The sequence below is a fragment of the Haliotis asinina genome, chromosome 3, assembly GCF_037392515.1.
Source record: "Haliotis asinina isolate JCU_RB_2024 chromosome 3, JCU_Hal_asi_v2, whole genome shotgun sequence".
NCBI classification, from domain to species: domain Eukaryota; kingdom Metazoa; phylum Mollusca; class Gastropoda; order Lepetellida; family Haliotidae; genus Haliotis; species Haliotis asinina.
This window is the reverse complement of record NC_090282.1, coordinates 18,586,695-18,720,757: the sequence shown is the minus strand read 5'-3', so window position 1 is coordinate 18,720,757 and position 134,063 is coordinate 18,586,695. Positions and strand designations below refer to the sequence as shown.

At 40.3% G+C, this 134,063-nt stretch overlaps 1 protein-coding gene across 1 annotated transcript; it reads right to left on the bottom strand.

Moving 5' to 3' along the window:
* Positions 1-58,646: 58,646 nt before the first annotated feature.
* LOC137277604 (nonsense-mediated mRNA decay factor SMG5-like) lies at positions 58,647-126,217 on the bottom strand. The gene is made up of 26 exons (XM_067809410.1): positions 126,013-126,217; positions 123,786-123,884; positions 120,145-120,268; positions 119,608-119,764; positions 119,102-119,215; positions 113,531-113,620; positions 112,439-112,517; positions 111,773-111,904; positions 110,986-111,057; positions 105,445-105,647; positions 104,355-104,498; positions 102,844-102,983; positions 102,121-102,226; positions 101,284-101,685; positions 99,566-99,673; positions 99,161-99,230; positions 98,125-98,254; positions 97,375-97,450; positions 96,741-96,919; positions 96,164-96,316; positions 65,558-65,617; positions 63,316-63,472; positions 62,938-63,028; positions 62,186-62,266; positions 60,979-61,136; positions 58,647-60,381 (listed from the first exon to the last, which is right to left on the bottom strand). Exons 1-26 carry the CDS (start codon positions 126,078-126,080, stop codon positions 60,314-60,316), a joined length of 3,261 nt encoding a protein of 1,086 aa, XP_067665511.1. The 5' UTR covers positions 126,081-126,217; the 3' UTR covers positions 58,647-60,313.
* Positions 126,218-134,063: the final 7,846 nt, after the last annotated feature.

Sequence of the window (134,063 nt, the reverse complement as noted above, 5' to 3'; positions counted from 1 at the left end):
CCCAGGTTCGAGTCCCCACATGAGTACAATGTGTGAAGGCAATTTCTTGTGACAGGTGCTGTGATATTGCTACAAACGGCGTAAAACAACATTCACATGTCTACGTTTGCTCCGAAACCGGTTTAATCACAAAGTACTTGAAAACCGAGTAAGGGTTTACTACCATTTCTCGATACTTCTGCAAAGAGGATAACTGAGAGACAGATGTACGTGATCTTACTTTGTGACAATGCTACCGTCACAAGTGTGCCAATGACCAACGTGAAAGTTCATTTCATTCACTGCATTTCAACCAGTGTGCCAACCGGCCACAAATGCTTAATCTCCGAGAAGCACCTAGAAAACTGCCTGGTCCGAAGTGAAAAGCCCCACCATTCAGAACTGTTACCGTCATGTAGATTTCTATCACGAGTGAGTTTTGTTGTGTGTATGTATAATCTATCCAGACATGATTATACACATTGATTGGTTATTATATGAATTATTCAAGTTGTTATGTCTACAAACTGTAATAAAGTCTTTTGAAACTTGTGTACGTTCGTATATTTTTGCATTGCCATGTCAAACGGAAGTAACTCTACTGTAGCTGTGTTCATAAAAGTTCGTTTCAGTACTCCGTACGTTTCACTATCCGAACGTTTTTGATGAAAAACAGAAGTGTCCGGATTATCGCGGCCTGACTATATATTGGTAAATCTTTCCTTGGCGAGTTCGGCAACTTGTTTGTTCGCTGTTTACCGCCCCAGTCAACAATATTCCAGCCAGATGGTGGTATGAAAACAGTAGAATCTGTGCTAGAAAATCCAGTGACTGACATCATGAGCATCAGACTATGCAAATGGGAAACGATCCATGCACCCACCCGGTCAGCGAGTCTGACCGTCCAATCACGTCTGAGGAATCTAACAAGAAGCACGGATCTTTACGTGTGGGTAATGGGGTAAGACCTATCCATTGGAGGTTGAGGACGGCGAGCGTATCTAGGACAGGATAGGGGCGGTGGGGTAACTTAATGGTTACAGCGTTCGCTCGTCACACAGAAGGCCCGGGTTCGATTCCCAACGTGGCTACAATGCGTGAAGCCCATATCTGGTGTCACCCGCCGTGACATCGCTGGAATATTGCTAAAAGCGGCGTAAAAGTAAACTCACTCACTCATTTTCTGTTGTTACTCTCACGTAGTTGTGGTTACCTTAGAAGATATTAACTACCGTCCAAAAGAAACGCCACCAAATATTATTCTTCTGGTCGAAAACAAAACAAAATCAAATTATGGTTACGTTAAATGTTTTATTGTAAAAAGCAATCATTCAGCAAGAGTACTGAATGGACTACAGGAAGAAAAACAACGCAGCTCGTGATCTAATCGCTCATGAAAGACATTGGTGTGCACTATCCAGTATTCGATCACCAAAGCAGAGTCGACTGGGAACTTTTACAACTTTCTTGGCAGCACATATTGTTCAATACCGGGCGTGGCCAACCCTAGCAGTGATGCAGGCCTGAACCCGACGTAGGTGAGATTATGGATCCGACGCCATTCCTCTTACAGGGCAACTGTCAAAGCGTTCTTCGTCAGTGGTTGATTTTGGCGTTTCCGAGTACGACGTCACAGCTGGTATCAAAGGTGTTCAATTGGGGACAGATCTCGAAGAGGTGGGACCTGCCTTCTACACTAAACAGCACTTTTCGCCAGTTTTGCTGTAACCAGTGTGGCACAGTCCTGGCCCATCTCAGTCTGGCACCTAGGAGTTGGCACGTCAACGTCATGTCCTTGAAAGGTCAGTGGGCTCGGAGACCATGGTGGCGGAGTAGTCTTGCCACAGTCTGTCTGCTGACTGGATGTCCAAGGCTGTTTGCGTTTGATGACGTCACAGTGACGTTTCGGTTCCGTAGGTGAAACACCCGTAAATACCGGTCATCTTGCAGTGACCACTGGAATAGAACTCTTTGGCCTGTCTGTAATACTGCCAGTCTGTCGTAGACGTGTGAAGCGTCTGGCTATGATGGAATTGCAGTATCACATGGTCTAGTCACATGCTCTTGTGTTGCATACCGTTAGCAGCATACCGGTGGCTCTCTCTCTTGTCCGTTGTTAAACGAGGCATGTTCCTGGTTGTCAATCGAGTAATATGATGTCCTGGTCAGCTTTCATACGCTAATTTGCTACAGGTAACTTTGTGCACAATTTCCACTTTATTCGCGTCGTTTGTTTCCAACAAACTACAAATGCAAATGTTCGATGGAGATAGACAAATTATATTTCTAGCAATTTTCGAACAGACTGACAATTATTTTGAATCATGTTTATTTCGGTGGTGTTTCTTTTGGACGCTTGTTTATATTCCATAAGATCAGGAAACATGCTACAAAGAAATTGCATCGGAAGGCTTTGTCATCACGTAACCGTCCTTGGACAGTAATGGACAATAGATCTGTTATATGGAACCTCTGACTTCATTACTTGAAAGTTTGACTTTCAGACTTGAAGTGTTTTTATTGACGCACTGTCAGAACATTCAGTAAAGTTGAGCCTTTATTTACACGTGTCCAGGTTCTGGTAAATGCATTTATTTCGGGCATTTTCATTTGTACAACTTAAGCAAGGAAAAATGCCAAATGAAAATCTGAAAATATATAAACGACCACTGTGCTGCCAAACATAAATTATGTATATTTTTGTGTGTTGAATGTCGAGGTGAAATTAAATAGGTTTCCAGGAAACAGTCCGTTACAGAACTAGTGAGTGAGTGAGTTTAGTTTTACGCCACACTCAGCAATATTCCAGCTATATGGCGGCGATCTGTAAATAATCTAGTCTGGACCAGGCAATCCAGTGATCAACAACATGAGCATCGATCTGCGCAATTAGGAACCGATGACATGTGTCAACCAAGTCTGCGAGCCTGACCACCCGATCCCGTTAGTCGCCTCATACGACAAGCAGAGTCGCCTTTTATGGCAAGTATGGGTGGCTGAAGGCCTGTTCTACCCCGGGACGTTCACGGGTCAAATCGATACTAAGGTTATCACTATTTTAGTGCAAAATTGAGTGGGATTGTTCTAAGTTAATACCAGGCAACAGCAATGGTCACAGAAACAGAGAATATTCACATGTCAACTACATTAAATCCAACTTGAGAGTAAGGGCGAGGCAGAGAGAATGTATATAGTGATCATCATAAACTATGCTGTTCGTCCTGTGCCATGAGATGTAATGTGAGACGTGAAGCAAGAATTACGACCCCTGGTACGCCAAAGAGAATGTGAGTGAGTTTAGTTTTACGCCGCAGTCAGCAATATTCCTGTGCCCCTAAAGGCAAGTGAATGTCTATAGGTACAATGTATTACATTTGCTCATGGAACATTGCACAACACTAGATACCACTGCCATAGTGATACATTTATATGTTCATTTAAGCATAATATATGCAGGCGTGTGTTTTTCGCTCTTTTTACAGCAAAAGGTAGCGGAGTTCAGCAGCAACGGCGGAAAAAGTGAGTGAGTATAGTTTTACACCGCTTTCAGCAATATTCCAGCAATATCCGGGCGGGAGACACCAGAAATGGGCTTCAGGCATTTTACCCATGTGTGGTATCGCACCAGGGTTTTGGGCGTGACGAGCGAAGGCTTTAGCTACACGGCTACCGTTACCGCCCCTCGGCGGAAATAGAGAGCCATTGTTTACCTGTTATGTTCGCCCACTCATGTAACATCATATGTTATATGTGGGATCACACTTTCGCTTTAGATAACAAATGGTTTGGTTGAGACCTAACCGGTATTCATACGCATACTGCACGAGTGTGGTACCTAACAGCCACCGTTTTATTTTTTTCCAGTGTGAAATAATGTTTTAACTGTGGTGTCTCTTAGGCCCTATGAGGCCCGGTTGTTACATGTGTTTTATGACTGTATGTAATGTGAAACGACATGACACAGAAATAAACTATTCTTCTTCTTCTTCAATTTTATGTTTTAAGGCCAGATGACATTAGGACCGTATTCACAAAGCACCCGTAGCACTGCTGCATTCTTACACCATCTATACTACCTCGGTGCAACAGTTCGCAACGCTGCGAACGATTTGTAGACCGATGCCAGGGTATAGGCATAAACTCCCATTTTGAAGATGTTTTATGGATAACATCAGTTAAAAGATGTCCCAGTTTCACAAAGCGAATTACGCTAAGAGGCGATCATAACCCCAGAACCTAACCTACGTTTAAAACGTAACAAGGACCTCGCTTCTTTCAACACAATCTCAGCACTCAACCAATTACATTTTATAGTAAGCCTATATAATGTATTAAAGATTGAGAGCGCGAATAATCACAGCGCTGATGTAAGACTGTTTTGTGGAACGTGTCCCAGTGTGGGTTTCGTCCAACAATAAATGTCTGTATACGACGTCCAATTTCACTTTTCTGCTAAATTAGTTTCTTGTTGCTCGGTACGGACATGCCAATTGTGAAAACATATCCCAATTGTGTAGCGAGTGTGAAGATGTCCTCCAGACATATTGACCGGCTGGACAAAGCATCCTCAACCTGACAGTCCCTTCATCCGATTACGCAGACCACATTCTGTTACAGCGCCCAGAAGGTTCGCCCGACAGGCTCTGTCACGTCGTAATTCCTATAGAAAAAAGTTCGAAAGAAAGGAAGGTATCCATTAATGTTCCCGTATATTCACACGGATGTACTAACAAACAAAAACACGATATGTAGCTAGTGACAAAATCGAACACAGAGATATGTTGAAGTGGCCGAATTGTGCTCCACGTGGAAATGTTAGTGGGATTTATTGTTGACAGCCTCCATGTTGTCGATGTCGCTTGTTGGGGCAATGGAGTTCGCATACAGGCGCTTGCATCTCGTCATGCGATGAAACCCGTGAACATCCGTGTTAGAATTGATCTTCAGTAACCCATACTTGTGGTAAGAGGGGACTTACGGGGTCAGGTGGTGAGACACATGCCATCGATTGCGTAGATCGGTGCTCATGCTGTTGATCACTGAGTTGTCTAGCCAAGACACGATTATTTACAGATAGATGTGTTTCCATATAGCTGAAATATTGCTGAGTGCAGCGTAAAACTCAACTCTCTCATTCACTAATGTGAGGTATGGTTGATCATTACAAGTACATGTACTGGGATGTGGGTTGGGGGACTGAGATATTGTCAAAAAGAAGACTTTGTCCCTAAATATGATTGAACAAATAATTATGTTTCAGGCTGTTAAAAAAATCATCTGTCACACGTAATACATAGCTGCAAAGCGTTTTTCATTTACGCTTATAGTTTGAGGTCTTACAAGCGTAGTAAATATACTCCTCACAAAATATTAAGCAACAAGTATTTTCGGTGTAATATTTTCATCAATCTCGATAGCGATTTTAGTTACTTATGTTTTAAAGAATACAAAAAAATTTGTGACTGTCAAATTGATTTATCTGGTAACATACATCACATCACCCGAACTCAACCACAACCACCTTGCAATGGATGGCATAAATGTGCACCATATGTTTTACACACGCGTTCTAATCGGCAAAAAGAAAGCTATCCGTAAATCATTCCTCTGGTACAACAAGCAGGTCATACTACATGCTTATGGATGATGATCCCCTAGAAAGAGGCGTAAATGTTGTTGTTTAGATCAACAACATCACACATGTGAACTAGTCTGCAAGGTCGTGTGATCTCAATCTCACTGAACAAGCTTGGGACATTATTGGAAGTCGTGTTTACAGTCTCCAAGTTCACCCTCAGACTCTGGATGAATGTGAACAGGCGTTAGACAGAATGGCCGAACATTCCACAACAGCAACTTTGATCACTGCAAAGACATGTAGAAGCTTGCATCAGCGCTCATGATGACCGTGTACCCGTTACTGAACACTGCCCCAAACAGACTTGAACTTTTGCTTCATCAACATGTTGCACGACTGTTTCACGGGTACATGATTTTGATGATTTGTAGTCTATTATTGCTCAATATCATTTCATTTTATTTTCTTAATCGCGTGTACACATGTTTCACCTTTCTACTGCATCATTCCATGATTTGTAATTTCAATAAAAGTGTAATAAGACTAACGATTTGTGTTGCTTAACTTTTGTGAATTGCTAGATAAGGCTCGGACCGCTGTCTCCCCCAGACATCAGTTTCATGTGCAAAGTATCAATTTCTGATGTACCCCGCAATTTTACTGTACCTGAGGAGATCGGTTTAGCATTGGTCTTCAGTAGCCATCATGTCCCATTTGTGTAGCTTGAAGCTCATGCTGTTGATCACTGGATTGTCTGGTCCAGACTCTATTATTTACAGAACGCAGGCAGCGCTAAGCAAGAAACCAACCAACCACCGTCATATTGCAAGACTATTGCTAAAAGCGGCGTAAAACTACACTCACACTCGGTGTGTGAACTCGGTTCGTCACATTGTAGAGGACAACCTCGGAAACAGGCAGACACACAAACCCCTCACCCCTTCCTTTATGCTTGTTCAAGAGGCCAGGGATCAGTAACAAACACAACTATTGGAACACTATGTACGTAGTTACTGGCTGTCTCGATGAGAAGCAATAAAACAAGATTAGAAAAAAACAACCTTCCACTCGGGTGGTCCGCTTTTCATTGTAACTACCCAGATTAACGGAGAACCTTTATAAGGAACTCGTTTTCATGTAAAAAGTTAAACTGTATGTGAAAGTAAAATATCACCGAAGAACGAATTACCAATAATTAATTATGAAATTATAACCGGGGAACAGAGCTTATCTTGTCAATATTAATGCAGTTAGAATGTGTACACGTGTCAGTGTGATTGATTGAAATGTACTTCAGCGAATGTCAGCTTTAGGATTTATCTGTTTTTCAGTCATTCCATAAGATATAACTGTTTTCTATCACAGCTTGTTCCTACATGCAATCAATGAGGAGAAAACAGGTTTCTCTAAGTATCTGGAATCAAGAAGGTTTTTCACCGGTAGTCGGTATTATCATTTCATTACCACATGCACGTTCATTACAAAAATATTCGATATATTGAATAAATGCATGGAAAGAAAATCTGCTGTGGACGAAATACCACAGTTCAAAACGTCGCCATTTACAAAATGACATTTCATCAATAAGTACGTAATGAGATATTTTCTAACATTCTCGACAAATATCCACGTCACCAAGTATTAAAACTTTTACACGCGTTGGTGAAGTATTGGAAACTTGTTTTCGCGAAACTGGGAACACAATAGTCAAGTCAGCATATTTGACGTCATCAGCACGTGCAACTCACAATCGCACGTGTATATCGTGGAACGGGTCGAGTTTGTTGTGACTGCTTTTGCGAGGCAGCCTCAACAATACCTGTCATAGAAGGGGCAAATACCAAATCAACTGGTTTAAGCCTTACGTTACTCACAATTTATATAATACACCTATTTTGTTAAAAAAATGAACTGACACCGCGCGAGGAAATGGGAAGTTTTTGTTGTCTCAAAGCATGAGAAAATGGAGACGTCAGTGGTAAAGTGAAATAAAGTAGTGACCGAATTATGCAACGTCATTACTTGACAAGCGCATTTAACATAATGGCTGTGTGGGCGATTTGAATGCGCGCATTTAATGAATATATGACCCTTAATCTGTCTTCTCAAATGAAGGCAGAATATTCATGACAGCTCCTAATTTTAAGGACAGGAGCAGTAGGCGAATGGCACTGGCGATGTTAAAATCAGAATGTAAATATCTATATTCGCAAATATGTTACATCATCGTGACTAACTTGAAGAGATACTAGTTCCGTCATCGACCTTGTAAGCACTGTTAATATAATACATGGAAAGTGGATAATTCTCTGTACACTATCTCCGGTTCGAATCCCTAAACGGACGGTAGGGTAGCCGAGTGCTATTTTTACTTTCGCTCATCACGTCCAAGATCCGGGTTCGATTCTCCATGTGAGTATCGGAAATTTTTGCCAGTGCTACGTAAAACCCAACTCAACTATACAGACTGAGTTGGTTCTTACGCAGTGTTAAGCAGTGTTAAAGGAATATCACGACGTATGACACTGGAACTGGGCTTCACACATAGTACTCATGCAGGGAATCAAACCCGGGCCTTCGGCGGGGCGAGCGAACGCTTTGACCACTTGGCTACCTAATCGCTCCCTCCATCATTCTTCTATGTGTACGCGGGACCATTCATTTGCCCTTTAATTAGAATATGTTTTGCTATAACCACGGATACAGAAGTAAATTGATTGTGTTACGAACGCACTTCCGTAGTCAAAATATGATGTAAAGGCCGCTGCATGTCGTTAAACGAGTGATTGATCGCAAGAGCAGTGGTCCATGCATTAGGTGTATAATGGCACGCAACCGCTTAAGTTGGTATGAAAGGGATTTAGTGTTAAGGGGCGTAGCCAGCTTAACTTCACGCCCCATGATTAAGCCGTACTTTATATACGTAATCAACTCGTAGGACACGCGAGTACGTGAGTGTTTGTAACGCTTCATTCTGTACTAAATACACCATTTAACCCACGAACATTATCCTGTGCCAAGAACTGACTTCAACATATGGATTTTATTGAGTATTAATTACTACATTAAACGTGACTGAATGTTTGAAAACAAATGTGTTATTCATAGAGTATGTTTTTTTTCCATAAATTATGTCAGTTTAATTTGACCCACTATGTTTCAGAATTCTCTCATAACCTCTCATGATGGCAAATGCATTTTAATGAGGCAAAATTGTTGTTACTTTCCAGTAAATGTCAAGTGACAATGTAATAAACAATCCCTCAACATATCCATGTGGGGAATCGACCCTTCAGCGTGACGACGAAGTCTTTAACCACTAGGCTACCCCACCGCCTCTTTAGTGAATGCTCTGGGGAATTGTTCTCATGCACTTGCAGATATAATGCCGAAAAAGTGAGTACTATGTAATCATGAATACAGTCTACGTTTGTCGCAGTGATTATAGCCTGTGCCGTTTGACTCCAGATGGACTTGAAATGAAGCAACACCATTAGGAACATGATGACCTATAGGCTGCCATAACGCACGCTCGTACTGGCAAATAAAACCTCTGTAATTACAATGTGAAAAACAGACTCGAAACCAGTTGGAAACGTAATTCGGAAACTGTGGGCTTTACGGGAGTAATCGAAGTCGGGAAATCAGCCGGTTAATTATTGATAAATAATTTCACCTCTCGCCCTAGCAGCATACCCAGTTGTTGCGGAGACGCCAAATCCCTTGGTATTTGCAATACAATTTGCCTCAATCACATTTGGCCTAGGCCTTTGAATTACAGCGGATATACATCTAAGAGGATCTGGGAGATGTAGGCAGAACCGTCATGTCTCACGGTTTAGTGCGGTCCTCGACCAACGTGCTTCTAAACCATAACTAAATTGATTTCCCCCAGACACGCCAGTGAAGTAATGCATTTACAGATTCCAGAGGGAGCCCAGTCTGTCGCTATAACACAATGAAAGCCTGATCTGATATTTTATAAACTAGACTTGCCTCACACCCAGTGGGAGTAAGTTGGGGGATGATTGACACATGGTTCCGACTGCCGGAGTCACTGTACGTCGTATAGTGCTGGACCACCATTTTGATTAGGGCTGGGGCACAGTCCACTCCGAACTTGGGTCGATGATACGTTTTGACGTCGGGGAACCTGGCGGGGAGGTTCAAATGCTTGTGTCGCGTTCAAGATTAGTATAAGTGTAAGGCGTGTGTGCATGCGTGCGTGTGTGTGTGTGTTTGTGTGTGTGCGCGCGTGCGCGCGTGTTTGTGAGGGAACGTGTGTGTGTGGGAGAGAGAGAGAGAGAGAGAGAGAGAGAGTCAAGTCAGAACATTCATTACACAACTGACTCGTTTCCTGTTGACTGGGTTCCGTCCTATTGCATAACTTAATATAATAGCCAGTCAAGATGTTTTTGGTCAACTCATTCAGCCACATATATAGATATTAATCAGTTTTAGATGATACATCTAATTCCACGCATCTTGCAAAAAATGTCTTCTTTTTAGATCATTGCTAACACGTGCAGCGTGCTGAATTGCGAATCACTGTACGACCTCTTCAAACAAGGACAGACTCTGACATCTTAGCTTACGATATACTAAACCTTGACATAAAATATGGAAATACGAGGGAGAGAGAAAGAGGAGAGGGATGGTGTGTGTGTGTGAGAGAGAAAGTGTGCGTGCAAGAGATAGATTTTGTGTTTGTATGTGTGTGAGAGAATGAGTGAGAGAGTGAGCGTGTGCCTCTGCGAGAGCAGGCACTAAAACCTAGTAAGGTTAAAAGAAGAAGTACACGTGCGTCTGTACGTATGTGAGTATAACACGACGATAATGTTCTATTTTACCTCAACTCCTGGTCCAGGGTTCGAACCTAGTTTATCACAGTTTGCACTGTCGGAATTGAACCGTTTCCAGCTGTACGTAGAATGCCACGTTGCAAAAGGTACATACAGATTAATAAGTTCGGGCCCAGTTGGTGAGTTAAAAAGTCGTGACGCAACGATGAAATTATGAGAACCTATGTAGATACGATAGTAGGACGCTGCATTCACTTTCAACAGACTCACATAACGCAAGAATCGTTTGACTTCGCTTCCGTTACACTGGTATGCGGTCGCATTTCATAATATAAAACCAATAATCTGTAGACCACAGAGGCAAAAAAGGGTGTAGTCGAGACCTCGGGGTAAAACATTTTTCATTCTATATATAGCAATTAACACGGTTCCTAATGGTTACTCATGACTCATAATAATCAAAACAGTTTCTGTGTAGACCCTTTCTTCTGTTTTGAGGAAGTTAGAACGTCCTCAGAATTCCACCTGAAAGATATCGATCATAAACTATCACAGACCTGTTCGTATTGAGGGTATGTTTGCAAGACCCCTTCCTGGATTGTCATTGACACTTAACTGACAATACAACTGAATTGCCGTGTGTATTTACAACGCCTTGCAATATACAATCCGGTTCCTGGTGAAGAGCCCCGAACGATCTATAACACGAGCTGTCAAGATATCTTCTCATTAGTCACCTCAACTTATGGTTCGTCGATATTCTTATTGAACTCACCCGCGTCTTGTCTAGAAAATCGAAGTGTTTGAAACCGAGTGGCGTGTGGGAGGTCACTTAAAGACTGAAAGGAGCAAAGGAAAAGAGACGGGTAATAAGTAGAGGCTGTATTTATTATCCAGAGAGGATACCCTGTAAATTCCTGAAACTAGTTAATGAGAAGAAACCATTTGGGGTCTCCTTCAGCTCTGTATGACATGACCATTCATCAAAAAATCTGAAGTGATGCTCACGGTTTTTCCCCTGCTATTACCTTTCTTTAATCAATGTGATAAGATTAACCAATGTTTGTCAAACTGCGCGTGCTATCTGCCTCATAATAGAAGCATTTACTGGAGATATTGATCATATTTCTAGTCCTGTTTGTCAGGATCGACCAATCTTTGATACGTTTGTATTTGCCCAATCCACTCAACAGCCTTCCAAATATTGACATGGCGACGCAAAGTACACAGTATTGCGCCTTGTGTTTATACTTTACCGCTAGAATTACACTCGAGGGGCCACGAATTAATGTAAATCTGTCTGTTGTCAATTTTTAACCTTTTCAACTAACTTGCCACGAGAGAGCCGGCGTATTTGCTTATCAGGATCGATTTGAATGCAAATACGATAGGCTGAAACGACATAAGTTGTTTATAGTTGTCATACAAACAGCACTGAGAGAGAGATAAGCCCACAGCCGAGTACACATTGACAAAGCTGTTTCCGTGACGTCAGTTCCGGTATGTCGGATGTACAGCCTAATTGGCTGTTTGCATATATCAGATAACTTTTACAAACAAAACACAATTTTCATGTGTATACACGACCGGAATGACGATAGTTGAGTTGATTAATTTGCCAGTATAAATGAATCGGTCAATGATATCAGTGGACTTATTCAGTCGAAATGTTTGGGCACTTAATTTTCGTATGTATATAACACACTCATATTATTATCATGATGTTTCTCCAACATGGCGTACAGAATGATGTGAATATTAAGAGGAAAAAATAAGTGATCTGTGAGCCCAATAGAACTGTACTTGTACAAAGTATGGTCTCATTCCAGCCATCAGTGAAATGCTCGTGATGATCTGCTGCTAACTGTCTACCGTCTCACGAGGAGCAGTGACCTGAACCTGTGCACATGAAGGTGAGAGAGTGAGTGGGTATGGTTTGGCGCGTCTTTCACCAATATTCCCTCAGTATGAGTTATTGTAGCTAATAAAAGCCATGGTACTCAGAGAGCGATGTGTAGCTGTATTGGTGTGTGTTCCGTCATGTTTAGTCCAGTCTATACTCTGTCTCACAGTCCCTGAACCACATTATTTCCCTGCTGCCAAGCCATCTCTGCAATGCTAAAGCCCTACATAAAGCAAGTCTAGATTCCCTCAAGTTCAGAATCTCTGGTCTCCCTGTGGCTCCTTTTCAGGTTATATGCGTTTGTTTGTTACTATCCGAATTGTACATATACATACCGAGACTAAGCGTTACTCTAGCTCGTCGCCTACACTGGCAGTCCCGTCAATGTGCATATTGGTTTTCTACGATTGCTTAAAAAATATTTTAAATAAAAATATTATTGAAACTGGTTCATCACCTCTGAACCTAGGCTTTTTATTGCATCATGGAAATTGCCTATGCATTGCGTGTTTGGTAAGCACATTTTCCACATGGCAATCATCAAAACGTCAAATGAGTTTCAGTGGCAGTGGTAATCCTGTGCAAAACGCTACCAAGCGATTTCGGTCCTTTCCTCCAATATAATTGTAATTAGCCCCCAAGGGTTAATAGCATTCGGTTATTGTTGGGCAGACGGAGAGTTAGCCGTTGTGTGATCCTCTCGCGAGATTGTCACTGGACGGAAACATCTGGGTGCTGCTCGTAACGGCATTCACCGTCAGCCAGGGATACATTAAAGCACATTCTTTTTTAGAGCTTGCCCATAAAATAGCACTTGGTAATGAGACAAGCCGAGAGAATCATCATTCTCTCATTATTGTTCTCGTCGGTTTGAGTCCGGGCTTTAATTTGACTGGTTCTTGGGGCAAAACAGATCAGCCACAGCGTTCTAAAACAAAGGGGGGTAACTCTACTTCACCAAGTTGTCATTTAACGTAATGTAATCAAATCTGTATCTGTCTTTTTCATTCTACTGCTTGGATGGATATTTTTGCAGAATGTAACCATTATACATACTTAATGGATTAATTTTATCTTATATATTGCGAATTTGAATATATGGACATGAAGAGTGAAAAACGTATCGTTCGTTTAATGTAATACAGACTACTATAATGTGATTGGATGCCGTTGGTAGAAACGCGTATCAGTCCGTTGGATATACTTTTTGTTAATTGTCACACACACACACACACAAATTTTGCAAAACATATTTACAAAATTTACATAACCTATGGACAGGATCCTTTCACTAAGGATGGTGTGTTCACCTGATATTTTATTTCACTGACAAAAAGCTTTCATTTACATAATTATTTATTCCGTCGAAGTAGCTTCAAACAAAATGTTGCACCCACTAAAGCGAGTAGCTCTCAATTTCATTAAGATGCTCGACGATTCAGCTACCAGAGATTAATATTAATCAAGTATTGTTCGAGGCGATGTGCATGACATGCACGGGTGGACAATCTCCGATTGAAAACAGAACAATTCCATGCGAATAAAAGAACCAGCCAGCTGTAAACTATTCCTGTTTTTGTGCGGGATGAATAATTCAGCACGTGTCTCGCCATCTTGTCACGTGACATGCACACCGCCAGACGGCGCTGTGGAACGAGAGAATGCACTGCCCGGATGCCTGCATTTACGGAAATTTGATGGCAAATTATTCTGGATAGTTTTAAGATAATGTAATGAACCCATGCAACTAGTGACGACCGTGAACAACAGCACAACAGGGTTTCTTAGCCGGCGTCCGGACACGTGACTACCACGTGACATGCGCAGTAACTGCATGCACAGTCCAAGTCACGTGTACCAACGTCTGCACCTCCGAGATGACACTTTCCGTCGGGATTTGCTCATTGTCTAGAGCTTCCGGGTTGAGAGAAGTTGGCTTGGAGGAAAATGTATACACAAAGATACCTACATAGCCGCAGTCCATTTATTCTTCTTATCGATAGGCAATAGTGCAAAGCGCCTGACGTCCTTTGTGTTGACTCTTCGACTAATTACAATGATGCCAATTTGTTGTCATTGTGCCGTCGTGAAGCAAGGCGTTAACTAATGGTGCTAATTCATTAGGAAGCAATACTATCGAAATTCGACTTTCATTTAATAGGCCATAATTGACCAGAAGGTCTCTGCGTTCACTGAGGCAATTAATATATTTGAAATCACAAGAGACTGGCTTCGGATGCACGGTATTCAGTTATGATGAACTTGGTGTACAAAAGGCTAAACAACTTCAGTAAAACAAATATGAGCAAAGAGAATATAACATGCTCATCAAGCGGTTTTCATGTTACGATGGGCGGGGTAGCCTAGTGGTTAAAACGTTCGCTTGTGACGACAAGATCCTGGTTCTATTCCCCACATGGGTATAGTGTGTTAAGCCCATATCTGGGGTCACTGCCGTGATATTGCTGGAACATCACTAAAAGCTCAGTAAACCTACTAACCTCACTTACCAGTGATACGAGTGACTACTGACAGTTAGGAATCTAATCGTGCAAAGATTAGACACTTTGTGAGTGAATGAGTTTTGCGCCGCTCTTGGCAATACTCCAGCAATAGCACTCGGACACCCGACTTGTATTCACATATTGTACCCACATGAGGAATCGAACCCAAGTCTTCATCATGACGAGCGGACGCTGTAAACATTAGGCTACCCCAGAGCCGCTTGACGCTTAGTGAGTCAGGACCCAGATTGTTATGAGATGGTCATAAGATATTTTCTGTCCATCCTGCCACTGCCTAGTTTTCGTAATGCGTCATATAAACCCCGATCACCTTAATCATTCATCTAGATTATGCTCATATGAAGATTAGTCAAGAATGTGATGTTTATTGGTATCCTGTAATGCCAGGAGCTCCGTAATGGCATTTGGTAATGGGCCATATTGTATTAAGTACTTTGGAATAGGAACATATCGTTTTTCCTGGGTCGTTGATATGTTTTAGACAGATGAGTGGATGGATGTCAGACGACGTAAAATGATCCCGACACTGGATGTTTCCCGTTAACTAAATCATTATTATTTGAATAAATTAAATAATTCTGGATGGTAATATTGAATAACCATAACGATTCCTATATTATTATACTTTCATTGTACCATTATCTTCCCAAATAGATATGTAAAGGTTACGAGTAATAACTCTAATAGCCGAACAAGTGAAATACGCCACTCATGATTAATACGATCCAAACTTCGCAAAACGTTGTCAATTAACTTTCTTGACGGAAATCTGGAGTTATTTATATCAAAAATTAGTTCTAAAGTTTGGAACTGACACATGTTAACAGATGCATGTAAAAGAAAGGACTGTCAAGCGAAATCTCTAGAGCGGGTAATTATGATTGAGAACGATATGTGAACATAGCTTAGATTATACACAAGGACTTTCATATCGATTTTCCCGCCATTCGGTAGCTCTTTACTTCCGCTTTCGCTTTTGTCTTCGCTCTCGCAGACGACAGGTCGTTACAAAGAAAATGGATAATAATTCAATATTTATTTTGTCGAAACTGACGTGTATTCGTTTTTAGTCCAAACAAGCTGTTCTTTGAGATCATTCTTAGAGTGAAGAAATATTAATCGAGTTTATTGGATCCGTCGTCGGTATTCTTTGAGGGTCGTTTATTGTTCGGGATCGATATTTCAGATTCATTTCATACAATATTCATGCATTCGTCCTTTCACTTGCGCGTTAGATCCAACAACTGAGTTCAGGGGTTTATGATTTCTTGTTAATAGAGTTTGATCATTTCGAGATTGCAGAATTTAGACAAATGCTATTAACGTATATAATGCATGTTACCTGGGACATAAAATACTGTTCCATACCTATGAACATTCCCGAGATGACATAAGGAAGCACACATTTGCTTTATTAAGGCTGTCGAGTTGTTGAATTAATTAAATCGGTCTAATAAATCTTGCATGTTTTTAACCAGTAGGGCAATTATTCGTTGGAACTGGGTAAAATGATACTTGACAGACCTGGCAAACCCATTGAAGGATTAATTTACAGGGACATAGGATGCAACCTCTGGAAATGTCGGTTCTACCATACGGTCATCTACATACGTCCTTCCGGACTCTGGAACCATAAACCCAGCTACCTACAGATGGGATTTTTCGCTAACGCCTGATAAACATGAGATTGTGACATTCCAGAAGGACTATCAATAAACGCAGTAAATCAGAGATCCAAACAGCGATGTTATTGTGTATCACTCACTGCATGTAACGTTGCCTCACAAAAGTCACAGTGTACCCAGTATTTCGAAAACCCCGATGTAATGCATGGGGGGCACGTTTTGTTGCTCCTAAACCCTGTAAATGGTCAATGGTCGACTGACAAGCCTACTTACAGTAATGGAGGCACAGTAATCCCTAAGCCATCACGCCCTCTCGGTGACCAGCGCACATATCCTGAATTGCCCATTGTTGGGGCCTTAACGCCGCTATGACCATTAGACTGACAGATGGACTTGCAGTAAAGATCCTGTATTTATTTTTCGTAAATAACCCCAGCAATCACGTAGGTATTGTAATTAATAAGTGGTCACTAGAAACCCGATACGGACTGACCAAGGTTCTCCTCTGCCGCCAAAACTATCAATAGCAGACGACACCCAATCCGTCCCAAATGGCGGTTCTAATGACATCTTGAAATTCGCTACGGCCATATCGCGCCTTCATCAGTTCTCAAATACCCAGTGATTTGACGATACTGCAAAGTGGATGTAAAGTCTCGTAAAATTCGCTTGGTTTTGTTCAGTGCCCGCATGCTGAGACATTCAGTCCTGTGTCGCGTGAGCGTGTGAAGGGAGACAACTCTCGCCTCACTGGTTGAAGACGGCAATTTGTTAGCAGGAATTGACCATGACAGACCATGCCTTTGTCTGAGCATCATAAACAACGGCACTGAAGTAGGGCGATAAATTAATTATGGATTAGTGTCATGACCTTTTGATTAGAAAAGCCCACGCCCCAATTTCTTCGTTTAATTTCGTTTGTATCTAATTTCGGCCGATGACGCAGACCAGATTCACTGAGGTTCACTAAATTATTAACATTGGTATCACATAATTATTATTTATGACAGAATAAAATATATGCTATTTAGTGAATATATGAATGTTATGTTGCGTGACTTACAAGATAATAGCATAGTCTTCGAAAGGATATTTTCTTTCTAAATAATTCTGGAGAAAACTAAATCACTGGTATGCTAACATTAGCTGTATTTTCACCCGCAACCCTGTGATAAAAATCACCCGTTTCGCTCCCGTCAAGAGGAGTGTGTTGATTAATTGATGAATGCACAATCCTGACTCGATGGTTTACAGGTTATATATAACCATTGTATCGTTTCGTGGCGTTGTCTGTTTTTTTATATAAATTACACAACGTACTGGAGTGGAAACACCCAAATCCGAGGTCCTGTTACAAGAGGAACTACCAAAGTACCGTCAACATCACCGACACTTCGATCATGCCAAGGTAATGTCCCACACGTGAAGGTCACGTCCACACACCAAGGTGACGTCGCACACGTAAAGTGACGTTCCTCAAGCCAGTTTGCGTCACACACACCAAGGTGTAGTCACACATATCTAGGTGACCATACACACACACACCAAGGTGACCTCACACATATCTAGGTGACGATACACACGCCAATGCGACGTCGCACACACCATGGCGACTTCAAACACCAAAGCGACATGTAAAATACAAAGGTATCATCGCATACACCCCGACATGCATTTCACGTATCACGTCCACAAGAGTCTGCCTAACACTTCACGTCAACCAATCATAATATATTTGACGTCAATAACACCATAAAACGTTGACCTTGCCAACCAGATAACATATTCATTTTCCTTTGACCAAGTTTTCTGGTGAGATACTGGAATTCTCTGTTATTAAAAGCGAAATTAATCTTACTATAATGACTCTCTATGAGGTCTAATCTGAAATAAAGTATAAACACACTGTGTGCGTAAATCCCACAATAATAGCTAGGTTTCAAAGGTCGCGTCGTCCCGAAGCAGTCTGGTGTTGCCGTGACCACAACACGTTAGATTTCTTCATGTTCAGTAAATCGCAAGGCCTTTTATGCAGCAACGGAAATAAATAAGAAAGGACGTTGTCTGCCTGATTATGTTAATGGTTTCTAGTGTCTGTTCAACCACGGTGACGACAAGCGCCGAGCCAACGTCCATTATTCACTAGCACTAACATATGTACCTTCGACAGCTCAGTATGAAAGACCTCAGTCGAACACCCATGACCAATCTGTAAATTGCTTTTCATGTCAGATACGGGTTAACAATGACATATTTACCTTCTTCCTTGGGCCTTTCGTGTATGAAAACATGGGGCTTTTCCATTTTCTCTTCTTACTTGGAATACTTCGTAAATTAGAATCGAGTATTATTTGTACTTGATTTAACTGAGTTTCTTAAAAAAGATACCGACAAATTGGTTTCAAATTACCCCATGGCCCTGGTGATATTTGACGCCGGGAAAACGTGTTTCGAATCATAAGCCACGGCGCTAAGAAGAAGCTTAGGTGATTTCAACACTCGGATAGTTCCCTCATGTAAAATGCATAAGACCTTTCCCAACACACAGACTCTAAACAAATGTTTTAGCCAGATTGGCAAACATAACAAGCTGTAGAAAGTTCCCGTGGCCAAATACCCCGGTGTAAATCACCACACAAAAGGGATTAGCGCCAACAAAGAAGACACCAAAGCCACTCTGGATCACAACACCACTCGAGCTTGAAATTGTTTCCTTCAGAAAAATCTCATTAATATGACGAGTCGAGCTACAATTATCATACACTCTTATTGTGTTCATCCTTAGCCAATCCGTCCGTATTTTGCGTCCACGGCTGCGATTGGTCAGTGTGAAGACAATGGCTAACGGTGACCAACCAATCAGTGGTTTGGTCAGTGGCACTGTCGAGGGGAGTGATGGTTTGACTTATTATGTATCCTATCCTCATTGTATGTTTCGTGTATATTGACCGAAACCTAAGGCGTAACCATATATGTCAATTATCAGCATACGGAGGTTTATTAAAAGAGTGAATAAGTCCACGGACAAATTTAGGTGTGTCATACAATTGTAAATCTAATTTTGACCCTGAAATAAAACTGGTATAATGACATGCCTCCCCGACTAGGTCATTAACCAGACATTATAGTCCATTAAAATACGGAATCAGATAACTTTTTGTGTGCACTCTGCGTCCTCGACTCCCACACTCTGTATCGAGGGTCAGGACGTATGAACGAGCGTCCTCACATATACCCACTAGGATTCATGTAAATTTGATTCATCAGTAAAGTGTGATTTTATAAATCTTTTAACAGCTGAGTGGAGTTAGCTTTTTAAACGTGTTGAAAATCAAGAGAACCATACATCACGTAGATTTTTTTGTGGAGTCAGCAATTTACAGGTGGGATGCTGGTGAATCAAAAACCCTTACACCTCACATACGCATGCACGAACGCACGCACACACATATATAACGCTAAACGTCTACCCTTTGATTCTGCTGAGCTTGCTCCACTTCTGGAAATGGTAAATCTGGGGTAAGACGACTAAACATAAAATATGTCCTTTACCAGCAACTTCCACAAAAGGTGTATATACATGCACTGATCATAACGACAAAGCGACAATCTAAATCCACACTGTCTGTTTGTCATTAGTCAGCACAGCAGAGTTTTAATTGAAGTCTCTGCATAAAGAAGCACTTTCACCCAAATTCAGAATACTTCTAATGTCAAAATCCACAACAGATGGTTTGTCGGAAGATTGGATTGAAGCATGTTTAACATCCGGGTCATTTTCGTTCGACCTCGGCTGTCTCCACGATTTCACGGGCAAGTGACCATCATTGACAGTAACAGGCGGAGCAAGTAAATTAGGCTCATTTTCGATTTTATGGCATTTCTTTCTCACTTACTATTGAGGAATGATATTTCAATACATGCTGTAAAATCACTTTTAAATGAATCGGCTCTACGTTTGAAGTTCAAATGACAGAGCCGTGAAAAGTGAACCAGCCATATCATGCGTTTGTAATGGCATTCAGTCGAGTCCAATCAAATACTTTTTAGACTGATTCAATAATTAGTGATGCTAACATCACATGCTGACGAGAATTCATTCAATTCATTACAACTTCTGTAATTCTTTTTGTCCTCTTCATCAACGTCGATCATGTAGAAAAGTTAGAAAATAGGCATTTACGCTTGGTTTTGTTCGATATAATGGAACGTCATAAAAATGAACGGAAAACTTGGGAGCCATTTCCCATCACGGAACTACGAATAGTTCTATACGATACTACAACACACGAATCGGTGATCGCGAAATATGACAGCGACTCATACATTTGGCTCTCATTGACTCGGACAGTCTTAGAGATGTTAGCTTTGATCCCGCGCTTTGCTCTGAATCAAACACTCTTCGTTTGTATTCCCGCTCTTAACGCTGACTTTTAGTCTGCGATGTACTTACGCTGCGCAGCATTATGACCCATCGTTAAATGAAACTAAATAAACGATTTTAAGAGCAAACAGCGTATCGTTTGAATAGCCCATTATGAGACAGTGGCAACTTGCCTCACTACGTTCGAGACGATCAATTTTGCGCGTGCATCACGTGCTATCGTCCGCTGATATCATTAGGGATAGAGACGCTAAAAGCCTTCATTATATTTAATTAGGAGTTGATAATTGCCGAACGTCGCTGAAAACACAGGAAGGGGCTCAGTACTACGGTGTGACGTGTAGAGATGCTCGGGAAGGGAGTTTTGTCATTTGTCTGTTTTGAAGCGCGGAGTTGTTTTGCTGGTAATGGCCGCAGAACGAGGTCGTATTACGTCAGGACACGTGAGGCGCGTGCAATGATTTTCAGTCAGGCGATTTCGGTTTTTGCCGTTTAGCGTATTGATGTAATCACGAACAAACTGATAGACTGGCAGACTGGGGTTCACACAAGACAATGAGGAGTCAGTACATACAACGTTTATAGTTGGGTCCGAAGAAGAGCACGGTCATGTGTTTTTCTCAAAGGTTACACTTACGGATCTGTTTTGCGATTATACAAGATGAATGCAGGATCTCCAAGTATGAACGAGAATGGTTTTATGCCGCTTTGGGCAATATTCTTGGAAATTCACAGCAGAAAAGGCAAGAAATGCCCTTTACGTTGAATACTCGTGTGGGTAACTAAACCCGGAATTTCTGTGTGATGGGCTAACAATTTAACCACACGGCTAAACTGGCTATGATGGCCCAGTGATCTGAAGCTAGTCGTTGGTTCGAATCCGCGTTCACGGTAGGAAATACCGGAAATAGACTCTTGTAGGACCGAAGTTCGGATCCGAACGTCACGAGTGAAAGCTTTAACGACTAGGCTACCCCTCCTACAAAGTTAGCCAAGATATTATATTTTTCAAGCAACCATGACATAGCTGTAATATAACTGAAAGTTGTACTGACTTCTTTATCAGTAGATAGTAACTAACGGGAGGATAGTAGCATGCGTTCAATTTTCCGGGTTGTTCTTTATGTTCGTGCTATGAGGTGGTTGTGGATTTGTATAGTATTATAATATCACAAATAACATGTAAATATGATTTAAGCAAAACGTGACGCCTGCCCTGGTTTTCACAGGTCATTAAATATGTGTTAAAAGCAACGATTAAAGAGTGATATTACAGTGATCGTCAGTGTATGAAATGCTGTGCATCAGACGTTCCACTTTTGGTCACTTTTCTTTGGGTGGCCCACAGTCGTTTCCTTTCCAAATGAATTCACCACTGCATGAAATTGTCTTTATCTGTAAAATCGCCTGTTGTCTGTAAAGGGGGTTCGGGGGAGCTGGACCGGAAATGTCCCTGATGAATCTATGTCCCATTTGATATATGTCCTTGTGACGTCATCTGTCGCCATTAGAAACTTGCTGTGTCATGGGAATCCGATTTTGTGGATTTTATTGAAAAGAAACCAGTTTTCAAAAACGGCTTTTGTTGACAACCGGTTCATTTCAGAAACGTAAACAGAGATACTATAGCAAATCAGACCTAGTATAAAACCTTTGAAACTATCCAACCTCAAACCTCAATTCAATGTGTGAAGGTCATTCTTGTGCACCCCGCCGCGATATTGCTTGAATATTATTAAAAGTGGTGTACAGCTGTTCATTCAACCAAGCACTACGTACTGGTACTATGAGGGGGTGAGTAAATATGTTATTATGAATTTACTAATATGAGGACAATCACAAGGGAAATCAGGCTCGAACGTAACGAGCAAATACTTTAACCACCTGGCTACCCCACTGACCTATTGTGGTTTGAACTGAAGCAGTAAGACAATGCGTAGAATGAATGTTGTTTTAGGCCAGTCAGTAATATTCAGTCACTCAGTTTATCCAGCCCTTCCACGAGTGAGAAGTCAAAAGTCACTGAGGTGTTTCCGCCTTGAGATCGCTGGAACAGTGCTTTAAGAGCCATAAAACGACATTCAGCCATTCAGTCTGGGCCAGATGAAATAGGGGTTCAGGAGAGTCGTTAATTACTAGTAAATTGCAGACTGGATCACCAGTTCAATGTTGTAACTGAAGGAATCTTTGCGTCATCGACAGTTAGAAGCTTGGGACTTCTATACCTTTTTAACTTTTTAAAAGCATTCGGTAACTTACTTTACAATGGTTCATGTTTTTCACACTTACCAGTAGGAACACAAATGACACAAAGTGCCTCTCATAGCCTGTACCGGATCTCAGAATGCCGCTCTTTTCTTATGACGTTACTCGTTAATCGTATTGCGAGGTAAATAAATATAGCTTAGTCTCTCCCGTTGAAAAAATGCGACGCCCTCGAACGAAATTAAATAGGCATTTCGTCTGAAGGCAGTTATGGACTTTGTTTACTGAATTACTCATGTGCTATGTCGACACGATGCCACGAAGGCATTTCGTGTGACTGTTTAAAGAGGGCATGTGTCGCCATTACAAGATCGTCTCGTTTGACAAGATCCGCGTTTGTTTAGAAACGGTGTACATTATGCATGGGAAATCTGCCAGGTGTGACGAGTTACTGGGGCGTGTAACAGCGAGACTCCTCAAGTGCAGGGTCATTGACCCATGAAAACAGCCGATTCGATAGCATACTATTTTTGTTGACTATAACCAACAGGTTGGAGAAGCTTAGAGCTGGATTTCATACCAGTTTTACCTCGGGGCTTCGCACCTGCACAGCGGGAAAAAGGCACAAGGCTCGTCAACTGTCGCTCGTTTCAGATTGGTTGGTTGACAATATAGTGGGCGTAGTCCTGGGTAGATGATTGACACGCGTTTGAATGTAAACATCCCTGGCATTTCGTGCTTGAATAATTTGTGTGTTTTTTGCGCAATGAATTTTGTCAACATTTAGCTCGTTCAGATGGTCGTAGAAGACATAATCCAAATACAATATTAATGTTTTTATCAGTTTTTGAAAATGTACGCCAATCATTTCCATATTTTATTAATTCCTAAATAAAAAAAATAAACCATTAAAAGATTCCTCACACGCAGGAATTAGTTTTATGTCTACTTTAAGAAGAGACATATCGTGGCTTTTAGCAATGTATGATATAAAACATAATTACAAGCATATAAATCCAAACTGACATGAAACTGTAGAGAAATAACTATGCGTTTTGCGCTATATACTGAACCGAAAACATATCTACCCTACATATCTACACGCTCATCTGTCACTTGATGACTGAAAACAGCACTTGATAAAACGTTATTAAACTCATGATTATATACATCTACAAACAATCGCGTCTGATCTTAGCTGATTTCAACTGATTTTGTTTATCACAATCGCGCGATAAGCCCATTATTTCTTGAACATATCCGCTCAAATCAGTAGAAATGCTTATATCGCCCAAATCGACATATGGATGATAGTCCAAGGAAAATGTTTTCTTCTGTGAGTTTCTCATGTGGCCAGTCCGGTTATCGATATGGCAGAATTCCAGAATATGTTATCAGGGTCGCTGATTTGAATAGAACAACCAGCAAGAACGGGTAACTCAAGCTTTACCTCAGGTTCGTGTGATCCCGGGCACCGGATGAACTCTCACGGAATGCCCTGCTAGACAATAGTGTGACAAGGCGACATGCAATTGAACAGTTGACATTTGTTAAGATATTGGTCCCGTGTTATCTACGATTTATCGCAGTTCATTATTTATGTAGTACGGAGACAAGTGAGGCATGTCTATTGTTGTAATGGTGCCACTCCAGCTCTTCAGTATACAGGCTCGTGACTAGTATACCGTCTTATGTACAGGGCAGGGGAGATAAATCTGCTACCGATGCTCTTTTCTGGTCTCCCCATGACTGCTTATGTTTTTCTTGTGTTTTGGCTATGAAGCGACTTTCTTTTCTTGTTGTGACACTGTTGCTTCCGACTATATTCCTTTGTTGCTGTTGCTATGGAGAGTTCTGTCGCTGCTGCATTTGCTTGTTGCTTTTACTGTTGTTCCGCTGTCCTGATTTTATTCCCCATTCTCTTTTTCTGTTACTGCTGAGGACTATCGTTTTGCTTTCGCGTGGTTGTGATCTGGTTGCTGCTATTGTTGTTGACGATATTCATCTGTTGCGGCAGCTGAGATCGCTCTGCTTCCTTGGTGTTACAACCACATTCTTCAGTTGGCTGATGAGGAGATCGCTCTGCTCTCTAGCAGATATTCTGCTAACAATTCTGGAGAAGCGTGCCGTTTCATGTTACTTTTGTGACGACATTCTTCTTTTATTCCTGTTTCTGCTACTATTCTGTTACTGCTGTTGAGGATAGAACTTCTTTCATTGTCTCCCGTTGATGAGACGAGTGTTTCTGCTTCCCTGTTGTTGTTGCTGCTTCTGTTACTGACGATACCCCCTGCTGCTATTGCAGAAGAGCGTCTTGCTATTGCTAATCACCATTACCTACTTTGTATTACTACTTTGTATCAACTACCACTTACGTACATATCTGGACATATTAGTGGGTAAAAAACACAGTTGCTGCTCCAACGTCTCTTATTACCACTAATGCTGCTTCTTCTGTTGCCGCTGCTGGCTGCTTCTGCTGCACTGCTAATACTTCAGCAACTACTACTACGGCTGCTGCTACTACTACTACTCTACTACTGCTGCTGCTACTATCACTACTACTGTTGTTGCGACTAGCACCTCCGCTGCTACTACCACTACTACTACTGCTACTACTACCAATACCACTAGTGCTGCTGCTGCTACTGCTACTACTACTGCTGCTGCTACTCTACTACTACTGCTGCTACTACTACTGCTACTCTGTTACTACTGCTGCTGCTACTATCACTACTACTGTTGTTGCGACTAGCATCTCCGCTGCTACTACCACTACTACTACTGCTACTACTACCAATACCACTAGTGCTGCTGCTGCTGCTACTACTGCTGCTACTACTACTGCTGCTGCTGCTGCTGCTACTCTACTACTGCTGCTGCTACTATCACTACTACTGCTGTTGCGACTAGCACCTCCGCTGCTACTACTACTGCAGCTACTACCAATACCACTAGTGCTGTTGCTGTTCGTACTATTACTACTACTGCTGACACCGCTACGACTGCAGCGGCTACTACTAAAACGTTGCCTAGTTTTACCGTTTTCCCTGTTTTCTCTTTCCCTGTACTGATGCTTTTTGTATTTTCATTTCTCATTAGCCAGTCAGCATGTGTTTACAGTTTCGTATTATTGGACTGACGGAGAAGCAACGTACAGACTATGCGACCATACCCTCGCAATCGCTGTAGCACAGATCTATCGCGCTCTTCTTTCAGACCGAGACCCGGCAGCGTTGGCGCGTCCCTCAAGGGCGCTGCACAATTGTGACTGCATACAGTTGTTCCTGTATTCGATCCTCACCACATGAACCGACAGTAATGTGCCCCCAAATTATCCTCGAAACAGACCAGTTGCTTTTTATGACATCTCGTGCTGATGTTCTGTGTTAAATGAACGTTTTCACGTTTTAGATTCGCTCCTCTGTTAATTTGACGCCTTCGGTTCGATGGGTCTGGTTCAATTATATTGAGAATAGAAAAACATAGAATTTGGCAATTACGAGGAAAAATTGCGTGATTTTTTTATGCTCAAATGCTAGTGGCTTTATTAAAGCACAGCAAGTTCAAGACGGGCATTCTGGAAGTGCAAATGTCGTTTCAAAATCGGAACGAGTCAGAAGAAAATACCTTTTTTATTTATATGTGTCTCCTAAATTCCCGCAGCCTTGGACCCATTGGTCTCTGACTCGACTACTGGCTTGTCCCGGTCGCTATCCTTGGTGTATCAGAACATTAGCAGTGTTGAATTGTACCAGTTAGGAGAGGCAAGGATCTCATGGCCGCGATCTCTATTTCGTTCCTTGGCGTTGCAGCATCGTAGTTTTAGGGAGTTGTACCTATTAGCCATCAGGGATCTTTATGTTGCTGGATCAAATTTCAAACACGACCAGATTAGGGTCCTTGTCGGAATCAAAGTAAATAGGTCTTGCCATTAGCCATTCAAGGATCCATTGGACCCTGGTTCAACCTCACTAGGATCCTTGAAGTGTCAGAATAATAACTGTAGGGAGGCCTGTCCATTAGCCATCTCAGGATCCATTGGTCCCTGGTTCAAATTCAGATTGGACCTCATAATGATCAGCACCACGCCCGTGTAGTGAGGTAAATTCAGCTCAGTAACAGTTGTTATACAATGAATGATGCTTAAAACGCATTCCCTTCACAGCTGAATAGCTCGGCAGAAGGGTTTCAGGCTTCGTTCCAACGAAGAACGTTTCAGTGTCAGTATTCCGCATCTTGACTCCAGTTCATAAATTTATTGACATCAAATCTGAATTCACAATTACAGAGATGAGTGCTGACGGTCCTTCAAGTGTGAAAGTCTCTGGTTCTTACGCGAGTCATAAAGAACGACACGAAGCAGATATACCGGAGTGCTTGGCCTCCTCCGTGCACTCAATGACCTTTCTTCTAACCATAGATGATCACACGACTCAAAAATAAAAATGATGAACCGAACAAGTTTTAAAAGTCACGGATCTTTCGCATCCCCCGTTACGACTGTCCTGTGAAGAACAAGTTTGTTGATTCCATGACACTGAACGTAGATCTCACCCAAAATGTTAATGCATTCTCAGGAAATTTAATGTGTCTCTACGCAACGGTAGGTAAATCAAAGCAGGAAATTTGATCGTAATGTTTTCTTATGCAGTAACAGACCCATACTGTACTAACAGTAACAGTGGTCATATTGCCATTAAGTCAATGTTTATATCGATGCACTGACACAATACAGGCTCCGTCTCTTGATAGCGTTAGTGCTTGCGGGAACGAGTGTTATAATGCATGCATAAAGTGCTTTATGAAGCACGAAAAACTTAGAAGCGTGAACCCAGTCACGAAGAATAAATGTCAATGAAAGCGAAAAAAATGTTTTAAAGTAGACACTCACAACCGAAGCAGTTGTGTCCTCTCTTTAATTACTACTTCATTCAAAGGGTCTGCGCAAGCGTGTATCGCGCAACAAAACGAAGCATCCAGTCACCTCATACATAAACATCGCATTTAATGAGCTTGGGGAACAGGGAGATTCTATGATGCCACGCACGACATATTTGATAAGCAATTTATTTCGGGGCGTAGCTAATTTATTGAATCATAGGTTTGAAAGCATACCTACTTCGGTGATGTACTTAACCCAACCGGCTTTCTGACACTAGAATATGGGTGCACTTTCATCCATGCCAGCCATCGCGTGAGCATTACGTATTACCATGGCAACTGTGTAATCATCGTTGCTACAATTAATGGTAACGTTTTATTGCTATTGTTGATGACGTCATCGTTGTTGAAATTAATATAATTTATTCCATTTATTTAGAGTGCGTCAGCTGGACATAATTCCTCGTTGAACAATATTTCAGTTCTGTCACGGCAGTCTGCATATGATGGAGTGAAGCGGCATTGAACCTATTTGGAGACATTAACTGTTTATGCGAAGTGAAATTTATGACAGTGAATGAGTTTGAAAGGCCACTTTCAACATTTTTCAATGTTTCAGGCATTTCCGCTTTGGCGAAACCTCGAAATATAACCAGGACCAACTCGGGTTCGAACCAAGAATCGTCGTTGGTTTCAAGCCGAGTGTGATTAAAGGGGCATAACTCTTTACAGCGAGTTGCAGACTACTGACAAGTCGACGATATCGTATACTTGACAGAAAAAACAACAAACATTTACAGGAATTGCCGAGACGTTCGGATATTGTTATTACCAAGAAGGGATGGACAGTGAATGGACATTAGTGAGCAGATATTCAATAGATACGTGTATGATTTGTGGTTTACTCGTGGTGTCAAAATCATGTGGGTGCTGGGATCACAGAAAATGGACTTCTTCTTTGGATTCGAACCAGACTATTTGGCGTAATTGGGGAACTCAGCTTTATTCCACAACTGCATGCATAATGATATTAGTGAATGGCAGGATATCACAAATTCGGTATACATGAGGCTGGACAGAGGACTGTTTGTTGACGAAATGTGTTGCTGAAAGAGTGAAGGCATTTTTATAGAATACCCAGCTGGTTAAACACCCGCAACAGCCGAAGAAACTCCTGATGTTGTCTGTTGTCATAAATGGCACTTTAACTCAGCTGTCGATGAATGGTATACCCCGAGAGCGGTCAGTCCACAAGGGTGGTCATTTGCGGTGATTTAATAATGGCCTTGGTCAGTCAGACGTGTCTTGGTCGTATATAACGAGATATCAGCACCAGCGTTATCAAATTCAATCAATTGGTTTCCTTGACGAGCAGTACTGGTCATCTGCCCCATTTGAACAATACGCTGCAACGCAACTCTGGCGTTTTGTCAAGTTTTTAAACTGATGACATAAATATGATTGCTTACTTTTATGAGATTTCATTTTCTCGAAAATTCCTTTTGTTTTGCTGTTCAGTATACTATCACAGAGCACCAAATCTTCACCTACTCAACGTTCCCTGAAAAGGATAGGGACGGTCCCTATGAATGTACGAAACAATACAGAACAAACTTTATATAGTTTGTTCAGTAATGTACTTCCCAACTTTTCAAATGCCACCCAAAGAAGGAAATATCTAAGCAACGTTCACTTTGGATATACAGATTTCAGGAAGGATTTATCTGACACCAATAACAAGATGCAAAGGGAGCCCTGGGCAATTCCTACAAATTTGCTAAACCACATAGACTTGAGTTGGACTCGTGTTTGCATTTATTTACCGAGGGGAAGGGAGACAAAATCAGGAACTGCGAAACCCAATATATACCAGAATCCATTGAGGATAATGGACTTATTGACTGAAGGATATGTATTTTATGAAAAATGGATGTAGAATATGGCAAAGCCTTAACATCACGTGTATTCCCTAATATGGTGTCAACACCCTTAAAGATCAATAGAGGAGACTGTATTTTGTACTGGAAATATTCATTGACGTTATGTTGGTCCACAGAGAATTATTCACAAATGATGCAGTCCTAGTCGTGAGTGTTAAATCATGGTGAGTATGTTTACACTACAACTTCCTAATCTGGACTAATCTCGACTAATCCTTGACTCAGTTGATCTGACAAAGAAACAGTCCTGTCAATGGGAATCAAGTCACTGTCACGTGACTACAGATGTCTGCTATCCTTGGTTTACACCCGATGGGTGTCACAGCACATTGTGGGCGAAATTCAAATTGGTTCTGCTTAACTAAACAAATTAAAAGAAAGTTCCTAGATTCCATTATTTTGTAAGAGGATAGGGAGGCACACTGCGTAATTATAACCCGTGGCGAAATAACAACATCTCGTCATGTCTCGTATGTGTCCCACGGGATATCCCGTGATGTTATCTGTTGGTGGAACGAGAATGGGTTATAGGGAGGGAAGAGGAGGGCTAATGAGGAGATGGGAGGGTGAGGCCATCAGAAGAGGGACAGGTGGGATGGAGGCAGGGGACACACCCATTGATTTGTTTTTGAAAGGGGTGGCACTCTGGTTAGAGGGCAGACCATACATCCGACACATGAAGCTTGACAGATATCAGTATTTGTGGGGGTACGGGATGAAGAGGGGTTTCCACATTCATGTCCATTGTATGTCATCAGCATACTGTTTCTGATATGGCGTGAGTGCGTGTGTGCCCGTGTGCCCGTGTGTGCAACGTTCGAAATTAAGGTCGGATCGTAGACCCGTGATCGACAGAAAATCCCTCGGACCCACAGATTTGTTTTCTGCAGAGCCTTATGGCCGGTAGTGTTTTCATCCACAGTGAGAGTATTGTTTCATATTAAAACATAGGGCCTGCCCATTCTGTTCAAGACCCACAACGGTTATGATTGTGGGTTCTTAGTGCCTGCAGCTTTAAGGGTTAAGGGTAATCATCGCGTGTTTACCAGTTGGACCGCAAGCAATAAATATCTGATAAAAAAACAAGAAGAATTGGTATGACAATCACCGTAAGTTGCGATGTTTCCGTACATCCACCTACAGAATGTGAGTTCGAATCCAAGTAATTTATTAAGACAATGTGATCCCTAATATGACATGTGACCCCTGCAGCAGCTCGGGGATGCAGGTATTATAGCACTGTTAACTTCATCGCTGCCCCACGACATCGCAACGAAATGCACTATTGTCATTAACCCATTGTCCTCTGAGGTCTTCCACCCGAGCCAGCTGGACAATGATGTGTCCAGCTCCCAGCATGGTCCTCGATATGCTACGTGGTTCGAGCTTGACATTACGTCACAGAGACAGGTGCTTGACGATCAGAGGGAAGTGTCAATGGGCCACCATGACTCCTAATTCACGCGTGGCACAGCACGGTACATCAAGAAGGGCACCATGCTGACGGACACAACGACGTTCTCACTTGGCAGATGGTTTGGAAGATCGCCAACATCTGTGACAATATAATGTTGAACAATTGATCTGTTCGGGAAACAACGATTGACGTGCATTGTACATGAGGGTCAGGGGCGAACTCCTCAACGACGATAACGATGACGATGAATGCAGTGCGGTTCGCAAAAATTAACGTGACCCAGTACTTATGTGTTAAGGTCCTACCGATATGCCGAGAGCCTACTGCTGTACCAATGGCCTATTGATGTGTCGAAGGCCCAACTGATGTGCTGAGTTTTGTGGATGGGCCTACTGTAGTTCTAAGATTTAACTGATGTGTCGATGGCCTTCTAATGACCCAAGGGCCTACTGATGTGCCAAGGATCTATATAGGTACAAAGCTGAATATGTCAATGTGTCGCTGCAGTGATGTAGTGGAAATCGAAACTATAGGAGACTTAGCAATGAGTGTCCCATGGAACGACCACTGATCATTGGTTTTACACAGAAGGTGCATATGGCTTTTATACATATGGTACATAAGGGTATCATAGAAAGAGTGCATATCGCTTTTATGCAGTGGGTTCTTATTAATACATATTAACATACATATCCTGGAACCGCCCTGTTTCTTTTCAACCGTCTCTGAAATGAACATATTTTTTTACCGGTTCATGAATAATAATTAAAAATATAATAAAAAGGAGTGCACAGACACTTTTCTTCAAGATCAGAAACTGAAGCTTTAGAAATCTACTCTCGCCACGTTCTATATTTGCATGTGCTTTCTTGGATACATTTGTTTAAAAGGTCTGTATGGCAAACTACCTTCTACCTTCAGCCCAACCCTCTCTGCAATACTAAAAGAAGCAGATATAACTCTCCTCAGGTTCTGTATCTGCCATTTCACTGGGGCTCCTTTTCAACTTTGAAGGTTTTATATGACTCTATACAAATTAAATATATTCAGAGACTCAGCGTCAGTCTATTCCAGTATGCGGAAAGGGCATTCCTCTCCTAACATTAATGCCACCATTTGTACAGGCCAAATCCCATCTAACGGCACCTGACTAGGCCTTGCTGGCCATTATGACATCCCTACAAGGTGTTATGGCCCGTGACGACATATGTCCAGAGTCAATGGCTCGTGTCGGTGACAAACAGGTCTTGTTACCATCTATTGGAGACTTCACAGCGTGTAGATCCGCGAGTGGTGTAGGGAATGTGCCCACCCCGTTGTTAATGTCCACAGATCAGCCAACTGTGGATGGTAATGACCGCAAAGTAGCGGGTTTGTCTGTATGGCTCAGCGTGGGACTTAACAACGAGGACTGCGTGCTTGATCTTACCGCAGCCGCCACTGAGCTACTGACTTTGATGACTCCTGTGTACAACGTATTAAACGCGGCTTTGCTTTGTATCGATATATCAAACATACACAGAGACTGTGGTTTCTGTAGATGTGTCGAGATAATGATGCTGCTATAGATACAGGGACAGTTACTAGCCTCCAGAGCGTATGTAGTTCGGTCTCCTGTCACTGGGAGACGAGCTCAAGGAGCAGCGTTCGTACTCTCCATATTGACCTTGTTAAGCCATTATTGTAACCACTGAGTCGGATTACCGTCCTGCAGATCTGTTCTGCAGTGCAGCCATGAAGAGTGTCTTTCCATCATTGAAGGGGACGGTGTAGCCAGATGGTTAAATAACATTAGTTCAATGCACCAGAAAAAATGAAACGTTATCTTCACAGATTAGTTCTAATTAGAATCGAAAATTATATATTGATATGTCATGTCCCTAGCCTTGCTCCATGGCTGTACAGAATGCTGAGCCCATGGATGTATAGTAACTCTGTCTCTCGAAGAGGCAGGTCATAGAAAATACCACTCAAAATATTCAGTAATACCATAAAGACTTGTTCAAGTCTAACATATCCATAGTCTGTCAAGTTGTTAAAATGATTGCTCGTTACACCGAAGGCACGGGTTTGAATCACACCACAGGTACGAGGTGTTAAGCCCTTCCAGGTGTCTTCTACCATGATATTGATGGAATACTGTTAAAATACCCCTGGCACTCCTGGCACCAATGTAGTTTTTTTTCCTATCGCGAGAACAACATTTGATAATACGCGATGACGTAATTATTTATGTACCGCAATTATTTACAGCATTTGCTTTAGTACCTGTTTCATGGCACCCTGACCGAAAATGATGAATGTCGGATAGACGTTACCACGTGAAATATGCTGAAAGGGCAGGACTAACACAGTTGGAGATTCAGCGGATCCTTGTATCTAAGGGAGGTAACTGGGCACCGATTCTTGCAAAGATAATTTCAGTGGATATTTGATCCTAGTCATTTGTCCTTGAACCAGATAAACACATATTGTAGTGCCATATTAATGGTCGTCATTATTCATGACATCCCTGGTGGGTATTCGTCTCACCCATTCTTCGAAACTCACCACATATGGTCAGTCCACTTACTCACCACTCCAACAATTGCCGATCCCGAAAGTGGCCCCTAGAAGCCGACCACAGCCGTGATGGTTCCCTGCCAACCAGATGAGCCATACTTTTAAGGCAGTAAGCGGACAATAGATTTGTTTGGACGTTGCAAGTGTCGTCTGGGTATAACTGCCTCAGGTGATGTCGTCTGCTTACGTGCCCTTGTCCTCCACGCAGAGCCGCGTCCCCACCATACACCGGCAGTACCCAAACAATGTTCTACTTCACCTTCCTCATTAAGCATTATATATGCCAATTGCGACTCTCGAGTATTAAATACAGACTCTAAGGGCTCTCGAGCGTGCTGCGCTCTTGAAGGCTTCTTGAGCTCGCTCCCGAGACATTCTGAAGGCACGTTGGAACCTCTTCTGTTTCAAGACACGAATAGCAAGCGCCTTGGGCGTCCTCAACACGACGCTACCCAGTCCGTGCTTCTAGTCAGAGCGACATGGAGTGGCCATGTTGCACGCGTCGCTGAAAAGGTCAAGACTTAGTCGAGCGCTCCGCCTCTACAGATCTCCGATGGTTGTAGACGTGCTTGAAACACACGATGGCGGATATTTGATCTTCAAGTTCGAGTTGTCGGTCTTTGGAGAACTCTTCAATGTAAAGCATAAAATAATGATTGCGTTTGAAGGGATCATTTTACTTGAGCCCAGATGTGACGGGGGATACGGCTTTCGCTGACATTCATTTATGATGGCAATTGTTTGTGCGTGCTGTTTGTCTGGATGGAGACCGTGGCAAAAAGACGAAATAAAAAGACACTGGTGCACTGAAAGTCAAAAACATATGAGCAAACTGAGGGGATAGGACAAGATAATCGTTTGAAGTCTTTTTTGCGTTTTAAATTACAGGCAACGATTCTGGCCTTCTCAGCTTCAAATGCAAGCTATATGTGAGCACATATTGTTGGTATTGTTACGTTTTCAGGAAAGCTTTTCTAGTGGCTGTCAGATCAGAGGCTGAACGGTATATGTCCCCTCCACATTACATATGCCCAGTTCTTTATGAAGGCCACGCTACTTCTCTAGCATAAAGAAGACTCGTGAGGATCCGGGTTAGAATTGATCTTCAGTAAATCTTCAGTAAAAGTAGCCATAAGATGGGATCGGGTGATCAGGCTCGCTGATCTGGTTGACACATGTCGCCATCGTATCCCATTTGACTTGGTCGATGCTTGTAATGTTAATCACTGGATTGTTTGGTACAGGCCCGATTATTTACAGACCGCCGGCACATAGTTGGAACATTGTTGGGTGCGTAAAACTAGACTCATCCACTATCTAACAGAAAACATTGGTTCCCTTATCGAGTTTTGTATGAATTTATCTGATGATAGTACGCATTGACAATGGTGGCGACAGCTAAAAATAGCGACTGTCACTAAAACATGGGTATATCGGAATAACATATACATCCCAACTCCTGCATTTCATATCCTCTCGAATTCAATCCCCGGTAATCCAGCGTACCTATGGAATTAGGAATGGAATCGGGCTTTGTGACTAATTTGGTGAAGAGAAGGAGACGTTACTCAGGGACGAAGTTATCTTGGCGTATGGCACTAAAGGGCCCGGGTAACACGCTACAACCCCATCCCCTGCAACCCTATTCCAGTTCCAGTAACGAGATGCAGTTCATTAAAGGGGAACCATACTCAGGCTAAAAGACAGTCCTAGCATATTTCATTCAAGCCTTTCCATCACTGCCTTGTCTGACTGCTTCAAACTGTACGAACTTGGTCTCCAGCAGCCTTTGCTTGCCGTAAGGGTCGGTCAACAGAATTTGGTGCTTGTATCACCCTACGTATCTCTATGTTGGTCACTGACTGTTCCAGACTCGATTATTAGCTGATAACTGTCTCAGTTGGGGCCAATTTTTATTTTGCGACTTTGAACAACGAACACAAAGAAGCACGTGGATACAGATATCGACCTTCCCGACGTTGATTAAAGGCCGGTATCATTACCTGGACGCTGGCACCAGATTCCGTTTCTTGATCACCCTTTACACCAAATTCAAACGTAGATATATAACCAACAATTAGGTTTATCAGCTGTAATGCAATATCACAACCCTAATATAACGATTCCAGGGCTAAACAAACGAGAGATCTGCAGTGAATGTGTGATTCGTCTTTCTCATTATGTCCCTGACAAAAGCCATGTAGATAAAGCCAATCATTTCTCCATCATATAGACGCCTCAATTCAGATGCTGCAATGCATCGTATTTTCCCATCAATTATGCATGTCGATATTGTCATGGTCTCCAAATACATTCGCACTTCAGCTTCGAAAAGATGTACTGTATGAATGGACAATTACATCCCTTTGTTAAAAGCTCGCTCTTTGTGGAACAAATGAACGACCAGGTGGCAGGGTACGATGATAATACAGAGAATAAACACAGTTATATCCCATAATACCGTTGATTCTTGACTGATATGTGAACAAATGGGTTGGATCAGCATCAAACTGCGGACCTGGACAAATGGCGTCGATTAACACGTGGTCACAGATTAGAGGAGGTGATCGATTTCCGGATGGCAAGACCACAATAGAAGATTGTGCATGGACCAACCCGGGCGATGGGTCCTAACGACGGTTAACTTTGTGTTTTATAAATCGACAGTTTTTAAGTGCCTCTGAATTCGCCTTGCAGGTGTCAAGTGTATAATTGCAGTCCGATCATTTTGTGAGACAAGGATTAAAACACCACCCGGCTAATTGATACAGGATTATTTGATGGCAGTGTTTGGTAGATAATTACGTTCGTAAGTGACAGTGCTGGCCCTGTTTATGTGAATTGGCGTGTCTGGTTTCTGATAACTAGTTAATACCGAGAAGATGGTGGCTGTCTGACATTTCACATATACACTCTACGCTGCTAAATAGAACTGATGTCAATTCTTCAGATGTGGGTTTGCTGCAGAAGCTGAACAGCATTGTTACACAAAAGATACCGAAAGGGTATTCTTGGGGATTGCATTTGTAATACTTATATTAAGTTATTTGGGCGTTACACTGATTGTAACAATATCCTAGCAACATAAAGACGGCTTGCAGGAGTAAGACTGACACGTTTTGATCGTGCAGGAATTGAACCCCACTTTAAACTGATACGAGCAGAGGTATTAATCGGCTAGACTACCCTACCCTCTCTTGTCTAGTTGAACTTGTATATCAATTAGATAAATGTAGGTTAGCCCAGATGGTAGCGCAAGTCGATTGTTAAGGTTCGATTCCCCGGTCGGGTGCAATCGATGGGTCAAGCCTATCTCCATTGTTCCTTCACTGTGATAATGCTGGAATAGTTCAAAAGGCGGTGCAAAACAATACTCATTCATGGTATTACCTGAATACGGACCGAACCTCAACCGGATAGCGGAAAATCTCGGAAAATCTCGGGTTTTGTGCGGACACACTGCAAATGCAGGTGATTTGAAAACTCACTAATTCGCAGCTTTAGCTTGGGTTTTGGACATTGCATGGAAAACACAACGTGCCATAGAACTTAATAAAGTTGGTTGAAAACAGGCACCATTCCTAGTGAAATCCCAAGACCATCTCCGGTCTTTACAACACTAGATTAATTAACAAACGGATTTTTAGGTGCATACTACGTGTTTCATTGACTTTTTCGGCCACCAGTAACAAGCAAATATTCTTCAGTAGAAGGAAATGCGCCTTACATATTCTCCCCTAATCTTTTTCATGGTGTTTGGTGCCACTGTTTCGATCTGGCCTCCTTGGAGGGATTATTCCTTCCTCCTCCCCCTCCCCTATCTTTCCATTTTCCGATCGCATCTCATTCCGCTAATGGAGGTAGACTATGTGCCTATAGATCATACCTTAAGATGTATTGTTAATTTTGCAAAACAGCAGAGATTTTCTTAACGAGGACATAGCGTGACGGGTATAATGAATCATTTGATACCAAATGAATTTCAGAAAAAGAGACAAAGAAAAGAATACTTTAATCAATAAAGCAAAAAGCTTCCCTTTGATCGCGAAATAATGTTGAAATAGAAAGCCTTATTATTGCACAAGGAATGGCTGCACATTGATTCACTATAGACAGTGATTGATGCGCCGCCGTGTACATTTCACCGCACCATATGCTTATATACTACCTTAATACTGATCAGTACCAGTTTGTGTCATGGATGTATTACCAGTATGACAGGGTGAGTATGGATCGATAAGAGTTATCTCCCTTCGTGTGAAACGTTAGATATCGTATCCATCAGCTAACTGGCTTTTATGTGGGTCGAAGCGTCGGTTTAAATCGTAATCACAACTCATGAGAGTTTGAGAGGGAACAGCAACGCATCTGTGCCATGTATATGCCATTTAATGGTAACGGTCCTCTTAGAATATACTTCGACCGAATGCCACATATTGAATGTAAACGAAGTAGGTTTGATAGCTTTAAAAACATGCCTCTACTACATTAAACTTTTACAACTGATAATGATATGGCGAAATGTCGTGCAAGCGTATAGATTACGGGAAACAATAATCTTTCCTGTAACCATAAAAGACATAATGTAGCGTATTCAATTATCAAGGCCCCGCGTGTCACGTGATAATCAAACAACGTCACTGCGCATGCGCAGGTCGCCACGTTTGCTGGCAGACTTTAGATCTCTACTTAGCGCTATACATGGTTAATGAAACAGAAAATGATGGCATTACAATCATTGCCGAGTATTATTTAACACGCTTGTGGAGAACATTATAGTTGAAAATAGAAGAAAAAGTCAGGAGAGCAGAAATTCATCCGTCTGCCAACAGGCTGTGTCTATAAACACCTGGTAGGACGCCTGTTGCTTGAGTCGGCCCGCTGAGGCGTGAAGTCTCAAGTCTGAAATTTAGTCAGACGTCGAAAATATGGTTTGTCAGTCGTTTGACAACGGCGGGTTCAGCATCAGGCGTTTTGTCAACTTCAGCGCCAAGCGACCTCTCTTCTCGCTGCCGGAGGACGAAGGAACAGCGTTGTGGCACCGACTGGGCCTTTTGTTAATTGGTACATTATTCAAGTCTGAAAACTTTCGTGAATTCGACAGTTTTTCGACCTGTCTTTACGTTCTATTTATATTTATTTGAGATTTGTTAATAATTACTCCTGTAGTTGATACGTGGCTTGTTTAATGTTGGCGTTAAAGAGAGAAGTTGAGAATCCACTGACATATTCAGCAGTCAGAGGCAGAGAACTGGGGACTTGGGAATGCACATATCACAGTCGACCACATGAGCAATCTCAAATTTCGCCCTTTGCTCTGGCAATTTTTTCCAGTCTGTTCATCAAATTACCATTGTGAATGCTGCCACTGACTTGTCACAGTCAGTTGGTGGAAGAAACGGCAATTGGTAAAACTTGCAAAGCAATTGTATATGGTGTTCGCTTCCATAAATTACCTTTCCACTGCAGCATGCATTTAACCGAGTGTCACCACTCTCGAAAATGTGGGATCTGTTCCTAAACCTGCTACAGCTGACCTGGAGACCATGGAACCGAACGGTTTAACTAATTCGGTAATGGACTGGATACAAGCCAACACCTGCTAAAACTGCGATTCCGGTGTCCTCTCAGCCATCTTCCTTTTCCCAGAGGATGGTGTAAAGGTCTACGTAGGCTGCAGGTTCATTTTTCACATCGATCTCGATTCCCAACATGAGCACAATGCTCGCAGACCATTTTAGTGTCTCATGGAGTGACTTGACTATCATGTCTATAACCCTGATCAGTAGAAATATGCTGTTCAGAGTTATGTCCCTTTGCGACGCCAGAATCCAGAACTCGTTCGTATCTCGATTATTTTTCAGGGTTTGTCATCACCGACCCCTTGCTGTCACAAATGCATTAACGTCTTAAATCGGCAATACGTAGGGCTTTCCTTTGACTAACTAGTTTCTGAAATGAACATATTTTACAGAAAATAAAAAAGGTTTTTAAAAATAATAACAAATACAATAAAAAGGAGACAGAGACTTTGTTCATTCCAAACTGTGGAAATCTAGACTTACCACAATGGACTTTCTTGGGCATATTTGGTACATGGTCTGCATGGCAGACTAGACTTTCCTCTTACATTCCCTTCCCGACATAACAGGAATATCGTTAAAATCAACGTTAAGCTAAACTGACTCTCACTAAATGCTTCTTTGAATCACACGTCGCTGAAAAATGTCTTAATAATTATCAGCAATTGTTTCAGGTTTTGTGTCTGCAAGCAACATGCATGATCATATAATACAAGCATCATCTGGCTTTGCTATCAAGTCACTACACTTTCTCAAGTGTAAGAGACGGACCCAAGCCAAACATCACTTTGTGGCATTATTTGCAGAGAAAATAAGACGAAAATGATAAATATCATTATTAGCCACTGGTGACAAGTGTATAGTAAACAACCAGCTTGCAGACATATATATCTAGAACACACGAACAACGACATAAGTGCATGCGATAAGTATTTGATAGTGGTGTGGTCAAATCGTTCTGATTCGGTATCCCTTTGAGGTGTGTCTCGTAATTGGAAAATAAATGGCCAACATTCTCAAATGCCCGTCTCAGTTCCACAATCTGGATATTACACCATTGTAAATACCATCTCTCATTGTAGTGTTTACTTTTGTGATTTCCAAACAAGCGTTTGTTTGGCTTTTGTGGCAGTTCGAAATATTCATATCAGCCGGCGCGGCAGCGATCCCCCCGGGCCAATCGATGTTGTATTGTGATGGGACTGGCCATATGAGATACAACACCGGGACAAAACGCGCCCGAAACAATCTTCTCCTCAGATCCTCTCGAAGATGTTTACACGGACTTGAAGACCACGTTATACCAACGCACCCATTTACCCGTTTCGGGTAAATCTACCCTTTTCAATTGGCCTGCTGATTATAACCAGTAATCGGACCCCTAAGTAATTTATAGTAGAGAGCCAGCAGCCTCAAGTTGATCGTGCAGGCTCAGGGACTCAGCGATTCCTTAGCCGCGGGGGCTCTAATCCCTTTAGAAAACTCATTCGACCGTCACAGCTAGCCGGCTCATGGTCACCCATCCGGAACCAAGTTAACATATGAGTGTTTTAAATTTCTCACCTGTCGAGGTGTTTAGTGTTGAACAAGCGCTCCGTTGTTACCTGTCAAACATGTCCCTGTGGAATCTGATTGGCCGGAGGAGGTGACAAGCGGGCGGGGCTAGGAATAAGCTGGTTTCGTGACAAGCGAACGCAAACAGGTTTAGCTCCGCTATCTCGTGTCACAAGTAATGCATTAAACGGTGGATGATTTGGCCCGTCTCGGTAGTTCGGGCAGACTGGGGTAACATTGGTGCTACAATTATCTTGTATCTTTCCCACACGGCGGCCATGCACAGGGTCCTTTGTCTGCGTGGTCCGTGCTCTAAATCACCTCCAACCGACAGTGTTTGAAATCAAAAGGCAATTTGGGATTATCGCTGTCAGGATTGACCACTGAATTCATTGTCCAGTCGTGACACCCCCGGGGCCAGGGATGAGACAATAGAGTGACAACTTGATGGTTATCTTAGACGGTAACGCCAAGAACAGTGTTACAGAAGATACTGACCTCCTTATCAATGGGAGATGGTAGTTGATGTAAATCACACGGAAGTTCTAGTCAACAGAGATTATTTACTAAAAATCAATGTCTGTGGAGATGTAGATGAAATGATCTTTGATGACTGCATCGGATAGCTTTGCTGGCAAACGAGACAGAGATTACATTAGTATGAATCAGGAGAATGACTTTATCGATGAGCACTGAATAAACATCTACAGTGTAAGGGATCATTATCGAGTTCATCAAGACAACGAGACGTCTCAGAGTCGTCCCCATTTTCATATCAGAAGTAACTCAACCATTATCACATATAAACAAGGCCGTCATCAGGAACAGAAATACCATCAACTCGGTCGTCACCTATAATACAAACAAAGAGTTATATATAGATATGCGCCTTTAGCAACAGACCAGCAATATCACAGCGAGGGACACCAGAAATTGGCTTCACACATTGTACCCATATGGGGAATCGAACCCTGCTCTTCGCTTGTTCAACACTAGTCTGCTCTTCGGCGTGACTAATCAACGCTTTGACCGCTGAGCTATCACGTTGACCCAACAAACACTAAATGCAAATGTGATCTTCATTAATAACGCGAGTACTGTGGTATGTCAACACCATCATTAGCAATAACCCGGGTTCGATTCCCCACATGGTTCCAGTGTGTGAAGCCCGTGTGTGGCCTTCCCTTGCCGTAGTGTTGCTGACATGGCGCTACAAGCGGCGTAAAACCTTTATGTGTTCACAAGACGTGCAACGTTCATTCATGTTGAACCAGCGACATGTACCTAATGACAATGAACACAGATCCGCCCAGGGAAGCAAAGTGGGATTACAAGTAAGTAAGGCGATACACGTAGCAAAACATAACCGCATTCCACAGCATTGTGTGTTGGGGCAATTAAACACGACTGCAGCGCCCGGAGACAGTCTTATGCCGAGTAGCTGAGCTCCATGGACAAATACACTTGGTCCCAGTACCAGCGATATGAGATCGCTGGGTATAAATTGGATTGTTAACAAGCGATTAAACCAATGTTTGGATCCGCACAATTCTTCCGAAAGTACATCACTTAAGGGGATTTGAAATGCTTTTACTACGTTCTTTCAGAGGCTGTGCTTGTGGTGTTTTTTGCCAGAATTATTATTGCTCCGTGCAATGGAATGAACAATACTGGTCGAAACCACGTTCCTTCGACTGCGACCAAGATATGCCTTGGACGATTAGGAGGTAGTGTACAGTGAAACGCACTTGATGAGGGGTGCTTGCTTTCAACAGTAGTGTACATATAATCAGGGATAATCTATAGCAGAGTCTCCCTGATATAATGCACAAGGGGAGGATTGTTTTCAACGGAAGTGAACACATAATAGATGAGGGGTGGTTTTATTTCAACAGTAGTGTACATATGAAAGGAGAGGGGTAGTTTGCTGTGATTAATCACTGGTCTATCTGGTCCAGTTTGCTGAGTAATGCCGCACTCAGTAATTTTTCAACTGACAACGGATGTCTAAATAATCGAGTCTGGACCACACCAGACGGGCATCATCAGCCGCAATCTGCGCAATAAGGATACGAGTGACGAGAGGGATCAATAGTTTATTGATGTGTCACTCATACTACTCAGAATTTAGTTCCAGTATCAAAAACACAAGATAAGAGTAAATGCCCTGCCAAATGCCCATCTGACGAGACACATTGTAAAGTCTGAGAGAGTGACTTGAGTTTTACGCCACGCTCAGCAACATTCCAGCTATATGGGGGCGGTCTGTAAATAATCGAGTCTGGACCAGACAATCCAGTAATCAACAACGTGAGCATCGATCTGCGCAATTGGGAACTTATGGCATGTGTCAACCAAGTCAACGAGCCTGGCCACCCGATCTCGTTAGTCGCCTCTTACGTCAAGCATAGTCGCCTTCCGTTGGACACAGCGAGTTTGGGTGTAGAGACACCATATTATGAGGATGGCGACCCAACTAGGCGGAGGGCATGCGTATCGTTGTAACCAGACACTGTGCATTTGCTCTCTCTATCGGCCACTGGTCACCGTAATCTCGACCGTGATGCAGCTGTGATACCGATGACCACTGAATGACACAATTCACTCTCAGCCAAATGCGCCCACGTGTAATCGTCACAAATAGTTTTGCATCAGAATTGAACACCCTTTACTTGTGACTGAAAGTGTTTGATTTTATAAGATCTCTAGTTTAATGTAATTTGTAAGCGCGAAAGTGGTGTAGGCCTGCAGCATTTAATATTTTGATATAACATCAATCAGACTACACGATTTGTTCATCTTAACCTGTTATAGTCTCAAACTCAAGATCTTTCATCTATATCATCCCTGTTTCTCTGTATAATGCATATTTGATTTATATCATGTAAATATAATTGTTGCAAATACTGAGAGACGGCTTCACTAAGTTGGATAACTTGTGCCCAATCCTTTTCTTAAAAAAAATAAATATGTTTAAATCAAAACTATTTTAATAAATTCCACGCGCTCAGGTACGGCGTTGACAAACTAAAATATAGTACTAGCACTGACAAGCTAAAATATGGTACTATTGCAAGGTCGGCGGGGTTGCCTAGTGGTTAAAGTGTTCGCTCGTCTCGCCAAAGGCACGGGTTCGATTCCCCACACGGGTGCTATGAATGAAGCCTATTTTCCGAGTCATGATATTACTGGAATATTGCTAAACGCGGCGTAAGAAGAAACCCACTCACTTGCTTGTGCTCATATATATAACAGTAGAACCAGCGGTAATATGTTTCTGGTACGTCAAAGGAACGTAGCCCGGGTCAGCGAATCGCTGTGCTACAAATGACTCGTGTACACATGTTGTATAATATCCACAGTATTGATCACGTAATCCAGTGCCTCCCTATGTGCATATCTGCGTTGCATTGACTGACAGCAATGTACAGCTTTACATATCGAATACATATATCTACAAGGTTAAGGGCGCACATGAGACCACGCGGCGCCCGGCTTGGGTTCCAGGCGATTGTCTAGCGGTTAAGCTTACAGATGTGCGTTTGGCCTACTAACATGTGATAAATTTGGTGGTGAGTGAAATGTCATATCAACAACAGCCTTGTTTCTTGTCATATTAGATACACAATTAACTGGAAGGGATATTTGTAAATGTATATTTTTATTCTGCGGCTGTATTACAAACCACAACGCGGATTTGCTCGGGTTAGATAGTGGATTACTGGTTTGAAGCGAGTGCGCAAAATGTTGCTGAGTGTATTTGCAGGTCTTTGGTTTTGGAGACCCGGGAGACGATCCGAGTTAGAATTGATCTTCAATAACTCACGCCTGTCATAAGAGGCAACAGACGGGTTCGGGTGGTCAGGCTTGCTGACTTGGTTGACACATGTCATCGTATCCAAATTGCGTCGACCTATGCTAATGTTGCTGATCACTGGATTGTCTGGTCCAAAATATTGCTGAGTGTGGCGTATAACTATACTCACTCACTGGCTTTATTCAGGGATCCGTGGAACACGTTTCACCGTGCGGCAGTGTCATTGCCTGAATAAACGAGAAACAGCTGGTATCGTTTACAAGTATCTGTGTGTGTGAGTGAGTGTGTGTGCACGTGTGTGTGTGTGTATGTCTGTGTGTGTGTATGTCTGTGTGTGTATGTCTGTGTCTGTATGTCTGTGCGTGTATATGTGTGTGTGCATGTCTGTGTGTGTGTCTGTGTGCGAGTGTGTGTCTCTGTGTATGGCTGTGTGTAAGTGTGTGTGTATGTCTGTGTGTGTGAGAGTTTGTGTGTGTCTGTGTGTGAGTGTGTGTGTCTGTGTCTTTGTGTATGTTTGTCTGTGTATGTGTGTTTCTGTGTGTGTATGTCTCTGTGCTAGTCTGTCGTACAGACCCTGAAGTATATATATCCAAGAAAGCCCACGCAAGTCTAGAAAATGTGGCAAATCTAGATTTCCATAGCTTCAGGAAATGAAGAAAGTCTCAGGGCTTCTTTTCATTATATTATTTGTTTTCACTATGAACTTTTTTCAGTAAAATATGTTCATTTCAGAGACTAGATGTTAGTCTGTGTGTGAGAGAGAGTGTGTGTCTGTATGTCTGTGTGTGTCTGTATGTGTATGTGTGTGTGTGCATGTCTCTGTGTGTGTGTCTGTGTGTGCGAGTGTGTATGTCTGTGTGTGAGTGTTTGTGTGTGTGTTTGTATGTGAGTGTGTGTCCGTGTGTGTGTTTGTGAGTGTGTACGTCAGTATTTCGTTTCGTGTGAGTGAATGAGTGCATCTGTTTATGTGAGTGTGAATGAGTGCATGAGATTCGTTTTGTGTCTGATCGGGTGTTTCCGATCGTTTCTACTTGTATGCGCGAGGGAACGATTGGATTTTTGTTTTGGTGTGTTTATGGGTGTTGAGTGAATCTGCTTGTCGTGCCGTATGCGTGTATATGTGTTCAAGTGCGTGAACTGAAGTACTATAGTGAGTTATATTTAACTATAAGGCACCATACAAGGCTGGATACACTGCAACAGGATCTATTAGTATCAGTTCAACAGTAGCTTGTCACAGCTTGCCCAAATGGGCCTGTTTGGAAATGTAAATTTATATTCATAGAGAGATTACATCACTGATGAAATACGATAACAGGCGAGTGAGAAGACACGCGTTTGTAGCTTCAGGTTTGTGTCATATCAGTTGATTCTTTAGCTTATGAGCGTGCCGTTAAACATTATTCATTCACTCAACACAAAAGTCTTTGAAAAGAGATTGACATTAACACAGGTATCTAAATTAAGTCAAAGCACGATAGACTTTAAAGGTATAGTTATAGCTTTGTTAACTTCATTTATCATGAAACTGTGCTTGGAACAAAACGAATTCAACCTCCCGAATCCCATGACAACAGATCATGAAACTGTGCTTGGAACAAAACGAATTCAACCTCCCGAATCCCATGACAACAGAAAATTGCTTCATTGAACACTTGACTCCCACCCTTGCTCAGAGGCCTCACTGAATGATAGGTCTAAGGTTGTGTTGTAATTCAATCTTTATAACAGGCAAGTGTACATAGAATAAAACCGTATTTTACAGTGAAATGTGTTGTTACATACACAGTCTAGAAAATATGATTTTACACAAACAATCATTACTTTGACGACTTGTCAAAAGCTACACGGCCGCAGTCGTATCGGATGACAGTGGGTTCTGGAAAACTGAAGTTATTTCATGGTGTTTAGACGAGCTTAACAACGACTATAAAAACATATCACTTCCTATTTGTATTCAACTGCGTGATGACATTCTGACCTTGTCAATAGGTTGTAGTTTACAAAGCACATGTTTATGGAATCTTTTGCGCCATAACATTTCGGGTATTCTCCATTCATTATAAGCTTGGCTTGGCTAAGTGATGGGACACATTCTGGGAGATGAGTGAACAGGCAGCTCGGAAAACAAGAAATTTTAGAATCTTCAGAGAAATCAGACTATCCTTGAAATTTATGCTGAATGGACTTTTCCCTGAGTATAGCAATGCCGCTTCAATGCGTATTACGTATCACATGTAAAAAGTGTTTCAATACTGGCTTTTAAGATCTTACTTGAGTATATGAAAATATAATCTGAGAGCAGATACCTTAGCTCCGCAATCGATCTTCATGCTGTTGAGTAAATAATAACACTGAGGATGGGAATTTGGTCAAATGCGGATATGATGTTTTCGGGATACATTCTTTTCGGATTTCGTTTGTTGTACTAATGCTTTGCTTGTCTGTTAATGGCACCTGATAGTGGCATGTCCCCGAAGAAACAGTGAAGTGAGTGAGGATAGTTTTACGCCGCCTTTTAGCATGCTACTAGCTATAGAAAGCAGGGAACGCCTAGAAATGGTGCACGCAAGCCTTTAGCCTCTTGCTACAAATAATTTGCTAAATAGTTTAACCTGATGAATGAGAACAACACAAAACGTATACTTTGTTACAAAGCTATTATACGGACCCATATTTCATACATGCTGCAGTAGACCCGTGAAGGTCTACCCTGGGTAGAATAGGCCTTCAGCCACCCATGCTTGCCATAAAAGGCGACTATGCTTGTCGTAAGAGCCGACTAAAGGGATCGGGTGGTTAGGCTCGCTGATTTGGTTGGCACATGTAATCGGTTCCCAATTGCGCAGATCGATGCTCATGTTGTTGGCCACTAGATTGTCTGGTCCAGACAGACCACCCCCATATAACTGGAATATTGCTGAGCGTGGCGTAAAACTAAACTCACTCACTCACCATATCCTGCATTAAGGCTTTGGTTTCCGAAACCAAAAGCTACCGATGCGAATCGGAGTCATCTTTTCTGTTTACAAATAGGCGTGTATGATAACACTTGGGCGTGCCCTCAAAATGAGTGAGTGAGTGAGTGAGTGAGTGGGTTTGGGGCAATTTTAAGACTGTTAGAGCAGTATTACACCAGCATCCCAGCGGGAGACACCAGAAATTTGCCTTACACATTGTACCCATGGAAAATCGAACGCGGGTCTTCGGGGTGACGAGCGAACGCTTTAATCACTAGGCTACCCCACTATGTTTTCCCATCCGTTAGTCGATGAATATTCGCGTACAAATATGGTAATATATTCGTATTCTTTGAAAGGTGGGACATGATGCTGCGTGATTTAGTGTTGTCGAATATATTTTCAATAAGTTCAGTGCAGGTCGACCTAAAATCACGATTAAAATGCTCGTTAAATGCTTCGTGCTTTTGTAGGCTCAACGTCAAGCTGCAAGTATGGAACAATGTCGTTGAAGCCCTTTGTGTTGTATGGCTCTATTGATGTGCAAACTGTTGTAAAATCAAATATATTACGGCGATCAAGGTGCACTGCAGTGCGCGGTCGACTGATTTCTCAAGTTTCAGCTCAATTTTAACCGCATTTAATTACTGTAGAAAAGGCATATACAAAAATATTTAATAACAGTTTGCCGCAGCTGGTACATATAAGTTTGCATGGAATGAAAATTTATATACAATGTAGGTTTCATTGATAATATATGATAACACACAGTTGATGAGAAACGCCTTTAAAGCTCTCATGTCTGTGTATAATGAGCTGACACTTCCTAAATTTAATCATGAAAAAATATAATTGGATATTCTGAATTATTATTCCTGATAGGTTCAGCATCGCTTATTTCTAATGAACATTTATGTTGTGGGGTGATATCTGTTACTTCAGGTTGCCATAACAACAAGTTGGTGTAGAAACTGAAGCAATATAGACCGCAACGTTCCATGACAAGCACGTGACCTAATTTTTCACTGGACACGGGCTGCTCAGTGCTGACAAATGTATGGCTGACCGTTTCTTTTGTTTTCTGAGTGCAAAATACATTTGCACCCTCACAATGCAAGTTGTCAGCATTGTATTAACATGCTTCTTAAAGACGTTACGTCTTGCTCACTTGTCCAGGGCGCTACCATTCGTTGAGAAGAGTTGCGTCCCTTGAGTAAACCAGACGGCCAATATCATGGGTTCGAATGTTTCCATGCTCAAAAGCACCTTATCCATGCTTGGGGATAACGTCTTCAAGTAGGCCTGCGCGCATTCGTCTTAACTTACACGCCCTGACTGGACGCGGGAAGATCCAGGTTAGAACTGACCCTCAAGAACTCATGCTTGTAAGAGGGGTCAAACGAAATCGGGTGGTCATGCTCGCTGATTTGGTTGACACGTCATCATATCCTAATGCATAGATAATCATACTGTTGATCACTGGATTGTCTGGTCCAGATTATTTACAGACCACCATAAAAAGCATTACCGAGCGCGACGTTTAACAGTGAACAAACTTGCACGCTCTGATTAAACATAACTATTGCTTAAAGCGGACTACAACCCAAGTCAGTCGCCGAACTTATTGTTCAGCTCCACTGACGACTGCGATTATAATAATCATAGTAATGATATAGGCTTAAACACCGACCATAAATCAAGGACAAAAAATTATTGATGGCATAAAAATACATAATAGTAACAATAAAAATATCTTCACCACACAGACCTTCGTCTATATAGCAAAACAAAGGCTTCATTGTGATAGCTGAATATAAAGCTAGGACAAAAACATCAATGTATAATTACTTATTCTTTTAAAAAAAACAGGAATAAACATTATCATTCGTTGCTGCGCAGTGTATATATTTGACACGAAAAACATAGTGTCTATTTAATGGTCCCATCGATCGCAGCCATTAGTGACAGCTGTTGTATTTCATTTGTTTATGAATTAAGTCCTGTTGTACTAAATGTTGGTAAATATCTGCCTTGTTGGTAAGGGAGCCTCTATTTGATTCACAGAAAAATGTGTTTTAAGGGATAACCTGCAAACCATACTGACCAGTAAGGAAGCAAATAAGGGAACAACTAAATTTCTGTGTGGCTTTATTCTTTTCCAGATTTTCACGAACAGTGCATGTTCACAAAGTTTGCGGTGAAATCTGGAAAAAAAATATGGAGCCTTTTGTATTTTCATGCGGTAACACATATGTTTCTCTTAGTATATGAACTTCATAATGAACGCTAAAATACATTTCCCAGAATGTACTGAAATTGATATTAAACTCAAAAATAGTCGACAGTTTGAGTTTTGTGAATACATTCCTGAAGGTGCTTGGGCGTTTTCTATTTCAAAAGATGCATTTGATTGAAAATCACGCAGTATCAAATTGTCAAACTCAGTTGACAGACAGAAGTCACGCATTTCTAAGTTATCGTGAGGATGGTGTAAATATTATTTTTTAAGATTTAAGATTTTGAAAGTCCTCTACAAGAGAACTGAGCTTTGTACCAATCTAATCTACGACATTCCAGACATCAGTCACCAGTGGTTTACCCTAGTGGTTAAAGCGTCTGCTTGTCACACTGAAGACAGGGTTCCGTTCCCCACATTGGTACAATAAGTGCAGCTCATTTCTGGTGTCTATGATAGTGCTAAAAGTGGTAAAAACTAAACTCATTCATACATTCATTTCGGTAAACAAACCTAAACGTGACGAGCGAAAGCATGTGAATATGAGTTACAATCTCCTCTTTTTCTCTTCTGAAGCCGTGGATGGTGCAAAACCCTGTAGTCAGTGAACATTATCACAATGACTGAGTAGTGATACCTCGTACATCGTGCATGTAATGACCTTTCGTACTAATCGATACTATAATTTTTTTCAGTGAGTGACCGAGGAGACATTTATTCTATTTTAAGAAATATCCAACCTTTGCAGCCATTGTATCCACATTTGGAATAGAACCCGGAGCTGCGGCATGACGAGGTAGCATCTAAACCGTTGTACTACAAGGCGGCCTCCGAGTGTATTTGGGGTGCTATTCATAACCTAGAAGTCCCTACAACCACGGCAATCATTGCAGATGAAATCAGATCGTCGTGGTTATCTGACGCAACAAGTACAAGTCCATTTAAATCAGTCGAGCCAGAATCAAATGCTAACGCCATCGTTTTGTGAAACGTAATTATACGTTTGTGGAGGTGGCTTGTACCATCCGAAGAACAAACGTGTCACGAGAGGAGACGGGCTAGCGTTCTTGAGGGGGATATAGACGGCCGATTGTTATGCAGAATGCGAGATGCGACGGGTCAGTCCCGACAGACAAGACAGCGAGAAGACAGGGACTATCGTGTCTACACTATCATAACACAATGGTCAATAAATCATCGCAGTCATTGTTGAATGGTTAAATTAGCAAGGACGATACAGTGAAGATCTGTGTAAGATGACGAGCGGGTTGGGGAAGTCAAGAGGTACGTGAGAAGATGTCTCCCGAAGTCAGGAGATTATGTGGCGACTGGGCGCGACGTGGGGGACAAAACAAGGATCTTGGGATGGACTTTGGGAACAATGGGAGAAGTCCGGGGACGTGGGGAGGGGGTAACCAGAAAGGAGAGAGTTCAAGGGAGAAGAGGCAAGATGACTGTTCACATCAGTCCGTCGGATAGATGGGGTAATAGATGTTTAGTTTAACAAACGTTAAAACGACAGAAGTGCAATGGGGCTAGATGCTAGACTGGGTTGCGTGTGGTCTGTTTCATAGTCCCTGAACCAAACTATTTCCCCTACTGTTGAGCACGTTTGGCAGTGTTAAAGCCCTAAATGAAGCATGATTCCTCAGATTCCTGGTCTTCTTTTCAATTTATATGGGTCTGCTTGTTACTGTCAAAATTGCATATATATATAGTCCGAGGTATATCATGGTAAACTATGTCAGAGGATTTACGAAGAAGGCGTGACCGTGTTGTGGTGGAGAAAGAGACATGCGAAGTGGAGATAAATGTACGGACGATTGACTCGCAGCATCCATGAGGAATGTTTAACTTGAAGATGGGATGGTCAGACATCATGACTCGTATTGTCGTTGAGGACTAATTGGTGGGATTATCATCAAATGAAAAATCGACCAAAAGGCACCTGTGACAGGGAGACAAAAGGATCCTTTAGTGGATGTTCCATTGGGAAGATCTTGAGGCAGTTAAATGTTTAGATATGAGGAACGGCGGTGTTGTGAGGAGCAGAGGTGTTAAGTTGTGATTTGGAAGGTACATGAGAAATTGATGTATTGTAATGTATGGAGATGTGACGTCGAAAGGATGTAATGGCGGGCTTGCGACGTGGGTTGGCGTCGTGGCCATATTTCCCAGAGGTTTCGGGTCGTCAGGGTTTTACAAGTGACTGAGCACGCTGGCAGTTGTCGGGCGGGAGGAATCTGTAATTGACCATGTTTTCCCCGTGATCAAAGAGACAGGGCCGATAATTTACACACTGGGCTAAAGAGGTAGGACACTCAGCGCTGTAGACAACCAATACAGGAGGGAGTAGGCATTAGGAACCGTGTAATTGGAGACACTTATCTCCCTCCACGCTTCACGGACTTCAGTGAAAAGTATACTTACACAAATAGCTGGGCTATTCTTTCTATGTATCGCGATTTTATCAAGTTTTTCACCTGGAGACGGCCGTGTTGCCTTCACGCCTCAGCGAATTATCTACCACGACACCTAAAGGCTGGAGTCGTTCCTCAGGCGGGGCTTGAGGTCTTGCACGTCAACCACCAGACCACAGTTTGGAGGTCTGTCCCTGATTGGCCCAGACAAGGAGGCCTTAGATAACCAAACAGCTGTCGGGACGAGTTAACTGGGTGACTGAACGCCAAATGTCAACAAGATACTCCGTTTTCAAACCAAGTTGGGCAGAATAACAGTGTCCCATTAGAAAGGCATCCATTGGCCTAGCACTGCATTAATGAGTGATTTGAGGCATAGGGATTACCCGGAGTGTAGATGGCGCTCCGACTCCGGTACTCGTCCATTGACGATCGACCACCGGAACAAGAAGGTTGTCCACGCTTCGTGGGCACAAATAACGCCGTCTACCTGGATTGCTCCCCGTGTGCTCACTAATCTTCGCGGAATGCAACCGTTTTCGGATCACTGGTGTATTTCCCTCGATGTAGCCTTTACACTGATATGACGTTACAGAACAATCTGTATAATTGGATCGGCGAATTTATCGCCATGTCTGCTCGGTGTCCTTGGTAGATCCTCTCATGGGTAGCAGATTAGGCCACAAATGAAAATGAACCAGGATCCAGTGGTCGACCAAATCTCTCTTGAATAATCCCTTTTACCGTACGTTTATCATCTCACAATGACAGGAGGATCGCAAAACACACAGCAAACGGCAACACTTCTTGCTTTTCTTTAAATGTAGCACAGTCTGGTTGAGATGAATGCAGGGTACTCTATCTGTCTCCATGACATTCCGTCCTTGAACCAGGAGCCGCCGTTAGCTGAAATCCTTGTGGCCAGACTAGGCATATCGCCATGCTGAATGTATGGATTACAGAATCTTTCACGCATACACTTACCCTCGTCTTGTTTACTGAGTGGATGGGTGAGTTTGGTTTTACACCGCTTTTAGCAATATTCTAGCAACATCACCACTAGGATACCCCACCGCCTCTCTTGTTTACTGGTTACAAGTAATTTGGAAAGGCAGACTAAGGTGATTGTTTCCGTGAAGGTCAAGGATCTTCGTGCTTTAAACCTGCGGCTTCGTACATCGGCACAAGGATGATGAATTTCAATAGCAGTTCAGATAAAAAAGGGAACACGAAACCTGGTCTACATTTTAAAAAATGTATGACTTTAATGGAGTGTTATTTTTCGCATAGTCAAAAAATAAAGCACATCGCGGCGCCTGTAAATATTCGAGTGTTAAGTGGCCAGTAAATCTACATCGCAAACGTTACAGTTGCCGGACTTCATATACTGGGCCCATCCTAAACCCATCAACAGTCTAGAATATCAATAATGACAATTTTGTCGGGATTAAACTGATCCTGTTTACAAAATATGTCAGATAACGAATCCCCGATGTTATAATGCTACAATTATCTCTTGGAATCGCGAATGATGAATCGTGCAGAATACAAAACTAATTGGAGTAGAGACATCCCCAACCTTGCCTACACAAGGAAGCTATGTAGTGGGACAAATAAACTGGGTTCCCCATCCTTCCTGATATAATCATTCACATGTAGAACCGAGACTTTAAACCTTCACAGTCAACATTACACGAAAATAATATGTTAACGAGGAAAAACAAATTTGTATGCACGAAATGATAGAAATACCATAGAATGAATGAAAGACGGCACCAGAACATCTGATTGCCTGAACGTGGGAAGTCAACATGTTTATGCATGACAAATCATGTGAAAAATATTCATAACGACGCCTTGCACCTGGTTGATTTTACCTGCTTCAAATGTGTGAATAACTTCCGCGTCGCGATGTCGGATGGTTTGCAGGTGCAAGCAAACTGACAAATTGCAGTGCGTGTCAGAGCTTCGTTTAACCGGTTGTGATACGGGCTTTACGTCAACTACATCACACGCCATTAGCACAGTCTATGATGCTAACAGCATTTTGAGAAGCTGACGAATAAATGAGTCGAAAGAATATTTCTTCTCACGGCCGAAGAAACATTCAATTAACGCCTGCAGTAAACTTTTCACAAAGTGTGATCCTAAAATATATGCATCTCCAAATACCAAGCTTGTCTTTAACATTTGTTTGATGTGAAGTTTCACCTTTTATAAGCATTATGTATTGTTCGTATCTTACATAAACATTATTCAATATTTTCACATCAATATTGCCATAAAAACATTAAAAATCAGTCATTCCAACAGGTTAGAATATATATTTGGAAGAAATATTTTTTTAAGATATGACACTGTTCTTCCTAAAAAGTGACAATATTTCACACTATCCACTAAACTAATTACTCACCGATTCTACCGAATCACCGTATTTGTCACGCTTTGATGGAAAATCAAGGAAAAAACAGTCTAGGGGAGACAACTCCTGTTGCAAAGGTTTTACTGACATGGAAATCTGCACTTCACTGTTCGATTCCTCGGAACAAGTAGCCAAGCTTTTTCGGATTTACTTTTTTGTTTCTGCATGGAATTTTGACCTCAATTCATAAAAAAGTATAATGTGTAAAATGTTGCACTGTATTTTTCAACTAAATCTGTTCCATGAAATCAAACAAATCAAGACATCCCAATTTCAAAGTCAGACTTTATCACAGAGCTTGTACAGGTACAATAACATTTTCTGCAAATGAAATATATTTTACATTTTCCATTCAATAAAATACCATGGCAAAAGTTTCTTCGAACAATCAGCAAAACTTTCACTGCAGAATGGACATAATATGAGTGGACATTTGCAAATCTTGAGTGTACATGTCCAATCAAATATACTCTCAATAGCCTTAGTGACAAAAACATCCTCATATAATAACAATACCATATTCACATGCAACCTACCGTGCGCATCAGGGAAGTCTCACACCTTCACAAAATGTCTTGATGGACACAAATTTGTGTTCAGACTATTCAGTTTCTCAAAACCGTTAAAAAGCTTGTCTGTACTGCTTTATGAATACATTCAACATATTTGTTAAACCTTCATACCAGATTCCCTTGCAATGGTACAACTAGTTTCAACTGTGCCAGGATGTAGACAATGGGGCAGTATGTTTTCATCCACTCAACATATTATTTTATTGGTGGTTATAATTTGAAGGTGTAATACTCTATTCCACAAATATAGCACTGAATTAAACACAGCAGGTCACAAGGACCTGTACCTTCAAACTCCCATCCATGTAAAATGATAAAGTGGCTATTGCAATGGATTCATGCTGGCATATTGGTTTCAGTGACAAGATTCCGATCTGGTCACTCAGAATTCTACCTTTTGTTGAAGCTGTATATACCCTCCAAAGATACTACGTAAACAGTTTATATTTGCAGGATATACAGATTGTCTTTATAGAAAAAAAATGAAAAAAACATTCCCCAAACAAAAACCAAAATCCAACTTCCCAATGTGTTCCAGACAAACTGAACCAATATATGTTGATGTCACTGTAATGTAAAAGAAAACTTGTATTTCCACTGGAAAAAGTTCTTTGATAAATGATACATTCCAATGGACTGAGATGGTTTGGAGATCAAAGGCTGTGCATATCATATCAATATTGAACCTGAGACTTCAGAGGAAAACATTCAAGGTTTAAAAATCGACTTTTAGAAAGGATCATACATACTATTCACAGTTTCGAGATTAGATGCAGAGCGCCATGCAAACAACCACACATACAGTTTTTAAAGCCAGCTTGTCCTAGAAAATATGTTTCAGGAAAAATGATATCTCAGGGTAAATATTACTTGTGTCCACATTAACCAAGACGTCCATCATGTCCTACTCTAAGAAATGACATACTGAGTGAAGACTATCCAAAATGAACTGTAATGTACTTATGGCTGATTTCACACAAGCTGGCATTTTCCCTTTAAACACAATATTGCTTGTAAACCAACATTTTTAAACACATACCAATTCCATAACAATTACCATGGTGATCTGGTATATTCACTAATGCTGAGAAACCAACTCAGGTATGTACATGATAAGTAATAAATTCACAACAACCTTCAACATAACACTAACATTGTCTGAAACAATTCTGAATTGTGATGCCAAATTCTTATAGTACATATACATTCCACAGATTGAAATATATATCGTTATATTAATATTGATCAAATAATGTTAGCTCTACTATGGAGATTTCATTTTGAGTGTTTCAATGAGGAAAAGATCTGGAACACCATGAGACAGGACTTACATTTAAGAAATGTGTGAAACTGCATCTGGCAGTGTAAATGGTCATCCAGTTTTTAAACATCAGACATCGTCAGACTAAAATTACTTTGAGATTTCTTTCAGTTTCCATAAACAAATTTGTCAGAAAACACAATACTTCTTCATTGTAACAAACTAACAGAAACATATTCGTCGTCCAGATTTTATTTTAAAAAAATTGCTGAAGATCTGTAGCTCATCTGGGTTGACATTTTAGAATATAAAAGGCCACCACTTAGAAATCCAGTTTGAGTGCATTTAGGTGGTGATCTGAGAGCAGGGGTCAAAATAAAGACCAAATTAGTAATATCAGCAATGTGTGCTGAGTCAGACTACCAGTGACACAAGCTTAAAAATGAATGGATTTTTAGCTTAAAGTGGGGAGAAAGTGCAAAGGCATGATTTATTAATAATATTAATTATTATACTGTAAAGCCAGGTCAGTTGTATTTCTTGTTTTATGGATCTGCCATTAATATGAAAGAAAATGTTTTTAGACTTGCCCCATATACACTTCATAGACTGCCAAAGTAAAATAGTATTAGTATTTAAAAGGAATATTACTGCATTTCATTTATATTGTTTTCTGCGGGCTTTACATTTTCTGAGGACAAAAATCCATAAAACAAGAAAAGAACTGTTCTGACCTAATCTGTAATTGCAATAGGGAGTTTTTGTCAGCATCATGATAATTGAATATTGCACTGGAACCTCAAGAACAAATTCAGGTGTCACCATTGGTTGGAGCAAGCATCCAAACTTTGATACTATTTTGGTCCAGTGTTTTCTGGTGGGATGATGCTTACAGTGTTCGCAAATGATGTTGATGTACAAAGGTCAAAGAAAGTCCACAATGTAATGGCAGACACATTGAAAATCAGATTCAAACCTCGTGAACAAATTTAAGTGTCATCAATGGTGGGATGAAGATAGTGAAGTTTCTGCTCATTAATCGGGAGGATTATGAGATGATGTCGGCAGATGCCACTAATGGGAACTGATGCTGGATGAGGGACCATCAGGCTATGATGTAGGTTCAATTGACTTTCAATCATATTACCTAGTATGTCCATGCCCTTGACAGCCAATGATATTTGACTTGAACCTTTGCAGATAAAAGATTTCTCTCAGCCATTTCCATAACGAAAAGTCATTACACCTTCTGCTGTGGTAATGAAAGAGATGCATTTTGAATACATGTATTAATAAGCATGTGTCAACAATTCAAATGCTGAATGCCTTGGTGTTTAATAACCTTGCAGCTTGGATTATTTAGTTTATCAAACTATGGTTTCACAAGTTATATTAGTTCGCTGATAACTGTAACAAGACATTTTATGAAACAAGGACACAAAATTGCTTCATCTACAAAATAATGGATACTATGGTAACACACAAAGCATACAGTTCTTCCTATTTCAGCATATGGTGCAATCAGAGAATGTTCATTAACTACTGTTACACACACCAGATAGTGATACATTGTCCTGAACCAACAATTGTTTACTTAGAAAATAAGAAAATATTCTCTGGTTCCTCCAAATGTTTGTGAGCAATTTCATTGTAGACACAACATATTTATATATGCGTTTGTATTGGTCTTTACACATGTCAGGTTGGGGTAGATGGGAACACTGAAGTCAGATTGGAGGGAGATGGGGACACAGAAGTCAGGTTGGGGTAGTTAGGAGCACAGAAGTCAGGCTGGGGGAGATGGGGACACATAAGTCAGATTGGAGGGAGATGGGGACACAGAAGTCAGATTGGAGGGAGATGGGGACACAGAGGTCAGATTGGAGGGAGATGGGAACACAGAAGTCAGCTTGGAGGGAGATGGGGACACAGACGTCATATTGGAGGGAGATGGGGACACAGAAGTCAGATTGGAGGGAGATGGGGACACAGAGGTCATATTGGAGGGAGATGGGAACACAGAAGTCAGATTGGAGGGAGATGGGGACACAGAAGTCAGATTGGAGGGAGATGGGGACACAGAAGTCAGGCTTGGGGAGATGGGGACACAGAAGTCAGGCTGGGGGAGATGGGGACACAGACGTCATATTGGAGGGAGATGGGGACACAGACGTCATATTGGAGGGAGATGGGGACACAGAAGTCAGGCTAGGGGGAGATGGGAACACAGAAATAAGACTTGTTGGGTAGATAGGGAAGCTGAAGTGAGGCTTGTGGGTGGAGGGGGACATAGATAGGGACAAAACAGGCAGGCATCAGTGGTGATAGGCCTCAGTGAGGTTTTGGTATGTTGAACCTGGAGTGAGGCTATGTTGGGAGTGCAGACTGGGTTCAGTGAGGTAATGGTCAGTTTTGAGGGTAGAGTCTGATAGCAGTGTGAATCTGCAGTCCTGCATGATGGGTGCTGAGTATGAGACAGCAGGCAAGGAGATGGTCCAGAAGCAGTACCACACTGTTAGGGATGGGGAGTATGGGGATGGGCACTTGGGTGACACGGGTATAATCTTTGTTTGATACTTTTCTAACCACAGATACTTATGTACGTTTTACATCCAAGGCAGTAACTGCCAGATGTTTTGTGGCATGAGTTGGTCACAACACATTGCAGGTGGTTCGGCTTTTGTATGAGACATACCAGTTTGACACTGATGTTAAGGATCTAGTTCGGGGGTGTTGGTATATCTATGGGGGCCAGCTTATCTACAGTAATATACGGTAGAAATATTCCGAACTTACAGGAACTTGAATAGGGGCAGTTTTGTGTCAGATAGCACACTAACATAGTCAAATGGGTAGGACTGCAACAAAACTGTTGTTTGTATGCAGCTGGGGCAGGTGGATGGGTAGCCTATAATGGCGGGAATTGAACAGGAAAAAGAGTGGGACAGGGTTCTGTTAGTAGCTTTCTAAACATGGATTGGGGAACACATATTACCATGTAAATATATTAGAAGATGTATTGTGTCCCTTGCTTCTACACATCACAAACATCAGAAGGTTCCAGTGATGAATTAAACAAGGGAGACAACATCAATAGCTCATAAAATAAGATAAAAGCAAGAAACAGACACCATGACAACTTGTGACAAACATTTCTGATTATATTACAAATTGCCATGCAGCACTAATTGAGTCACATTTGCGAGTGAGCAAAATGGTAACTTTCCATTACGAACTTGGCCACAAAGTCCCAGTCTCCAATCATTCCTTTTCAAAGGAATATTACTGTGGAATCCACAAGTAAGCATCTTCAATCATCTCCATCATCACTAAGAAACAATTTCCTCATCATACCATAATGATCACTGAATAATCTGCACCTATATTTTATGTCCTCTGTTGAGAAATAGAAAAGATTTCCACAAAAATCCCTCCGATATTTCTCTAATATTAGAATCCTGTGTTGACTGAGAATCCTGTTCTCTGTGTTGTACGCAGACTGCAGTACAAGAGAGGCTGATGACTCTGAAGAGTCTTCCATACCGTCAGATGACCTGATGACTGTCTGGTGTCAGACTGCTAAGGTTACCCGACTCTGAGATGTCCCAGATACTATCTGGATAGTACATCTGTGGATTCCTTTGCGTTTGTTGTGAAGATCAGTCCCTGATCTAGTGTGGTACTCTCAACCTTTGCTCTTACAGACGTCCTTCCAGCGGGCAGCAAAGTCAACAATGTTCTCAATGCTTACACCTAGAAATAGGAAATAATATGGATACTGGTATAGACAGGTTTGCAAAGATCAACTTAAATCCACAATTATTCTGTACAGAGTAATAGAATAAACAAAAGTTGCAATCTGTAAGGTAACAGTCATATGGTACAGAGTGGGGTGGTTGGGAGATTTGTGATGCTCAAATGCACTGAAAAAAATGACTTGTCACAATTTTTTATTGTCGGCCCTATTTCCTTGGACATTATTTTCATAATTCCCTCCCGTAAAATAAAATGGAAAAGCACCTTATATTAATGCATTATTTCATGAGAATTCTCAAATATGTGTAACATATGTCCTTCCTGTTGAGACTCACTCATTAGATTAGGAATAAGTCTCAGTACCAACATGTGTGGCTGTGGATTTGTCCTCTGTTGATGGGAGAGTATGTAGCAAGACTTGGAGATATCCTCCTGAACCCTACCTACATGAACTAGCTATTGATGTTATCTGTTCTGGACATATAGACAAGGTATTGGATCTTGGATAAATAAGGCTCTGGTTTGAATCACACGTATGTTACTTTTGCAGTAAGTACTGACAAAACAAAATCATCTGACATAAGGATGACATACCTTCTTGCTGGCTGGCTGCGATGGAGTGTCTGATGGCTGGGAGAGTCTGTTCTGTGTCAAGCTGGTGGTCAGTCAAAATGGCCACCACACTACCAGAGCTGAAGTTCCCACTTTGTTGTGCCAGGTACCGAGAACAACTCAGTATCTCACTCAAACACCTGCAACAAATCATATGCAGTCCTCACAACCCACTAAATAAATTGGAACTTAATGGCCTAAAAACAGACATATCTCACAGGTATACACTACAATGTCTTGTGCCCTGTTCCACAAATCTAACAGCATTTCAACTCCTCCACCTGAACATCACCTTGCATTAGTTGAAACACTAAGGCAGCCTTATGAAGCAGCCATTAAGACTAGGCACACCAGCACATCTGCCATTCCCCCAGAGCAAGATCAGTGTCTGAAACTCCCAAAAGTAAGATCCAAAAGCAGTGTGGTGACCAATGATGGATTGGAATCTGCAATCAAATCATCCAGCACCCTATCCAGAGATATAAATCTTTTGGAAGAGTGCCATAAGGCACCAGACAGATAATTCAGAATTGCCCTTGTGAATATGAGAGTGCCCATATCTTTTGATGACCCAATTAAACTAAAACATCAAAACAATTATGTCATTTAAATGTTTTGTTCAATATTTCAGTAAACATGTAAACCTGTAAATTTGAGAGCTAGATTTCCTAAACAGTTTCACTTGCCCCGCAACCATAAACCAACCCTGAAACCTTGTTATCATCCAAATGAGATTTCATGTTACTGACATTCAAAATGGCCACGCCCATGATAAACTGTGAGATTGAGAGTGTCACTGATAAACAGTTTGATTGTTTAATAGTTCTTAATAGTTTTTAAATAATTTCAGATGGACAAATATATCACATTTTCCATGACATTTTTATAACTCTAGTCATGAAAATATACACTGAAAATATTTCGAACATGCCATTTCAATACTGCAATGTCCTGGCACATAAATTAAACACTATACTTATCCTTGTCATTTATTTGCAAAATAACCATTTATTTTCATGTTAATACATGCCATTGAGTTTTTACTACTCAAGTTCTCTAAAAGAAACTATTGCATTAGTGTCATTTTGCCACTCACAGAATAAAGAATGCTGATCTGTAGACTTTATAATGTTATGCTACTAACAGTGAGTACAAGAGGATACAGAAATGGAGATGTTAGTCTTCCTACCACTGATCTCGGTTCCTCTTCTTCAGCATCCTTTGGTTGTTGCCTGGAAGTGTTTCATTGCTCTTCTGCGCACGGATGTACCTACAATCCAGGGACAATTTCCGTCACATGAGACAGTAGTGGGCAAACTTTTGATTCACAACATGACAATGACTGACTGAATAAATATAGTTTTGACAGAAACAAATAATCCCTTTTAAACTGAAGAGTGAAAAGGAGCCCCAGTACCATGAATGATTCAGAACTAGTCTGTTTCACAGTCCCTGAACCACATTATTTTCCCTACAGCCTAGACCTCCTTGCCATGCGAAGGCTCAAAATACAGCAAGTCTAGATTTCCCCAGGTTCTGAATCTCTGGTCGGCCTTGGGCTCCTTTTCAGTTTAAATAGGTTTGTTTGTTACCATCAAAGTTATATATTCAGAGACTAAGCATTAGTTTAATTCAGAGCCTGATCCTTGGGAAATCTAGACTTACATCATTCAGCGCTTTAGCACTGCTTAAGGAGCTAGGCTGAAGAGAATAAGATGCGCTGTGAGATAGATGCACCATAATGCAGTGTCCGGTGATTTACATCATGTGCATAAATCCATGCAACTTGGATGTGATGACAAACAATGAATCCAGTCACTGAGTCTGACTGACTGAATTTATTTGCATCTATTGACAAGCTTTTATGTCCCCTAAAAATCCATTCATGGGTAAACAGGAGAGCAGATGATAGTCCTCCATGAAGTACAGCTCCTGACATACCTGTTCCCCTTCCTGAACTCATTCTCCAACCATCGAATGGCCTCTCGGGCTCCAGAACTCTCTTTCTTCATAAAGTCCAAACTGTCAATAACTGAAACACCAGGACTTACAAAAGTAATTCCTAGAAAGATTAATGATGATATATCAGGCAGCCTGTCACCATATTGGGTATATTCGTATCAGCATCTGTACAACAGAATAAGTTAAGCGAGTGTCAGTGTACATATCTGGATGCATGTACGCAAAGTATGATGAAACACGAAAAACAACGATTCCATACAACTGTTGTCAGGCTTCACTCACAACAGCGTATCAGCCTGTACAAAGTACTGATTCCCAGCCAAGGGTGGAAGGCTGGCCAACAGGTCCTGGACTTACCTGAGAGGGGGATGACCATGATGCCCCTGGCACTGACGATGAGCTGCTTGACGAGGGGGAGTGAGGAGCACAGGGTGGAAGTCTCAGTGATCAGGTATGGAGGGAACATGGGCTGCTCAGACTCCTGGAGGGACCCTTCCAGTTGGTTCACTTCAGCCTGATAACAGTCATCCGCATACCATCCATCACAGTATACAATACTACCACCAGCATATTATCCATCACAGTATCCAATACAACAACCACCAACATACCATCCATCACAGTATGCAAAATAACCACCAGCATATCATCCATCACAGTATCCAATACAACCATCAGGATACCAACCATCACAGTGTCCAATACAAACCATCAACATATCATCCATCACAGTATCCAATACAACCATCAGGATACCAACCATCACAGTATCCAATACAACCATCAGGATACCAACCATCACAGTGTCCAATACAAACCATCAACATATCATCCATCACAGTATCCAATACAACCATCAGGATACCAACCATCACAGTATCCAATACAACCATCAGGATACCAACCATCACAGTGTCCAATACAAACCATCAACATATCATTCATCACAGTATCCAATACAGCCACCAGCATACCATCCATCACAGCAGCATACCATCCATCACAGTATCCAATACAACAACCATCAACTTACCATCCACCAAAGAAACCTATACAACCATCAGGATACCATCCATCACAGTATCCCATACAACCACCAGCATACCATCCATCACAGTATCAAATACAACAACTCTCACCATACTATGCATCACAGTATGCAATAGAACCTTTAGCATATTACTGGCATCCATCACAGTATCTAATACAACAAACAGCAGCATATCATTCATCATAGTATCCAATACAACTATCAAGACATTGTTTACAAACATTTCTATTACAAAGTTGCTCACAGTAATTAACCATATAATGCATTTAAAGCAAATTACTATTTATCATTTTTCTATCACCCAGTCAGAAGACATTGAAATGCAATAAACATGTAGTTCAGAAGTTGAAACAGATGTCAGTATGATGACGATCACATCATCAGCAATCACCATCAACACCCACCTAAATACAATGTCAAACACAACCTTACTCCAAACCTGTTAACTGACAGATATCCCATATCTGGCTGGCCAACACAGTGTTGACAACTCTCTGTCACACCAATATTACAATTGACAAAGCAAACAAACAAAACACTATCAACATTTACTCTTGTACTACTATCTGCAATTATACATATTTTGCATGAAATTACATCTTCTACAAATTGATGTGCTCATGCAAATAAAACCCTATGTCTCTGTTCTGAGAACCACAATTAATTGACTTGAGTATGGAACTTATTCCACATGCTGACCACAGAGTTGTTCCAGCGTCATCTGAAGGTGACTACTTTTATGAAAAAATTCAACAACTTTCACACTCAATCATCACAAAAACTAAGCTGTGATTATTTCTATTTTGGTTCTTTTCATTACCAAAAGGAAGCAGAAAAAGAACAAAACACATAAACATTCCTCTGACCTGACATTAAAATGTCCAGTGCAAACTTTCAAAAGTACCCGTGGGAAATGTCCCCAATTTCACCTGACTACAGTGTACACTTATCATGAAAATATACAATATTTAGTGTGTAACACTGAGAGTGATTTTCACCATTTCAATGAAATACAAGTGTTTGCCACAAATATGGGCAATGTCCCCCGCCGCTAAAGAACAATGAAATATTGATAACATTGACCTTGAAAATAAAGTCAAGGTAACCAAAACAGGCTGGTGTATGCGTAATCCTCCAAGGTAGGCTGTCACCAAATTTGAAGATATTGGGTACAAGAATCTGGAAAGAGGCCAAAGTGTCATGGTGACCTTGAAAATAAAGCCAAGGTCACCCAAACATGACTGTGTCTCTGTAATCCCCCAATGTAGGCTGTCACAAGATTTGAAGATATTGGGTACAATAGTATAGTAATAACAGTAGTATGTAACTACCACTGGCTAAACTCTACCAAATATCTCAGGGAACATAAATGATCTCAGATATGGTGGACATTTTACCTCTAACCTTTACTGTAACCTGGCTATGAGGATTCCATGCCACCTCCTCTCAGATGGACTAGAGCAGTACTCATACTACTTGAACTCTAACCAGCTCATGAACAAGACATGGTACTTGTTTGGATCATATTTATCAATCCTGCAGACATACCTGAAGCCTCAACTGAGCCATGTCTCTCATTAGCTGGTTACGCCGGCTTTCTGCATCTCTCTGGAACAGATAGACACATGTATTTTACAGAGGTAAGGAACAAAGGTCTTCTAAACCACCATCGATACAGGTACATAAATTTGCTATTTCACTATAACCCCCCTCTTCTTCCTAATGAAGACCCCCATTAGGTCTTCAGTAACAAGTCATGACTGAGAAAATCAGGTTGTGAGACTTGCCAACTTGATCAGTGCACAACACAGTATCAAAACTGCATTGATTGATGCTCATGATGTCAGTCACTAGACTGCCTGGTGGAGGCGTGGTTATTTACATATTGCCATGAAGCATAAATATTGCCCTGGGCCTCATGAAGCACTAAGTTGATCGCAAATCACTATGGAAACCATAGTGCAATGTTAAAGAATGGGAGTTGAGGTTAACCTCAGTAAAGGCTGCTCTGGAAAGGAACTCCAGGTTGGAATTAAAAACTAACAAACAAAACAAATCATCCAAGATAACCACCCATAATCATTAGGTGTGACGACCCACATGAGATACTGCAGATCAAATCTGTTCTGGAATACAGACAGGTGTATAGAAACAGTGGGCAAAATATCCATGTCCACGTATCTTTAATGCAAGGGGTGACTGCTACAAACGATCTTCACACGGTACACTTAAATGTTGCTTAAGTGATGTTTAAGCAATGTAACTGGTCTTAACCGAGACAAGGATTTATGTACCCTGTTTGTAAGCGTTGTTCCTTCTGGCTGAAGGCTTAGTTTTACCATAATGCCCTTCATTAATGTTTCACATTCGTTGTGAAACAGCAGCCAGCCGAGACAAAAATGAGAGTTATTCCTCTTTTAACTATTTAGTTTGAAAGATATCAGGAAAATGTCATCTTAGATAATTAATTTGCGATACAAGATTTGGTTAATGTAGTGCAAATGTAAAGATTGTCAATTCCACCAAATAACACAAGAAATGTACCTCATATTGGCAAGGTTACACAAAAAAATAAGTATGTTATAAGTATGTTCAAAAGTATGGCCAGATAAACGTGTATCTATGAATAATTCTGCATTCCACACAGAAAACATAACATCATTTATACGCTAATATTCAGAGGCCACCTGTATCAGTATAAACTGATACACTGTGTAGTGTCGTTCATGTACAAGAGTTTTCATCATAGTTTCCGATGCACATACATATTTATCTCAAGTATCAAACTGTCACCATAGCAGGACACTATGGAATAATTAGGTAATGTTGAAAATTGGATTATCATAATCTTCTTACTTTTGTAAATACTGATGAATCTGGAAATGTTTAATGCAAACTTGGAGCTGAATGTTTCTCACTAACAGGTCTAGACAAATATAATATATCACTGTTGTGACGGCTTTGTTAAAGAGATATGACATGCCTTCAGCCTAAAGACAAATCTTGCACAAGACCCAATAGTACAGAACAAAACACAAAGCTGTCAGTGAATACTGCACTAGCACTGGGGGCCAAAGTATAAAGCTGTCACTGCATTCTTTAATGGATCTACCATGAAATGAACAAATAAATCATCATAATACTGATCATATTAACAACACAAGCACTAGAGACAAAACCACTTGCTTCTTACATATTACAAAAAGCAGAGACTACCAAGTCATTAATCTCTTGTTGCATTTTTCATCAACTGGTTATCAATACTTCTTCAAGCCCAATCACAAGAAAGAGAGAGAGTCTTTTTAGTTACATATCATTTATGTATCTGTATTTCTATATGTCTATAACTGCTGTAACATTCATATTTGTAGTTTATAGTACATTGCTTGTATTTCTTGACGGAATGATAGGCAATAGATAAATATCATCAAATATCAATATCATTCCTCCATCAGGATACCTGTCATCTGTGATAGGCTGTCATCTGTCAACATGGACGAGTTGCTTCACTGGCTCAGAGATGTAAGCCTTTATGATGGTGTCATGACTTACACTGTCTGATATGCACCGTCAGAGCAGCAGGTATGCAAGACAGCTACACCCTCTTGTTCTATATGTCTGTCATGATCAGCATGGCAGAACAATATTAAGCAAGTCTGTGTCTGTTTTGAATTATTCTGCATCAGCAGATTGAATTTTTGTTGTAACTTCACCTTAGAGCTTCATCATCGTTATCAATAAACTCATCTCACTGTACAATGGTGTTAAGATTAGAATGATTGGGTCTAATTAAAGTGCCTCCAACACACAAATGTTATGTACTGAATGAGTAATTGGCTAAATGTCCCTCTGATTCCAAAAACAAAATGTCTATCATAAAATGTATGGAAGCACATTACCTTCAACCAAACACATTCACTATCAACAAAAACTCATGACCGTAACACACTGTCAGTCAATCATGTCATCATTATCACCACAAACATACATCAGCTACCTTCCCTGACTCATGACCAAGTGGAGGAGCAGCGGCAGTAATGAAGACACCCAGGCTTGCACACTTGAGGATATCAGCTGCATCACCATCAACATTACTGCTGGTCGGATAGAGGAAAATTTTCAGCCCAGAATGCATTATATTCGTCCTGCTTGGTCCCAAGTCTGACTGACAGGTACAGTTGCTGAGATAGCTTATCTCCTTGGGGGAAGATAGCTGCCTACTCCACAAGCAGCAAAATACCAACTCAGGACCTTTGTAAATTTGCCAGATAAACTGCTCGGCAAGTGAAGGGGCTGGGGAGACGGATACACTTGGAACATGTTTGATGCAACCGCTGGGAACCTTGGGGCAGCCCACACACTCGCTAGAGCAGCAATGATTCCAGCTTTCAACACTGCCATGTTTTTTTTCTAGATATGACTCTAAGGTGGAGTATTCCTGATCAAACCTTTAGTCTGTTGCTGACATGATATGATATAATTAACACTGGCAAGTTAGTCACTGTGTCTCATGCACATGTACACAAACATCCTCCTCTCACCATCTTGTCAGTGTCTTAGACTGACATTACCCTGCACTTGAATAGGACCTTTCAAACATTCAACTATATTTTGTACATATTTTCAAAGCACCAATTTATTTGAACTCAATGCCATTTTCAAAGTGCATTAGCTAAGGATTAAAGTTGAATTAAAAGTCATCTTTACACAGATAAAACAGTTAATATTCTTGACAAAATAGAATGGGCAACTATTTAAATCAATTAATTTCAGAATTCTTACACACAAGGGCTTTAGACATGGTGATGAACATTCGATCTGATGAAAATCTACTGTACACAGTACAGTACTTACTGACAAGTTAGTTTTTGTTGTTAGTTTCCCGAATCCAAAAGAATAAATTAAAGACCCCCACACATGTCAAGATGGATCTGGCAAATCCAGACTGCATCAGCTGCAGAAACTGTGGACCATGATCAGCTATATTTGGATTTGTTTTGTATTTATTTCTGTTATCTTATATTTCCAATATAAGTTGGAAAAAGAAATAGTTTATGATAGTACTTCCTTTTCTATTTTTGAGCAGAAATGACAAACAAGAGTCATCAGAAGATGACCCCGGATCCCACATGTTTGAAAGGACAAATAATTTGAGAGTTACTCATTGTTTTTCAGACTAAGTTTGAATTGTTTCCATGGAATTCATGAAAATTATTAATGCCATATATCTTTAACCAGCAAAGTCACAATTTCATGATCAGTCTCATATATCTGCCAAGATCTGTTGACAGATATGAAATGGTTTTCGAGTTGGGAACGAAGCCCATCCCTCCATTTTGAGACTAAGTCCGAAACATTTCCATGGAAACCGAGAAAATAATACATCACAAAAACCTTTAAAAACCAAAAGGCACGACTCTGGGGTCTGCCACACATATCTAGAAAGTTTTACTAACAGATATTTAGAAGTTTTTGAGTTCTGTTCTGGAATTGAAACACACGTCTCACTTTTCAGACTAGGTCCAACACATTTCCATGGAAACCAAGAAATTAATAATCACAAGATCCAGTACATAGCAAAAGGCACCACTATAGGTTCTGACTGATATATCCACCAAGTTTTGCAGAAAAACATTGAATGGTTTTGAGTTCTGCTCCGGAAAGAAAGCCCATCCCACCATTTTGAGACTAAGTCTGAAACATTTCCATGGAAACCGAGAAAATAATAAATCATAAAAACCTGTAGAGAGCAAAAGGCACCACTCTGGGGTCTGTCACACATATCTGCCAAGTTTTTCACAGAGATATTAAGAAGTTTTTGTGTTCTGCTCCAGAAATGAAACACACCTCTCACTTTTCAGACTAGGTCCAAAACGTTTCCATGGAAACCGAGAAAATAATACATCACAAGATCCTGTACATAGCAAAAGGCACCACTTCAGGTTATGATTGATATATCTACCAAGTTTTGCATAGAAATATTGAAGGGTTTTTGAGTTCTGTTCCGGAAACGAGGCCCACCCCACCATAAGACTAACACCAACATGTTCCATGAAAAAAAATAAAAAATATAATGCCAAAAATCTGTAAATAGCAAAAGGCACAACCATAGGCTGAGATTACAATATCTATCAAGTTTGGTAAAAAAAATATTGAACGGTTTCTGAGTTATGCTCCGGAAACAAAATGATTACGGACAGACGGATGGACGTACGGACGGACAGAGGAGGTGTCGACTATACCCCCCTGCATTACATGCCGGGGGGATAAAAAGGCTGTGAAACACAACATTTATTAACTGAAATACATAGCCTTATCAACAGTCATATTTCATAAATAATTATATATCTCTACAGGGTTGATGCAAGAAGCAAAGATTTCCCTTTGAAAATGAAACTACATTCATATTTCATAAACAAGAAATATACATTGTAAATGCTAGAGTATCATCTGAATTATCTGCTGAAACTGATTCAACTGAGAACAGAAAGAATATCAGTGGTGAAAAGTATCAGAATGTATCACTAAAATCAGGATGACACCAGGTGTCCACAGTCTCTCTTGCAGTCTCGCATACACTTTTTCCCCATGCCTCTCTACAATGCTAAATGAAGCAAGTCTGGACATCCTTAGGTTCAGGACATCTGGTCTCTCTTTGACTTCTCTTCAATTTAAATGTTTTATTTGTTACAATAAAAATTAAATATTCAGAGACTAAGCGAAGCACCTGTAATGATTACTTTAATGGTTGTTACTTTTGCATGAAGTTGGAGTTGGGTGTGAGGGTGTGTAACCTGAGGGCATACACTGAACATAACCCGTCTGGACCAGAGTTAAGAGATTTCCTATGAGAGTGAGCAGACACTGCCACAGTAAACCCTGTAATGGTTATCATCATGTTGTGTGTAAAGCACAGTTAACTCCTACAGTCAAATCCATCACCATCATCTTGTTCTAGCCAATCAAAGAAGCCTCAAAACAAATTGAAAAATACATTATTAAGTCATTTTCAATAAATTTGACATAAGCTAATTTGAAGTGAACTAGCTAAATCAAGCCAATAATTACTTAATGAAATAGTGCACAAAATGTTTAAGTGCAGAATTAAGCAATTTGAAGAACGATCTTATCAGTAACACCCTCCCTCTGCAACATATGTCAGCACCAAATATTGGCAAGAGTTATGGAAACACAACCATATTATATTCAGTAAATATAACCAAGTCTGTGAGTGCAATCTCTGGATTATTTGTTTTGCTTTGGCTTGTGGAGACCTGACACACAAGAATATTTTTCCATGTATTTTTCCCCTTGCCTAATCTCTTTCAGATATGCAATATTTCACTCTCTCAACCCTCAATACACATGGAGGGCTTTTTGTCTGATTGTTATTTCTGGAAATCTAGACCAGCAAAGATCAGTGGGAAAGTGATAAAAAGAAGTTATCAAAGATGGCTTAGGCTTTATTAAACTGAGAGGAGACATTGGGAGGCATATGGATTATAATCAATTCTCCAGGCACCAGAACTGCCGACAACCTGGGTATTAAACTCTGTGATCTTCTGACAACCAAATCGTAATAGAGCAAAAATCTGCTGCAAGTAGAACAAACAAAGAGATGTGCTTATACAAGATTATAAGATAATCAGAAAGCCAGGAGATTGGGGAGTCTTAGTGGTTTCAGGAGAATAGCATTACACTGCGGTGACCTTGAACTTACAGACAGGACTAATGGCACAGGGTTAAAAACTGCCTTCATGAATTTTAAAGAGACAAGATTGTCATCATTTTTATGGACAAGCCAAACTTGAAAGAAGCAGGCTTGGGGAAATATTTCAGATAATAGACGACTTATATTCGCCTTTCATGTCATGTGCAATCCGGAATGACAATTCTTCCTGTTTTGATTGCAGCTGTGATTAAAATTGTGCAGCTTTACATCAAGGAAGTGACTGGGGATGTATCAGAATGTATCAGAAGTAATTTGACTACTGACTATCTAAAATTACAAAAAGATGACTGCTTTTTAAGCAAGAAAGAACAAATCTAGGTGGGAGTTGCTGTTGATGGATTAAGAGCATCTGTAACATATATCAATAGATTCTGGACTACATATACAGCAAGGATGTTTTTACCTCTGAGACATCAATAGAAGAACAAAAGAATCCATAATTTGATGGATTTGTTTGGCAAAAAATTCAGTCTGGGTTTGTACTGCGTGTTAGGTTTAGCAGCGGTGGTGAATCATCCACTGGAATCATATCTGAATATGGTATCAAATCACTTCTGTCCTTATGAATTGAGTCTGAACCACACAATCCAGTGATTGATACTGAGGGCAAAGAGGAGTGCTATCTGGACACAATGACAAGGAATTAGCCAAGTCACCACCATCCGTTGACCTATCAATCATTTAGTCATCTCTTTTGAGTGAGTGAGTGAGTGAGTGAGTGAGTGAGTGAGTAAGGTTTAACACTGATTTGAGCAATATTCCAGCAATGTCATGGTAGTGTACACCACATGTGGATTTCACACATTGTACCCATGTGGGGAATAAAACCAAAGTCTTGAGCATGACAAGCGAACATTTCAGCTGTCAGGATACCTCCCCAATTCAGCTCTTATGTCCAACATTACAAGGTTGCATGGGACCTAATGTAACCTGGAATCTCTTATGGAGCTATATAACACGCAGAGTAATACATCCTTCATCAAACTGAACAAACACATCAGTCTTCTGAAGAGCCTCCAATTAGTGATCCTTTGTCCAGGTTCAGTGGAAATATCCAGTTCTCATACGCCTTGTATACATTTCCCTATTGAAGCAATGGGAAACAATATGCAAGCCAATATGTAACCAAATATCCTCAACTCATACCATGAATCATGACCCATCACAGGTGTAGCCAATAATCTGCATGGCAAACTTTCAGAAGGCAAATATTCCTCACCACACCATGATTAACATTGTGTTCATACTCAGGTGAGCAGGTAAGCTGATCCCCTTGCGCTAGATATCCATGGATCTAGTCTGGAATCTTGTCAGTCCTGTATCACTGCTACATACCATGATTAAATTTGATCACTGTATCAGTCATTCTGCTACCACTCTGACAACTTCAAACAGTAACCGTAGCTGTCATCCATCTGCATAATTACCAAACAGTTTGGAAGTTCTAATTCAGGACAGTTTCCATCTAGGAAAGTCTGTCTGTATGGACTATTCACTTTGATGAGGAAAGGGATAGGTCTGGGACATTCCAAGTATCTTAATGATGATGCCAATGACTTCTCTCCATCTCTCTAATTGTGCACAGCTACAGCAGTGAGTGTGCAGATTGGCAGGTGCTGCATCCAGATATACCCAACTTTCATCCATGTGGGTTTCATTGCTGCTTCAGTCATGCTCCCTTAACTTCAATCCCTTACAATAATTATCTAACAATCTTTGGAATCTTGGATCCATTAGCATGGTTGTTATCAGCCATAGTTGGAATAGATTTGCCTACACAGAATAGATGTTGCAATTTGGCTGCAGGAAGTCATTACTCAAGAGTGGGTCAGACAGGTTTTAAATTATAGAAGACAAACAAAATTACTTACATTTTGATTTAATAATGATACAGCTTTTAATCAAATCATTTCAGCTTTGCAGAAAATCAAATAAGCACAAATTGGCTCGTACATTGTTTTTACGTTTGAAAAAAGACATGACAGGCACCATTTGCAAAATTAATCATACTGCTTTCTCAGGACATAAAGATCAGAGAAATGATTATGGTGTAATCTACTGTGTGCTGACTCTTCTTCAATTGAATATTTGAAATGTTGGGATTCCAACAAATTCTATTCATAAAATCCTGACTCTTCCATTGTAGTATAAGGAACAGAAACTCACTGTGTTCCGTCAGTGGAGCTATTATCTTATTTCCTTGGTTTCTATTTCAACCTCACTGCAAAGCACTAATCTCTTCATAAAGCTTTCTAGTGCCTCATCTTTGGTGTGTATGTACAGATAACTCCTGTTATTTGATACCCATGTCAGTCAACCTCTCAGGTGCAAAAAGCCTTCACTAAGAATAACAAAAATCAAATCCAGGACCTAGATTTTGGAAGCTTTCCTAGTGTTAAGATAAATGCCATATATTAACATTAACCTATATTATATAACTAACCTAGCTCGAAGACAGCTTTGAAAATCTAGGCCCTGTAAGCAAGTAAGACATGGCAACCACTTGCTGGCTGATCAGTGAACAGTATAGATACTTGTGGGTATATATTACTTGTGGGTATAAGTGACACTGACACACTACAGAGTCTACATAGTAGTCCATGCTGCCCCCCTCATCTGTCAGTGGGCAGTGCACCTGATGAAGGTATCCCTGACTCCTCAGTTGGCCACCTCTGCTGCTGCTGCCAACTCCCTCCTCCACAATCAATGTGAATTATGACTGGAATCCAACGAGTGGAATGCCACCAGGGCAGGGAACATGTTTAATTAGTCCCCCATCTCCTGTCACTGGAGAAAGGGGATCTGCTTACAAGTGATAAAATCATCTAGGTTAATACAGCCGCCACAATGAGGGAGTGAGTGAAGGCAGGAATCTGGCAGTATCACTCACTGTCACTGATACCTCTTGTCACCATTACCACAGCTAATTGGGAGCACATTGCTCTCTCTACACAGAGACATGGAAACACTGCAGAGGAAGATATTAAGATAATCCACGGATCAGTGTTCCACTCAACACAGATCTAACCAAGGGTGAGGGACCAGGGAGTAGATAGCAGACAGAGCTGGAGGGTGGGCTGGGGAGTATCTACATGTCATAGAAATGACAGGTGGTAATGTTTATAAATCTGCTGATTGTCTATTATGCTGGTGTTCAGTTTCTTGCAATAATCTATGTTTAGGATAAGGAGGTTATCGGAGGGGCAGCCCTGTGTAAAACAAACCCTTCCTGTCACAGCAGGAACATTCATTACATCGGGCTTATTAATTATGTATTTTGGTACAACATACTGCACTAGTCCCACCCACACATCTGCCATACTGAATGAGAAAATTGTCCTTTTATCATTCTACATGACATCAATCATCTGAACATCAGTTGTGACTATCAGCATGTAAAGACTTGTAATATTTAAATTCCACATTCCACCAGCTGATATATGGTCACAAGCAATAGGTTAGAATGTTAGACAATCACAAAAATGGCTGGAAATGCCTTTCTGTCTAAGCTACCAAATCCAGTCTCCATTTGTCACTCTTATACAAACACCAAAACAATAACAATGTCAAACCCAATTCATGAAACAACAACAACAGAATGACACCAGACACTAATGCCTGGTGTAAATGTTAAAAGGTGAAGCAGCACTCCAGCATATTTCCAAACCACCCCTTTCCCTTCATTCCGGACAGAAGCCCCCTTTCCCATGCCAGTGTTAAAAAACAAACCCCATACCTCCCCATCTCTTGGCAGTTCAAAGTTTCTCTTCCCTTGCCCAAACATAAAAACCCACCCACCACTCACATTTTATTGGCAGACTGAACCAACTCCATCAAACCAATTCTACCACCATGTCTTAAACTATTTGTCTCCCCTGACCTCTCACCTTGAAAGACCATTCCCACTCCTCCCCAAACCAGTTACCCCCTCAGGTGCCCCCTATAAGTGAAAGTGTTCAGAGACTCTGTTTACATACTTGTGTTTGGAATGTGATTATCTCCCCTGGTTTCATATTTCCTCTAACCATTGTTAGAAGTGCCCTGTGTCAAGAAGACATTACTACGCTGCCCTTGCCCAATTGTTCTTTTCATGTGAAAACAGCAACCTTTCTACTTAATTGTTGATGTTTTGATTTTTGAACAATGCTACAAAAGGCTTGAGTTTCAGTTCAACTTGTGCCATCAGGGTGGTAGACATTAGGACAGAATTAGGCTTGAGGAAAGAAAGATGTCCTGACAGTGATCACGATGTTCAGCTCAATTAACGCTATCAACTGTTAAAGTCAGAAAAATCTCTCAGAAAGAAGAGTTGAGTAGCAGCAAAAACTCCACACAAAAATGCTGTATAAATATTTCTAGCATCTGCAGAAAAACAGCAATCTTTTAGGAAAAATTGAGCACTACACTTGTGCTGTGAAATAAACCATTTGTTTATTTCTCAGATGACAAGAACATACTCGCTGAAGAAAAACCTGTAATAAACCCTGAGAATGATATAGAATTGGTAGCAAAACCCAACAAAGCAATAGAGGATCTCCATTACTTCCCAAGGTTTTCATCTTTCAATCCATGAGTGTATGTTTTGTGTGCCAATGGCTCCGAGGTTTTCTGGAATCCATCTCCCTTCACCAGCAGAGTCTGGCTTTGTCACGTTGTGTTTCATAAACCTGCCAGGCCATTCCCTGCCGGCACTGCTTGCCCTAATGCACAGCTTATTACAGCAAATGAGCAACAGACCCAGCCAATTCCAGGAATATGTCTTCTCAAAGTAACCATGTACTCCATGGGTAAAAAGCACATGGAATCCTGGACAGTTGTACAAACCTCATTAGTTAGAGCATTAACCAATCAACTTAGAGAATCATTACCCATGTTTTATTGGAGGGCAAGTGAGGAACCTATTTGCATAAATTGTTGCCCTAATGAATATTCAAGGGAGTGAAGGTGTAAGATAAACAGCTGGGGTTGTCCATCAAGCCTACAAGGGCGGAGAATGTTTGTAAGCTAGAAACACTTATGAAAACTGATTCCATCAAGGCCCTCTTCTTTGAGAATTGTCTCTACATCTGTATCTGTCAATAATCAAGACGGAGGTGGAGCCTCTACTCAGAGTTCGACCAATGGGAAGAGTTGACACATAAGGGCCAAGAATGTAATTCCATCTGCAAGAAGTCTCCACAGCTGGCATGAATTGAGGTGTGTGAATCAGGCGAGAAATGAAGAGAGTGTTGACTGTATACTAACACAAGCCATGTTGTGATTGTAAGGGGACACCAACTGAGAGAGGGGAGAGGGGGAAGCCACAAGTGGTCTTGACTAGCCCAGTGGAACTGTATCTCCCACCAACACGGAGTGGAGTTGGAGTGATGCTTTAGAAGCTGGCCCAGAGAACTCTTTTAACACACATTATTGTGGCCCTCGCATGATTCACCTCATTTCATGCACATCTGTGTTTCCTGGGGATGATGATCTGGAGAAGGTTGTATAAAATATAACCATTAAACTAAATATGATAAAGATAGAAAACAGTCATCATAGTATCAATACAAAATTACAGTAATTCCAAATCACTAAAAAACAGAGAATGATTGTTGCATTCTTTCAAAACCAACATCAAGCTCAGTTTGTACACCCATAAACGATTAAAGTCTATTCCCCATTTGATGGATTAATATTAGTTACTACAGGTTCTGATATATCATGTATGTTTATTTTGTGTTAAATTAAGAAGTTAAATTCTTTAATGTGATAACCCATTAACTATTAACTAAAAAAATTGGCATCATTGCATAACATGCCCGCTATTGTAATATGCAAAATCTGCATCATGACAAATATACAGTGTAGTTTTACGCTACACTCAGCAACATGCCAGCTGTATTGCATTGGCGTGTAAGTAATCGAGATTGCACCAGACAATCCAGTGAGCAACAGCATGAGCACTGATCTACACAATGTGAATACAATGACATGTTAACCAAGTCTCCGAGTCTGACAACCCAATCTTGTTAGGAGCCTCTTATGACAAGTATCTGTTGCTGAAGATCAGTTCTAACTCAGATCTTCAAAGGTAAGTAATACACAAAAGAATTGGAATCAGAGCATGACAAAGGAATTACAGTAATCAGCAGAAATGACATAACATGACAGTAACATTCAAGAATCAAGAAAGCTCTATGGCTTTGCATCCTGTAGCTCTTCAGATTTTAAAGCAATATTGTAAATCTTTTCTGTTCTACTTCCTGAGTAATTTATGTCAAGTTTTCTTATGGATACTTTCATCTGAAATGTATAAACTATGACATCTTTCACTCATTCAAAAAATCTAAGAGCCTTTTTGAAGTAAAGAAAAAAGGCAATAATGACTGACTGTAGGAGATGTATAACACTCTGAAACAGTTGGCATGGCCCTTGTAGAATCCTCTGGACAAGTAAGCCAGTTTTACATGAATTCTTTACTTAAAATTCCACCAATTACACCATTTCAGAAATCCTGAAAACAGCAGCTATCCTGAAGGACCCTTGAGGATTGTTGGAGGACTTTCCTTTCTGTAGTCCTGATTGCTTAATCTGGGCAATGTGTGTCAAATTATAGCACAACATGCACATATTATGTTAACACATATTGGCCAGTAGAAACAGCTGACTCTGTTTAACAGTTTGAACACTAAGGGGCAGCATGTTACTGATTACACCCTCTATTTAATTACCAAGTTTATGTTGTCTGCCTGACAGGAAGTTAACCTGAGCAATCTGGGAACAAGGGAGAGAACCCTGCAGGGGAGAATTAGACACTGGTGAAATTGATGATAACTTGGTTAAATTGATAATTAGTCTTCTGCATACAAATGACCCTGAAAGTAATGCTTAATTTCCAAACAATCTGTGATAAAGATAACAGCTAACAACCTCTTACACGAGTATTACAAACAGTCCACGAATTAACAACCTTGAGGAAATATAAATATCACTACTCAGGCTTGTTTATTCACAAAAAATAAAAAAAAGAAAACACACACAAATATTTACAGGATAAGAATGATGCATGTAAACATCAGCCATACATTAATTACACACAAATCTCCAAACAGGCTTTGAGGCAAATGTACCCAAACTGGGGGGCAACCATTCAAATTACTGCTTAGAAAGAAAACGGAATTATCAAGTAAAGTGTTTCCAATTACAGATTATAAGATAAGGCTAAGGTGGATGAGTATTTACTGGAAGTGGTAACGATGCATGTAATGTAGGTGGCAGACTCAGCATCACATCCTAGTTCCACACAGGGGTATCATGGTGCCCCATCAGGCCGTTGGACAACCCAGCAGGATTGGCCCTCAAACTAAGGCGAAATATATGCCTTTCATCTTTAACATGTCACTCCACACGGAATATCACTTATCAATTACACCTACTCCCAAGTAAAGCTAGTTTGCAGCTTTCCTAATTAAGGTGTACTGTACAATAAAATTGTTGATTCTTACATTGGGCCTATCTGAAGGAAATGTTAGCACATGACTTCTTCCATTGAACAGTTCACACTTTCTCATACTTGATGTTCACAAATACAATGGACAGGATATTGTTGAAAAATTGTTCTACTAAATCATGAGCAATAATTTGGCAGTGCATTAGTAACTGCATGTCGAAACAGTTACAATACCCAATTAACTACATAAACAAGATACATCACAAATAAGAATAAAAACAACATATTACAAATGTGTATAATGGCCAAGGACAATCCAGAGATCTTCTATATTCGCTTAAAGCTGTACACATGGCAGCAGTTCAGCTCAATGCTATTTGGTTCATTATTTGTAACAGGGAGGTTAAATTTTTCTGTGGAGATTTCAATGAAATTAATTTCAGAGGAAAGGGAGTTAAATAAGGAGTGTCTTACATCTGAATATCTACTACAAGACATGAACTATGTTCATTATCAAGGACTGACTACAGATTACATAGACAGTACTCCAAAGGTATAGGTGGTCCTCTTCTACCTAGTTCATATATTTGTTTGTGTTTCTTGTCTAATACTGCATGGAATAATATTCAAGCTATATTGCAGTGGTTTGTAAATAATCATGTCTGGACTACGAAATGCATTGATATTTACATGTGGAATACAACACCACGTATCCACAAGTCAGAAAGTCTGATGATGATATAAAGTTACTGTCCTCTTAATGGCAAGTATGAATATATCCCTTATTTTCAGTTGGTATTTAAACATACAAATACTGCCCATCATTCCATGATTTCCTTATTGTAACATGACAGAAACAGGATCAAGAAATCAATAACAACAGCCTCCTTATATAAAGTATTCATTATACAGAACTTCTATGTTCAAGTTCCACTTAATAATTTCTACGATATTATCTGGCTTTTTAAGTAATTACAGTAATCCTGGCCAAGAACTGATTCCATTTGTGCTGACAGACTACGTGCCTGTGGTACTATTGTATCAAGGGTGTGATATTTGGTCTTGCGTCTGCCCTAGTGGCCACCTTGAGTGCTGGCTGATGCCAGACTGTTACTATCGCCAAGTCTGCACAAGTGAGGCATGTACCTAGTCTACCTGATTGGACCTCACAATGCTGCATGTTCTGTGAGGAAAAATCCCACAATTGATGCCAAACTTCCTGTCATTAAAGACCTCCATTTCTGTGATTATCACCAAGATTACTTTTTTTGGCCTCGTCTGGGAGAAGTAATCATTTCTATGAGAAGCGTGTTCCTTGATTACCACCAGATCAGACAATGAAGATCAAAAGGCCCCTGCACACAGTTGGGCAAAAATACTAGGAATCTTTATCTCGTAAATGTCTCCCAGGAGACCTGGCTGACAGATATGTTTGAAAATTACAATTTATTGAGTGCTGGGCTGGCACTGGTAGATATAGCACTATCGGGCCGGGATCTTATGACACCAGGGGGAGCTTTCTGCAGTGAAGGCGGGTAACTCTATCCAAGCTATATAACAACAAGGCAGATGAAGCCTTTCTCTCCTGTAGCTATATAAACACTACAGAGGTATCCGGCTCCCATCTCTCATCATAGATAAGTCCAAGCCTGTCTGTCTTCAAGACTTGATGAATGGCTGCACTAGAGTTCCTCTCTCCCCACTGCCTTTAGATCTGGCCAAGGTGTAGCACCAGGGGCTGGGATTGGAAACACATTCATTCTGTGTTCCGGAATCCCCTCAGCCTCTGTTTTGTGGCAACACATCTATCCAAGGTGTTTAATCTGTGTAAAGGTCAGCACTCACATTCCAAGGTTACTCAGTCCTACTGGTGGCATTCTTTATTTATTACCATGTTACACAGTCCAGGAATACAATTCCAACCACTACCTACATCCACTAGACACATACTGCAACAGCAGGTAGAGTCTTCACTGATGAACCTGGACCTGCCTCCACTCTGGTGTGTTTCTCATTAACGGATCATTACCAGACGGCACATAATCAGCGCTGATATGAAACCAAATTAGCTACGGTATATTTTTGATAACACTAATAGGGTGTGTTTATTTGATAATGGTGCTATTAAAACAAACATGATCCTGGGGAATTAGATTGATGTGTTTAAAGAGCTACAGCCAACAAGTCAATTATGTTATCACTTACACATGATGCACTGGCCACAAAAAATACCACATTCGCATTAAGATAAAGAAATTATGGAAAAAATATCCCACCAACAGCACACACGAAACACAATGAAAACAGACAGGCTTCACAACTTGATTCTTGAACACAGACAATCATGGCAACACAGGTTTGTTTCAATACTGACTGCATCCCGCCATTATCACATTATTGTTCCTTTCAATCAGTGCAAACGATAGAAAAGCACTTGAGGCAAACAATGACATGTATTTACAAGGAAGCCATTAGCCCCACACTGCAACTATTTCCAGATCTTCATGGTTTGGATCCGCCCAGATTCGATAATGGTGGCTACTTCAACAGTGGTAAACACTTGAGGTCTGCAGGAAAATGTAAATCCTCCAATAAACTATTTAGCAACTTGCAATTACACCGGAGATGATGAGCACAATATCACACTTGTTATATACCTTTCATCCAAACTGGCTAGAACTTACAATATTACATATTTTGACCTTTTGGGAAGAAGTATGAATTTTTAAAGGTATGACTGCTAACTTCTGAACTCATGAAGTTTTTAACACTTGCATGTGTATGTTTACCTTCTCAGAGACAGAAAAGGTGTCACATACTCTTTAACTATTAAACATGAACAAAAAACCTAGAAAAATGTAACATAATACAGCTTACACAATATCAACTAAGGATGAAGTGGATGATGAGAATCACCAGTACATGAAAGCAGCATGGCAAAATGTCCAGGATAATGGCTTTGTAACTAGTTGAGAAGCTTCGCAATTATTTCAGCAAAATCAACACTACATATGCCAAATAGAGACAGATCCAGTTTGTCTAATCACTGCATGATAGTCTTTGACATCAAGTACATATCTTGCATGTGCACTAATAGACGTCAATCACAGGAGTGATACGAATCACATTGGATATACTGAGAAGGTATGATGAATGTTGTGCAGACAAAACTCATGGACTGTACATACATACACAGGAAACAGAAGCACAGCCTTAATTAATATACACTTCTCTTTACACTTTGTACTTTCAATAAAAAGGAAGTATTGAAAAAAAATAACAAAATATTCAGAAATACTGCTTCATTTAATTAACAAAACTGTCATTCAATCATCATTGATAATCTTTTTCAATCATCTATCAATAAAACATTGACACATTTGAAACTTAGCCAACCAAGAACTGTATTCCATTATGAATAAATGAAAAGTGTCCTATTTTTAAAAGCCATTTATGGATGTGCGTCCTCCATGAATGGGAAGCCATCAGCATGTCATTCTTCACGGTTGCTGTACACATCAGTACATACAAGCTGTTGTGCAAGAAACATTTAAATACTCTTCCCCACCATGATTTTACATTATACATAAAATAATTAACACAATGAAGGAATTTCATTTTTTCTCTCCTGATTAGTCAGCATACTGGGCTTGGGTGTGTCACAGATAGGACAGGACAGGAATGAGTGAGTGAGTGAGTGAGTGAGTGAGTGAGTGAGTGAGTGAGTTTAGTTTAGTTTAGTTTAGTTTAGTTTAGTTTAGTTTAGTTTAGTTTTCATGTTGCACTATTCCAGCTGTATGGCAGCAGACTGTAAATAATCCATGGACTGCAATGAATCCACTGTGAGGTGAATATCATACACATTACGACAACTGAAAACAATTATGAATATTGGTTAAAGAAGACACTAACAAGTCAGCAGCTAATGTAATTAGTCAGCAGCTGATACATTATTTGACGTATTTTCCTATGTTGAAAGCATAATTCATTAAGACAATGACCAGCAACCACATTACTGTCAAAATAACATATATAAGAGTGTTGACTATGGTCCTGACGGACATAAATAATTCCTGTTCAAATTGATTTCGTTTTCATACCAAAACACTTAAATTCAAGTAAAACACTACATTTTAAAAAATCATAAATTATGTATTCTTGTGACTGCAAATGATGAAAGGAATTCTTGAAGGGTTATGATTGGATTTACTGATTACACCAGTGAATCGTAACAGCCCTAGTCATTGGTAACTTACCATGAAGGCCTCTACTGAGCTGATTCTGAGGTAATCTGTAGTGCATCAACTGCAGCTTCTGGTGTTAACAATGACATTGCATATTGAATGTTCCTCATAATTCTCAGGCTGTTTCTTGCCTACACTGTATGGCGCCCCATACATATACAAACCAACTGACCAAAGCAGGAGAGTCTTTCACTAAACTGAACAAAAACATTAGTAGTTTTGTAACCCATCCTCAGTGTCAAAACAGATAAGTTTACATTCCAATAACAAATCATACACAAATGCTATACACAGTATAAACAACTTTTACAAGTTACACCTGCTTTCAGAAATAATTCCTGTATAAAGGAAGTGAAACCTTTAGGCAATTAAATTGTGTATTCTTTCAGTACTTAGTCAAAATAAAGGGACATAGGTATGGTGTTGATGTGTTTGGTCATACCTATAAAACAAACAAACAGCTTGTCAACATCTGACTAATTTATAAGGCACAAGACATGTCACATCAGCACAGTCTGGTGTTCAGGGATGCTGGAGATTCACCATATTTCTGAGTGAATCTGTCTGGCAGAGGTTCTCAACATGGAGCTTACAACTGTGAGTGGGAAGTGATGGTGGAATTCCAAGAAGTTTGACTGGATCTCCTGGTGGCCTCCATTAAAGCTGTAGATCTACTTAGCAGCAATTGACAAGCTAGTATCTGTCTGATCCTGCTGTTTGCTGCTGAGGATCAGTCATCACTCCGCCATGTGTAATGTTCCACTTGCCCTGGTCAAGCCAGGGAAAATTTCAAGACCGTTTCTCATGTCCATCCCAAACATATAAACAAGTTTCCAGCCCTATTCTGGTATCACTCAACAAATATGTCTGGTGTTAAAACACACCTTAACATTATATCAGAGTAATAGGAATATAAGAATTCTGCTACAGCGTTGAAGGAATGTTCTTTTGAAGAAACTTCCAAACATTTTGAGATGACCCCTTTTCAGGGCAGATAATGAGTAAGAAAGCTGGAAAATTCATCACCATGTTTTTAACAAGTCTTTCATTTTTTCCCACATTTTATTACAGGAACAGAGAAATTTTCCATTTCATTAAAACTTTCAGCCTGCCCTTTCTCTCCTAGCAGGGGGAGGTTAAAATATCCTTCAATGTCTCTGCAGTGGAATGGAAATCACTTTCCATGGAAAAAGCATCAGGCTGAAATTGAACCCATCATAAATAACACGTTTCTAAATAACAGATATTTTGGTGCGAATCTTTATCTTAATCAGATATTTGATCTTGTTCCTCATAAAAAAGAAGACAGTTGCTTTTACTGTTGTAATAGAATGATAAAATCTTGAAGTGTAAAGTGACCATGGCTGCATGATTTCCCTTGAGATGAAGCTTTCTACTTGAAAGGAAAAATTATGTAGCATGTACATATATATGTATCACGTGGGAGAAGAAGAAGATGAGAAATCTGATCCCAATTTAAACAGCATGATCGTTGAGATAACACCAAATAAAATAACTGTTTGCCCAGTGACATTACCTCTTTTTCCCCTGACAAATATTCCCATAAGGATTACATAACATGAATGTTAGCGGCGAGGGCAAGAAGACGAGACTGATCATGGTGTATATTTTGTGCTCAGGAGTAGAATTGACTGCATTGTGATGCCTATGTGTGGAGAGAGAAATTTGTAGAGTGAGGTCACACATGCACATTGTGTGTGTGTGTGTGTGTGTGTGTGTGTATGTGTGTGTGTGTGTGTGTGTGTGTGAGAGAGAGAGAGAGAGAGAGAGAGAGAGAAAGAGAGAGGGGGGAGAGAATGAGAGAGGGGAGAGAGAGAGAGAGAAAGAGAGAGAGAGAGAGAGAGTGTGTGTTTGTGTTACTACTTAAAATCACACACCAGAACTCTTGTTTTCAGGGATTGCGTGGTTTTGATCAATGCATTACATATGACGATGAAACAAAACTATTTATAGTAATAGCTATTTCACGGCTGTTTCTATAAGATTTGCATTTTTAGGCGAGACAATACACGCGATCATGCTTTGAGGAGAGCTGGAATGTACTAGACCACTCCTATCAAGCAGAGATAGATCAAGATCTACCTTACCATAGAATGTTCTAGTAACCTATTCTTGTCTACATAAGGGGAGAGCGTTTTCTATTGTCTCTGAATTTGTAATTGTAAATTTGATCAAATTTTTGTGTTGTTTGTGGGTTGGGAACAGGCACCCATCTGGGGTTTATGTACTTTTTTTCTATGTCTGTCTAGGTAGCTTGAGAATCAGGCATGGGGCACTTACTTGAGGATAACTTCCAGCAATACAGACTTTGTCAATTAAAGTGTTTTGATCTAAACAACCATGTCATACATGTCCTCCAACTGGCTACCTGTCCCCATGCTTAGTCACACCTTTGATGAGATTTTGCTGCTTTTGATGAAACCCATTCCTACGCAAAACAACAGCTGGTGCTTGCCAAACTGCAATGTTCAAGGTGTGTTGCACAGATAATATTTACCTACATGTAGGACACCAAGCTGATGATTTACAACAGGTTGGTAATGTTACACTGAGTCCACAACATCACAATGCAATCCTTGGTACTGGCAACATGTGTAAATTGTCATGTCAGCTGACATTTGAATCTACACATCTCCCTAAGCAAGGAAGGTTTCCTGTCATTATCTTGACAGGATTCTGGAACCAAAGATAATAAAAATGTTGTGGATGTTTACAAGAATGATCTGAAGATTGTGAAAATAAACTGGAAATTGTTTCTATAAACTGATTACTAATCATGCCTATTTGGGCATTTTTTTATTTTGTTGATTACAAGCATGGGACATAGAGAAAAATATATAAATTATCAGAATTATCAGAAAAGGCGACCCATGAAGGTCCCGGGGTAGAATAGGCCTTCAGCAAACCATGCTTGCCATAAAAGGTGACTATGCTTGTCGTAAGAGGCGACTAACGGGATCGGGTGGTCAGACTAGCTGACTTGGTTGACACATGTCGTCGGTTCCCCATTGCGCAGATCGATGCTCATGTTGTTGATCACTGGATTGTCTGGTCCAGACTCGATTATTTACAGACCGTCGCCATATAGCTGGAATATTGCTCAGTGCGACGTAAAACTAAACTCACTCACTCACTCAGAAAAGGCATCCTCAGTTTGCTCAATATCTTGCACAAATACACCACACTGAAATGATAAAGGAGCTAATGATTTGTATGCAGCTTTGACTGAGGGGCACATTGCTGTGGCATTGCAGCTGAAGACTAATTTTGATGATGTACCTGTGATGAACATGCTCACAGAAGCCAAAATATTTTTTTGCGGTGTGTATAAGTGCTTTTAATGTAACTACAATATGATGTGACTTAGCAAAAAGAGCTAAGCACACCCAGTATTTCAGTGAACAGGCACAAATTGCAAATTGTGGGTGCAAAGGAGGAATGGACATTTATATCTAAGAGCAGCCAACTGACTGGCAAATTCAAAAGCGTAATTTCTTGACAGAAGGTCAAGTATTGTCAAACAAGTAAAGTTGATAAAAACCCTGAGTCTAGAAGTAGCAGAATGCAGGACAACAATTCTTGACCATGTGGGTCTTTATCTAACATGACATGACAAGCTGACCAATTTCAACATCGTTGGTGGATATCTGACTGGTCAGTGGTATGATATTATAACTGGACATCCTGTCATTGTTCCAGTTGCTAGAATTGTGAACAAAAATAGTGATTTGCCAGATGATGATGCTAGATCACACTGGGTCCAGCATGTCTTTCATGAACTCGCAGGAGAAGGCACAGAGACACTGGACATAAAGACCCCTGACACATTTACAATACAGCATCTGTGGATGTTCTCAGTAAGACAGTCTACAACAGGGATCTGTCAGTGTGGCCTAGTTTTGGTGACCCTTCAGGTGGAATGTCAAAAACACCAGGGCAACCATGCGGCAAGTTAATCATCAGTCTGCTGTCAAGGTGTCATGTATGTATTGCTATACATGGTGGACAGCCTGATAATGATCTACATGCCAAAAACAATTTCACTAACATTTATCACCATCACACCTTCATTATGATTTCATCAGTTCATTTACAGTAGGTCAGTAACATCTCATCGCCTAACTCTTCAGTAACTTGTCAAGGTCATTAAGCTGATACATGTCATACACAATCTATGATGCTGATGCTTCAATTCCAGGGAATTCCTATAAACAAGAACCACAATATTTAAACAATTATAATAATAACATGATATGAGACTGTCTCATGCGTTACCATAGTGGACGTATGTTCCTTACATTACTATTATTATTACCATGGATATTGGATAACTCACTGGCTCATTCTCATCTGTCTGGGGAGTCCAAGCAGTCTGTGAGGTACCCCTTTCCTAGTAGTGATCAGTATTCCTGTCTGTGTTGTGTACAGGACCAGACAATCCAGTGATCAACATCATGAGCATCATTCTATGCATATGGGATACACATCATCATAACCCAATTGCATAGAATGATGCAAATAATGTTGATCACTGGACTGTCTGGTCCTGACTTGATTATTTACAGACTGCACCCATATTTTAAGAAATTGCTGAGCATGGTGTTAAACAATAAACCAACCTGTTTTTTATGTGTATCTTACTTTACAGTTTACTTACTTTTATCTCCTCTGAAAACAGACAGACATGGCAATAAATCCATCAAGAAAACATATCATACACTAACAACATTAGGTCCAAGAGCTTGACAAAGGAAGTCTAAGATGTAGGTGGGTTAGAGTTACAAGACAACAGACGGGAAGAGATGGGTTTTTTTAAAGTATATGCTGTAATGTGTGAGTTTAGACTTTAATCTGCTTTTAGCAATATTCCAGCAAAATCACAATGAGGGACACCAGGAATGGACATCACACATCGAACCCATGTGGGGAACTGGATCCGTGTCTTCCGCATCACAAGTGAATACTTTAACCACGAGGCTATCCCACGGCCCCATAATATGCTGTGGGATCTCTTTCAGAAACCTCTTTTGAGAATCCTCACCTTTAAACTTTCATACAATCTGTCTACATTATTTAACCACAGACCTAAACCATTTGCAGACCCAATTTGTGACACATGACATAATCACAAAGTTTGGAATGGATAATAAACAGATTCTCCACTACATTCTCAATCAAACACTCTCCAGATCTGAAGATATAGATAATAAGTCATTATCCACACCAAATTACACATATCCCTTGAAACAAGTACAAAATACATAAATCAACCTCATGCATGGAATTTAAATTCTTCCACAAAAGCAATCCCACCTAATACACAGAGAAAGGTATGAAATGGTCTGTGTGAACATCAAGGTTTGGGGGAAATCTGCTTTGACTGAAATGGCTTCATTCTGACTTTGATCTGATTTTCAATATTGGACCCTTGATTCAATCCTTTTCAATTCGATTCTTCGTACAAGTGAAAACATCACATTTCATTTTACTAACGAAATCAGCAAATTTAGCCTGAAATCCATCGTCAACTTGGTCATGTCTACTTACAATTCTCACAGGATAATTAGCCTGGCATGATCCAATCATGTTTTGCCTTATTTGAACACTCAAAACTGCTTGAGTTGGGAGTAATAATGTTCTGGCTGCATGGAAATAATTTAATTTCGGTATTCAAACATCGAATTGAAATAGTACTATTGGTCATCGAAAATCAAAACTAAGGTGTCAGATTCGATTTTCGATGAATCGAACCGATTTGTTGCGGGCAGTAGTATGTCTGAATGATAAGTTACTGAAGCAGAAGGGACGGGCAGCAGGAGAGGGAACACATCAGTAGCATGTCTAGCCTACTGCTACATGTTCCATCTGCTTTGTTGTTGACTTCAGAGTGTTCACCGCCACAAGCAAGCATCTCGGAGATAAGCACTGCAACACAGAGCTGCATTGTACCACATGCTAGCCGCAGTATCACAGAATGCTGTAAACATTCCACACAAACCTTAATGCAATAAATCCACTGATTAGTTTGTCAAAGGACACTCTGCAACCATTACAGGCTGTAGTGAAACAACAGCTGGATCCCTCTGGATACAATGAACATTATACCACCTGGAAAAAACCCAGTCTTGATGATGTGCCTGATCTTGTTCTGGAGCACGACTAAATTATCACTTACCACTGAAAAAAAACAATAAAGGGAGCAATGAAATATCTCCATATCATGAGGCTTTCCTTCAGAATTGATGAAAAGAAGACAACAGCATCTGACGTGAAGGCAATCAGTTGTTAAAAAACAAGTTATTATTTCATATCATCTTGATCATGTTTATGAGAACATAACGGTGATAAGGGTAGACGACAAACAGTATCTGACAAAGAAATCTGTGTAAAAAACACCAAGTTTGTTTTATGTAAAATGTTTATGAGAATATGCTGGGGATCTGATCGACAAGAAAGTCGTAATGCTACATAAGATAGTTAATATTTACAGCACATCAGCAATCTTTCAGCTGCAGTGAGGAGTCTGACTGGCACATCTAGCTTAAATGCTTCATACAGTTTAAAGTTTAACTTTGAGCTGAAAGGGTTTCTGTATCTCTGGCAAAACAATTTCTGTGCTGAGGCAGCATAGCTTCATTTATGTGGTCTGCTTGACTTTTTTGCATATGCCCTTGGAGTTGCGACCTATCACCTACACACATGACTGAGAAGGCAATATTTATGATACCAGGGAAGTTCAACTTCATCAAAGAAAGCCAGTAACTAGTAACAGTAACCAGAACGTTGGAATGAATGGGCATGGCTTCAGAAATACATGGCAAGATATGGTGTTCAAAATTTGAGGATCTTCTATCAATGACCCAGAAAAATGACCTTGATCACCATGAAATCTAGCTGACTGATGCTATGAACAGCCAGTGAAATTTGCACCTAAAATTCAATGAGGAGAGAGTAAGTTAAAAAGTTTAAACTTACAGGTAAGCACTGCTACAAAAGAATGAAAACCAAAGAAGTAATAAAACAGAAAGATTTGTTAAGAGTCTTTAGTGTTTTGTATACATGTACTCCGCTTTCATTACTCCTTTTGTCCCTGTTCATGATTTGTAAACAGGAGGCTAGATTTATATGTGGCAGTAAGGCATTGAAAGTTATTAATGTCAGAGGAAAGGGAGTGAAATAAGGAGTGTCTTACATATGAATATCTACTACAAGACACGAAATACCTTCTTCATCCTCAAGGACAGAGCACTGATTACAGAGACAGTACTCAAAACTTTCTTTTACCCAGTTTAGTTTTTAGCCAATGACCACTCAGTTTTGTGAAGCTGATACAGCGTTTTCTTTCATCTTCCAACGCTGCATGTATGAGTCAAATTTAATTTCTGGTTTAAATTGTCTCTATGTTCTTAGTTTGTTCTTTGAATTTAATGTATCTTGAACAGATGAATGGAACATGTCTGTAAATTTCAACTGGAAATCCTTATTAATCATTATCAGTAAACAATATAATTATACTTTCTTTCTTGTGGCAAATTCTTGCAATGCACTGCATCTTCATTGAATGAGCTGAACTCTCACAGCTAGTGCTTCGATCCCAGTTTGGACATGAATGTTCTCTCATCTTCAACTCATGGCTGGCAAGGGCCCTTGAAGCACCCAACCATTCGCTGGCCTCTAATTATGGTTGCCAATGAAACATAAACACCAAGGGTAAACACAGGTCCGCCAAATGGTCAAGGTGATGACCATCAACTGGCCATGAAGAGCTTCAACAATGACAGCCATGCACATGAATCATGCCAGTCTCGCCTGACATTCTTGGCGATGTTCTTACCACAGCCTTCTCAGCATAAATAAACAGTCTCTGTTAAATGACAGAGTGGGAAGGTGCAGACATCCGCAGCAATTACACGGGCCAGGGAAACAGCATACAAACACAAACACTGGCCACGTCTGTAGCTTCACTGATAAGATGAGTATCAGCGGAACCAAGGGATCCTGTGTCTTCCTTAACTGGTTCAGCATCACACTTAATTTGCTGTGCATCACCCCTCAGTGCAATCTCACATCTTTAATGATATTTTTCCATTGGGGATGATATTGGAACATAAACAAATATTATTGAAAATGCTGTCATTTTTGTTTGTTTATAACTGTATCACTTTTGTGTCAATAAACATTTTAACTTTTAAGGAGGGTTAACTTTTTGTATCTTAATTGAATCTCATTTTACTGTTTGCTCATGGTATCAATTCCAGTTGTACAATAGGCATTATACAGGAAGTTTACAGATATTACACGTAGCTGTTCACTGATACTGTAAAGATAGAATAACATGCAATCATAAATAATCAGAAAAAGTTTGACACCCAAATTAACCTTGTTTCCATATCAGCACCACCCCCCCAGCTATGCTAACTTCCATGACAATGTTTGATTAACAGAAGCAGCATTCATGGAACCGGTATAGACAAAACAAAATTCTGAAAATGAAAACTTCATTTTTTGTCTTCTAAAATTTGATGTTATGTTGGGACAGAGAAGGCTTTGATAACAGGAATTGTTATTTTTTAAAAAAAAAACACCCAAAAACAAAAACAAAATAAAAAAACAAACAAACAACTTCAAAAGTTAACAAAGGAATGATGTCACAGCGACTGAAACATTTACAAAATTGCAAAGCTTGATGACATAAACACAAGCTCACAACAAATTGTCCCTTGAGCCTAAGATTTATCAAGACAGGTGACATGGGGCTTAATATTGCAGGTGCATGTGTATGCACATATGAAACTGGATAGACTTGCACAATGACTTGAAATGATAATTTCTGAAAAGAAAATTAACAGACTGGGGTACTGGAACTGTTTGCTTATCTAGACTTGCCTCTTTAATAGATAAAATTACTATACCTGCATAAAGGCTGATCGCTTAGTAAGCCTTAGACAAGAGACTGGAGTAATGGCAGTTTTGTGGCGTTTTGCAACATAACATAAATACTCTATGCAGATACACTATAGTAACGAAAAGCTGACAAGTCCTCCTTTCAACATCTTAATGCCCAGTACAAGGCAGGGCAACCGCAAGTACATACTATAAGGCCTTTAGGTTTGATGCAGATCAGAAACTCCCAACCTGGTGACAGATACTCTACCAACTAGATCACACAGATCATTTTAATCACACTAATGAGGTCAGTGATTCAATTTGACATAAGTACCATTCAAATTGGTGAGAAAGTTCAAAACACCAAGTGCTATTATCTGTAGTGTTATCGAGGAAGTTTTTGAACCACTTCAAGCATTCTTACTTTGAACAATTTAACTTAATTGTTCTGGTAATTAAAATCAAAGCTGGCTGGTCAAAGAAAGATTGTTAACATATCTGAAAGTGGTTCTGTATAGAGTTATTTCAGCTACTTTGTAGGATACTTTACTCAACTTCTAAGACTAGCTACATTTTTCTTACATATTTTCGGCATTTACCTAGAATTCCCAAATATGTACACTTGGCAGACAAACTGAACCAAAAGCTTGAACATCAGGGTTATCTAAGTGCTTCATTCAGTTGTAAAAATTGTGCAACTAACCACTGCAGTCTCCGGTTGCTCATTGGACAAGTTGTCAGTGTATTCCAGTGACCTCTGTAGAGTCATTACATTAATGGCAACACTTACACATCTGCATGACCTTCTGGTTTACTGGCATTATTTAAAAAAAAAAAGAAAGAAAAAAGAACATTATTTAAGCCCAAACTTGAATTAATAGATCTGACATTTTTTGCTTAACAGCCTTAGATTTACTCATTTTAAATTACAACTATGTTTTCTTTACTGATATTTGCTTCAGACTTAGGTCAAAATATCCATCTCAGGTGTAGTTATATCCCTGTATTTATTAACTGTTCAGGAAAGGGTTGTTGGGACAAAACACTGCTGTCACAAAGCCCATTATCTTCACTCACAGATACAGGTGACATAGCGCTGAGATCACTGAGAAATGGGATAGCTGTATGTAATTCACTCACTGAAATATACTGAACAGCAAAAGAAATGCAACTCTAGCATTTTATGAAGTTTTTAAATTGATGACATAAACATGAATGTTTACTTTTTATGAGATTTCATTTATCTGAAAATTGTGTTTCTTTTGCTGTTCAGTATAATACCACTGTTTACACTCGCCTATTAATTTGGATGCAGTTGTTTCATTTTTCAGTTGTCATGCTTTGCTGCTCACTCAAAGAGCAATTACTTGGAGGTTATCCTCGATATAATCTCTGGTTGAACTCATAACAGTAATTGGACAAAAAAAACCCACAGCAGTCATGAACTGATCTAAATTTTCTGTGTCATTATCAGTAATCAGTTGGGTAATGATACCTCATCATAAATTAAAGCTGCAATCATCAGCAATCACACATCTCTAAATAGAACTTGTCATCAGAAACATGAGATATGACATGATCATGACGGTATTGAACAAAAACTTGGAAATTGAAATACTATTCATATCTGAATGACATAATATTTCCATTAAATAGTGCAAAAGCATTAAATATATGAAAAATGAATCCAGATGTTTGTCAAAGCTCCTTTTTCGCACACAAGATCTTTTGCTGTTTATGGCTCTTCAGGTGCACACTTTGGTTTTTTATTTTTCTGTTTATTTTTGGTTTACCCCATTTATGCTGGTCAGAAAATAATGAAACCTGGGTAAGGCAATCCGATGGTCAGTATCATGAGCATCCGTCTACACACCTGCGACATGATGACATGTGTCAACCAAGTCTGTGAGTCTGACAACCCGATCCTGTTAGTCGCTTCTAACAACAAGCATTGATCAAATCTGAAGGCCAATTCTAATCCGAATGTTCACGGGTCTTCAAGTGTAATAATATGTTATTCCACTCTCAGGAGTTATTAAAGCACTTGGCCTATGAAAACAACCATAATATTCCTCCTATGTCACAGCAGTCTGTCAGTAAAGGGATGCTGGTAAACCAATGGCTGACAGCATAATCAATATTTTACACAGTCAAGGTCAGATGACATAGATTCAACCCCAGGACACACTGGAAAGGCATCTTCTTCTACTGTCTCATGCATTCTAATTCCCATTCTACTTTGTTAAATACGCTTAAAATCATAACTTTGCTTTAGCACACGATCCAAAAATATGTGATGCTATAAATAGGTATCTAATCTAATTACATGAGTAAAAGAACATATGTATGAAGTTACAGGTAAGACACATAGATATGCTGACTTTCTTTGATTTAAGCAGTAAAAAGGTCCAAGGTACATGGACAAAAACAGGAATGGATAAGCATGGGGTACTACTGGTCCCACAGTTTGTAGTTATGTAGGACAACAGTTGCAAGGCAACATCTTGGGAAGGAAGATACCTCACACAGATATCCAGTGGAGATAAGAAAACATTCCGGACTGAAACCTAAGTGCATGTTCTCTGCACTCAAATGAAACAAAACAAAATCCAGTAAAACATTCCCTAAGATCTGTAGCCAAAATAATCCTGCAAAAAAGTTAATATAAGAAGTGGCTGATAAGTTAAGACTGACAAAACATATCTGTGAAAGTCCAAAGCCCTTACAAGATGAAACCAGATTCAAAACATTCATTATAGCTCAAACCCAGATCCGTCACCATCCCTATTTGAAATGAAAACCTTGTCAACGTAAATCAGCATTTCGTAAGGATATCTCAACATTGCGCATTTAACAAGTACAACTTTTTCCTACTTTGCAAACAGTGCTAGCTTCCTGCACAGACTCCTCAACGTGTGTGGCCCAGCTCCCTGTTCCCATTAAAACATTCTCGTCTTAATGATAGAAGAAGGAACTGTTTAAATAACGAGACATGTTACACTATTCAGAAATTGATAAGTTCTGATAGCTTTTTCTCTCACTGTTTAGACCAAATGGGAAGCAGTAATTTTTGCACAACTGCTAAACTAATAAACAAGCGAATGTGTATGCGTAACACTATAGTACGCAGGTATTTGCCTTGAACACAGATGATGTAACTATTCGCGTTAAATAGCCATGACTAAATGGAAACTGACAGCCTGTTTTTCTCGCTTCACTTTACTGAGAGGGATGATCTCATCTGTGGAAGCGAGGAAACATAGGAATGAATAGCACATATTTGGTTTTTAGAATGAATTTTTTTTCACAAGAGTCACTTCATGATTAACCTTGTAAAATATGTATTTCTTGCACTAGTTTGCACATTGCATAAATATCGACTGTAATGCATGTCAGGGTATCCTGTAGAACTGGGGCTGGAAACAGCCTGTGAATGCATTATGTGAAATGCAATACTTTGTACTGAGTTGGTGCCAGGCTGGCAGATGTTGGGACAAGTTGTGTGGTATAAGGGAGATAACTCTATTTCTCCTTTGCTGCTTGGCACTGTTGCTATTCATTTTACAGCGATAAAGAAAAAAAACAGGTTCTACTCTCCTGAAATTATTGAAAAAAAAAAAAAAACTAATGGAAAAGGCAATCTTCTTAACACACCTGTGTTGATTGCTATTAATTCTATGGCCAATTCTTGACAAGTGATCAATGAGAAAATTCTTTTGCTGTCACTGTAAGTGACATCAAGTGCTTCACACATTGTACTTACTGATGCTGGAATCAAGATTTGGTGTTTGATGTGGCAGGCAAACATCCCAGTCACGACAAATGTCAGTAATTACACTTACCATCTTCTCCTGAGCTGCTTTCTCACTGACTTCAGGATCGGTGTGTGAGGGCCCAAAGAACATGGCCTGTTCCTTGTTGTATGTGAACTCCACACCATCGGATTGGGACAAGAAGTGGCCAAAGTGGCGCAGACAGGTGATCCGAAGAAATGTCTGGCAACAAATACACAATATGTCATTGCTTCAAACCAAAATGTCTTACACCGTACCTAGGTTTGTGTACTGTCCAAAAAACTATTGCAACATATAGTAAGGCATGTATATGAATCCTGCCGTGTGCTGTAATGCGAGCTAAAGTGTTGAACAGTGACTGAGATTAAGAAAAATGCAGATCTTACTTTCATTTTACTGAAGTAATCATCACAATGTCAAAGTCAACCGTGTCAGTCATGGTTACAGGGGAGATAATACTACGAGAAAAAAAAATCATTTCCGAGTTTCTACTGTTTCGTTAGTCAATTTGAAAGGGAAATATTTCATGATGAATTTCTGAGAAAATCCAGGCTAAATGATCCAAATAATAAAGAAAGTTGCTTTAAATTATTTACTGTTTGACACCAGCCAGGAATGAGCTTACCTCTTGAATCTCACTGAGCTGTCCCCGGTGTTTGGAGGTGAAGTCAATGGTGGCCTGGATGTCGGCCAGGGCGGAGAAGCCAGACAGGTTGATGTCCTCTCTGAGAGGGAACAATTGAAACCAGTTTGGTGCGCTACTGTCCGTTAGCCGCATCTTTAATTCATCAGACCATATCTGATCTGTGGAACAAAAATACATTGAGAAAATACATACAGAACAAACACTCTGCCTCTGACATCTATTCATTCCTGTTTGTAAAATGGATCCTTTGGGCTTATCTGTGAAAAGAGAGGGTCAAAGAAATGTTTCTCATCATTTCCAATGAGTGAATGAATTAAATTTTACACCATATTCGGCAATATTACAGCCATATGGTGCAGTCTGTAAATAATCGAGTCGGGACCAGAAAATCCAGTGATCAACAGAATAAGCATCAAGCTATTCAAAAGCTTGGACAAAAGAGTGTGTCTGCTCACACCTGCACCCCACATTTGGATCCACCTATGATGCTTGTGGACACTCTTGATGTCTGGTGCACACAAGACACCTTCAGTGAGTTGTCCAACTTTAATATTCTTAAGCATTCTAATCCTTTTGAATGAACAAAAGTATTATCAACTGATAGTACACTCACCATGGCTGATCAGTTCTTTTTCCTGAGGCAGAAAGTTGAGCAGAACTGACAGTCTGCACCACAAGGACTGGGAGCTCTGAAAAAACATCAATCTCATCACCTATACATCGTACATAAATTGTCATAATCTTACACACAATATGCAGTCAACCATGTCACTGATCCTGAGTACCCAATTTTACCTTGATGACATATAAAAAGCAAACCCTAATGTTTTCATTTCAGGGCCAGGAACAAATCATACACAAATTCACTGCTGATATCATATTATTTTTGGTTCATCACTTCAGTCTAATATATTATGATAGCAGAAAAACTGAACACAAAGTTTGCTACGCGGAAGAATGCCCACACTGAAGGTCAAGGTGAACCTTGGAATGTCATCCATTCGTTCACCATCCTTATCATAGCAATCTTTGCGTTCAGTTTTCTGCTATCATAAATCAATGTAAAAGTTAGTAAGTTTGTGAAGATTCTTTCTGGATAACACCTTCTTTATTATATATGATGTGATATTTCTGTATGGATTCATATACCTTTGTCAATGAAGAGTCTTTTAAGATTCCAATCAAACAGATAGAGTTTGTGAAATTCGTTGAGCAAAGATCAGTTTGAGAAAGGAGAAACTGGGGATTCAAATACATACAAGTATTGACAATATTAATTTTCTAAAACAGGTTTTTTCATCTTGCGATGCCATCCTTAGATTAGTTAGAAGCAAAGGTCTATTTCTTTGTCCCAGTGGCGTACCTGAGCACAAGTGTTAATGATGGTGGAGTGGCACTGCATCCAGTCACACATCACCTTGACAGTGGACAGAAGACCCTCTGTCTGGATAACCTCAATCACCCGCTGTAGTCTCAGACGCTCAGCCTCCACCCTTACAAACAATGTACAAATCAAAGTATGCACATTTTGGTCTCTCTGCTTAGCACAGTATTGTTTCATTCCCATATTTCTTAGTACCTGGTGAAGCAACAACTGCGTATGTTGAGGCAAAGCCATCAGATCAAAAACCGTATGCTCCCAATGCAAATTAACTCATTCAAGACATGAAATGAGAGTTCAGCTGGTGTCATAAAATTGCACAATTTTATATTTTAACATAAAATTTTGAAAAGAGACTTTGACACATTTGGTTGTTTGTTTGTTGATTAACACCACACTCAGCAATATCCCAGCTATACGATGTTAATTTGTAAATAATCAAGTCTTGATCAGATAACCCAGTTATCAGTATCATGAGCACAAAGCCTTGCAATTCAGATTTAGTGACATTATCCACCTTTTATGACAAGCATGGGCTTCTGAAGTTCAGTTCTTACATGCATCTTCTTCGGTACACTTTGATAGAGCAGGTGTTAATGTATACTTATCACTTCAACATTGTTGAAGCTTGATGTACACATGGTGTAGGGAAAACACATCTCTGTACATTAAACAGCGAATGCTATGTTTCTTTGGACATGTTGGAGGGCTGTCATTTCCAGCTGGATAGTGGTAGGTACTGGTCTGACTTTCATATTGGAATTCATTACAATGACAATCCACACACTACATTTCATAATAAAATGCATTCCTTTCATTGCCAATTGGTGTTCAACCACTAGAAATAATACAAATGAGTTTCAATGACCCATTACTGGACTTCCTTGGTGCATATTACAATTCCAGTGTCGAATGGATTTTGTTGAATGTTATTATGGTCACAAACATTAAGCTGGCCATGGAGAGTTTCACCATTTTCATCCAAGAATCAGATGCTAATTTCTAAACGTAATCTTACTTGTCATTGTAGCTATCACAGGAATTGTCATCATCAGCCTCAATCTCAGTCTCAGTGAGTCCAGATGGATCTGAAAGTTGATAACATCAGCTCCAATATTGAAAATAAACATTCAATGCATTGAATACGACACTTTTTATGGAAAACTTCTTCTTCCTAACATTACCAAGGTGTTTGTTGTCAATGATAGGCTGCACAATTATTCCAGTTTATTGATAATGTTTTTGAGAAACAATCTTTGTTAATTCACGTGGAGTAAAAGATCTTGTTCCATAGATCATCACTAGATAAGCTAGATCATGTTTTGATCAGTTGAGAGCTATTTGAACATACTGCATACATTACTTGCCCCAACTACTGACCATTGACTTTTATCAAATGCTACATGGAACAGCACTACTGTACCTGTGTCTGTGGGACAGGCACTGAGTTCGGTGTCAGTCTCGATCTGGAAATTGACCAGCTTGTTGGTGATATCTGCCACATGATGAGCTTCCTTGGATGACAGGAAACCTGCAGACAGTCAAAAGCCTAGTAGTAGACAGAACCTGTCTAGTAGACAAGAGTCATGTAGTCCCCAGTCAGGCTGTCAACAGATACTTTCTAGCAGTCAACAGACGCAAGTCTAGTAGTTAACGGCATCTGTCTAGCAGTAAACAGACACAAGTCTAGTAGTCAACAGTGGCAAAATACCCTTCATGAATATGTCTGCTAATTATGATGACAATATGTCAATGTTTTGATGAGCATATGGTGGAGTGGAAGGAGAGCACTGTAAGGTTTTACAGTTCTGCTACGCAAAAGAACACTACCACCAAATTCAGTCAAGGTTGAGCTTATTGACATGGAAATGCAAACAATATTTTATTCAGGAATCCAAAGCTACCAAAAGGCACCACTACACCATAATACCTATCTTTGTGCCAAGCTTTGCAAGGAAATAGGGAACAGTTTTAAAGTTCGGCTGCAGAAAAGAGCACAACCACCATGTCATGGAAACAACAAAAAATAAAATTCACACACTGGTGTAACCCCAAAAGGCACATCTAGGGATCATGGTGAACATGAGTACCAAGTTTGATAAAACTAAAGTTTGGGAGATCTTAACCTGAAAAGATGACATCCTCAAAGCCACAGCCTTGTTTGCAGTCATGTTTGCATGGAAACCACAAAAAAATAAAATTAAAGTTTGGGTCTAATCCCCAAAAAGCACATCTATGGATCATCCTTGATAGGTGTACCAAGTCTGATGAAGCTAGGATGTATAGTTTGGACAATCTGTGCCAGACAAGATGACATCCTCATCATCATGCACTTTGTCGTTGTGGGAGATAACAAGTCTAGTAGTCAACGGACACAATTCTGACAGTCAACAGACACAAGCCTAGTAGACAACAGACATCGAGCAAGTAGTCAACTGACAACAGTCTGGGGTCCACAGATCATAGTACAGTCGGCAACATAAAATTCAAGTCAGCACTCCTGAAGACCACTGATGACAGTCTAGTAGTAAACAGCGTGTGAGTGAATTTAGATTTACATGCACTCAACAATATTCCAAACATATGGTGGCAGTCTGTGAATAATTGAGTCTGGACCAGAGAAAGCTGTCAAGAGAATGAAGTCTGGTAGTAAACAGATAACAGTCTAGGAGTAAACAGACAGCAGACTAGTAGTAAACAGTCAGCAGTCTAGTGGCAAACAGATAGCATCCTTGTAGTCCATGATGTCAACCCAAAAAGTGAGCCTGATAACCCAATCCTGTTGGATGCATGGGTTTCTGGAGACAAATTCTAATCTCAGAAGGGAAGAGGCATTACATTTGCAATACAGTATCATGAAATGAAGTTCTGACATCAAATGATTCAAATAAACAAATGTAAGAACTATAAGGTATGATATTTATTTATTTGTAGATATCATATTCTGGCATCTTATGTGTTATTATATATAGTCAGACACCTTGATTCACCCAGGTTCTCTGAGGAGACACACTGTCTATTGGACTACAACACTGGATAATGTTACTTTCCAGATATGATATCATTGTATCATGTATCATTAAAACTGTCATTCAGTCACAGTTGCGAACATAGAAATGTTGACAAAGATGCTCAAACTACCTGGTGGAACTGGAACGTCTTTCCTGCCTTGTATAACATCTTTACAGTTCTCATAAGCTGCAATGTCTGCCTGGTACTGTTTGGTGTTAAGCAGATCGAGATTGAGGTCCTGCCCAAGGAAAGTCATTGACGAGGAAAACAACTCAGATGACAATGTCACTAGATTCTGATTTCCCATCAGTTCTGACCAATTGCCATTCTCTTGGGCCATTTTCACAGATGACCCTGAACTCAGTTGCAACTTGGACCGATTGTTGCCATGAGTTGAGGCAAAGCCAGTCTTCAGCTCCTGACTTTCCATCAAGGAATCAGAGAGATCCGAGTCAGAGTCATTGTCAAAGTATGTGGCTAGATCATCATCAGAATCTTCAGAGACAATATCCTCTTCCATGTGCTCACCACCTGTAAAGAACACATGGACACAGATATTGATGGATGCTCATGCTATGAGTCACTGAGTACTGTTTTAATTGTGAATGAGTTAGTAGCACAGACTGTAGAGTCATAAACTATTTGTGGCACAGGAATACCAGCAAAGGCTATCAAGTGAGTGAGCCAGTTTTGTTTTATGCTGCACTCTGCAATATTCAAGTTACAAGGCAGTGGTCTGTAAATAGCAAATGGCCATCAAACTATCCAGAGGTCAGCAGCATGAGATATTATGATATGTGTCAACCAACTCTGACCACCTGACCTGTAAGTCACCTCATACAACAAGCATGGGTTACTGAAGATTTTCACGAGTACCAGTTTAACCTTTAACAATTTGTTACCTTTTCCCAACATCACTGAGTCACTTAGTTTTGCCGTTGAGTAAAAAAATCTGTACATCCTCACCTTCACTGAGATCAGAATCTTCGGACAAGTCTGACATGTCACTACTATCGCTATGGTGACGTCGTCTACGTCGCCGCAAGTTGCGGAGACGTGATTGCTTGTGCTTCTGAAATCAGAAGATTTTCCTTTCTCTCATGACCAAGGGATAATGGTTGGCACAAAGCACTTTCTATACAGCTTTTGGCTGACATAAGTGACACAGGAACAAGAAGTGTGTGTTGGGTGTCCTTTGTGTCACTTCCTATCAGTTTTGAAAAAATGGCTACCAGAGTGTTCACATGAATAAGAAGAGCTTTATTCATTTGAAAGCAAGCCATTTTAGAGTATTTGATGCTCAGAAAATCATTTTGTAGCTGATGGTGTTTTAAATATCATGTTGTTAAAGGACACCAGTGTTACACCATTGTGTGTATTGCATAGTTGGTAACACATGTTTATCAGTATCTTACAAAGAACGGTCCTCATTAACTTTCCAGAGCACCAAACAATCAGAATTAGATACATCCTTCACAAATTTCCATAGTTGTTGTGCATAAATGTACTGACACCTGACAGAGGAAACACTTGTATTATCATGTATGTATTGCTTGATTCCTTGAAATTTAAATCAAGTGTGACTGACTTTAACAGTACTTAACTGTTTATGATGTATTTGAAATTAGATAATGTACATTGCTAATATACTGGTCATTCTCCATAACACTGATCTGTAGAACTTACTACCTTTGGTTTATTGCCTTCCTCCTGAGTCAGCATATTGCTTTTGTCAACACTGTTGCTTCTGTGGTCAGTGTCATGACTGGACATCTCATCCCGTTCTGTGTCTGAGGTGGATGAGTAGTTGTGGTCATCGTGGGGGAGAGCTGCGGGAAGGACAGCAGTGACCATACAAAGGTAGTGACATTTTATCTCACTAGTGTCAGAAAAATGTTGATTGTTGAATGTTCAGTGTTGATGAATGTTTACCCCTGAATATATGTAATATTCTTAGAAACTAATAAATCCATTCAAACTGAAAAAGAGCCCCAGTGAGTTGGGAGATTTCTGGGGAAATATAAACTCACTTCAGTTGGGGCTTTTGCACTGCAGGGAGGGCGAGGCAGTATGGAAAATAAAGTGGTTCGGGGACTGTGGGACAGCCTATGGTTCCCCTGGCCTTGCCAGCTTTCTGAAGAGTTTCTGAATCTAGTGACTCAAACTTATTAACACGCTAGTTATGAGAATCTCATCTTCAGTGTCTAATTTGGAACACTGCTCATACTAACCCTACATATATTCTGTGGAAGTGAAAACGTGTTTTACATCATGTGACACAGTATTACTCTTACATAGTGACATGCATGCTTGTGTGAGTTTGGTTGAACTAGTCCAGACTTGTGCCTGGTTTATACTACTAGTCTACTGAGATACCACATCACAGTATGGAAATCCTACTAAGAAACAGCATACTGACTTTAAGCCAACCAGTCTTTTCTTTTTTATTATTATTATGTATTATAGGATATTTACACAGTGCACACATCCATGAAACTAGTACATGCTAAAGGCTCTGATATTTTAACTTTTTATATGCGCCCTTTCAGCTGAACAGCAATCTGGGTAACAATCAGAACAGGAATTTCATTTAGTATGACCATTGACATGGCCTGGGGATTGAACCATCAACATTCAGTCCTAACAGCTCTGTCCGCTAGAGCACAGAAGAGTCTAATTCGTTCGGGATCTTTGTTTGAATTGTTAGAGCAAGGAACAAGTCTGTGAATATGGTCAGGGACGGAGACCATGAGCACTGATCAACACAACTGGGATACGATGACACATGCCAACTATGTCAGCAAGCCTGATCACCTGATCCCACTAATTGCCTCTTATGACAAGCATGGGTTACTGAAGGCCAATAATCCAACCCCGACCTTCGTGGGTAGATCTTTGTTTGAACTGCTAAAGCAAGGAACAAGTGTGGTAGTGACTTTGTTTCTAAACATATATTCTGGGGGTATACATATATGAAACTCAGGTTTGTCTTTTCCATTATTTACAGGTTAAGGGGATACAATGACAAAAGACTTAACACTGACTGTATCATAATCTGTTCAGAGTATCTAAGGGGATACAATGACAAAAGACTTAACACTGACTGTATCACAATCTGTTCAGAGTATCTAAATGGACTGATTGCTAAACATTCTAACAATTCCATAAAAGGAAAATACAGTACAAGAAAGGCTACTTACCTGCTATGGACTTGTGCGACTCTAACAGCTTATTGGGATGTTCCTTCTCATACAGCACCCCCTGTAGTCTGTTGGTTACATGGTTCAGTATGTGCGAGAAGAGCGCAAGAAGAAAGGCAATGGCAGCTGTCACTTGGGGTGAGCCTATATAGGGGGATGACACAAAATACTAATTAAGTTTAAATCAAATAATACATAGATGTCAGTTTCATATCTTTAGGAGTGAGTGAGTGAGTGAGTGTGTGTCCTGCTATTAGCAACATTCCAGCAACATGGCAAGGAACACCAGAAATGGCCTTAACACACAGCCCCCAGGTCTTGGTTGTGACAAGTGAACGTTTTAACCACCAGACTACCCCACTACCTCTTTATTCTAAGGATAAGAAGGTTTAAAAAATCGCTTTTAGAATACTGCAAGTACCCTGCTGACACCCTTGAAATTGTTTACCAGTTGTCAGCATTGAGCCACTTTCAACAACACTATGGTGGGGGACACCATATATGAGGCTTCACACATTGTACCCATGCGGGGAAATGAAACCCAGTTCTTCAGCATGATAAGTGGATGTTTTAACCATGAAACTACTCCACTGTTCCCAGTCAAATGTGAAGAAAAAATTACACTGCCATCCTTCAAAAACATAATGACCTGGCCTACACCTGACCAAAACACATGGCTTACAAGTAGTATTGATGTTCACACACACTACAGTATTACAAAAATGGGCAGTGCACTCATATCTCCTCCCAGCCTCTATTGATGCATACATCCATGTTGCCTCTGAGTCCAACTTTCACATTTCCATCTTGCTCTACTGGGTAACCATTAACTGCAGTTCTTGTGGAAAACCACTGGACTTAAACTTGCTACTTTTGGACTGTTAACTGAGCTAATCTACTTCCACACTTTTAAACTAGGCAAGTCTAGACAGTACAATGTCAAAAATAACCCCAAATTCAATCCTGTTTCCAAATTAGCTTTGGTCACCATGTTTAGCTATTCTAAAATATAAAAATTCTTCTTGTATCTAGCCTTACTGAAAGCACAGTCAAACATTAACAAAGGTTATTACAACATAAGTGCTCATACATTTCCTCTGCAGGAGATGGATGGTGCTGAGACACATGACGACGATTTTGAAGACTATGTCGTCGTCCAGGTAATGGGGATCGTCTATGGCAGGGTCAACAGCCTCGTAGTTCTCTGCCATTGAGCTGGGCTCGTAGAACATGCATAGGTTGAAGTCATGAAGCGTAGCCTGACATACAGACTGCATCAAGGTCGTGTCATTGCTGGAATATATACAAGGATGATAACTATTCCAAGTTCAACTGCTGCTTCTGACAACTGTTTTACTCTTTGGCTATACAGTCGAGCCCCGTTTATCCGAACACTTGTGTTTTTATTGAAATTGTCCGGATTTTTTTGGATATCTGAATCATGGGCCATATGTACAAAGAAACGTACAAAGAAACGCACATAGCAGGCATCAGACATTGTCTTTATTGATTACACATAAACAAATATCAGTCCATACAATGTCTCTACTTGTTCATGCAATTATGCTCGCTTGAAGAAATCAATCATAGCCTTTTGCACTGGCTGTATTGAAAAGCGCGAGGACTTTCGCCAGTCAATTCGTCAGTGTTGACATTCACAGGAACATTGGCAGTAACAGTCACAGTTGCAACTTGTGCACAGGATCTTAGTACATCACTAAGTTCTGACAAGGCCATGTCTTCTTGTGGGTCCTCATTTGATTGGATAATACCCACATGACGAAAGCAGCTAGCAACTGTCTTTTTGCTAACAGCTGTCTAGGCTTGCTTGATCATCCCGATTAATTAATCATAGTGACCCACAAACTGACATGCCTCTCTCACTCTTCAAAGACTGCTGACTTCTTTGTTACGTCACGTGAGGCCCTCGGTAGTTGAGTGTGTAGACATACAGGTGCTCAACCATCAGGATATATCAGACAAAAATGTAATTTTCTGAATAAAATTGATATTTTATCCTTATCCTGACCCGTGCTAATTGCTTATCTCCTCTTCCCTGGTGAAGGTAGTGGAACATCTGAAATCATTTGAAGTTCCCTTCTAGAAAGAAGAGGACATAAAATAAGCTCACCCATGTGTAGCCTCCCTTTTCCTGCGCAATAGGCTACGTGACTGGCCATGCCTCTCCTTGTATATCACCCGACACGTGAATATAGGAATTCAGCGTGCCTGTGCAGGGCGGCTGGGAGGGCTTTTGTCATGAGTCAGGATAAGTATAAAATATCGATTTTATTCAGAAAATTACATATTTTTCCGTATGCTAATTGCTTACAGAATCCGACAGAAACGGCGGTGAGTCAGGCCACGGTGGATTCTGCTGGCTGTCAAAATTACTTCCAATGATCATCCCCCCTCCTCCAAACGGGAACTTGTAATGGTGATAATATGGTCCTGCTCTTCTAATATTCATTATAGATTCTGGGGGATCACATCCAGTCGAACTTATCTTCAGCTGAAGGTTTCCCTGACTGGAATGTGTGACATCGAAACTAACTAGCATCCTGCTAGTTTCTGATCCAACTAATTGTCAAGATATTGTAATCAAGACTAGTTGCGACCCTTCTTCATGTACAAGTATCTTCATTACAAGTACAGGGTCATGATCACTCATGCTAGTCTGTTTAAGACGTGTGCATGGACTTTCCATCATTATACTCCGCAGAGCGTCTGGCTTCCACAAGTCACGCGTGAGTGAACTCAGCGCCTTCGTAGAACTGTTTGTTGTTGAGCAACAATAAGAATTCCAAACTGATGAATGCCAGAGACGTCCTCCGTGGCTATGTCTCGTAGGTAGTGGTTGGCAAACACCGTGTTTGACTTCCCAAAGCAGCCCTCCATTATAGTTCATAGCAAGCAATTCCCATGCAGTGCTAGTGTAGAGGCCAAAGCTATGACTTCATGTGGGTTGGAGGCTCGCGGAGGTTCCAATCCTGCTGCTTTATTGGCTCTCAGTGTAACAGCTCTGATCCACACTTGAGATAGTGTTGCAGGATACTTCCGTAAATGTCTCAGTAGATATAAGGATAAACAGGCGCTTCAAACGTTGCCTTCTAGACTTGGTACGTGCGATGTATATCTTCAATGATATGACTGGACATAATGATAAATCTTGAATATCAAGGGGTCCAGGGATTGAAGATAGTGTCGGTATGTGGAATTGTCAAACCAGTTGACCTGGCAGTTGATTTCTCACAAGAAAATCCCATTGCAGACCCAGATGAGCTGTCTGATGATGACTTGCTGCATCAAAACTCATGTAGTTGAAGTCTAGAGCATGAATTTCTGACATTCGTGTAGCTGTAGGAAAGGCAAGTAAAAATAGCGTCTTTTGAGTTAGCAGCTCAAGTGAGGTCCGATCAAGCGGCTCGTATCCATCACTTGTGAGATGATACGTTCCACACATTCCACACAGTCGGAACACAGATGGGTAGCTGTGTGCCTGTTTCATGTGGGGATGGACGAGAAGATTTTCCCAATCTGGTAGTTGTAGTGTTGGTTGTCCTAACTCCTCTATGAGTGCTGGAAACCAATGTCTCTTTGGCTAGTAAGGTGCGACCAAAGTTAGTCGTAGCCTCCTGATCTGTTTTATTTTCTCGATGCAGTATCCACTCTGTTGGTGATGGACAAACAGGACGAGATAAGGCGTCTGCCATGATGTTGCAGACTCTTGGTATGTGACATACTATTCTTTGGAGAATTAGACTGTTGACCATGTTGCAGAGTTGAGATGCCAGGTGTAGTAGAGATCGCAATCTCATTGACTCTTGCTTGTTTATGTAGAAAGCCACTGGTGAGTTGTCTGTGTGGATCATCAGTAGCTTGTCTTTCAGTGTTGTCGACCAACATGCATCACCACTTTCACCTCCAACTGGTTGATGGGACGAGCAATCTTCCTTCTTTCTGATTCCTGCTGCAACCTCGTTGTTTAGATGGGCACCTCAACCTTTGAGAGACGTGTCTACAAAGAGATGGTTGTTGAATGCCGACTGTAACTTATGAGTTTCTGTGCAGGCCCTCCACTGGGGAGTCCACCAAAGCGGGTATTATCTCAGATGTCCAGCATCGTAAACCGCTGAAGACTTGAAACCGTGACTCGGGAATCACTGTCGTAGACGTAGCAGTAGGAGTCTTCACCTGGTCATGTCCTGAGCTGACGTGAGCAGACCGAGTAGACATCGTCACTGATGTAGTGGTAACGGAGAGAGTAGAACTTGTTCTGACATCGGCTTGACCTTTGACCCACCGAACCTCTGGGACAGCAATATATTTCAACGCAGCGATGAATCCAATCCCAAGGAATTTAGATTCACATATCATCCGAGCTGAGTTGGTAGCCTGATAGTGAAGTCAACCTGTAGACTGAGTTGATGATGATCTTGTATGCTGTGAAGACACATCATTCTTCGTCTTCAGATCCTCAGCCCTGCTAATTATGAGCGAGTTGACATGCGAAGGGAGTCTATTTATAGCAGAAACTGTCATTCATTACTGCATATCTCCTGATAGGCAACGCTGGATCTGCTGTTAGAAGACCTCTATGCCGTCTGAAGAAATGATGCTGTAGATTGCTAATCTAGTGTGTAATCAACATCTTTCCATCGTTGCAAGTGTGGAAGTTTAACGCAGACGACTTCCTGACACTGGGGCAATAACATCACATTCTGTGCAGGGCATTGTCTCTCGGGGACCAATCAGATTGAAGACATGACGTCAGCAGCAGGGCGTTGTCTTTCTGGGACCAATCAGGTTGTAGATGTGACGTCACCAGTGTAGCAGTCAACTGATCATTGTGAAATCTTGTTCAAACGGTGATACCCTTTCTAGGACACAGGCTTGTCTGTAACCCTGCTGTTTGGCAAGCACGTGTCTAGATGAGTAAAGCGCACAAAAATGACTTAAGCCACTTGAAGCTGATGTAGACAGACTGTGTTCAAGGTAGATGTGTCGGAATTCTTTCCCTGAAAATAATACCGTCATCTCTTGTGATCATAGGTGTATTTTGCAGTGGTATCTTATAGTCGTCTCGAAGAATCTTCGTGATGTATTCACTGTTGAGAATTACCCACTTGAGACGGTTGTATGGGACTGGTTGAAGGCTACACATTTTATTTTACATCCGCTTCTTTCTAGAAGGGAACCTCAAGGGATTTCCACTACCCTTGCCTGGGAAGAGGAGATAAGCAATTAGCATGAGTCAGGATAAGGAAAAATAATGCACATTATTTGTGTCTTGCATGTGAAAATGACCGTACGGTTACGGAAAACGGATTTCTGGATAGGTGAGTAATTTTACAATGTTGTGAATTCGTTTTAAGGAATTTTCGTTTGGAAGGCGAGTTTTCTGGATATCTGAGGTTCAGATAAACGGGGCACGACTGTAAAAGAAAACATTTATCTCACACTGGTCTGTTACTTTCTGTCAGCCGACAAATTCTAAAGAAACAAAAATGACATAAATGAGGCAAAACATAACTAATCCTATGAAAACCAAACTTTTCATTTTATTCAAAGAAATAATAAAAAACAAGTTTTTTAACTAGACAAAACCAAAATATTAGATAAACAAGTGTTTGTTCCCAACCACTAGAGGAGAATGAAACATATCATATTTACTAGTTTTTATCTTTTGGTCACAAAGAAGACTACCTTTTGTAAACTAGTTTTTAGGCATGGTCACTTCTAACAGGGACAATCTAGAACAGTAATAGGTCACAGATTTGTGACCTTGACCTTATCTTCAAGGTCACCCAAATTGACTGGTGTGTGCAGAATCCCTCAATATAGGCCATCATCAAATTTGAAGATATGAGGTACAACAGAGCAAGAAAAGAGACATACACTTTTACACCAACCGTATAAAATATATATATGGCACTTATCATTGCCTACCAGTTGTATCAAGGTAATACTACTCAAGTTAGTTTTTGCATTCAGAGAACTATGAGAGGGGTATATCATCACTGGGCAGCATATATCCTTATAACCCATTGGGTATGGGTAGTATGTGGGGCTTAATGAACCTGTGAACAATGTATTGGTAAAATCATGTCAGCTCAGCACGATGTTGGAGGCAACCTTGACGTGATGCATGTCACAAATAAGTCATTTTCCACAACTCAATAACGACAAACTATAAATCTTCAATGGAGAAGATCTTAGACTCTAACTTATGATCAAAGAATTTTGGCAGGCTTAAACCAGTGTTCACAAATTGTGTTTCAAAGTAATACGACATAGGTCCGGTAAATTTCAGATGTCTGTCTGACCCACCCAAAATTCACAGCACATACAGAATAAAAATTAAATACATATTTCAGATATAACATTTATCATAACTGGCACTGAAGTTTTAAAACCAGCAAACACGTGTGACATGTCATATACAACAAGTTTAATCAGAGTCATTGTGAAACCTACAGTCAGACATTGGGGTCGATAGGTTGCAGACTTCCATCAGACCAATAGATTTGTCACTATACCATACAACCTGCACAAAAATTGCTGACAAATATGAAGTGTGGGTCACCAGAACTAATTCGCATGTAACTGCAACTGGCTTGCATGGACTCACCTCTTCTCTGTATCATACAGGATATCCAGAAGGTACAGGAAACGGACAAAGAACTGACGGATGTTTTGTGGTCTGCAATTATGAGAACTTTAAAATTCAGTCTTCTTCTTATAAGATATCTATCTGACAAATTTTCATTCAGGTGAATGAATGAGTTCAAATTCAGTCACATGGGCAGTATTTCAGCCATATTATGAATGTAAAGCTTACTTCAGATGAGTGAGTGAGTGAATGAGTTTAGTTTTGCATTTGTTTTTGGCAACATTCCAGCAATATCATGCCAACTTAAATCAGAAATAGGCTTCACACTTTGTACAAGTGTGGGGAATCGAACCCAGGTCTTCCTCAAGATGAGTGAACGCGTTAACCACTAGGCTATCCCACTAGCCCTTCAGATGAACATGATGAAGGAACATTACAAAATGTATGACAAAACCATGATACTACCAGTGTTGTTTGTCTGGCAATAGGTTTGAATGGAAGAAAAGGTTTCAAAACTCACTGACCCGTGAAGGTCCCGGGGTAGAATAGGCCTTCAGCAACCCATGCTTGCCATAAAAGGTGACTATGCTTGTCGTAAGAGGCGACTAACGGGATCAGGTGGTCAGACTAGCTGACTTGGTTGACACATGTCATCGGTTCCCCATTGCGCAGATCGATGCTCATGTTGTTGATCACTGGATTGTCTGGTCCAGACTCGATTATTTACAGACCGTCGCCATATAGCTGGAATATTGCTGAGTGCGACATAAAACTAAACTCACTCACTCACTCATTCAAAACTCACTGTTGCTGGTCTGGTGTGAGGTCACGATGCTGCTGCTGAAGCTGGCCAAGTTCCAGATACCTCTTGTGGTTCTTCTCAAACAGTCGTTGCAGGTTACCATGGGCTCCTTCAAACGACTTCTCTGTCGACATACTGCCACAGACATTTAGAACACTGGTTCACCTGATTTTGCTTACATTTTTACTCATGCATAGAAGCTAACAATGTTTAACTTCGTACCATACAACATTTTGAGGAGAGAGAATCTTAGAAGTTCTCATCTCTGAGGTCAAAAAGACCACAATGAAAGTCTTATTCCACAATAATCCACATCGTACCTGGTTTGTTCACAAAGTCAGTAAACAAGCAATTCTGTGACAAACACACCCTTTAATTTTAACATGAGCAATAATACACGCTTTTGGAAGATGGTGAAAAAAATGTTTGGTCAAGTAAGGCAATCAGATCGAATGATCACTATCTCTAACAATCAGGTCCCAATGGTGGTCTGTTTTACCTGGAAACTTATTTTAAATTTCAAAAATCTTAATTTATGTTACTGCAGATTTACTGCACTTTATATTTTGATTACTAAACATTCTTAACAGTTTAGGTAATGGTGCATCATGTTGAACACAGGACTCTTTTTGCTTTGGATTGCTGATGGGTTCAGTGTGCAGTACCTACCATCTAATATAGTGATAGGCAGCCTCACAGCTGTAGTAGCGGGAAGCAGACAAAGTCCCTAACTGGTTGTGGGGCATACCTGCAATACAACAACCATTCATCACTGTTGTAACCTTTTCCCAATGTTTTTTAACCATACATGAGCCACCGTGCAGCTAGCTGGAATATTGCTGAGTGTGGCACAACATTAAATTCACTCACTCATCCACACATTACGTCATTGTATGTACTTTAAGGCCCCAGGTGATTCCAAGTGTCTTTGGCATCACATAATACTAACACCAACATGTGAAAGTTTGACAACCAGAGGATTGGCTTTGACTTGAACTAATCGATTGGTGCTGATATATTTGATGTCCTATTCATCATTTGTTATTTATTACAGCTAGATGATAGCGATCTGTAAATAATGAAATCTGGGCTAGACAATCTAGTGAACAACAGCATATGCATGAATCTATACAACTGGGATACAATATAAGTTATCAAACCGTGTCGAGGGAAATACAGGGTTTTATCAGTTCCGAGTAAGGTTGTATTCCCAGAGCCGTGACAAGGCATTTATCTGGCTGAATGTTTTCACTAAATCAAACCAAAACAACACGCATCGAATCGACTTGTGTTTATATACATAAGATGCCACAGTTTGACCTCAAAGCACTGCATGTTACTATAGGCTTGTCGATACACGCTTTTGTCACTTCGCGTCGTCACCGAGGCGTAGCGGGGTGATATGACTTTCGTAGGGGATTACACGACTTTTATACTCCAGCTCGCAGATCGTGATGGATATACATGGTATTTTATCAGAGTCACGTGGACCAATCAAAACTTGACATTCTTACATGAGGCTTGATAATAACATGTGTCAAAGTCTGTGAGCATGAAGATCCAATCCTCTTATAACAAGCCATCCTTGATATCTCCAGGATATGAAGTTCCGATATTATGTTAGCTGGGTTTTTATCCAATCAGGTGTCTATGCTATAAAGTTGAGTGTACTGGTCTCGACACCAAGATGACATGATCACTTCTAAATGTTTATGCCTTGGGCAAACATTGATTTAGGCTACAATTACTGGTGCTACTTGCCGATATCTGGAAACAGCATGATGGCTTGGTAGTAGTATCTCTCAGCTGTGGCACCACTCACGCCATGATCAAAGTCCTGCTGATACCGGGCTGGAAAACAACATGCCAACGATTAGAACTTTCACATCATCACAAAAAGGCATATAAATCTAATTTTCTGAATAAAATTGATATTTTATACTTATCCTGACACATAATTATTAATATTATGCTTATCTCCTCCTCGCAAAGATAGTGGAACACTTGAAATCTCTTTAAGTTCCCTTCTAATTGAAGCGGATGTACAATACACTCATCCATCGGCAGCCTCCCTTTACCGCCAATATGGTCACATGACCAGTCACGCTTGTCACTCTCTCCGAATCTCATAGGCCCAACATGAGAATTACTGTTAATTCAGCGTGCCCAAGAGGGGCCGTTGGGACGCCCCTTGACATCATGATAAGTACAAAATTTGTTCAGAAAATTACATACTTTTCCTCATCCTGACTCTTACTTATTAGGCTTAAGAAATCCGACGGAACCTGCGGTGGTTCAGGCCACACTGGATTCTTCTACTGCCATATATTTACGTCCAGTACTTCCCACCTTCGGGAACTATAACGGTGATGGTACGGTCCTGTTCTTCCGATATTCATTTGTGAGATCAGGGATCACATCCAGTCAAACTTGTCTTCTGTTGAAGCATTCGTTGACTGGAACGCGATGTTATATAGATCAGCTAGCATCCCATTAGTGTATAGTGCAACTGTATGTCAAGATTTCAATCAAGATTCGTCACAACCCTTCTTCATGTACAAGTATCTTCATTACAAGTACAGGGTCATCATCAATTATGCTAGCCTGTTCAAGATGTGCGCATGGACTCTCAACCATTATACTCAGCAGAGCGTCTCAACAAGTCATATGATAAAAGGGTGAGTGAAACTTTGTGGAACTGTTAGTTGTTGTGTGACAACAAGCGGCCCAAACTGGTGAAAGCCAGTCACGTCCTCCATGGCGATGTCCTGTAGGTAGTAGTTGGCAAACACTGTATTTGATTTCCAAAAGCAGCCCTCCATTACAGTTGTAGTGTCCATGAAGAGCCAGTGTCGATGCCAAGGCTCTCATTTTATGCAGATTGGAAGCTTGTGGACGTTTGAGTCCTGCTGCCTTGTAGGCCCTCAGTATAATGGCTCTCATGCATGTTGAGACAGTGTTGCAGGATACTTCTGTAAGTGTCTCAGTAGATAATGGGATGAACAGGTGCTTGAAATGTTGTCTCCTTGTTTTAATACGTTGGAAATGTATTTTCGATGCTCAGACTGGGCATAATGATAAACCCTGTATACCACGTGGCCCGAGACTGAAGATAATGCCGGGATGTGGAATTGTCTGTCTGGTTGTCCAGGCAGTTGATTTTTACAGATAAAATCCCATCTGAGTCCTAGACGTGTAATATCACGATGACGAGTGCGATCGAAGTCCAGAGCATGTATTTCTGACATCAATGCTGCTATTGCTAGGGAAGAAACAGTGTTTTCTGTGTCAATAATTCAAGCGATGTCCATTCTAGTGGCTCACAGACATCACTTGTGAGGTATTGTAGCATGATATTCAGATCGAAAGGAACCTTAAACCTGCGTTTTAGGTCTTCCAGCATGAACAATCGTAGCAAGGTGAGTAGTTCAGGTACTCGAGTGAGCCTGATTCCTGTTTTCAAGTTGATAACAGAGCTCAGTGCCGCCAAGTATGTGAAAAGTGTAGAACCTTTCAATCCTCTGGTATGTTGTAGGTGACGTAAGTAGTCCACTACTTGAGGATGTGTGGCCTTCATTACAGTGAAGCCTTTCTTTCTGGTGTATGTTTCAAACCACATATATTTATTGTCATATAAGGTGCAGGTAGATCTAAGTAAAGCTAGGGTGATGCCATTGCTCCTGTAGTAGAATATCCTCAATCCACACGTGAAGTTGTAACGATGTTGGATTGCAGTGTGCTTGTTTGGTGTGTGGATGGACGAGTAGGTTCTTCCACTCTGGTAACTGCCGTACACCATTGATTACAGTTTTGATCTCCAGGTGGTTGACATGCTGAATGCATTCATTGCTTGACCAGATTCCTGATGCCACCTTGCTTTTCAGGTGAGCATCTCAACCTTGTAGTGAATCATCTACATGGAGATGGTTGTTGTAGACCGGCTCTAGCATAATCGTTTCTGCGCAGACAGTCGATTGGTGAGTCCACCATAGTAGATATGGTCTCAAGTTGTCTGGCAGTAGTATCCGAGCCGAGGTGTTGAGGTGCTGAATCAGGAACTGTGGTGATGGGCATAGTTGTAAACTTCCTCATCTTGTCAAATCTTGTGCTGATGTGAGCAAGCTGAGTAGACACTGTCATTGTCGCAGTTGTAACAGAAAGCGTAGAGCTTGTTCTATCATGGCTTAAATTTTTACTCACCGAACCCCTGGGACAATGATACGGTTCAACAGAGTGATGAATCGAATCCTGAGGAATCGAAGATCTTGCTTGCTAACTCTGATTTCAGTAGATTCACAAGCCATCCAAGTTGAGTTAGCGGCCTGATGGTGAAGTCTAACTGTAGTCTGAGTTTACGTTTCTCATGATGAGCTTGAATGCGAGGTAAAAGGCCCTGCCAAGTCCCTGCTGATGCAGATAAATGACGATGGACTTGCTGACCCAGGTAAATACCCACAGGGCCTAAGATATTCCAAGCGGTAGGAGGCCGTCCAATTCAACAACTACTGAATAGGAAGCGCAGATATTTCTGGATGAATTGGAATGAGCTGGTAGGCTTCTTGGGTCGATGCTGGCTCAATAATCTGTCAGACGGATGAGAGGGAGATCTTGTGGTACATGGATCATTCTGAACCGTTCTGGTTTCAGTAGATAATCCTTGTTGAACTCCTTCATGTTGTATAGAAGTCGAAAATTTTCCTTGGGAGTACCAGAAAGATTGGGCAGTATAATCCTGGTGTTAGTCAATCCAGATGTAATTTCTAGAATGCGCCTTTCTCTAGTAGAGATGATACTTGTCAAGCTGATCCCTTCCGTACATGAAGAGTACTGGGGGTCTCTTGCAAGCGGTAGTGTTGCTTGTAGTGGGATCTTGTAGCCATCTTGTAGGATGTTCATGATGTAATAGTCGTTGACAAGTCCCCAAGTCTTCCAGTAGTGTTGCAGATGTCCACCCACTCAGGAATGGTTGGGGGGGGAAGACTCCAGATGTTCTGAACCTGATCTTTAGCACTTCCTTCTTTAGTGCCCCTGGCAGGATGTCCTGTTCCATGGGAGTGCCTGTTTCCTCCGGTAGAGCAATGAAAGGAGCCCTTGCTGCAAGGAGCTTTGTACTTCTTGTTTCTCACTCTTTAGACTCTGGAGAACTTTAACTTGCTGGAGTAATGCTGAAATTGTCGATCGCCTTTATCATCATTACTTCCCTGGAGTCCTGAGTGACTGATTTAGTGAAGTCCTTGATGCTGCAGTTGAATATCGTAGATGGTGACCAGGGAGCTCGATAAGAAGGTTTAGTAAAGCTGTCACCCCAAGATGATGCTGATAATAAACCTTGCTGGTGTAGTTGATTCAGTCTGGCAGATGTAGAGGCTAAATGCTGCGAAATGATTTGTTGATGTGTCTTCCGAGTGGTGAGCGCAGAGAGGATCATCCTTTCTTCTTCATTCTCCAGTTTGCTGAACTTGGAGATGAGACCCTCCTTGACAGCCCTGGAACGGGAGAGTCTCAAAAAGGTATGCTGAGTGGTTGTATCCAGATGAGACGGTCGCTTAGCCTCCACTTTACAGGATCTGTTACAAGTCTCACTGATGAGACGCTTCTACTTTGGGCGCCCTCATAAAGGGCTCCATGTGATGTCATGGCAATCGACCAGCACTGACAGCCGGAATGTGATACTTAGTCGCCATCTGAAAGGCTGCATACAAAGTTTCTGGGATGGTAGACATCAGAGCAATCAGCAGAATCATCAAAGTGTTGACGTCCTTGTTACTCATCTTACAGGTGTGCTTTGTTGGGAGCCAATGTCCTTGCAGTGAATGTCATCATAGTCCTCCTGACTACATGTATCCTTGGAACTAACATTCTGTGAATGTCTTTGCTCATACCTGCGAGAATCCGTATCCGATGAAGACTACAAATGATGACGCCTCTGACTAACGGGGGATGTAGACAGAGAACAGTTGCAGCTTTAACGAGATCTGTGAGTGCATACACTAGGTGAGTCGATAGAATAAGCATCATCCATACTGTGACGAGAAGATACAGTCGATGGCGATGGTTTCCATGAATGGGAGCATGCCTATGATGCTTCCTCTTCATCCAACTGACCTAATGCAGTCGTGAACTGTCATGAAGGGCGACTGTACTTGTAGCAGTTGACTGGCGTTTCCTTTCCTCTTCAAAACAGCAATCCATCAGGTTCATCCTTCATGCGGACATTGTAGATGTCTGCGCAGACCTTAGACCCAGGAAGTATTAGTGGAGGTTCGTTGTAGATGTAACGTTCATCAGGAGGGACTATGTCATTGCTGAAGGACTTCGCAGAAGCCGTAAAGTGTAGTTTCAGCACATATCTAGTAGTTGAAAACTTAGTCTTAGACTACGCCAACTTCAATTTCTTAGGTTGAGATGATCCTTACTCTGACCATGCCCTCGCCTGTGATCAAGACGGGTTACGTCTGGCTGATCACTAAAATTATTAAGGTCAGCTGTTAACAACATACGGTTACTAGACACAGAACTGACATGACTAACCAGAGCCTACATTGTTTGTTCTTAGCACACCTTTCAACAGTACTTAAATATAATGCAAATTCTGAATCCGATAACTTCTTACAAAGTTCACAGTGAACAGTGGAAGAACAAACAGGTTTGCATGAAAGAAATACTACATGTGGATCAACCGCCAACAGCCGTAATTTAAACTGGCAGCACGATTTCATCAACTAAGACTAAGTCAAAGCTGAAGAAAACGTGTCCAAGACAAATGAAAATTTATAAGTTTCAACAATAATTTTACATAATCATGATAATAATTACAATACAAAAAAAAGAATATGACACAATATATATTATGGGACTGAAATATAAGCAAACATTTTTTGCCATACTGAGACCCAAAGTGCCTCCTGCCATCCTTGTTGGACGATGAGGGAGAGAGAGGCAAGCATGGGTAGTCATATGACCATACTGGCAGGAAAGGGAGGCTGCCGATGGGCGTGTGATAACAAGCATGAGTCAAGATAAAGAAAAATATCTATTAACATAAAACGTAAAAGCTTTGATTGGCAAGGGTTTGTTTTCATTGCATAGTCTGTTCTTCTAGTTGCAAATAAGCGGTGATATGTTGCCTTGACAAAAAGCGCTTTATGGATAATGAGTTAGTTGTGCTTTTTATACATTTAAACAATATTTCCGTTTATGGAGTCAATGTCAGAAGAATGTAGGTTTAAATTCTTCCTTTGGCTTACTTTCCATGACTAGTTGATACAGATATAGCTGATCTGGATCTATAATGGCTCAAGAGGGACACTGTATCCTCTGATTACAACTTACCAATGTCTCCAAGACAAATGAGACATCTGTGACAGGCTCTCTGGGCCCACTCAATCACAGACTGTGGTGTTTTCTTGCTACCACTGCTGCTACTGCTGCTGCTGTGCTTCGTTACTGAAACACACATGGACATTAGTTGACAAGAGGTTCATATTACACTCATTCATTAGTCAGTTGTCTCACATGGCAGTCAACCATATTTAAGCTGTATCAGAATGAAGCAGTAGTTGCATGTAGTTATAGATACAACAAATATTATATGAATTTAAAAGTTGCTTTGTATTTTTAAGGAAGGATTACCACAACTAGAGTCACTTACCCTTAGTTTGCGAGATGGGGAGGGGGTGGGTAGGAGGGTGGTGGTGGTGGTGAATGTCCATTTTTATACAGCGCTACTTTATTTATTTTCTTTGACTGACTGATGAAATAATCATGCCTTCAACATATTAAAGCTGAGTGGAAACAGAAGTCACCTCTCACAGGGATAAAGCTGATAAGCACATTACCTGGTTTGGGATCTGCAACAAGATGAAAGTCTAGAATGCCAGATAACTTGAGGCCAAACTCCTGCTGCAGCCTGAACAGCAGATGCTGGTAGTACCCAGTAGCAGAAGCCAGGTGGGTCCGGTAGGCTGTCTCCAGGGACCCATGGGGACGCACATGCTACGTACACACAAACAAAGATGGCACATATAGTTAAGGCAAAGGCATGCTGTTATGTTATGATATTAGAATCAAAACTCTTTGCATGAACAAAACGAAAACATATTTAGAAGAAGCAACTGTTGTGTTTTAAATGTACAGTTGTTACCAAGAGATCTAACCATGCTTAACTGAATTTGGAAAACAAGAACCATGTTAACATCCCCACATTTCAAGATCTCTGGTCCTTGTAAGAAAGCATCCATCTAAACAGCTGCTTCAGTCAGAAGTTGTTAATGTTATTTGTACCTCTAAACTGCAATGAAGGAAGGAATGGGATCAAGCTTCACATCTACAGGATCTCAATCATAAGTGAATAGAGATGGAAATCTGCCACTGACCTTCCTATTGTGTTTGACAACCTGGATGATGTCATAGAACACCTTCCTCCATAGAACCTCCTCTGCTTTTCGACCATAGTCACTGGGGTTGTAGAACATCAACCTCTCACAATACTCCTTGAGTCTGTAATACAAATTACATAGTGTTAGTGTCTCTGAACACAGCATCAGAGTCTCATAAACTGTATCTACTGATTGAAAAAAAGGCACTTGTGTCAGGAGATAGATCAGTAAGATGTTACCTCGATATGGAACACATCCTGGTAAGTGGGAGGGAGATTATTGTGTTCAAGAAACAGATCTCTCTAAAGTGTACAAGAGACTACAGCCTGTTCAGCTTGGTCTGACCTAATCTACATAAGCATGACCTGGGAGGTCAAATGACACAAACAGCAGGTTGAGTTAACTTCATTTTGTGCTATGCATGGACACATGGATTCATTACAGAACTTGTCCTGGAAAACAACACTCTCTGAAAAAAAGTCATTTCATGTATTAAAGGAATTGTTTATATGTTACAGTGGAAGCTGTCTAAACCAGCAATCATTGGGACTGAAGAAATAATCTGGTACAGACAATGTGTCGGATTGTACAGCTGATGATATGGATAGGACTGAGATTTTATGCCAGTGTTGACAACTTGCCAGATTGGACAGATGCTGGTTTTGACAGCTTGACTGTATTTTGATTTACTATTCTTTACAATGTAAAGACGTCAGTTACTTTCAAAATCTGATTCATTCTTGCCATCACTGTCTACATCCAGTTCAGTTATCACTGAGCCTGTGATGTCCAGTGTAGAACAGTCCTTCAGCAACCCATGCTTTCCATAAAAGGCGACTATGCTTGTCATAAGAGGCAACTTACAGGATCGGGTGGTCAGGCCTGCTGACTTGGTTGACACATATCATTGATTACCAATTGTGCAGATAGATGCTCATGCTGTTGATCACTGAACTGTCAGGTCCAGACTTCATTATTTACAGACCGTTGCCATATAGCTGGAATATTGCTGAGTGTGGCATAAAACTAAACTCACTCACTCACTCATCACTGGAAACACCAGAAGCTGCTACAAGGTCACGCATTGTATTAGTATACACTTGATCAGGTCAAGCTGACCCAGTTGTACCTGAAAGAGGGTCATGTATTTGTGTCAAATGTTGTAGGAACCATGATGAATTGTAAATAACAACAATTTGACTGGCAGGAGATGTAAACTAAGGCCCATGATAGGGAGGAGAAATTTCAGTTTCAATTTCCAAATAAACCAAATAGGAGGATAAATTTCATTTTATGACTACGAATCGATTGAGCAGATAAAATTTGAACATAAATTGTACGACCTCAGGTTCTCAATGTTCAATCTTGGTAATCTTTTATGATGAAAATGACAAAACTTGACCATTTGTAATTGAAAAACATAATTAGATGCAAAAGTCACTAGGGCTGTGAAACGTATTGCGATATATTGGAGCCTTAATCATTGGACAGTAAGTGGCACTAATTGTGAATGTCAATCTTAATTTCTACATTATATGTTTTTAAACATATTGTCACCTGAAAACCAGAGTGTACTAAGTCACAAAACCCTGTTTTTGACAAAACTGAGCTTGCAGGTTAGGAGAACGGTATTTTCTAAACTACTCAATGAAATTCTTTGGAATTTTGCACAGAGAGAAAGTGGCAAATCATGAGCTCAATGTATTAAAATAAATATGAAATTCTTGAAAAATGACTGCAGATTGAACACTTGACCAAAGAAATTGTGATTTTTATCTCAAAACCAAAGTGTTCTGTGTGTCGTAAACACAGTATAAAATCATATTTAAATGGATATTGATTGTTATGTCTTGCTTACCAGGTTGTACTTTTGCTACTTAAACCTGTTTTTACTTTCATAAATACAATATTTAATGAAATAAAGCAGAAATAAGAACAGAGTTAAATGTTCCATTTCCATGATGAAAATCACTACAAAATTGATTAATCTCAATGTCATGTGATCAAATTGTGCCTACTCATTGGTCAGTTGACCACTTAGAACACTCGAAAACTAACATGTGATTTTGCATGGAGATAAAACAGCAAGGTTCTTACAGAATTTCAAGACTAAAACCTAAGGCTTAATCAAGGCTTTTCTGGGCAAAATTAAGGCCAATAAGACCAGAAATTATATAAGTAAAGCTTGTGAAAATAATAATAAACACAACTTCTGAGCACTGTTATAGTCTGTTTGACTAGGTGTCCCCATGATTTGCTAAATATATCAGGTTAAAAACACAGCCAAAAATACTACGAGGCAAGATGTTCATGAATAACCTATATCAAAACACCTTGGCTCCTGGCTACAGTTTTCACAGTTTTCACTTCAAGCTCTAACTTAAAATTCAAGGCTTTTCAAGGCTAAGTACCCAAATTCCAAGCCTTTACAAGACTGTATAAGCCCTGAACAAAGTTTGCATTTGAAAAAACACTTTCAAAGCAAGAAAGCACTATGAAAAGTTGCTAGCATAATAGACCATGCTCTAAAACCTACACTGAGCATAAAAACTCAAATTTTGCCAATAGTGAACGTAGACTGCTTTGTTTTTCAGGCGATGATATATTGTTATGGTTCTTGCAACAGCAATCTCAAAATCAGGTTGCATAGTCAGTAGTCATGGATACTATTTTCCTTTTTATACAATTAATAGTATTACAGTATGCAGCTTTGTTATTGAATGACAAAGGAAAATACATGTTGTGAATAAAAGAATGTGTAGATTTTAACTGAAACCATAAAGATAATATAATTATCACAAAACTTCATATATGTTCTTTAAACAATATATCAGTTCTAAGAAAAAATATTGCAAAATGTATCATTTAAAAACTGTATTGTGATTTACCGGTAATACCATGCTGCCCTAACAATAACCATCACACTTGGAATATTTTACAGGACACTTTGATTACATTCACTATGATCAGACCTGAGTTGGCCTGTCACAGTGAAACATTTCACATAGTACCTGAAGGTGTATGCATCTCATACATGTTACATCTCTGACTGCTAAACATGGGCAAATGGCAGATTAAAAGCAGTTTGGTGAAACCTGTCCACACAAATACTGTGCAGATCAGCTGACAAACCATAAATTTTGAATGGGACTTATTTGTGTAAACACACTTGTGCAATGCAATTTCATGTAAAAGAGTAACATAGTGCTTTACAAATTATGTACATCCTAATATATATTTGTATCATTTTAACTGAGGATCTCGAGTCAGGACAGATGCCAGTTTTACCATGTTTATAGAACTGATTCGATTCCATGCTGCAATTTAACATGAATTCTGTACACATTACACCTTTGACTGCAAATACTCCACTCCAATGAGCTGACCAAGCTGGTTTCAAGCTGAGTGACAAACAGTGAAACAACCAATACCACCTTTATATAGCTTTCTGCCCAACGCAAATAGGCACTGAACCACACACATTTCATTTTATCACCAGAAGCATGAATCACTCAACCATGGAGGTAGTAAATACTTCAGAAAATGATTATCAAAGTTTCATATTGATATTTTGGCAGCTAACCTAACCAGGAGTCTTGAGGTCATTTTGCCTCCAATCGATACAACAAAGTACTGACTTATTTCTGAGTCCAACAGCATCTTGCAAGAACACATCTCTGTATGCTTTCTTCTGTTTGCTTATCTCATCAAGACGACGAATTGCATCAAGAGCAGCTCTGTAAGAAATAACAATAGGCCATTATTACAATGTTTCCAAAACAGATTTTAAAGCAAGTAAAACTGCAGTACAGTAGAAGACGGATATAACGAACTCCAAGGGACCAAGGGATTTAGTTCGCTATATCCGTTGTTCGTTATTCACGTTTGACCGCCATATTGGCTTATAGAGATGAAGAGACACGTATATACATGGGCTACATATTTTTATTCTTGTTCATTGACATTAAAATTCTGATTTCATTGTTCAAATACATTATCTAGAACATGTTTAACAATCACAACAATTTCAACAATATAACACTTAACTGCGTTTAACATAGTCCACAATTTTGCACAGGAATAACAAAGAGTTTGGTGGCAAGAAAACCATAGCGACGAGAGCGAACTGAAGATCTGTGTATCAGTCAAGCTTTTAAACACGATGTGTTTCTTTTGTTAATTAATTAATGACTATCAAACAAAGTTGATTCACCGCCAACGAGGTTAAACAATGTTGATTCACCACCCACAAGGTTGAGTCGCTGAGTTGACACTGAGCTCACACTGAGTGAGTTCGCTACTCACGTCGTTAATTGGGCTTGGGGTCAGGAAATCAGGTCGCTATAACCGTTAATTCGCTACTCACGAGTTCGTTATTCACGTATAATTTTAATGATATTATAAAGGGACCATTGACGGGACTTTTAAATTTGTCCGCTATATCCCTTTGTTCGCTATATCTGTGTTCGCTATATCCGTGTTCTACTGTATTTAATAACTGAAAATAAACAATCATGCATATAATGGGAAATAATGAATTATAGAAAGTGTGAAGTGAATTACTATGGATGTATTCATTTGAGGTAGTTTCATGATGATGATGTTTATCAGTACCATAGTGCATCATGACTGTCAAAGTATATGAACAGGAAGAGTGGGGAAGGAGTGTAAACATCACTGTCAAGGTCGTGTCCCTTAGAAATTCAGAGAATGAGATAGCCACAGTTGGAAGCTAGGTATAGATGTGTGTAGAAAGGTACAGAAGGTTCCAGTTCAACACTATACATGAGTTGGTTTAGACGCAGCTTTCAACAGGATTCCAATTGGATCAGTGCATCCAAGTTTCATGCAGGACTCAGATTACATTTATGCGAAACCCTAGGATACAGATTTGTCCTCACATAATTTCACAATCACTTCATATCTGGAATAATAGGAGTGAGAACTGACTTAACATATGTTTTGTAACATTCAACAATCAAACTACAGGTAAGAGCAGTGTGAGATATGCCAAGATTGATTTTCTTGTGGGAATGAAATTGGATCTGTGTCTTCATGGACTATAAATACTTTCGCATTTTCCAAATCTATAACATAAAATACAATATTTCAATTTAGTTGATGATTCTAACTATACTTCCTTCATTCCTCATCTTGGCTAACATACTGTCAGTCATGAAGACTGCCTAACTAAACTGAAAGAGATGCCACAAGTTTACCTTGCAGTTTAATGCAGTCAGAATTATCACTATGACATGTGTCTTAATTCAGACTCTGCTACTGCAAAGCACAGAACATACTGAAAATCAATATACAAAAATAAATAATGGATAGGTATCTCAAGCATCGTGTACGCAGATGTAGATATGGACATGTGGGTAAATGCATCCTCACCACCAGCATGCACACATACAGACTTCTAGCTGAATGACAAACTACTGTCACATGCAAGAGCTATCAATACAACGAGTGGTGTTTCCGTCTGCACCCTATTACGGAGGATATTTATCATGTCATAAACCTATGGTCATATTGCTGTCTAATGACATGAATGTCATGTGCATTTTGTGGGTTCAGGCTTTCGGCTCATCATATACACACAAGTTCAAGAAAGTAAGGATGTCATGACCAAAACACCAGTATTTCCACATCGTTTAAAAATTTAATATACATGCTTTTTCAAATATTTGTCGAATCATTGACATGCTGCTGTATCGACTTTCTCCTAAATCATATTTAGTATGCATTCAAAATCTGCTTTTGTGCGTTAGTTCATTAATTTTTTAAACTTAATTAGTAACTGATTAGGTCCATTGAACATAAAATAAGTAAACAGTGACTCGTCATCAGGGCCACTGGCCGCACCTGTAGATTTTCTTCGCTTTGTCAACGTCAGGTTTCGCTTCATTACTCGCACTTGAAGCTTTCTTCATAGCTCTACTTTGTTTCTATCGTGGCACACCATTTCACACGATTCTCATGTGAAATGGCACAACCTTAAACACGTTGCTGAAAGTTTCGGTTTCTTCCTCGTTACATTTTCATAGGTAGACGCCATATTGGTCTCTAACACTGATCATGTGACTTCAGCGAGAATTTGCGAGAGTGTGGAAAAGGAGGAGCCGGAAAATGGATTTAGAATCCCAAATAGTTGTTTGACAATATCCCATTTTCATGATAAAGTAGCTAGTTTGCTCATGTAAATCTTTCATTCAAAATAGAAAATCGAGATTATATTGTATATTTAAATCTTCAACACTTCATTATGGTGAAAAGTTTATCATACCCCAACCAACACCATTACACATTGCATTTCCCAAACCGATACGCATCATTCAGAAGAATTTGAGGTGCTTTTAAATGAGGACGAGAATGACCTGTAATTCTACCCCAGTCACGTGGTGTCTCATAACTCGGATGACTCAGGAAAGACATAGTCCACATCATAAGAGCTTTTCACGGAATTTCAGTTTTCAGTGTTTATTTATGATCACAGATTCCTTTACACCCAGTCCACACAGCTAAACTTGTTTTGGCTTTGTTTTTATGAATCCGTGTCAGCATATCTGAATATAATGGTTTTAATGCTGTCATAAAAAATATTGCCTTTTTTGTATAATCCTAGTTAGAAAATCACTAGTTTATTTCTGTAAATCACTGTAATATTAGCTAACGGTTTAAAAGTCATGCACTATGCATAATTAAAAAGTGCACGATGCAAAACTATTTGAAGGGGCAGTATGTGTGTGTGCATGTGTGTGCATGCGCGCGCGCGGAGGTTGCTTAGTGTAATTAAAGCGTTCGTCCGACACACAGATAACCCGAGTTCGAATCCCAACCCCATAAGTAATTTGTATGTAGCCCATTACTGGTGTCGCCTGACGTGATATTGTTTGATTTTAAAGTGAATGTGTAGATCGATTGATGCGAGTTTCATTTTCGTTTCAGTCAAGAACCAACAGTGCATCACTAAACATAAAAGAATACCAGTCTTCTTTAAAAATTATATTTTGAACAAACCAGGTATGTTTACTTAAATATGTATATAAAACACAAAGCTTACAGCGTCGAATAGTATGCCTGGTTATTTGACGTGTGCAGACTGACATCCAAAAGTCTGTATGGTGAAAAATAATAGTTTGAGTGATAATTTCCGAAAAATAATAAGTAAAAAAATTGAGGACGTTAGATTGTCCCTTTATCTAGACTTCCTTCTTCGAGAGACAGGGGGCCAGTTGTGTGGCCCAAGCGTTTGCTCGTCACGCTGAAGACGCGGGATCGATTCCCTACATGGGTACAATGTGTGAAGCCCTGTTCTGGTGTCCCTCGCTGTGATATTGCTGGAATATTGCTGGAATACTAAACGGCGCAAAACTAAACTCACGTGCACGAGAGACAGAATTACTATACACCCACGGGCTCAACATGCATTCAGTACAGCATTGGAGCAAGGCCGGTGTACACCGTCTACACACGGTTAAAACAGAAGGGCTATACTACGCCAGCCAATAACCGCTACCAGTCAGAGTACGAGTTCTCAAGTCGTTTAATACCGCGCCATAGCGCTGATAGTTTCCGAACACCAAAATATAGGACTGTATAGGTCATGCGAGGGCCCTGACATTGGGCGATTATAATGGTTCGACACTCACTATCGAGGTCGCGTGATTTAATATTGTGCTTCAATAAAAAAGCCAAGATTGTATCAACGCCCGGGTTTCGAAGTCTCTGTTTAGCTGTTTGGGTGAATGTTGGATTTGTGTTTTTAAAAATGGATTTACAATGTGTATTGTGCTGTTATCGAGGTAAGTTTCAAACTGGATTGTTGAATTGTAGAATGTGAATAATAACTTTGTCCAAATGCAAAACTTTCGAAATCATAGAGCTGTTAATGCATACCATACACAAAAGAAGGTAACGCCAGGATGGGGTTGGGGGCTGGGTAGTGGGCACATGTAGAGACATCTCCTTAATTATAGTCTGAAAGTATCTTAATTTAATAGTGTTTGTGTACAAAATAGAGAGAATTTAGTTTACTTTACTGTGGCGTGTTTCACTACTTTCATCTGAGTTTAAGTGGTCCTGAAAAATGGATGTTCCAAATGAAATGCTCCATAAAGGATAGTTTATACATGTTCTGACTGAACCTTTTGGAGATGGGCGCTGAAGCATGAAGGCACTGTGCATCTCCTGTCTTTATTTGCTAGCTCATATACCTATAGGCGCGTAGCAAGCTGGCTGTTTTGGTGTAAGTCCGATAGGTTGTACCTAAAAGCCAGCAGAATCACTACAGAATGGAGTAACGCATAAGGTTTCGTTGAAGGGCGATTGTAAATATTTGTATTTCACTTAGGAATCACATATACTATCCCAAAAAAGAAACACACAGGCGATTTGTATTTAAAAAAAATCTATTATTACCTATTGTGTTCAGACAATCGTCAAAGTATGTCACAAAAGTGTTGATAACATGATTTTACACAAGTGAAAAATCGATTTTATCTGAAAATGTTTATTTTGATGAGATTTCTTACAAGGATTAGAGAGGCACCGCCACAATGCAACAGAAAGCACCTTCCAGTTGAAATTGTGCAGCAAAGAGCAGTCACTGTCTGGCAATAAACTACTGAATATCAATGAAAAGAATAAAATTTGTTATCACACCGATACGTTCTGAGGAAAAACGATTCTTTTCATTCCGGAGAACAAATGTCTGATTGGTTACGGCCAAACTAAAACATTATTTAACAACTGTTTTTCATCGTTGGATCAGGAAACGCACTAACCATGCGCAAAATCACAACCCTGGGTCCGGTTTCACAAAACTCTCGTAAGTTTAGGTAACTTTTCTCGTAGCAGTCGCACCTACCACACTGTAGCATAGACTTGCAACAGTCGTGGCACTACGATGGCTCTGTGAGACGGGACCCGTGTATGTTGCGTTTGTACAATCAAGATACACTGTCGTGCAAAAGTAAGTATCCATTTGAAACATGGATTTGACAAAGCAGTCAACAGCTATCAAGGCGATACTATGTCCCAAACCCTTACTCTTATCAAATACAGCACAGTCGGATCCACGTTTCATGTTTCTTCCATTTTAGCCACCTCCAAACGTGTGGTACATGTATACTATCCCCAAAAAGAAACGCATAGGCGATTTGTATTTTAATAAAGGTATTAATTACCTATTGAGTCCTAACAGTCGTCAAAATACACTATCCCCCAAAAGAAACGCATAGGCGATTTTTTTTTTTTTTAAATCTATTAATTACCTATTGTGTTCAAACAATCCTCAAAATGTGTAATACATGTATAAGTGTTGATACCATAATTTTGCACACGAAAACAATAGCTGAAAATGTTGATTGTGATGAGATTTCTCACAAGGATTAGAAATACATAGAGACAACACAACAGAATTCACCTTCTAGTTGAAATTGTGCAGTAAAGAGCACTCACTGTCTACCAATAAAAATCCAGATTACTTTCAGAAATGGGCGTTCGTTTTAAAGGAATTTTAATTTCAGATCATTACGTCACGTCTTGATTCAGCGTTTTGAACATCGCCATTGAAAGAATGCTTGCTGGTGATTACCAGTCTTCTGTTGCCAGGCTTCTGAATCTTAGTCTGAGCAGATATCATGGCTTGCAGCTCGTTGCAACCAAACAGGTATAACAAATTGACCGTCCCCGTACAGGCAGGCCTCGAGTTACCACTGCAGTCCAAGATCGGTACATCCGGGTACTACAGCTGCGTGATCGTACTGCCACGATGAGAAAAGAGCAGCCAGCCTCCTAACCGCATGAGAAGTATTTATTGACTGAAGCGCCTGTACAATATCTGTCTGTGTCCGTGTTATGTGTTTCATTCGGCGAACTTGGTCCCGATTCATTATTCGGTAAAGCGAAATAAAAATGAATTTTAAAATGGCTTTAGCGAAGATTAAACCGGTAATGAGATGGGAATACACGTATATCCGTGAACAGGTGTGACTGCTTGTTCCGAAACAATCATGGTATAACATGGACAACCAACTCCTATTCGACAAGTGCGTGTTTTATCCCCGTTATGCGGAGCGCCAGGGAATAGAACAAAATCCTGAACTATATTAAAAGGTGTTAGCGCCAACGCTCTCTTCACTATATCATGTTGGCGGTCAAGCAAAGTGTTTTGATTGTTTGTTGTTTGTTTAAGACCGCGCTCAGCAATGTACAGCGATCAGTAAATAAGGGAGTTTTGATTGACAACATTAATACTGACCTGTAAACGATGACAAGGATCAACAAATTGAGAGAGCACATAGGGAAACGCGTTTTATACATGTCACTGTATTCATGTAGATGCTCATGATTATCACTGGATTATCTGGTTCAGATTCTAATTTATTTATTTATTTATTTATTTATTTATTTATTTATTTATTTATTTATTTATTTATTTATTTATTTATTTATTTATTTATTTATTTTAATGTAGGCTACTGCCAGGCACCGATGTTTCACTAAAGAAAGAAGACCAGAAGTATTTCTGTTTCGGCGATGTTTGTACATATTTCGACAAATCCACAATCAAATTGTTTTATTAGGCAGTTTACGTCTCTTACCAAACAGGCCTAAATACAGTGTTCCTTTGTGCAATAAAGAAACAGGGAATTTTGGCACTACCTATGTTCCTACAACACGAATATATGGGACATGGTACAACGTTCAGTATAGGTCGAGAGATAACTTAGTTATCGCACGTTCTGGAGGTAGTGGGTCAAGGATCATTCCAGTATCTCCAGATGTAGTGAGCAAATTCGTGTGTCCAACATAACTGTGACCCATAACAAGGGGTATATAAATATATATACATAAATCTGCATCAGCCATGTGCTATTGCAAATAAATGTACCTGAGGCAAAGTGTCGCACATTTTCGCCTGTGTGTGAATGAGTGTCCTCATACATGCTAATGTCTGTTTATTCCCTAAATCTCGAGCCAGTAAGGATTACAACAATCCTTATAGGAATCTTTTAACGTCGCTATGTATGACGCAACCGGGGACTGAACCTCCGACCTTCGATCTCCCCAGGCAGACACCCTATTCACTTGACCTCACTAAGGGTCTGTTCATTGACGGCTGATTTACATGTGAATCCACGTGTCAAATGTAGATACGGATAAGGGGTTCAATCCCAAATGACAGACCTCCCAAAAGGCAGACCTCCCATAAGACAGACTCGGTCATTACACTAATTAGCTGAACAATGCTGTCCATCCCTAATTAATTAATGAGCTGACCCAGAGTCACTACAGAGTATACTAACAGAACAGAACAGAACAGAACAGAACAGAACAGAACAGAAATTTATGTTCACTTCGTATCATTTGAAGAGGCACAGACAGTGTCATATACAAATTTGTTTGGATAATTTGAGGATGAGCGTTTGATAATCACATTTCATGAGGAATATAAATTAACAGATTGAGGGACTCACACAAAAATATTTTGATAAAATGAATTTTCGTTTTTCAACAAATGATGGACATAGAAGTAAAAATGGAATTCGTCACATATAGCCTGATTGCTTGATTACTAAGTCGGTTTTTATTCAAAATATTTAGCCAGCGCATTGTTTCTATTGGTAACATATGATTTGTTGTCTTAAATTCTACTTTGAAAGGGTACTTTAAGATAAAGTTCAGGAATAAGTGCATTCTTATACACTGAATAATAAAACCCTACTGATTGAGCAATACTTGAATTCCAAGATTATACAAACTGGTCTGAAAGGGTCCTCTACATATTGTTCTTGAACAAAGTATCACTAACATTATTAGCATTAGGAAGATCTTGTTGATGGATGTTATGTGATGGTCGCCATCAGTCGCATCTGAGTGTACATTGAACTCCTCTGTCAGTTGTATCACTCGTCAATGACAGCAGCAACGTGACGTCTATGATAACAAACGCCTGCTGTAACAGTTGATAACGTTGCAAAATCTGTGTCACCATTCCTTGGTCAAGGTGACTAGTCCATATCAGCTGACTATACATTGTTGACAGTAGTATGTATGTATGTATGTATGTATGTATGTATGTATGTATGTATGTATGTATGTATGTATGTATGTATGTATGTATGTATGTATGTATGTATGTATGTATGTATGTATGTATGTATGTATGTATGTATGCATGTATGTATGTACGTCTGTGCGTGCGTGTGAAAGTGAATAGGTAGTTAGATAAGTAGGTAAATGTGCTTGTGTAACTGCATTGGTAGGTAATGTAAGTAGGTAGACTGGTGCGTGTCTGTCGGTCTGTAAGTGTATATGTACATGCTGTGACCTAATTGTGGGCGTTGTGAACTTTGACTTAGATTTCTGAAGCTCTCTTAGCGCTAAGATATTCGTTAGTTAATGTTAATGTATGGCACTCACAACAATTTTATCGCTAAGATATTCGTTAGTTAATGTTAATGCATGGCACTTACAACAATCTTAGCGCTAAGATATTCGTTAGTTAATGTTAGTGTATGGCACTTACGACCGTCTAACGGCTAAGATATTCGTTAGTTAATGCTAATGCATGGCACTTCACTTACGACCGTCTTCGGAAATGTATACTCTAGTGTTTAATCGATGCCTGGAATAGGTGTGTCATCAGAACGATACGTCTGTGGTATTATCGGGTTATCGTACGACTCATGACAGGATCGTTCAACCCAAATCCTGCACATGCGTGGAGTTATGAACCACGAACACCCGGTGTCGGTGTCGGTGTCGGTGTCGGTGTCGGTGTCGGTGAGTGAATGTACACTGACAACACTTTCTGTCTTTTGTTTGTACTGAGTGGTTGAATGGCGAGGAATGGTCCTAACCCAGATAAGCATTTCATGTTGTCACAACGTTGTGATAACGTTATCCCATTTACGTTGTCACAACGTTGTGGTCAGACGATGTGATACGTCATTTATACACCCCCACCCATGTATGACCCTTTAGTTGTATATACATGTATATAGTTGTAATAAAGACAGATCGCTCTATCACCTTGTATAGTGTAAAAGGCACACTTTCACCCTGAACTATTATAGTTACACCACGGGTAAAACCTTCACAGATAACATAGATTCCTTTCTTGCTGGCTCAGTGCAGGTCACTTTAATATGGGCACTTCTTTATTTGTTATTTAACGCCGTAATATTCTCGCTACATGGCGGCGGTCTGTAAAATGGTTTGTGACAAATGACTTCGGAACTTTTTCGTAAATGATGATCATCATAACACGATGTTTGTTTGTTGCACTCCAGTTCTATGGTGCCGGTAAATAATCGAGTCATACAATCCAGCGATCAATAGCATGAGCACCGTGCTACACAGTTGTAGTGTTTAGACCACCAAATACCTAAATAATCCCGAATAATTTCATTCAACGGGAGTACATAGTCACTACGTAAATGATGATGATGATGATGATGATGATGATGATGATGATGATGAGAAAACGTTCAAGTGCGCCTGCCACTGAAATTTGACAATAGGGATGTAATTACTAATCTTGAACCTCGGGGAAATACGAAACATTCCTAACAACAGTTCAATGCTGAATCGGCTGCTTCCGTATCCCATAAAATTATTGTCTGTCTTTCGCTCCAGGGGAATAAACATTTCAACGAACATTATTTTATTTGTATAATTTTTTTCAAGACCCTTCACAAAAAAGTTTTAAGTGCGTGGTCCATAAAGAAAATGATGCCACACAACACCAGCGGGCTAATTTCTTATTTGTCATTTTGATTTTAGTTTTAGTGGTGGTTGTTTTGGTGAGTCAAAGGTCGTTGCGTTAGGAAATGTTTACGGACATCAAAAGCTAAGGTCTAATGTTAAGGTTATACTACACTCAATCAGATTCCTTAGTTTAAGCA

Bases quoted from the DNA above. Each gene is read 5' to 3' on its own strand.
- LOC137277604 (XM_067809410.1), bottom strand. From the start codon at position 126,080: ATGAAGAAAGCTTCAAGTGCGAGTAATGAAGCGAAACCTGACGTTGAC. The intron at 101,686-102,120 runs GTGAGGATGTAC...TGTTCTTTACAG, and splicing joins AGATTCTGATCTCAGTGAAG to GTGGTGAGCACATGGAAGAG. The intron at 60,382-60,978 runs GTATGTCATCCT...TCCTATTTCTAG, and splicing joins CGCAGCCAGCCAGCAAGAAG to GTGTAAGCATTGAGAACATT.